The sequence below is a fragment of the Ischnura elegans genome, chromosome 2, assembly GCF_921293095.1.
Source record: "Ischnura elegans chromosome 2, ioIscEleg1.1, whole genome shotgun sequence".
Classification (NCBI taxonomy): Eukaryota; Metazoa; Arthropoda; class Insecta; order Odonata; family Coenagrionidae; genus Ischnura; species Ischnura elegans.
Genome location: NC_060247.1, coordinates 56,937,136 through 57,081,314, shown reverse-complemented (window position 1 = coordinate 57,081,314; position 144,179 = coordinate 56,937,136). Strand labels below are relative to the sequence as shown.

Genomic DNA, 144,179 nt, shown 5'->3' with positions numbered 1-144,179 from the left:
TGCCGCTACACGTGGCGTCACAGGGACCTAGTTTCTGTACGAGTAGACAGGAGTTTTACATCGTCTGAGAATACCAATGCATGCATGAGGCACAGAGCTCAGAGAAACATGTCTTAATAATCACCTATTAAAACTGCCTATGGTGGGAAAGTTTCCTTCGTTAGATAAGGTATTAATAATTCTTATTTAAGCCTAGCTACCTGCTAGCAGCCTGCATCGCAGCGGCGCACACATCCTCACCCCAAGGTCACCTCACTTTGCGGCAGCGGGAACCAGAATGACGTCACACGGGCTTTTCCCAGCATTCATACTTAGCCGTCGCGTTATTGCGCGCTTGAAAATTTTCACTTTTCATTCAATCACAAAAAATGTATATCGTCATTTAAAAATCTAGAAGTGAGAAATTCATACTCCAGGAGTAATAATCTTTCGATTTGGGCAATAAAAAAATAATAGGAAACCACCCTATTTCGCATTTGAAGCCGCATTTTACGGCAACTGCTGTTTAAATTCTCCCCAAAAAGAACTACAATACTTTAACGACGAAGTCGCGGTTGGTGTATGCATTAAAATAATCTGCGAAATTTACCAGGGCAAGTGAAATCATTTTCACTGTAGTAGAGGAATAGTAAAGTAATAAAATAGGCCCTCGATTCGACTGCAGACAGCACAAAACACGAATGCACATGCTTTATACCGCATTGCAACGATCGCCAAGGCATTGGAATGACAATGTCTCATATTATGTGGAGGATTCGAGATCAGTAGCAATATTTCTGGGTCAAATGTAGTGAAATTGCATTCGACGCTACTAATTTCACGATCAAGGTACATGATAATCTTCAACGATTCACTGGTATATGTTCTGCTTCGAGGTAAATGAAGAATTACTAAAAGCGTTTGCCTAGGCAAGAATTGAAGAATCGAGAAAAAATACTTTCCCCAGGTTTATCAAACAACATTTTTTCGATTTGCTCACAATTTTTATATTTCAATTTCTTCTTCTCTAAGATAGATTTTATCATTAACATTCTTTTTAAGTCTTTTCACGTAATAATGAAAATCGTAAATTAAAACATTGTTGTAATTCCTTTCGGCAATTATGAAGCACCTTTATGCGTCATATTTCCTGGAAAGGAAATCTGAATTTTTTCTGTTCCTGTACGTAATCTTTGTTTCATAATGACTATTCAAACAAAAGGCGTCACCACACCCAGGTCAAAATATAGCCAACGCAAAATACGATCGACTTATTTCCATAGATCTATCAACCAGAGGCGTAGCGAGGGGGGGTTTTGGGGGTAAACCCCCCCCCCCCCCCCCAGAGCTCAGAGAAATTTTTAAGTTTAATCCATTTTACTTATTTGGATCGGTATTACTCATAGAATAGTGTTAGAATTTATCAAATATCCCTCAGAAAGCCGTAAAACTTGCCATTTTGAACCATTTACTTTTCAATTTTTTCTGGAGGAGGGCAAATCCTACTTACCCTGGTGGGTATGCAATACCCCCACACCCGTAAGTATTAGTTGCGCCTAAAACCCCCCTAGCCTTAATTCCTAGCTGCGCCCTTTTTCCCTGCTATCAACATGCATTGGTTGCATACCAAGTCCATACGTAATTCACCAGGCGTTCGACGAAGTGAGTGGAATTCTAACTGCTAGCCTTAGTTACAGGAATACAGGGATGCCACACAACTCCTCCGTCGGGGTCAACTGACACCAACTTCTTTTTAAAATGTGAAAAATTTAAAGGGAATTTCGAAAACGAATGCAAACTATAGCTCTGAACCAAAGAGGACTGCATATAGGAAGCCCAATTCCATCCCATTGAAGACTGATTTCTGTTGCCATTTCGGCCGCATTTTAATCGGCTTTCAAAATTGTCCGCGGTACGGAGATGAGTGCAATGTGATCCACATTTTCCAATATGTCGCAGTATAATGTTTATTATTGCGAGGAATGGCATTGAAAAGTAATGGATTTAATTGATCGCATCACCATATTATTTTCGGTTGACACCCCTCAATATACCTTATTTTCCAGTGAAACTAGGATCAATTTGTCCGTCAGCGACGCGAGTGGCGACTTTTGTAAATCCTTTTAAATGCGCGTCGGATGACAACACATTTACAGTACGACTTGAGGATCATCTTTAGTAATATTCGTGATGTGAACACTTGCCCAGTTATTTTTGCGTTTATAAAGATTAAATCTCCATTATTTAACAGATTTTCATAATTTATCAGACCTAATCGTGAAGTCTAAATAGTTCGATGACACTTGAGAGCTGACACTTATTTAAGGATGAGGATTATTTCAGGTATTTGTTCATTTCGCTGAGATCAGAAAGAGAAGACGTTTTATCCAGCATTAAGTAAGCGGGAACAGTGAGTAAAAGAAAAAGTTAATAATTTCATTTACAACGTAATTTTTATTTCTGTTTCACCTGCTAAATTATTTTCACCGTGATGATTAACTATAACATCGATAGATTTCATTCCGAATTAAAATTGAGCTGCACAATTGTCTGTGTTTTGGCCCAGAATCTTCAGCAAAGAAAACGTTTTCCTCTTGTGTATCTTTAAAAATCAGAGGAGAATTCACTCAGAATAATCTCCACAGTCAAACTCAAAATACTTGAAATTAAAAATTTAAACTGTGGACTAAAATCTAGTATTCACTACGAAACTTCTCAATGTAAGTAATAATGAAAGATATAAAATCCCCCGAAAATACAGGCAGCACAAAAATTTGGTTAAATATCTCATAACGGTGAATGGAGCATTAATTTCCTAGGGCACATACGGACCCATGCGCACCAGGATAGACCCTCTGAATAGTTCACCAAAGATATTACCCGGCGCGTGCGAAGCTAGGGATTAGTGAAGGCGGCGCCATAAGGGACTCGCTAATGCGTTCCTTGGGGTCCCCTGAGTCCATATACCTCAAATCAAATCCCAAACGCTAAGGTACTTGAGGCACCCCTGTAATCCAGCAGTAAACGGAGTCCCAAGAGCCGTGGCTTCTCGGCTGTTTGCCCAGCCAACCATGCAGGTGGTTCGGTTAAGATGCGAGGTAGGCAAATCCTGCTTCATTAGCTATGGAATAATTATAAAGGAAGGGTTCAGACGAAATATAAACCATATAACGCAGCTAAGTTGACGCAATAGAATCCAATCAATTCGAAATAAGAGTAGGAATGAAGATACGCCGCGTGAAAAACTTAATGAGAAGGCGGGACAACCTTATAGACAATATTTTGTGACATGATGGCTTGCTTAATACAAGCGTAGAGAGACAGGTAGATGGCAAGAACGGAAGTGGAAGACTTCGAATAAAATATATGGAACAACTAAAGAAGGACGTGAAAGAGAAAAAATAAGTAGGTTTGTAATGATTAGCTGATATGAGAATTGAGTGGACAGCTGCGTCAAACCAATCTTAGGATTGTTGACCAGGGATGATGATGATGATGATAAGTCAATCAAGGCATTAGACATTCCGTACGCTTTGCCAATTACGTCTACTTTCCATCTCAATGAAAGAGTAGAGTTTTACAAAGCCAAAATGAATTTTTCAAGAGGTTTTCAACCGGTCTAAAATAGCCGATGAATTTATAAATACGAAGGCTGTTTTTTTTCAACCTCTGATAGCTCAGAAAAAAACTATACAAGAGACAGGCGGGTACTTCATGGATAGGGCAACTGCACGTCCTCCGCACCACACGCTTAAGTCATTTCTAACAGTAAGCTGTTAGTTTAAGGTTAGAAGCAATCTCACTAACTACACTGCCTCAATTGATTCTCCTGCCAAGAGTGCACTGCGGACCGACAGCCAGAAAACTCGCCGAATGGCTTCAGCATTGACATGTCTCGACTTTTACGCCGATGAAAGAGATTTGTTTTAATGCACTGTAGCTAGAGGGTGAAAAAGTGAAAAAAATTCGTCCATTCTCATTCAAAACAAAAGAAGAGACATGCTGATTTCTTGCAGTGTTCTGATCCATGACAACGCCCGTCATCTCAGCGCTGATGCAGCCCAACTGCTCCTTGAGCAATTTCAATGGGACATTTTCGATTGCCTACCGTGCAATGCTGACATAGTGCCGTGTGACTTCCATCTTCACGCTTAAATAAAGATTGGGAAGCGTTTTCAAACGGGCGATGAGCTTCAAGACAAAGGCAAAAATCATTGGAAGTCATATTCGGCAACATTCAATGAAGAAGGTACAGTAAAGCTTGTCTATATGCATGATCGATTCATCAATTGCCGAGGCGACTATTTCGAAAGGATACCATAAGTGTGCTCAACGTTTACCCCTGAAATGATTTTTAATCAATCATCTCGTTTTCTGTTCATGGCCCATCGGAGGTTGAAAAAAACGGCCCTCGTAAATGTTATTCGTGGATCACCGATGTAAAATCTGCGAAGTTTTTTCCAGACAACCGACGGGAAAGCACAATGCCTACACATTATCGTTTGGAGTTGATACTTACTACCCCACACGCAGAATTCTGGGGATCAATAAAAAAGAATGTGCTCTCATAATTTCTTAACAATAAATGAATGGTAGCAAAGTGTAGACACGTATATTACAGCACATAATCGATGAGAAAATTATCATATCACCACAGAAACAACTAGCAATTGATTCGACGGTCGAACCGAGAAAGCATCTCAACAAACCCATTAGTTGAATTGTACGTGAAAGTTTTCATTCTGAGGGGACAATGAAATGTCTCATTATACGAGGGTCATTTTTTTAAAGCTCCGATAGGCCATGAACAGAAGACGAAATCATTGATTAAAAATTATTTCATAGGCAAATGTTGAGCACACTTGTAGAGTCATTTCGACATAATCCCCTCGACAATTGGAATCGGTCATATCTCTCGAAAAGCGTTACTATACCTTCTTCATAGGATGTTGACGCCAATGATTTCCAATGATTTTTGCCTTTGCCTTGATGCTCATCGCCCGTTTGAAAACGCTTCCCTCCAAGCAACATCTTCATTCAAGCGTAAATATGAAGTCACACGGCACTAGGTCGGCATTGCACGGTAGGCGATAGAAAATGTCCCATTGAAATTGCTCAAGGGGCAGTTGGGCTGCATCAGCGCTGAGATGACGGGCGTTGTCATGGATCAGAACACTGCAAGAAATCAGCATGTCTCTTCTTTTGTTTTAAATGAGAACGGACGTAATTTTTTTTACACTGTTTCACCCTCTAGCCACGGTGTATTAAAAAAATCTCTTTTACCGGCATAAAGATCAAGACATGTCAATGCTGAAACCATTCGGCGAGTTTTCTTGCTGTCAGTCTGCAGTGCACTCTTGGCAGGAGAATCAATTGAGGCGGTGTAGTCAATGAGATTGCCAATAACCTTAACCTAACAACTTACTGTCAGAAATGACTTTAGCGTTTGGTACCGAGCACGCGCAATTGCCCTACCCGCGCAATACCCCCCTGTCGCTTGTATGGTGTTTTAGCTGAGCTATCGGAAGTTGAAAAAAAAAACTTCCCTCGTATATCCGAAAGAACACTTGCCACTTCCATCGCTGGGGACGAGGGTCATCGTAGTTCGAAGTACACCAACACACGAATTTCCACAGTTGAATTAAAAAATGTAACTCTAACACGATATTTAGAATAAACTTATAGTAACGTAGTGATAGCACTTTGTAGTAAACTTTGAAATCGACGACAAGTATTCACACACGACGATGTAATCCGCTCGCAAAAAACACACCAACTGAAATCCTACGCTTATTCTTCAGAGCGACCTTCATTTTCCCCATTCTTCCTCCAATGAGCACCTCGCTACCTTGGTTTGACAAGGTTCTAACTGACCATCAGCTGGTTTTGAGAAAAACCTTGTCAAAGTTTTAAACTGCTCTATTTCTATTATTAATAGGAATTTATTTTTGATTTTTGGCACATACACTAGTGATCCACTAGATACACTAGTAATTATTACTTTAAGAAAATATGTTATTTATTTTATTTTTTTACATGTTTATATGAGGAATAAAATAAGTAAAATGCAGTTACAACCTTGTCACACCAAATATTAGTTTTTTCTCCTTGCAGTTGGAACTTTATCACTGTTCTAAATCTGTTATTATTTTACATAGAGGAATAAAAACCGGTGCAACACATAGAGAAACATAAACTTAGTTATCTTGAGTGAAAACACCAAATTTTGCAAAAATGTCAGTTAGAACCTTGTCAAACCAAGGTAGCGACCTGCTTACCTTGGCCCTACCCAAGGTTCTTAGAGCAGCTCACACACTAAAAACCGTGAATCCTACTAGCGAGTCAAATGTGAGGGTTGATTCACGTTCACACTCATTGTAAGTAGGGCAGATAGAAAAACCAAACTTGCGCTATGCGGTAGAATTGAAAAGAATCCTAATCCAAAATAATGTAAGCTATCTATCTACAATAAAATTAGCAATAAGATCACACGGATATGTTGAGACGCTCTTAATGACCTACAACGCTCAAGTTTCTACTACTGAGCTTTCGAGAAAAAGTTATTTCACAAAGCTTAAAATAACTATAGCTTAAATTATAGTTCACGGGTTAAAATTTTTGGAATGCAACTTATAAAAGCCAGTTCCCCAAATGCCGTTCATTTTTTATTCATACAATAATAATATGTATTTGGTTTTATAAGGTTTTATTGGGTTTATTGATAAAATATTAGCGAAACCTTTTCTTATTCTCAATAAATTCATGAAAACTTATCTATGTTAACCAATCACCTGATCTAAAGAAATACCATTGCATTTGTTTCGTTAAGAGTCCCTCCGGTACCACATCCCATTCATCAATCTGTCGTCAAAGGTCTTCACCTATAGACCTACTTTTTCATGGCCAAATGACCTTTGTGTCACTGCAGAGGTGTCCCGCATGCTCCATTACTTTCCCATATCTTCCTGTTTGACTTAAACTCATCTTTTGACGACCTGGACGTGAAGGCACCGTGACTCAACGCGTGCAGCTCAAATCGATTGTTCCTCAACAAGGCCAGAAAGGCCTCACGAGCATCTAAAAGCTCTTTTTTTGTGTATCCCTACCGCAATTGGCGAGGTGATAAAACCCAACTGTAGTGCAGTTACATATTTACCCAGGTATTTTTATATCTGATGCAGGAATTACTGGGTAACGTCTTTATTCAATTCCAGTGTGCCACAGTATCGCCCGTTGTTCTTCACTGTTTTTTAGATGCCTGAACGGCGATTACTGACACAGGTTTTCCACCGCTCTTGGTTTGAATAGAACACAGATATCCTGTAGGTATCCATTCTCAGATGAAATTTCCCTCATCACTTTAGTATCAGACTTCGATTTTCTGGTGATATATCTTCAATGCTTAAGCATTCACACGCATCTGCTTGCTTTAGCCGACTGATTATGCAACGCCTACCACTCAGATAACCTAACTTAAGCATAAATCAGCCCACTTTAACAGGCAAGAATGAAAACATGAGATGGGAACCAGGATAGCGTAATTGATCAAGGGCACACAATCTAGATGGAAAGCGTGATTCTGGAAAATTAATAGGAGGCCCTTCATTATTGTATTAAAACAGTCTAAAATAACGAACGCATGAATATATACATGCATAATAATAAATTCATAGGTAAGGAAAAAAAGAATAGGAAAATATAATAGAAAAAGGAAGAGAACAACGGTGCTGTGGTAGATGGAAAAAGCTAGATATCAGAGGGTAAAAATGCGGTCCGACTGGCTTTTTCAATCTCGTCCTTTTTCTATTATATGTTCCTATCCCTTTCTTTCCGTGCTTATGAATTTCTTTGTATGTTTGCACTTAAGGCGTCGTGTGAATGAATGAAGTAGTACTTACATAATTAGCTATACTCATGCATACAACGATTTTTTTCCTCTCTGAAACCGAGGACACGAGAATAATTCGGGGTCAAAGAGTAGATGAAAACATGGTGAAAAAAGGAAAATCTCAACATCGAGACTTAAATGTATGATACCTCGTTATAATAGCACAGGTTCATCTTTTCGTCAAATTTACAAGCCTCTGCTGACAAATTCCACTCCCATATCAAAGAAATTGAACCTATAGGATGGAAAGGTCAGAAAATTAAATCTTGAAGAATGTTATTTTTATGGAAGCATAAAATTTCGGAACAAACTAGATTACATCACGGGAATCGCTCCAAATCATTTGATACATTTCAAATATAAACTGCATTATATCCACCATAATCCTAGAATCATCGTTTGCATTGTAGATGTTAACACCGCAATGAGGTTGGTTGAAGGGAGAATAAAATAATAATGGCTATCAGGGGGGGCCGGGAATGATTGGGGGCACTTGGCTGGGGCTTATGATGTGGCCCTCTTCATCAGAAGATACGGGGGGCCTCCCCCGGAAATATTTTAGGAAATCATATTCCCGGAAATGGATTTTGACGATATTCTGGCTCTTAAAAATTACAGTCAAATTTGTGAAAGAAAGTAAGAAAAATATTCTTTTAAAAGTGAGAATTTCACGGCTTTTATACTTACAAAATTCATTATAATTCAATCTTTTTAAATTCTAATTATATCTTTTTAGTGAATTAGTTCCTTGAAACGACGCTGAAATCTAAAAAAAAAACTAAAAAAATCTTTTCGAGTAATCCTTTTAAAAAAGTTTTCTATTTATTCTTCCGACAACTTTATTTTATTTATTTTTATATCATCTTTTTCACTGAGTACTTTGTAAAAAACTAATAAATACGTAAAATTTTATAATATCAAAAAAACTTTGGTTAAATTAATATGAGCCTTTTTTACTACACCTTTCATATACTCCTTAAACCCTTTTAGCCCTTAGCCTTTTCCCTACGAAGTTAACGATACACGGGAGCGTTGTGGAAGTACCCTAAGGCCCTCGGCGATTGCCGACCAGCCAGTGACGTAGCTAGGAATTTCGTTCTGGGTGGTCCAAAACTAGGGAGGAAAATATTTGAAAAACGGGGTACTAAGTAACTGGTTGTAAACTAATTTTAACACTTTTCATGATCGAAATAACTTCATTTGATAAGGAAATATTTTGTAAATTCATGATTTTTAAATATTTCGTTTTCTTTTATGAAGGAAAATAATTGTGTTTTAATACTTCGGGGGGGTCCGGATCCCCTGGACCACCCGCCTGGCTACACCACTGGCCAGGTCGGACCAGCCGACATGGCCTGACCACCCCTAATGGCTATGATGTTATGCCACGGTTCCTATCTGGCGTCTCCTCGCTTCGTCAAGCTACTGACCTTGGAAACCCATGACAAGCTGAATCCCAAAATTTTCATGAAGAGATTTGGCTTGGCTAGGAGAAGAAAAACACCATCTTTCACCTGGATAATGTACAAGAGTTCGTTGGTGATGGGAAAACTGCCATTGCTTGCCTTGCGGTAAAAAAAATTATCAGGGAAAATTTTAGGTCAAGCATGTTCGGTAAAGTACATAGTCTAGGAGCTGTAGCCACGGAAGTCAAAAAATTAAAAAACTAAATTTAGTAATTTCATTCAGCTGATACAGTATGGTTTTGATGAAATTTAAAAGGGTATAAATTGATTTTATTTTAATTAGAATTGAAAAATAAAATACGAAAATGCCGTAAATTTTTCATTTTCTTCAAGTAAACTTTCACTGTTGAAATTGCTGTGAAGACAAGAAAGAAAATTACTACGGACTGAATATTAATTCAGGAACTAAGAGAGCTTAACTGGACGGGAAGAGGGTATATATTGTTCCCATTTTCAAGGAAATTCTGTAGTAGTCCCCTGGCTGTATTTGCTTATCATTGTCAATGAAGAGCTATGTGATTCCACATAATTTATTCCATTTTCAACGGTTTCGATGTGGAATGTCAGCATCAGGGGCTAAAACAAGTTCAAACAGTGTACGTAACTATGTATTGTAACGGGTTCACACTGAAATAAGCTGTCGACACTTGAGAATTATAACAGCACTTTATTTAAACATATGAACGAACGATCTCTTAAGGCGGTTTCGCACTGTCAAATTCACGTCGAATTCCGTTCAAGACTCGTTGAGCAAGCTTTCTCGAATGGATATGACGTCGCGTTAATCGTCATGACCGCGGACATTTTGTCTTGAATGCTCTTCAATCCCTTCGTTGCCATCAAATTCGTCTTTTCTTGAACGGTTCTAATTTCTATTGAATCTCGAATGGTGTTGAAGCGTTTCGACCAATCAGAGGTTTTCTAGCCTTTCCAGCGCTCCCTTGGAGATGGGATATTAATAATTAGGTATTGACATCATTGCCGCCCCCATTGAATTTTACGAGGGGTAATGGTGTTTATATTAAGAGAACTACCACACGAAGCAGAAGAGAAGTTAGACACGGCAATAGTTAATACAAATTTGTTGCCCGTGCGTAAAATTTTGAGTTTAATTTTCTCTCGGTCTCGCTTTTCGTTATGCCTTTGTCAATCATGTGTTCTATCGTTATTCAAGTGAATTCAAGCTTTTTACAACAGTGTGAAAGGCCTGTCAACTCTTTTCTAGATATGTTGAGCAATCAGTCTTGAAAGACCGTCTAGAATGGTCTTCAATATCATTTTAGCGTTCAAAACGACTTGTTCCACGTTCTTTGTTCAAGAGATCTCGAGTAGTGTGAAAGATGCTTTATAAGAATCTTTTACTTAAATACCACGAATCAATAAAAAGAACAGCCCGTCACCCAGCGACGACCACATCACACACAGGCGCCGCTACAGTATTTTAATCTATGTTGGTCACTGTTGATGACGTTCCACATTGAACCAAGGTAGGGGAAATACGTTGTGAGGAATTTAGCGGTATTAGCTCTTTACTAACAAGGAAAATCAGTTTTGAAGAGGTAACCTGGTAACAGACTTAAAGGCGACGAGATTAAGAGCACTTGACGAAAGCAAACAAGGTGTTTACGGGTCGGCGTTGGCCGTTGTCTTCTCATAAGCCACTTATACGGGCGTCAACCCTTTTGTCTTTCATTCTATGTCCCGACACGAGAGCATTCAGATATAGAACACCGTCTTCTGACCCACGCACATGCTCATATTCCAGCTATTTCAATATACTACCCGCATACTTCGCAAGCTTTCAAATAAAGTTGAGAAATTTCCTTCCTACCAACATCGTCATGCTACATGAGGTAAACATGGAAATAAAGTTCGAGACATAAAAAGAGGCGAGAAGCGAAATAAACAAGTCAAGTTGTATATTATTATAATTATTCAAGTCCACTCAATACGATCTGTTTGTCATTTTTTAAAGAAAAACTTCAACAAAGATTACTCCGTTAAAGTTAGTACGTTAAACTATTGATACTAGAAAAGTTTATAGTAGCAATTAAGCTATGAAAAAGAATAGAAATTTTTAAACAATGATACAAACTATGATCGCAAAAGAGGTACTTATCGTAAAAATTCAACAAACCTTTTAAAAAAAGATGGCCATTGACATTAAAACTAATGAAAAAGCAAGCGAGCACATTTGACTTGAAACAGGAAATAGGTGCTATCTTAGAATTTAATGAAATTAGAAATTTGACTATTACATTTCAGTATTCTATTAACCTGTGATAATTACGTTGCATCAGACTCATCAGTAAGTCTATCCTCTGATTATATCTGTAGTTCATATAAAATGTGCAAACTACCCGCAAATTCGCAGCGTTATCTTTATTAAGTACTCTGATTATATCGCGAAATATCACATAACGTTTTTTATTTAATTAAAATGTAGCCAAAACCAATTGATATTTGTTTCAATGAGCCTGTGTTTGAAAACTACCGCTTGATTTCTGGATTTTCAACGCAACGGACGAGGACTGGAGGTTGAAAAAACTTCCGCTAGATGCCTCTTGCAGCTTTGAACCTCAGCGCCTTGTGTGGCTCTGCAGTGAACGAAGAGGGAAATAATTTGAATGCCGTCAACATTTGAAAATTGAGCCAAAAATTTGTTCTCCTCGGCCGTGAAGGATGATTATATTTACCTCGTTAAAATCATCATGAACATAAAGACAACAATTAAAAATGCACCGTACTGAATGCATTAAACTGAAGAATAATTAACGAGGGATAATGTATGCCTGTTTATGAGGATTTTAATAAAGTAGTGAGCATTAAGGTATACATCCCACCTAAACTCCAAAAGAAAAGTGTAAACATCGGAAATTCCGATTAAGTTAAAATAAAGAATGGGTAAGAAATTGAATTCTAAAATTCTTACGCGTCTCTAAGTTACGTTACCTAATACAATTGATTGTTATTCACTTTCATGAATATTACCGAAAGTGCATCAAATTATCAATTTCGATAATAAAGTTATTCGGAAATTTTCATGTTAAAAATCTCAATCAGTCTGAATTATACTTGAAGCAGATTTCTTTTAACAGAAATCCGCCAAAATGCCAGAGTAGCCGAGGAAGTTATAGGTAAAGGATCCAAAATAACAACATTTGAACTTAGAGGTACTGAAAATATGCTCGAAACGTCAATTCTTAAAAGGATGTTGTCGAAAATACTTATACTTCTGTGCACAGCAAATGCGTATAGTGAATTATTTTGATTTTTTGACAACACTTTCCGCCTCTATCATGCCATATTTCCATTAAGAGATACTATTGAAGGTTTTAACTCATAATACTGTGAACTTCAGACCCATGCTTCAAGTGAAATCAAAAGACTAAAGATAGCTCGAAATAAAGGCACTCAAAATTATTTTAAATCACCCGCGTAGCACAAAACGGACTTATAAATAAAGAACAAACTTCAGGGTATCCGTATCGCTTCAAAAAAAAGTACAGAAGACAGAAACCAGGTTGATGTGACAACCGCGACGAGGCCGACCGAGACGTTGTGACGTCTTCCCGGTTGGACATCCCACAGTATCCGGCTCGGCGAACGCGGCAGGAGGTCGATCTCTGATGCGAAGCGGGGCGAGTAGGTAAACATCGCACGCCGCCAAGAAAAGAATGCCGACAGCGATATCTGGGGCGCGGGGAGGGGAGGTAGAGGGCGTGGCTTCCGAGAAATGATTGCGTTGGCGGGAGGGAGGGAAGGGGAAGCCGGAGACGACCTATTGGACGGTGGGATATGAGCGACGCCCATTGGACGAGCGTAAAACGCAGGCGTGGATGCGAAAGTATCGAGCGAGAGAACAAACGTAAAGTATTCAACCTCAGTATGAATGAATGACTTCTCGAAATGTCTCAATGGCCGAAGCAATGGGCGGTTTTATGTGGGAGGAGTACGGGGGCACGTGCCCTCCCACGGACGCTTAAAAAATAGACGAAACTCTTTTATACGGGTGTCATTACCTTCGTTTTGTATTGTGTTTTACGGAGCTTCAATCATATTATTTCATATTAGTAACTTTCTTATTAAAACGAAGAGAATATTTTGTACAGTAATTGCTCAGTCTTGTTTTTAATCTCAAGTATATCTTTTGTCTATCAGAACCTTGTGCCCCCCAGAAACAAATCCTCGATCCGCCACTGGCCGCGCCAATGTTTGATTACAAATTATGCCCCGAATACAGGCTGAATTATCGCAGGAAGTATGAAGAAAAAATATTTATATGCAGTGGTGGCACACATAAATTTACCCATTCATTTACCCATAAAAGTTACCCAATCCCTCAAATTGAATTGTCCTCGTATTTATTCCATTAAGATCAGATCCATTCTACGTGCATAATCTACATGTGGCTAAACATACTCTATGCATACGAAGACCACTCCAAAAATATTACGCGTAATGTACAATGAATGTGCTGAGAAAACGACCCAATACGTTCGTGTCGCATAAAACATATCATATCGTAGAAATCCACTCCTAACCTATACTATCCTGAAAAGAATGAACGCACATGAATCCCATAAAATTATTACAATCATGCGGCTGCATCTGTTTTACATTACGAAGTACTTTAAATTATTATAACCTTTTTAAACTTCTAATCGAAAAGTAATTGCTTCCGCTTCAAATGTAGTAACACGATTAGACAACAGAGTTTGAGCGACGAGCCAAAAAGCATTTACAGAGTATAGCTATCTATGACTTGTTTGGGTAAAATACTGGTCCCAGTATGAAAACGTGACCTAAAGGAATCGTGAGAATCAAGCAATAGACCGCTAGCGTCACAGCTCTTATGATTCGTCATGCGCATGGTAAAACAACTTCTTGAAAACCATGTCCTGAAAGAGATCCTCAGGTTCTAAAGTAAACAGTGAGACGTCAGTGGTACGAACCGATGTTGGGACCTACTGCCTCAATGGCGAAGTGCGCACAGGGGCGTGTGTGTGTGCGTACAATCCCAAAGAGACAACCGTTGGAAAAATGCGTAACGTAGACGTAGTTATACAAAGGAGTGAGAACCGCAAAAGATATAATTATTTATACATTCCTATATCACCGAAAATAGCCCATATTGAGGATTATTCAACAATTAAATAATTACTCGTACAGTAACAACCATGCCTTGGATAGGGGCAACCTACCCAGGTGGGACTCGAACCCGCGACCTCTTGTTTAGCAGGCGAAGACTTCGACCCGCCTCCGCCGAGGCCAGCGATATGTATTTACAAACCGTAGAATATTTTGCAATTATTGAGCACTCGTCGAAGCTCAATTTACATCAAATTATAACGCGTTGTAGTAACCGTTACGGTAAAGAACTGCTAAAAAAAATTGCTCCAATGAATTACTAAATTTTTGCATAAGGTGTTTCCTTGACCATTCATATCTCAGTTTTTCTTACTACATACTTACCGTAATCGCCAATGCCACTCAAACTGATCATTTAAATTTTTTATAGACAGCATTATTTCAATGTCATATCAATTCTTATTTCTTCTGAAAATATCCTCCGAGGTTAATTTCTTGACGCCCTTTTGAACTCAAGCACTTGCTTTCGGTATGGTTACGCATTTGGGTGGCAATGGTTATAACCGTTATAACCTTTACACGCATGCCGATCGGATTCACGCAGAGTAGCATCGCTGCGCATGGGCGCACCCAGGAGCAAAACTAGAGGGGGCAAGCCGTGGTCGTTCTAGTTATAATATAGAAAAGGTCATGAAACCAACATTTCAAGAAAATTATAACAGGGCTTAATTAGTTTTCACTGTTATTTTTCGGGAAAAAATATTTTTACTTTAACTGCATGTCATGTACTAATATCACTTCCTTGGATTTAAAGAAAATTTGTTCACAGATTTCGTTTTGAGTTAAATTTACTTTTGCTTCTTGGAGGGCGGTTCCCCCCTTCTCCCCCGCTGGGTACGCCCATGTCGCTGCGCCACTGTGGCGACCAGTGGCGCGTGTAGCGAAAGATATGATGAATTTTTAGGCCATGAATACCGACACAGAGAAGCACTACAAGAACGCCTTCATTTCAATCATTATCATCGATGCAGCGCAGAACACCTCTAACATAAATAGACTTGGAGAAATTGAAAATTTTCTCATGAAGGAAACCTTATCTCTCAAAAAAGAGTTGAAACTTTTGAGCATGCATGGCTATCAAAAATGGTGTCTCCAATAATCACCACATAATCATGACCGTAAACCGATTTTAACAGAAATTCCAGACAGAGTTTGCAATGCTCCTGACTGTTTGAGAACAATCATTGGCAAAATACTAATTAATTTTTCTATGATTTAAAAATGTGCTTGAGATGATTTGACTGATAGCCGTAAAATAAGTTAAGTAAAATTATGATTCAAAATTCAAAATCAATGCTCACTATGATGGAGCACCATCTGAATTGTTTTAAGGGACTGGGATTAACTTACGCGTAAGAAATTGAGGAAAAATTAACGTGTGACTAATACCGCAAAGACAATTTTTTGCCTATGTTTCTTGTCACTTTCCTCGAAAATGCCTGTTTTTCTAGTCAAAGAAATTCTGCTACATTTTCTGGCTATTCATGTTTTCCAGAAGATAGGCTAACCTCAATAAGGATGTAGTTGAAACATGTTTCGCACACCAAACCTTTAACGAGTGGTTTTAAAATAACCTACTTCTTGGACCTCATCCCCAGGATGTTGAAATACGTGGAGGATATGGTTCAATACTCAAAACCCATATAATACCAGAGTGTGTATGTCTTTCATGACATTCTTACCAAGTAACCGGCTCTCAGAGCCGCGAAGGCGGAATGTTATAAAACAGTGCGGATTTCAAAGGCAGAGATGATTATAGGCGAGTGTAATTCATAAATCTAATTTTATTCATTAAAAAAGAGGAAAAAGTCCTCTCAAATTATATCAATAGTCTATCCAATGGTAAAGTCCATCCGTAATCGTATATACAGATAAATCTTTTTTTAATTCCTTTAGACAAATATTAATATCTGTTAAAAAAAATAATGCTGCTAACAATCCGGGTCATTGGTAATTACCATGATAAACTCATTTACCCAATGGTTAATGTGTCCCGTTTACGTATAAACATACCCAGGAACCTTTACTCTCGGGCCACTTTCACCTAAATTCTTGGGAACTTGATAGTATTCCCTAAATCATAATTAAGGAAATGAAGGTCAAAACTAGGAAATGGTCACTGAAATACCGCAATATGTGAAATTGCACCGCGTTATATGCGAATTGTTTGGCTTAAAATATGAAAACTGCAAATAGGGAGCGTTTTATACGGTGAAATCCTTATGTAAAAGAATTCTTCTGCGTTACATCAATCACCCTGAAATACGATACGATGCGATGGTAGAAAAAAATTCGTTCAATGCTCTCCCTCAGCAGGTACCAAGGCAATCAGGCGAGGTTACTGGTGTAACAATAGAAGAGATACTTTGGTGATGGAGAATTTGACTGCTCGAAATAGCCTGGCATTTGACTGCGTTGCAAGGTAAAAAGCAGCTTGCATCCGTACAAAAGAATTCGATTTTCATCATCTGGAATTTTTTTATTTATAGCATAGAAAGTCAACAGTAGAAGTTTTTACGCGCCACTTTGCTCAAGTAAATAACGGATAGATACTCCCAATGGAATGCATTCATGATTTTTCCAATTTTTCAAAAGAAAATTTTATAATTCAAATTTCTATATATTTCGTCTCTTTGAGTCTCCATTTTTCAATAAAACAACTTCTATGGAATATTTAATTATACATTAGTTTTCCTATTTATGGGTTAATTTATGTACTCCAATGGTGAATATTCTGTTCCTATTATGTTAAATATAGGAAATAGATTGAGCAGTCTACTTTTTCAAGCATTTTCGATGGGGTCTGACGGTGTAAGCGCACCACTCCCTTGAACTCTTCCCCTATTTAATCATCTTCATCAAAATACATCTGAAGCGTCGATTAGCGCCTTTCCAACGAAATATTAGGTGAATTTTTCACATCTTCCAGGTTACTTATGATTGAATTTTGATAATGACATATGAAAAATTCATCTCGATCGACATTTAAAGCGAAGAAATTTTCTAAGTGAAAGCGTGGAACCGTACGCTGACGAGGTCTCTCAATTTTAAGATAAATTATGGGTTTCAAAAAGAACTCAATAACATGTTTCATTTATGGATTTAAATACCCCTTGCGTGGATCCAATGGTATTATTTCAAAGGGAATAGATTACGGGAGGCAAAAAACTCATGAAAAATAAATACAAAGAAATAAAGTTTCTCAATAAAATTGAAAAAAATTAAATAATCTTAAGTCTCTTGGAATAGGGTGGTTTCCTATTATTTTTTTATTGCCTAAATCGAAAGATTATTACTCCTGGAGTACGTATTTCACGCTTTTAGATTTTTAAATGACAATATACGATTAAATGAAAAGTGAAAATTTACAAGCGCGCGAAAACGCGACGCATAAGTAGGAATGATGGGAAATCTCTCCGTACGTCGTATTTCTGGTTCCCCCTCCGCCCGGTGAGGTGACCTTGAGGCGAGGCTTAGCGCTGATACGTCGCAGGCTGCCAGCGGGTAGCCGAGTGCCCTGCCGCCTGGTAGCGCTTGGCTTAAATAAGGATTATATCTAATATCTAATATATATATCTAATATATCTAATACCTTATCAAACGAGGAAAACTTTCCGACCTTAGCCAGTTTTAATAAGTGATTTTTAAGACATGTTTCCCTGAGATCTGTGACTCATGCATGCATTGGTAACCTCAGACGATGTATAACTCCTATCTTCTCCTATAGAAACTAGGTCCCTGTGACGTCACGTGGAGTGGCATCGCATGGGCGCCAATCTGGCCCTTTTCAAATGAGGATAAAAATGGACCATTGCCATTCGTCTAAACCGGCATTTATAAAACGAAATAATTTGTATATTATGAATACACTAATGGTGGGTAACGAATCGCAATTATTGCCTTTTGTTTTCTTTGATGAAGGAAACTACCCTATTGTAAAAAATAGTTTGAATCATGTTAGATTTGTTAAGTCAGAAAATTTTCAGTAGGAACTTAGAGTGTATACGGGGACCAGAGTGATGCCTCTTACAATTCCGGCCTTCGGCCAGTCGCCCACATTTGTCCGTGCCCCCACTCTTCGTTCCTCGCATTCTCCCGCCTCGAGTTACCCCTTTCCTGGTTTTTTCGTCGCCCGCAGACCTTTCGACGACGCCAACACGTAGACTGAGGGTAGGAGGGAGAAGAGAAAATAAGGGTTGACGGAGAAGGGATAAGGTGGCGTAGCCAATGGACAATGTGAAAAAAGAGGGAAAGAGATTTTGGCATTAAAGTTTGCATTTGCAAAAAATAAGTTCTTAATCACGGACCGATTCAATTGAAGTTCGATAGAGTACGATATTTCCTAATATCCAAATCTTGTATTATGATAAAATGAAATTCAATATCCATAGGCAAAGGATATTTGTTTGTTACTGCGTCACTATAAATTCGCAGAATAGCTTATGTGAGCAACTCCTTAAATAAATAAATAACTAGTCATGAACCATTTCTTTCAGGACTAATTCACAAGTACGAAGTAGAAATATGTTCCAATTCTACAGCAAAAACGAGCTATTTTCACACGAGCAGTCCATGAGAATGGAGATTTATAACTACCACTCCCGTAAAATTGATGTTTTGAGGCGTGACTTCGTGAAACTGCTTCACGTCAAATAAAAAACTGTTAATTTCACATATGATAGTATAACAACCAGCTTCATCGTTGTGCGTCTTTGTCAGGTTCAAATACAGGATACAGGGAGAGTATGGCCTTATATTTATTGAATCAGTAGAGGTAGAAGGCTGGCCAAGGTGGGAACTCTAGGATGGAGGGTATGGTGGTCCATAAGTCATATATAGCGTCCCTCACCTTGGCCAGCCTTCCACGCCTACTAACTCAGTGAGTGTAAGGTCATACTCTCCCTGTATCCTGTATTTGAGCCTGACGATGACGCACGGCGACGAAAGTTGTTGTTATACTAAAATCATTCGTGAAGTTTACAAAGTTTTTTATTTACCATTTCTATGTTTGCTACAGAAAGATAGCATTTATATAAATTTTAATTTAAACTCAAGCTAAATACCCTAAATCAAGGGTCTCCAAAATACGGCCCGCGGAAGGCTTTCATCCGGCCCGCGCACTCGTTTCAAGTATCGAATATCGTATACTTCAGTAATCGGCAAATTTGCTATCCGGCCCGCGGGGCGATTCCGAACTTGGAATGTGGCCCTCGTGGCCTAGTAAATTGGAGACCCCTGATCTAAATCACTGTTATCGCTAGTTATACCGTTTTTCACTTAAATACAAGTAGGTAGTATTATTCGACGTGAATGTTTACATAAGAGTGTGTAATAGTGAGAGATATCGGAGGGAAAGGTGGGAGGAAATTTAATATTTCCATATTTCCTTGAAATTTTTACTTATTAAATGTGTCTATGGATTATCTCATTTTTGAATAGCGCGATTACTTCGAGATTTCTTTGGAGCCAATTTTCAACCGTTTGTGATCGCAGGGATGAGTGACATTCTCACATTTTTCATGGAGTTGATAAAGGCCATTACAACGACACTTGAACTGACCTTGCAAATATCTTTCGGCAGAGACATGGTCTTTATCCTAAAATAAAAATCACAGCACCACTACAAAATTCAGAATCGTTAACTTGCAAGAGCCACCGATGGCTACTTAAATGTTACCTAACTAAATAGGTAAAACGTCCTTATACATGATCAAAAATGGTTTTAAAAAAATACAGGAAAAGTCTCGCTATATCAAATGTAACCGACCACTGCGAGCTGTCTCTCGGGGTCCATCAAAGTAGGTTTCGACGTCATCTTTTCTGAAAGCGTCGTCCTGAGTCTGAGAATGCACGCAGTTAGATAGGATAAGTAGAGAATTAGATCGCTCATCGTTCAGTTCTCCTTTAACTACTTATGTGAAGAAAATAACTTACTTGACTTGAAAATACAGGAATATCGTCTTTATATTTCGTTATTATTATTTCCTTCTTGGGCGGTATCCCGGGCGTCCGCTCGGGTAAAAAACTCCATCGACGCCAACATTTTGAAGAGCGAGTTGTTATCATTCAGACCACCCTGAAGATGACGAGCAACGCGCTCTCCGAAATGTGGGAACGATGGAGTTTTTAAAGAGAGAAATGTATTGCTCACATACGGCGGGAAAGAGTCTCTTCATATATGAATCGCTAACTTCAGAAAGGCATCAGGAACAATTTAAGACGGTTTTCCTTTTTTTCTTTAAGTTGTTGCTTGCTGCAAGACTAAACATTTCCTACTAAAAGGAAATATGTTATGCTAATAACACCGAGCGAACACGTTTCCTCTTACAATTTGTATGAAATTTTGTGTTGCACCTAGTAACAACTTCAAGAAATAAAAAATGAAAATCATCCAACGTGGACACGATGCCTTTCTGCATTTAGCGATTCATACATTCATTATTTGGGCGTGGTGCAAGAAAAATGAGCTACCAGTGGAGGACAAGACAGCGAAGCTGAGGCAAGAAAATCTCAAATGCTCTGTTGAGTTTCTCACTGCGTTTAAAAAAATAATTTCGCTATACTATAATCCAAGGTTTCTTTGAAGGATGGAAAATAAAATAATGATGTAGAAAAAAGGATCGATAGAGAGTGAGTTGGAGGAAGTTCTTAGAAAGAGGGAGAATGGAAAAGATTTCTAAAAACCCCGAGACGAAAAAGGAATAACTAAATCGGCAGCATCATGTGACACAATGCCCTAATGAAGGCAGGGTCGGTTCTAGACATTTTCTAACGTAAACGAACAACATACCACCCACCAACCCCAATGAATCAAATCCTCAACTTTAAATTTCCCAGTTTGATTAATACCGAGCATTAGACTGAGCGATTATGCGCCCCCATTTGCTTAGCGCCCTACTCGGCCGCGTGCTTTGCTTACCGTTAACCCATTATAACCCAATGTCACTTCTAAGCAACATCAAAAATCTATACATTTTCAGCTCTATTCAAGAAAGATTTAAACTACTTGTTCTTTTGTGCTGTAAAGGTCAATAGCGAATGATTTAGCTGCCACAAGAATTTTTATTGAGCAGAAAATTTCCACATTTTTAAAATAAGTCTTAAAATTTAATTTCTCCCAGTGGCAGCTCTGGGTTGGAAAGGGTTAAACCGGTCATAAATGAAGGCAATCATCTCAGGACAAGTAGATAGCGTAGGAAGGCATAGGAAAACCCTGAATTAGTAACATTGAAAAAGTTATCAAGGATGTTACAGAAAATAAATACTTGCATATGAAAAGGTTAGCTGATTGGATAGCGGAGTGGAAAGCTGCGTCAATCCAATCTATGGATTGTAGAATCATGATGATGATGATTAGTGATACGTGAAAATCGAATATGCGATAAATGCGATATTGATGCGATGCACGTGAATAAATGCGACGTAGGCGCGATGACTGGACTTTTATGACATTTAAACCTCAAAATTGCCTTTTCGATGGCAAAATTCGTAAATTTAGTGCCGAGCCCGCCCCTCGCTACGCCACTGGAAGGTGGGCCTTAAAGGTTTACTAAAGGGCCCAAATTTGAGCCATAGTGTGGCATTGATTTTTCAGAGGAATCCCGATTTGGTTTGTATATGAGCTGTGTGAATGGGCATTTTCATTGTCTTTCAATACAATTCCCTATGACTACGATTAAGAGACATCTTTTATTTTAACGACATTCGGTGGAGTGTTGTATAGGTAAATCACATTTCAAAGTTTACGAAATTCTATTCGTTACGTATCCCGTAAAGAAGACTATTCATAATATAGGTCATATTTAAGAACGTAGTCTATGGATCACCCAGCCCTAAATGTGCCCCTTACGATGAAATTAAATGTTACGGACAGAAATATCACTTATTAACGCTGTATACTGCATCTAGAGGGAAATACAAAACTATCAATATTAAACAACAAAAGGGATTGGTTGAACATAAATAGTAGGAATCAGTTGTGCACGGACATATGTGGCATATGTCTGAGATATGAATATTTAGCACACCGTTATGACATAAACACAATTTCAATGCCATAATGCGGAGTAGACGTATGCCTCGTGCTGCATAATGTCAATAAATGAAAAGTGGAAATACGAATTTTTGACAGCCGAAATTTTACCCACGGACAAAAAGCTCTGTGGATAAGATGGAAGGTCTAGAAAAAGTATAGATGATATACAGTGGAACCTGGATAATTCGAATTCTTTAATTTGGATATTTCTCTTGGTCCCAAGCGTTATGTATACTAACAATGCTATAAATCGTGGATAATTCGAATTTTTGGGGTGTCAAATTAAGGTAAAATTATAATCTGCGAATCAAAATAATTGTGAATCCATCGGAAAATGTGCTTTACTAATGCTATTGTCAATAGGTTTGTGTTAGACAAAATGAGACTTAGTTAAGAAATGAGACAAAAGTTAGACTTAATGCGAGGAAACAGGCAAAAATATCATCCTTTTTGAAAACAGTAGGTTTTGTATTATGGTTGCCATCCTAGGAGCTTTATGTTTATATTTCAATATTCTGTAATTCAATAAAGTGCGTACTTGTTGAATGTATTTCATCTCTTTGGTTATCATGATTCTATTGCAGTGTATTATGCTGCGACATCTTACGTAAACATATACGATTACGAGTTAAGTTGGTAGTGCACAGCAGTTCACATGTTGCTGAGGACATTTTAAGGTTAGAATAAAAATGTTACTTACTATACTTTACTTCGTAGTTTGTTGAAATAAATATTCCTGTTTTAAGGTTACATTAATCTTGTTAATCAAAGTATTTATATCTCAAGAGTGTCAATTTATTAAGGAGTTTTGATTGGAAATATGATTTGTTTTGTTTTTGATGCATTTATTAGGGACTTCTTTAATTCGATTTTTTGGATAGTTCGAAGTTTTTAACGGTTCCCTTGATGTTTGAATTATCCAAGTTCCACTGCATTGGCATTTATTGGTTAGGTTAGAGGAGAGAGGCGAAAGAAGGGTGGGAATAGAGAGAAGGGACTAGGGAGCAGAGGGATGCGGAAGGCGTGGCTGAGGACTAATGAGGGGACGGGAGGTGGGGTGAGCAGGGATAGGGGATGAGGGGGGGACCAAGTGGAGACACACGACCGTGTCTTCTTCTCGGGAGGAGGATAGGAAGAGAGAGAGAGAGGACCTGGATCGTCGCGTCTCTAAGGAGGGGGGAGTGGGAGAAATAGAGAGAGAAAGAGACACAAGTCGTGAGAGGGGCGCTATAGCACACACTCTCGCACAGCAGCCAAGGAGCGAGCGAGACAGGAGCCAACGTCTCCAGAGGGTGGCCAGCATCTTGCGAAGAGTATAGCATCCGTCCCCTCTCCTCCACGGGCAGTCCTCCCTCACTCATTCCTCTTTGGCCCGGCCGTGGGAATACGGGAGACGCGTGCATGTTTTTGGGGGCGACTTGTTTTTCGGTCGTGGACTCTGTCGCGGCGGGGCGACTCGGCAAAACACTAGAGTGCAAGGACGACGGAGGAGAGACCGCGCGGCTCTGTGGCGACGTCGCGACGTGGACACACACCGGTCCGGGGAACGGCGCCAAACTTCGAAAAACCCGTGTTTCTCCGACGCCGCATATCTTCGATATCGTCCAAGAAATGAACGATTCCCGAAGAAGTCAAGGCAGAGATGTGAATGAGTTCGACTTAAGAAGTTAATAAGCTTTGTGACTTAATTGTTGGATTTTCTACGCCGCTTTGAGCGACATTTTGCAGTTGTGTGAAGAAAGACTGTGTTCTCGCGTGATACAGCCACGTGGTATGACAGAAATGAACGATTCCCGAAGAAATCACATTAGATACGTGAATAAGTTCGACGTAAGACGTAAATAAGCTTTGTGCCGGCATTGCTGTGTCTGCAGCGCCAGTGTGAGCAACATTCTGTAGTTCTGTGGATAAAGGACGTGGTCTCGTTTGATATAGCCACGTGGTACGCCGGCATCAATTCATATCGATACATTATTTTGCATACATGTGTACACAAACTGATAAGCCCGTATTCTGATACAAATTGTGGCGTCAAATCCCCGACAAGTGGAAAATTTTCCGAAGAAACTCCGAATGAAACCGAAGACGTGAAAACAATTCTGCAATTTATAGGTTTCAGAACTTGAAATAAGCTGAGTTTGTGAGGGAGGAATTATGGATGATATTTTTGAGGAAGATATGCAGTATTTTTTAAACTAAGTCAATTCAGAAAGATCAGTTTTGTAAGGGGATGTTCTAATATTTTTAAATAAACAGTATTTTCTACGCCATCATCAGGTAAGGATTGCGAGTTACTTAAGGACATTTAATACATAAGAGTTAGGATAAATCCATAATAGAGAATTTAGAATACTTTGAAAATTCGTGTGACTGATTCGAGGAAAAGTTTCTCAAATCGAGGTACACGAGACATATCTTCGTCACTTATTTCATGTTAGGATGCCCGTATATTCACGTGAAAGTGGCCACTCAAACAAAGGTATCAGTTTTTCCCGAATAAACGGTTCTGATTGACACCCGCGAGAGTTCTCACTAAACCTTTGAGTGTCGTAAGACAAATTGCGTAGGAGGGATATTTTCTTATACCATCGGACATGAGTGCTTATAAGCACATGTTTCCTTACACCGAGTGATGTTCATTCCACTCCCCGCGAAATACGACCACATGCTCAAGGGACAGACCGTTTGCCGCCTTGATCGCGGGCGACGCCGCGCCAACTGAGCAAGCAGACTAGTGTTGAGTTTTCTTGGCGGGAAGGCGTCGCGAGGGAGAACCGCTAAGATGATGGCCATGCTGATGGGCGCCGAGTCGAGGAGGAACTGCCACTACGGCATGGGCGAGAGCCCCAGGGCAGAATCAGGGGCCCAAGGAAACATCTCGGGCTCCGTGGTCGCTGGGGACCCGTTTACCCACTACACTGCTCACTACCATCAGCTACAACCGCAGCACCACAGGAACCAACAGCAGGACCAACTGCATCACCAACACCAGGACCACGGGCACTCCATGAGCCTTAACCAGGGCCATCCGGAGGATCCAGCGGCCCTCAGCCCTGGCAGTAGCAGCTGTAGCAGCAGCGGTGTGAGCACGGCGAGCGGCGGGGATGCTGGCAGGGGTGTCGGCAGGAGTGGTCGCGGAGGAAAACCTCCGAGGAGGACCCCTGGAGGTCGCAGACTGGCTGAAGGTACGTATTCCAGACGTACGGTATTGGTCGGATCACCATCATCATATGGTATCCTTCCATTAATAATCAGATTCTGATACCAACAGATCTCTCACATGCGTTCTATTCCGGGAATCTTCCTAGGTTTTCTGAAGTCCAACTCTTTTCACTCCGTGCGAAAATTCCACGGAGAAAAAAAACAATCTCCTAGACCGGGATTCGAACCTGAATCTCCCGATTTCCGGAGTGCTTCCACCAGTTCAGCTACAGTCTTTCCCACCTGCGGAAATCATTAGACTATACCGAAGGAGTTGGTGTGGACTGCTGAATTTACCAATTTCAGACCAAACCTCCACATATTTTCTTTTCCTCATTGAATACTGCATTACGTCTTCCCAACTCTTCACAACACTTCCGCATTTCTCACTTCATTGCCCTGGATTACTCTTCCACACCTTCTCCATAAACTGTGCCTCAAAAGAATTTATTCTATCCTTCTTTCTTCTCCCCAAAATCCACGTACTTAACGCAATGTATAAAACATAACTCTCGATTCATATCATCCCAAGAGACTTTTCGTCAATTGTAGAGCCATTCAACAGTAATATAAGACCTTCAGTTTCTATTGGAAGCTTCGTAACTCATTTCTCATCTATGATGCATCCGGCTTATTCGTTGATACTGTGCGTCCGGCCGGATAATTTGTATAAAGCCATATTGCTCGGCTTTCTGTCGTTGAGAAGAAAAATTTACCAACTGCTTAAATTCAGTATTCAATTAAATATCCGAAGGTATCAGTATTGCTTTGTTTCTGTATCTACATTTTTTTAATGTACAATTTTAAGTGACCTTTGTAGCTCTTAAAACATGAAACGCGCAATAGATCTGGATGGCCTCGCGTTTAGAACGATTTCCTCTCGCTGATCTAGTTTACCAATAATGGACTTAATACACGTCAGCACACTCTTGTTTTGTACTTGCGAGCATAATTTGTCATGTATTTAAAGCTTCCTCCAAAGCTTATCAAAGATAGTACGTTCTACTCACGACTGTAGGAATAATATAAGTAAGGCTTAGCAACAACAATGGCTCCTCAATTTCTTTCCAGAAGGCTTGTAAGGCTTTACATTGATTGTAAGCGCTTTACTTTTGTATGGTTTTACATTGACATTTGAGTAAGGTAGAAATTGCGCTACATTTATTCCACTTTGGAGTAAGTAGGTATACTGCATTCCCCGACTGTGCGAAAATTTTCTGAAGCCCAAAGAATGCTTTCAAAAAAAATAAAATTTTGTCAGTAGAAGTAATATTTTTTAAAATAATAAGGACCTAAGCCTATCTGTAAGAAAACAATTATAGGAACTATAAATGTCAATGCATTGGCAAAATATGAAGCATCATGTTTTCTTAAATAACAATAATTAGGTGCGAAAATTGTACAGAGGAAAGATCATTTGCCCCGAGAGGCATCTCCAAAATTCGCGCCAGGTGATCTACCACTTACGTAACCTGACATTTTCGTCCTTTGCGCAGTTTTCTTCCAGCTCAAGGCACGGTTTTCCTATTAAGAATGTTTTCACTTCACGAGGACGTGCAGACGGTTCCATAAAGGTACGCCGCAGGATAGTCCGCGGTTATTTCTTTGAATAATTCGTGTGATGTGCGGCCCGATGTGGTGGAAGTTCTTAATATTAGTTAAATTAGACATTGCAATATATCTACATCATTTATTCGACACGACGAATTCTTTTTTACAACATTATCTCTTGATAATGCCGGGGCAACAATGAAAAGCGTCGTGTTCGAATAAACCCTGAGGAAATGTTTCAATGTCTCACTTAACTAATCCTTGAATAACCTTTATCAGATTAAGTTGCGCGTCACTTTTGCGATAATTCTCAACAAATACAAGGAAATAAAATTTGTTCTAGGTCAATTCTTAAAGAAATGTGCCGTTTTTTCCTCAAAATTGAAAAACAAAATTCCTCGAAAGTTTTCTTTTGTTTCCTTGAAAATTGAAAAACGGCTGTCTCAAAATTAAAAATTTTCTAGGAACATTCCCAATTTTTAAGGGAAGTAAAAATATTCAATCTTTAAATAAATTTTCAATATTTAGCTGAAAAAGTTGAATATTTATTTGAACATTCCTTGAAATTTTTCATGTTTGATGGGAAAATTTCCATTTGAAAAAACGTTCACCCGTCGCAGGCGAGAGGACGGAGACGGAGGAAGACGATGAGGAAGAGGAGGACGAGGAGGAAGAAGATGAGGACGATGAGGAGAGTGGCCACTTCCCGCACGTCCTGGCGCCCCCTGGGCTCTTGATGCCGCCGCAAGAGGGCTCCTCGGAGGGAGGCCACGGGGAGGGTCACCACCACGGACCCGTGGGCCCGGACGGCACCCCGAGGCGGTGCCTGCTGTGGGCCTGCAAGGCGTGCAAGAAGAAGACGGTGACGGTGGACAGGCGGAGGGCCGCCACGCTGCGAGAGAGGAGGAGGCTCCGAAAGGTATGCAATATCATGGGGAGGATTCTCTAGAGCTGGAATAACACCATGGGCGAAGCTTATAGTTCTATGTTGTGGGACCAGCAATCCTACCTGGGTCATAGGAGCTATGGGGTGAAACGGGTATTCCACAGCCCCTACGTGTTCCTGGAAATTTTGATTGAATTTTCCTATGAAAAAAGTATTTTACGCAACAACTAATTGTAAGACTAAAATTTATTTAAACTTTGGATGTTATTGTTTTCATTATACTTGAATCCACAGGTTTAGTACTTTTTCAGATAAACTACCATTAAAGTTAGGGGGTCAGGCTCAGTGACACAGCGAAGGGAGGGTTTTGGGGGATAATCCCCTCCCCCTCAAGGCTTAGAGAAATTTTTAAATTTAATCAATTTTACTTGATTGGATAAATAGAACTTATATAATATTGTAAGGATTAATGAATAGCCGTAAAATTATATAACCCCTCATATAGCCGTAAAATTCTCTACTTTGAACCATTTATCTTAATTTTTTCTGGGGGAGGGCCCTCGCACCTCCCGGTTACCCTGGCGAGTATTACGTATCTCCCAGTCCCCCCAGTATTCGTTGCACCTAAAACCCTCCATAGTCTTAATGCCTAGCTACGCGCCTGGTGAGGCTGCCCCCGGTATAAGTATACTTTCTAAAGTGTACATTGCTTTGTACGGTAATGTTTAGCATGTCCTGCACTATGAAGATAGTTTTTGCACAAATATAGCGTCTTCATCAGTATAGTCCCTTTTTGTCATATGAGAGAATGTTTCTGAGGTTATACTGGGGGTTTATTTTTTAACTGATATAATATTCAAGTGCTCTTCCTCATTAATCCGTCTCATGATTAACCCCCCTCCCTCAGCTTTAGAGCTATAAATATTCTTCGATCAGCTTCATCCGCTATATAAATGCCCCTCAGTGTCCTTCGATTTACTTATCCTAAATCAACCAAAAATCCAGAAATAAAGACATACCATTGTACACATCAATTTCTTAAAATACATAATATGATAGCTTCTTCAACGCGAAGTTATATATTACAATGTGCTGATATACGCAAGATTATAAAATTTTATGTCCCTTGCTTTTATCAGTATACTTTGTAGAAAATGAACCTTTTTTCAGGTAATGTGGAGGATTCTCTTCTGATATATTTTGAAATATAAACCCTACATTATTTCGCATTATAATTTGCAATAAATATCGAAGACAGACATGTCCAAGATAGCGAGCATGAATGCCCAAGCATTAATTTCGTACTTTTCATTATAATTGTATGATGACATTGCCTTGTCCCGCTGTTAATTGTGCAGGTGAACGAGGCGTTTGAGTCTCTCAAGCGGAGGACGTGCTCGAATCCTTCTCAGCGTCTGCCCAAAGTGGAGATCCTGCGCAGCGCCATCGAATACATCGAATCCCTGGAGGGTCTGCTGAGGGGGAGCGGGGGCGGCGGTGCCCCCGGCACCTCGAGGCAGAGGGACGACGAGGGCCTGCGGCACCAGCACCAAGAATTCTCGGTGAGTGACACCATCCACCACGCAAAAAAATAAATATATGATCTCTGCATTTCTTCAGGGTTTTCTTCCGCGTCAGCTTGTTTATAGACAACAGTTTCGCTGGCTATCCTGCTGGCGAAACCTTCCTTCCATCCAGTGGACCTTCGACCTGAAGATGCTGGCAGGATAGCCAGCGAAACTGTTGTCTATAAACAAGCTGACGCGGAAAAAACCCTGAAGAAATGCAGAGATCAGAGCATCGCCGCGGAAACCCACGATCTAAAAATAAATATACAATAATCAAAAAATTGTCAATTCCGCAAAGCTTTAGGCGTCGGAATAAGGGAGCAAGGAGCAACGTACGCACGCAACGTATTTAACTTCTTCTTATTATCAGCAGTTTCCAGCCATAGACTGTCTACTACTATTTTCATTTTTAGTTGTTTCAAGCTAACATTCAGTTATGGCATATCTGGTAGTGACTCAAAAATATTTGGATTATCCGGGATTCGAACCTGGGTTAACCGGTTAGGCTTATTAGCTACGTTCACCACCTACCCATTTTCTCAGAGTGAACTTCAAAGAGGAGCGAGGAGTGCTAAGTAGAGAATCTACACATCTCTGCCTAGGCACATGATGCCAAAATATAAGTATTTTGTTTTTAATTTGATTTTCAATCGAAATCGGTATGTTTTGTGTGTATTTTCACTTAACAGCGATATGATTATGAAACTGATATTTATTTACAGCTTAAATACAGCACTCAGAGGCAGTAACTATTTTCACAGAATTTAATCTCCTGCGTGAAGGCATGCTCTTGAAAAGCTTTATCCGGCACAACCTTGGCCTGTTTCCTTTCTCTCGTGCCAATACCAATAGGAAACACAAGCAATGTGTTGGAAACTGTTGAAGTTTTGACAAATTAAACTGCGTGGAATTTAAGAAATTTTCATTACATATTTCTTTAGCCATGAACTCCCAAGTTCCACAATTGAAACTCGAAAACCATTGAAGACACCCCCAACATACGCACTAACAAGAGAAAAAAATCCTTGCAGTATTTCAGATTTGAAACACCCATGCTAAAAATATTATTTTACGATAAATAATGAGTATTTCATTATATAAATGACAAAATACTGCTACTCGTAGAGTACAGTGATATTTCCATAACAGAAGCTCATAGAATTTGAGAAACATATAAATCTGAACTGTACCAACAGTTCATCCGTTGTTCACTTTCCGAGTTATCTCTATCGCGTGGTACTTCATTCAAATCTTGCATTGGTATTTATCTGCTCAGTACTCCTGGGCTCTTCAGATGATGATTCACTTCGGGTTCCAAATCGGCAAAGGACTTATTCCCTTGTAAAGCCTCCTGATGTAAAGCCGTAAATCCCATTGGGACCGCGTTCTTTTATTTCTTCGGAGGAAGATCTTCGGTGTGACTGGTTCCGGAGCAGGGTCGTCCGCATTCGTCCCAGTGCTGGACAGGGAATTCCGCTATCCGTCTCAGCTCACGATACTTTGATTCCGCGACTTCCTGGAAAAATTTCTGCGTCTGGGAACGAAGAGTCTCCTCCAGCTATCTCCGAGTTATCTTTGATGAAACATCCATTTTATAAGCCTTTTCACCGAAATGGGCTGAAAATTATTGATATCACCATCCACTATACGAAGAGCGGTGGTTCAATGAGTAGGGCGCATGGCGACCGATTGAAGAATCCCGGGATCAGCAAAATTATTTCAATATGCTTCGAAAAAGAAATTGCGTTAGGCAAACATTATCAAAGTCCGTCCCATTTTTTATCGTTCAAATAACAGGTCCTTCAAGTGCGTCATTTTAGTGAGTCGTTCGAATCGACTGGTTTAGGCGCGAAGTATTTATAAGGACATTTATATAATAATTGATGATGACCTAGCGGTTAAACGCGTTTTACCAAATTAAATCTTGTGGAAAAATGGCTATCTTGTTCCCTTCGCCCAATTGGAATTAATAGAGTATAAGCACACTTCAAGACTATGCCGATAGGTATACGAGTAATACCTACGACTTAATTCAATGCGGCAAATCCAAAGTAAGTCCTTTAATGAAACATTTAGGGACAGAGATGGGTAGTTTCTATATATCTACAGTAATCGAATATCCGATGACGCAAAGTCATGTTTGTCATAATTAAACCAATTTCATTTTGATCAATGAAGGATTTTTTCTACTAATAATACACTAAATTGCCTATCTATACGCTCCAATAAGTATAAAATTGATATTTTACAGCCATGAAGAAACAACATAGCATCTAGTATTCGTAGTTGATTGTTTATGGGACCCACACGAGTTCACCGACGTTAACATGCTCCGCAAAAGCTACTTTGCCGCGTGGAGTAAATAAAACGCACATTATCACAGCCAATTCTTTACCGCTTGCTCCTTTTAGCACGTCGGCCAGATGGGTTGGCCCAGCAGTCAATAGGCCTAGAACGCACAAAGGCGACGCTTTGATCAGCCCGACACATTTCGACGTCCACATCTTCGATCGGGCATGGGATCTGCGGAGCGGAAAGGAAATGGAAATGACGGATGTCCGTGACGAGAGACTCGTTGGCAGTCCCGAAGGGGGAGGGGAGATTAATGCAATCGTCTGGATCATCCCCTTCCCCTGTGGGGTCAGATGATAGGGATTCCTCGCTTTGATCGTCGCTAAATGCTCGCCCCAGGCGATCGGCCGGGCCCACACATCCCATCGCAGGCATCTCCCGCGAGGAGGGGGAGCACGGTAGCCAAAGCATTCCGGACATGGGGTGATCGAATTGAATTGTAATCATCGATATTGCACGCATCGATGCGGAAACGAAGCTGCGTCATCGATGTTGAGTTTAGGCGTTGGAATAGGGGAGCAAGGGGGTGCACTTGAACTTCTTTTCATGGAAAATTCTGGAGAAAGATTTTCTTTTTTATAGCAACGCAGGGCTGTTTTGTTATTCTGTTTTAAATTTGACTTTCAAATGATGGAAGTTATTGTCAGAGAGACTTCTCACAACTCATTGAAAAGTCTGGAGAAAGATTTTACATTCAACGTTTGGTTATCCAAGTAGAAAATCTGTAGTATGTTTTATATTATTTCTACTGTATAGATACCTTTTTCTCAGCTTATACGCAACCAAACACTACAAATGAGGTACCAAAATGCACATAGTTTATCAGAGAAAATGCGACGGCATATTTTACTTCCTAAATATTGCTATTGTTTCCTAAAATTGGTTTTTAAATAATTTAATAAAAAAAAACAAAAAAAAATAAAACCGGTAAATATTCCTGACGTTAACGGCGCACAAACTGATACATTTGTTCATTTTCAACAATATCTCGCATCATTTAAATAAATTTTATCAAAATGCGGCTGATTCCACATTTAAGTCTCCTGTTGATACGTAAGTATGAGTCATCATGTGCGTTTAACAGATGAAGATGCGTTAGTGTAATTACTTCCAATGTTGTGTTTAAAGAGGTACTCCGACCTCAATTTTATATGAACATTACAATTAAATTTGTACATAAGACCCTGCCTTTTTTTCTACATTTTAAAATTAGAAACGCGCCTATCCCTCTGTGGATCTGCATTGAAAAGAGCGAGGGAAGCCCGTTGGGAGCGGGCGCAGCTTGTATTTCTAAATTGCGCACCATGCTGAATTATGTTATTTTGTTTTAAATTTGAATGGAAAACAATATGTTTTTGTATTAATTTTCTCAAAACAGTGAAATTATGAAACAGAAACTTTACAGCTTACATACAGCACTCAGAGGTGGTACTATTTTCGCAAAATTAAAAACTTTCCTGCGTGAAGACAACAATAAAAATCAGGGAAAAAATCGAGAACGACAAGCTCACAATTATCATGGTGAAACTTAAGCCTAAGATTTTGCACATTTTCTTTTCCTTATCCTTGCGAAATATGCATGATATTAGCGCTCAGATATATTGATTAGTTTCTTTCAAATGAAATTCGGTTTCATTTACTTAAAATGGCCTAAAATACATAAATTTTTTGAAATGATTTTCGGACCAAAAAGAAACAGAAGTATCCTAAGAAGAGAAAATATCTGTAGCTAACTATCGACGGTGACCTCCGTAGGATGAACATCGATGTTTTAAAGGAATCGACAACCGTTGCAACCCTCTATCCCATTGTCTCACAGCCATTTTCTTCGAATTCTACGAGTGCCTGTCCATCCACGGCGTTGTCAAGTACAACGAGGGCCCGAGATCGCATGCCTTTTCTCTAGACACAGCCTCAGGAACGCTCCTCCATCACATAGCGGAAGCAGTCGGATTTCAACGTGTCGCTTCAGTCCCACAACCGACCGCTATTCAGTACTCGGGCATACTTATTTCTCAATCCCTTTATCTTTACTCCTCACGAATAGCTCGAATCAACTGGCCAAGTTTATTACATTAGGCATCAATTTATATGAATACGGGTCGGGAAGATCTAATACGAGAGCTAAACTGAAAGGAATCAAAGGAAAGCGTCGTAATTCGTTTTAAGATTATTAGGGGCGAACAGAGATTGATACACAAATTTTACACGGGTTGGCATAGACACCACCAAAGACTCGGATGCTACGCGCCATGTTTCAGTTGTAATTCACCCTTCTCCTCGAAAAGATAACGGAAAATTTTAGGCGCCCATGCAATGCACGTCAATAACACATTTCATGTAATTAATTTGTTGAAATAAATAAAACGTAAGTAAAATACATTTTAGTTGTAATATTTTTGTTTCTTAGTAACACTCTTGGGGTTAGGTTAAACTATTAATTTTTTAAATAATCTTCAAAATTTTAGCAAATGTGCTTCTCCTTAACGAGAAACATTTTCCCAACCGAAGTGGTGGCGTGGGACTAGCAGGAATCCACATGGAATAATTAATTGCACGGAAATTGCTCAATATCTATGCATAATATCTAGTAAATACCTATTTTAAAGTTATGTCATAGACTAGCGTATGGAATACTGATAAAAGTAAGCAATTTTTCATTTCAAAGTCACTCATAATTGCAACTGATGTGTCCAAAATTCAGTAAGGATAGAGCTATTCCATTAAATCTAGGACAGAACAAGTATTCCCTTCTTTAGCTCCGAGGACTAATCTATTTAAAAAATTAAATCACATAAGTAATAATTATGAATAGGAAAAATATATCTAAAATTTCTAATTAAAAATGTATTCACCTTCACTGGGTCTCGAACTAATATTACCCGATTTCGGGCGGACCGTTCAATAAATTTATATGAGCACTCAGGTTAGATTCGGAGGAAGCAGGTAGGCTTGAATCCCGGACATTACGGATAAATATTCTATGTTAACTCCGCTTCCATATTAGCTATACAGTTTAAAATGAGTAGTTACGTATTCAAATGGCGATTAAATGCACAGCCTTCGATTATGCATGATTCGGCCGCTGATGATGCTTCAACTTTATTTTTAATATCCAGCTCTGATGTTAATAGATTCTATTTTAATAAAATGAGATGAAATCAACAAGTAAAATAATCGGATGATCTCTGCATTCTCTTAGCCTTTTCACCGCGTCCGTTGGGCTTTGGCGACAACAGTTTCGCTGACATTGCACTCGCTGTTGTCGCCAAAACCCAACGGACGCGGTGAAAACCCGAAGGGAATGCAGAGACCATCTGATCAACGCCACGAAAATCTTCGAACCTACAGTTAAAATTATCATATTAATAAAGATAATAAACAACAACTATCAACGATCAAAGAGGACGTTCTGGAGGAGAATCAAGATAATGGCAAGAGATTGAGGATAGGAATATAATATTTAATGGATATATTCTCGTGTATGGAAAATTCCTCATGGATATTAAAGGTGGTAGAGTAACAGAAAACAAAAAAGAGAATGACCGCAAAACATTTCCTTGATAACGTAGACACACAGCAGTTTAAAACATTTATCCTTTAGACAAAAGCATTAAACCTTAAGGAAACTGCAATGGACAGGAAAAAACTGATACCTAGGCAAGGTGGTGAAGATAAAAATCTCGACCATAAATAGAGATCAAATCTATTGTTGACTAATTAATTACTTCTACAAGGTTGCTTAAACTCCACAGCATTCGAACAAAAATCAGCAACTTCTAATGAGGAGCCAGTAAACTATTAGCCCTATTTAACCCAAAACTGCTTCTGGGAGAAACTAAATTTCAAGACTTTTCAAATAATGAGAATTTTTTCTACTCAATCCTAATAATTGTGGCCGCTACATATTTCGCCATTATAATTTACTGCACAAAAGAGCACGCAGTTTAAATATTTCCTGAATCGAGCTACCCATTAAAACCCAATGTTACTTTAAAGCAACATCGGGTTTTAATGGGTATATAGAAACCTAGGCAGTAGCGGATACGGAAAACACTCAAGGGGGGGCTCAAAAGATATTTTCAGCTACCTATACTTTTATCGTAATGAAAAATAATCAAGTTACATGCAAAGTTTAAGAAATTTTAATTTAAACTGATCATACACATATGCAAGGCAATGCCATCTTACGACATAAAAATATTACAATTGTGGTTCTGCAGTTCTGTAATATTTTTATGTCGTAAGATGGCATTGCCTTGTATATGTGTATAATCAGTTTAAATTAAAATTTCTTAAACTTTGCATGTAACTTGATTATTTTTCATTACGATAAAAGTATAGGTAGCTCAAAATATCTTTTGCGCCCCCCCTTGAGTGTTTTCCGTATCCGCTAATGCCTAGGTTTCTAAATTGTGGTTCTGCAATTTTCGGCATTGAAGGCGGCCCCGCAAGGGTGGGGTGCGCACCCCCTGCGATCCACATATGTGTCCGCCGCTGAACCTAGGTAAATTCTTTGGGAAATTTAATAATAAAAAACAAATAATAAATGTAAACTCTGAGCGTGGGTTGCTGCGGGTGACATCGATTAGACCCGCCGTTGATCATAGAGCGTTGGTCGTAATAATTGGATGATATTTTTTTGCGATTAGAGCGTACCGCATATTCCCACGATACGGGGGAGCCGCTCCGAAATCCAAGGAACCGACATATCCGCCCCGCAACACATTTGCCCTTTAATGAGAAAGTTGTATGTGTTGAGGACCGATGACATCACTCGGTCACAGTTCATCACAATTTCCTCTCATTCGATGCGAGGGAGTCCATTGATAAAAAGACCGCGCGATCCACGCGCACTTCCCTCCATCCTACCCTCGTTCATTCATTCGTCTGTGCTTTGCCCGCGAAAAGATTTTCCCACGACGGCAAAAGGAGATAGATAGTTCATCGCGTGGAAGACGAGTGGTATCCGGGCTCTGTTGCGAAGTGTGTGCGGGGGTCGAAGTCTCCGGGATAGCCGAAGGTGACGTCATCAGAGCACTCGCTTCGCAAAACAAAGGCGGTCGTTCACACATTGAGATTTCAAAGGGAGTGAAAAATAATTGGCCCAATATTTCAAATTCTGTTGGCCAATATATACCAAAGAAAAACGTTTACAAATGTCCACAATAGGTTTTAAATTTTAAAGATAACTAATTAGCGGAGCTATTACTTCGCTACAGCGGAGTCATTACGCTTCGTTTCGCATTCTCACTGTCCTCTCAAACTCCTGTCCCATAGAAAAAATCATCCACCAACTTCGATGTATCGAGGGTTTAAGTCAAGACCTGTATGTTTTTAATGATCCCCAAAATATTCTGTAGTAAGAAGTCATCGTCACAAACCAGTGAATAACAAATTATTAATTAGTGCTAGTCATGGGCAATTTATATTCCTTTCCGGCATAGTAAATTGGAATTTTAGATTCGAATACATCATTTTTCACAACGGTATACTCGTTCTACAATTAACCGAGGGAATAGAAATTGTTCCCGGGCCCATTTTTATCCAATGCTATTTGCTTGTAATAAGGTAAGCTTTACTCACACCATTCAAGCCAGCCTTCACATTTTAACATGGAACAAGTGACTCCCCGAAAAATATTTTGGTAGCATAACATGCGATCGAATACATTAAGCATTAAATCATTTCGACGATCATGAACTTATGTTCCATAAAAATGTACGACCGGACAATAAATGTTTTTATAGGGCTTCACGGAGGTAATGAACGCGAATAGATTTTGTTAGTCTGTTAGGTTGATATGAAGGGCTTCGATAGTCGCACGTAAAATGAAGTCTCATTATTCCTATCAACTCATGCAGAGTAAAATGTTCCAACCTCAACTATAAGGAGAAAAGCTTCGTTGACTAGGATAGAATAGCGGAGGGGAGCTAGTATGTCGTTATAATGAGGGTATTAGCCCCTTTCGGGGGTCTGGTTGAGGAATTCATTACCACTGCGGAGGCAGGAATAAGCGGCATTATGAGAAGAAAGTTCCCACTCAAAGTTGCTCGAGCCGAAGCTACTGTATGCCAAGGATAATTAAGGATGGTCATTTATTAGTACTGAGCATAATGAGAAGCACTATTTGCGTGAGCCAGCAATATCATTCGTTGAGATTAAACAAGCACAGGATTTACATCAGATTATTCAGTCACGTTGGACTTCATTGTTTATTCCTCCAAATAAAAAAAAGTTAAGTCAATGGAATTGCACTTTAAGATGCGATTAAGAGCAAGAGATTTAAGAAGCATTCACACTACAATTGCTTGGAATTCTCCCGATTTCAGCGGAAAAAATACTTAAAATGGGGAAAGCTAATAATTTTTCCATTTCCTTCTGTCACATCAATATCCATCACTTATTCTTGGGTTATACGATATAAATAACAGTTTTATAAGAAAATAAAAACCAATTATGTTAAGAAAATGTTTTGGTTGTTAATAATAAGTGATAATACGAATTTTCAAAAGGTGAAGCAAGATAGCAAATCCTTTCAAGGCAAGCGTTTCGATTAAAAAATTAACTATAAATCAGGCACAAAATCGTAAAGTTCGCAAAAAAATAAATTATCTGTTCTGAATTAGAAATTTGTTTAATTTATTACATCAGTGATAGTGCCTAAAATCCCAGAAAACTTCGCAAGTTTGAGTTTCCGTGTGAAAATGTTTAAACATTCCGACGGCTATTATTAATAACATTATATTATCACAATAACTAAGAGGCATAACATTCCATAATTAAAAATGCACCTAAAATCGCATTTCTGAAAAATATTATTCCCAACTTTTTTTTCTAGATACTCGAACGTTTGTTTGATTGGCCCGTATGCCCCTCGTCTTTCTAAATCATTTTTCAAAGATTTGATCAACAGAACCCACTCAGAAGTGATTTTAACTTACGAGACCAAGGATTGACACTAAAGAACTATAAAATTGCAGCCACCAATTCTTAATAATAATTTATTTCAAAAATGCCAACTTGATCATCACTATACTTACTAATAATACAAAGAAATAGAGTGAAAAAGTAATAAATGACAGTTATAACTTCATTTGGTTTAACCACCTATATGGACTGTGGCGCATAAAAAAGACGCTCAGCTCATCAAGGGTTTAATTGTTGCTCAGTCTTGTTGGAACGCACTGCACTATTTTACTCTGTTTATCCAATATTGTGCCAGAACGGAGACATGGGTGGTAAGAATGATCTGAAAAGCGCTTGTAAATTGAGCGGCGAGAGATGCACACGCTCCATATCTAGTGCCTGGTCACATTAGTGCTTGAGACGAAGATAAACTCATCTCACGCAATCCTAGACCGAAACTAGATTCTTTACACGGCCTGTTGAAGAATAAACTCATGGTGGATACAGGTAATTTTAATTATTCCTGAGATAAAACTACAAATTGTAAGGGTAGTTTTTGCGGCCGAGTAATTTAGCAGAAATTAATCATTTTTACATACCATATGAGAGTACAAAGAAAACTTAGGCTTCTCTTTGAGAAATGAGGTGTAGATAAATTAAATGCTGTGGAGACAAAAATATGTAGTAAGACAGAGAATAAAGATGAGTTGTAGGGAATACAAATTTTAATTGCAGCTTCTATGGATATGAGGATAAAGATCCTTTGATGTAATTTTTTTCTCCGTGATATGGTGCTTACCATGTCAAGATTGTTTGACAGGATATTTTCTATTACTAAGAACAAGTAAAACGTTGATCAGCTCAAGTCTACGCTAACCATGAAATACAATGTTTTAAATCACTGCTAAATATTGCTATCCGTAGTATAGACATGCTGATATGGAGAGCATGCAGAGGAAATCTGCAGAATACAGTAAAGATCGAAATGATGATAAGTTCCATGATTTTTACGCCACCGATAACTTAAAACATTTTAGATCTATGCTCAATATTGCACGCAACCGCGATTACGAGGTATTTTCGGACTCGCAGTTCGATTGCAGTAGCGTATCGTTAACAGACGTGGTCTTTATGGGTTCGTCTCAGGTATTATTTCCGATAGACATGATGCAGCTTGTCTTTAAAATTGCCTCATTCTAATTACGAAATGTATAAAACACTAATGGTGAGACTTATACTTAGGGTATCTTCAAAGATAATATTCAAGGCAAACTAAAAACAGCGTGTGGCTCTCTGATCCTGAATCAGAAAATATCTCATATGGCGCTTACTATGGAGATAAAATAGAGTACATAAATTGAAAACGGTGGTTTTTATTATAATTTTAATTATCATGTTATGAGATCGACCTTCAATGCTTCCGGCAGCTTCCCGGCTGCTTCAATGCGCCCAGCAAGTTCATTGAATCATTGAATCAGCTTCAATGAGGTCCATCTCCAAGATCCAAATCGATAATAATAACTGTCAATTGTTGATGAGAGCTGACATTTTACTGCTCAGTGTAGCATTTTCTGGACCCAGGATATGAACTTTAACAGATAAAAATTTTCCAAATTGTCTGAGGAATTCAAAATAATGAAAATGGAATTCACATATAGGCTGCGAGAGCAAGCCATTTGATACATTGGCCTGAGGTCGGAAAAGTCCCATAAATTGAGTGAATATTAGAGGAAAAGGAATTTTAATCAGATAAGAGGTTGAAAAACACTAGACGGGGAATTTTGAATGACATTTGACAAATGGTTGACTAAAAAAAAATATAACGGCACCCAGTAGTAGGTAAACTGGGAGACAATTTTTGTAGAGATCAATTGATTAAACCAAAAGACGTATCTCAAGAAATCCTTTCGTCGCAATAAGGAAAATACGTAATTGTAATTGTTATGCAAAATTTAGACTCGTATAACATTCAACCGAGGAAAAGTGAAAAGAAACTGAGTTAATTTCACTTCATTTCTCATTAAAATAAGTAGATCTGCTCCCACCTGCAACTTAGCGACCGAATTTATCATTATATTTATGCCTGAGTCAAAACCCTTTATTGCATTAATTATTGAGCCTTGGAAAGCATTATTCTGAAAAGCTGGTTCTAACAGGAGATCAGTGATTTAATAGAAGATAAAAGACCAAGCAATCTTGAAGCATTAAAAAATCGCAGGTAAATATTAAAAAATAATAAGTCAGACTACGTATAGGGAGTTCAATGAAATGCCTTATGCAATCTTGACTTCTTTAGTTCCCATTTTACGCTGCAAATACTTCACTTTATTGATAATAAATTCTATGAATTTCTATGTCTCCTTCCTAGATGAACAATCGCTTGTGTAGCCTAGTTTTCAGCCTAGTCTAGCGTATTCAGCCTAGTTTTTTTTTACTGGCTGACAAGGAAACAGACTATGCCTTGGACCCAAATACGCATCGTTGATTTATCTGGCTCCGGCATTCGCGATATTTTCAAATGCATTCCTCGAACTAGGAAGCCAAAATTCCTCTCTCGCTTCGGCTGGCTGGCGTAATCAATCCGCCGCACTGCGTACGAAAGGAAACAAGCCGAGTGGAATTCTTCCACTGATTAGGCTGTCAACAGGGAGAGATACCGGTCAAGGCGAATGATATTTCCTCTGTGGATTTTTCGCACAAATTGTGCATTGCGGGTGACTCCGTGAAAGTTATCACCGTGGCTAGTCCCGGTATACTTGAAAATAAGAGAGGGAAGGGTTGGATTATTCGCTAAACGAAAAATATTGAAGGAAATCTACTGGTGAAACAATTTATTTTCGTGCGCAATATACACACTAGTCATTTTTAGTACTAAATTAACATTAGTCTCATTGTGCAGGATTTCACATTTCTGCAACAAGCTGCGACATCTATGATTAAAATTCTGGCACATTCGAGTCATTTTCATGTTGAAAAGTTATTACCCGCATGAATCTACTTTACAGTACAAAAATACATTATTACTGCGAAAACCAGCAATGAAAAATTACAGAAATTTCATAAATTGTGTCTATAATTTTCGCCCTCTCCACTTTTACCTTGTATCCAAATCTTGCCTTAGTATCCATTCGGCATCTATTTCTTCTCAGCATTAGCTGCGTCTATAATATGCGTCGATTTGTTAAGGTAATAAGGTAATGAAGTCATTTGGTTGCCTACAGCTAAAAATAGTAGCTTCACGTTCATTCCATAACTCAGATGTCTAGTTTTTAATTTTTTTAAAGTTAATATTTTATCTAAAATTCCATGATGATTAAAAACAATGTGACCAGATGTAGGTCATCGAATTCGTCATCCAACACTATTTATATTGTACAAAATAATCCAATAATAATAGCCATACAATGCTATTTACGAAGTACCTCATAATGTTGCCAACCCTTTTCTGAACACTCCAGTTCTTATTACACTCCGTCGCGATACGCGACTGAGATATTTGCTCTCATAAAGGAACACTTATCACCTCTATATGTCAAGTGTTTAGGCTTCATTTGGTGGAACCACATATCGATACAGCGGAATAACTCACTTTGAAATGTTCCGTAAAACATCTTCCTCAAAAAATATTCAGACCCTGGGTTTAAACAATTACCGGATAGTCCTTGATAATTACTATCTAGTAGTCAAAACTTAGGTCGGAATTATAATTTTTTTGCGGAACATTACAAAGTGATTTATTTCGCACTATACGTATTATCTACTTCGATCATTCTTCACTGGAACTTGGGAAGCAGCGCTGAATACTACTTTGCCTCTTCGATACCGTTAATAGCAGAGATGGCAAGTGAAGCAAACGAAAATGTTCCGTTTAGACCAGGAGGGAAGCGAAAATACGAGGCCTAGGTTTAGTGTCATTCCCGCAAGAAATTAAAATCACCAAGGAGTTTAGTTTCGACCCGGGACGAAACTTTACTCCTGGGAACGAAACTAAATGTGCATTGCGGGTAACTCCCGTAAAAGTTATCACCGCGGCTTGTCCCGGTATACTTGGAACTAAATTAATCAAAACTCCGCTGCTCATATTTAAATTTCGATCCCAGAAGTTGAGTGGAGGGGGATAAGAGGGAATAGTTTCGACCCATTACGTGTGGCATACCTGTAGAACAGTTAAAAAATTGAGCTAAAAAAACCGAATGGCCAATTTGCCGTTCTCCTGTTAGTGGCAAAAATATAAGTGCCCCATGCATCTAATGGCGGTAGGCTGAACCTCTACATCATTCAACCATACTTCGTACTTGGTTTGCGGGTCGAAACCAAACTGTTCGAAGTTGAAGCACGTGGTCTCTTCGGTGCGAAGCATTATCTGTGTTTCGTTTCGTCCCAGAGGTTTAGTTTAGTTTCTACCAGAAGTAGTTTTGACTCCGTTTTCGTTTCGACCCTGAGTTTAGCTCCCCGGGTTTAAATCCATTTCTTTTCATTTCTAAATTTCGCTCCCGGGAACGAAACTATTGAAATTTTACTGTTTTAGAGTTTCGTTTAGTTTCTATTGCTATCCCCGCCTAATAGGCAAACAGAGCGAGAGCAGCCGAGATCAACTCGACGGGCGACAGAGAGTGAAGGACTCGGCGACTCTCGGAGCGCAGGAGCGGAAACAATCGGCGGCCGCATCTCCTCCCTTCATCATCCCTCCACGCCCACTCACTTCTGCGGTCTGCCATGATGAGTGCGAGCAGTATATATCTCGAGGGCGGACTGGAAGCGGGGGAGGAGGGAAGTGTATCCGGGAGAAACAAATAGCCCCATTTCCCACCCATCCCCTTTCCTCTACTCGACTTCAACTTCGTTCAATTCACACCCGCCGCCGCGAACCACGGTCCTACAATCAATTTGTCTTAATTTGGTGGTCGCAATCATGTTTTAGCTTGGACTGATTCAGGCGTGATATAAGTAGAAGTAATTAACGTATTGAAATAAAGGTAGTGGTTCCTTTAAACAATTATTTTAATAAAATATAAATTTTATTACATTTATTGTGGAAATATTTATTTTATTAATACAATTGTAGAAAAAATGCAACCTGATTTTATTTGAATATGTTTGAAATTGATATATTTTTTTCGATATAGCTTTAATGAGCCCAAGATTAAAATGTAATTTTTCCCCGATTTTCCACGTAGTAAAATGTCAACTCAATCGGGCATATAATGCAGCATGATACTGAAATGTGGACAACAGTCTTAGAACAAGTGGACGAGAAGAGCAACAATGGAAAATGCTTCCCGCGTGATATATATTGTAAATGGGAAAATCATGCAAAAGTGAAAATTAGGGCGGTATAATTGCTGAATCGTAGAATTGAAAGGAGAACTGCGACAAACTTATCCTGATTGTGGAGTGAAGGTGACGATGAATGTGGATATTCACCGATCCTATGAAAGTTACTTGTAGTAATTATTTTACCGTCATTCATTCTTTTAAAGTAGTTTATGGCCGCTCTCCTTTCTTTTCCCGGCACCGGCGGGTGACGTTCCCCTTACTTCTCCCGCTTCCGAGTAACACACGCGTATGCACATTGGATTGCCTACGCAAGTCCTCACAACCCTCACCAGTCGTCACCCAGACTACCCGAGGGAAGGGAACCGCATCTTCCCACCGATTAAACGCAGATATTCTTAGTCGGGTCGACTGGAATAGAGCCAGGTGAGCGCCAGGAAGGGAGGGGGACCGGATTATAAGGGGAGAGGGGGACACTCTAGAATGTAACCCCCTCCCCCCTTCCCTCTATCGCCGAACCCCACACCCTCCCCCTCTTATTTCCCCTTCCCCCTCCACTTTTCTCATCACGCCTACCTCATTCTAGCCTACCCTGAGTGAATAGCGTCACCATACCCACCAAACACCTACGCATATTTTTCCCCAGTAGATAGCCCTCTGTGGAATTCAAGAGTTCATGTCTACCTTCCCCCCTCTCAAGCTACTACAACCTTCTATTATCGTATTAAATCGTTCCAGGCTTGACGTTGTGGAAATGCGATACAATCATGATAAAATATAACCAACAGATAGTAATTTCCACATTTTAACCAATTACAACCCAATGTTGCTTCTAAGCAACATCAAAAAAGTATACATTTTCAGTTCTATTCAGGCAAGATTTAAACTACTTGTTCTTTTCGCTGTACAGTTTAATGGCGAAGTATGTAGCTTCCGCAATAATTGTGCTTTAGTATAAAATCTCTAGAAAACCACATTTTTTGCTATTTTGGGCCTTAAAATTATACAGTTGATGAGTCGTCCGGAAGCTGTTTTGCTAAAACATATTGGTGGTGTAGAACAAATTTGCTTTATCGGTTAATATTTTTACGCTAAAATAAATTGGTTTGGATGGTCACGTGCCCCTCCCTCTCTTGGCTTGGCCACTGGCTCCGCTATCGACCATGGTTTCTACACTCAATATAATTTTCATGGTAAACTTTCAGGGTGCTTTGAAAATGGCATAGTGTGTCAAAACCACGATCAGTAGTAGGATTATATATCACTGCGTGAAAATTACCACTGTGGTTTATATTTTATCATGGTTCAACAAGCTATTTTTATCTTCAATACCGGGTAATCAGTGAGCGAAGAAGACGTATCACTCTCGCTCGACAAAGCATATTTTGAAGAAAGATTTAGCGCTTTCCCGGCGACTAGACTTCATGAAGAGTTCTCGGGATCGTCAACTGATCAGAAACTGCATTAATGCCGACGTATCGATGTCCGACTCTCCTATCGTCCTCAGGGCTGAGAGTCCCTCAAAGCCCCTCACAGCCTTGAGCACGATGGCCGAGTCGGACATCGGAACGTCGGCAGTAACGCAGTTCCTGATCCGGTGACGATCCCGAGAACTCTTCACTAAACCGTATTTGCTATTGCACTCGCGCATTCTCCCATGCATGATTGTACTCTGCGGTTAAATTCTCATATTTGAGATAGTGTTGAATGTTGACAAGCGTCTACTCAACACGCCCTGAAAATGTTAAGCTGATAACATTAGTTAAAACATTCGATCGGTCAGTAAAAATCCACCATTCGAGAGGGAGTGATGCGTACTCTTAAGTACAGGGTCTTTGCGATCCCTCATCTGTCTTCCAAATTGTTGTACGAGTGGACTAAAATTTCCCTATTTTTCCTTTATGATATCCTTTAATCATATTATTTACACGTCTATCACTAAGACTTCAGGTAACTATCAAGTTCATTGATAAGTAACGTATCTAAATAAAAAGTTTTAAGCTTAAATTGGTTGAGCTTAAATTTTCATCCGTAAGACCGGCAACAAGAATATTCTAACCAACCCATATTCAACAAGGGAGTGAGATATAAACATTTTGGATTTGAACAATAATCATCCACTATTTATCCATATTTAATGTCACTTTGTCTCCTGAAAATTAGATTTCTTGCCAAAATAAGGGATCACGTCCCATGTTAGGGATAAAGTATAAATATTACGCCCATTTCATTATAAACAATGTAATACACTATTGATACGCATGCGGTCAACGGCGAAAATGCATTATTCTCACATGTTCTCATTCAACTCCACATGCATACCTATATATTTCCATTTAGCTCCATTATAGAGCTCTTTAGAGAAAGCAAGTGAGTTCTTATCTTAATAACTTAAAGACAAATATGACGGCAGCTGAAGCAAAAGTTACCTTACATTTTGCCCAAAAGTAGATCCCATTCCTAGAGAGCTATGAAAAGTCCGATGGTCAATTAACTTCCTAGCTAATCTAAAACTTCCCCACACTTCATTCCAAAAACTTTTCACTGTGGAAGGAGGAAAGATTAGTAAGTGAGCAAGTTCCTTGGCTCGATATACCTAGTTTCTGACCCCACTTGGTGAGTTATTACCCGAAAGCTTTCGCGGGGAGCCCTTTGAAGCTTGATGATCCGGAATAGTTCGGACGCCGATGAAATTTTTCACGACTGAAATAAAATAGTCCAGCGATATCCCTTCCGATTGAAGTCCGCTAATGACTCGGAAACCTTGGGGTGCTTGGGTTTCGGCCCGTTCAAAGTGTTTGCCTCCCGCGCCATCAGTCGCTGTTATTTCCACCCAGAGTATTTGTGACGCCCATCCAATTGACTCTGTCCCCCGTCGAACCCTTTCATTACACAAGCAAAAAAAGAAATCCCTTGTCGTTTGCTTCCAATAGATTGTTTCTTACTTCTTATCTTCTCTTCTAATCTTTTCCCCTGCTGGATCAAAGGAGGTCTTTTGTGGAATGAACTCGAAACTATAAAAGTTATCATCAATTACTCTCCACGCATCTTCCTGGTAACTTCGATATTTCGTCTTCTACAACTAGGAAACGGGTCATACTATAACAGGCAGCCTACCATCCTCATACTGATAAAAAAGGTTTGCATACATGTTTAATGCATTCATCGGTAATCAGAAAAACTGTGGTTAGGTAAAAGTGTGACGTAAGTGAAAGTCTAGAACAACAACTAGCGCGGAAAGTAATTTCTGGTGGTTTGATTTTTTTTTTTAATCTACAGACCATAATTAGTTAGTAATAATAGTTACGTTAACAAGAGAGACAATTATTTCTAATTATGCCTTCTTCTTATTTTTGAACATCCGTTAATTGCGCCATGATTCCTTGAGATCATTTCAAATGGTAATTATCATGAGCCCCTCCATCAAATAGCTATAAAACAAACAGCTAGCAGATTTCTTTTCCTGGTGCTCTTTTTTTCTTGTTTTGTTTAACTTCTAATCTTTTACATTCGAAATAATTTTTTAAATAAATTTCATTTCTACAGAAGATAAATCCTTCTTTATTCAAATAACTAATTATTGTAACGGATCCCTGAAAAAATTTTCACACGTCCAAAAAATAACCCTTCTATCCGCTACGTAGATTTCAGAACATCGTGAGGTTTATACTACAGTTATGTTATTTAGGATAATAAATAATTTTACATTTGAATTTGTATGCTATTTTCTATTTTAATTATTATAATCATGCGGAGAATAATCGTCTCATAGTTCAACTTATTCAACCTTCCTTGGAAAATTGCTTCTTACTACACAAGCATCGTAACTATTACCTGGGTCTACCCACATAATCACACTCTGAATCGCAATCTACGAGAGCAAACCCGCTCCGAAACGCAACGTAGTTTACTTTGGCATAGCTAAGAATTTTTAGTGTTTTAGGCGACCCATTATACATACAAATGATCAAACTAAAAAGCAAATTAAAAAATCAGAAGTTCCTTAAGAACTTATCCAAGTTATTGGCTAAAGAAAGTTATGGCTGAAACTATTTGCGAAGTCTGAAGCATTCTTCAAGCGATCGGAAAATCTTATCACAGGAAAATAGGAGAAGAGAAAGTCAGCCTTTCAGAAGTTAGCTTTGATTTATAGATCAAAGTAAAAGGAAATGACATTTCTCCTTGTAAGTCACAAAACCACAAGCGACTATGGTTTCAATACATGCCATTAAAAGGTATGTTTTCAATGATTGGACTCTATGATCAGTACATGAACCTTGGTGGATAATATTTTGAAACTTAATCCTTACGGGACTATGCTAAATTACCATTTATTGGTGCTTTGAATACACAGAGTGAAGTGTAATTTCTACTATATTTGTGATTCTTTACCTCCAAAAGGATATTCCAGAGGATGTTAATTGGATGAAATTTTCTTCGTATCATGAAAATTATATACGCTTATGGAAATCGAAATAATTGTCTCGAGAGATGCAGAATAAAACATCGAAGGGCTTGGAAAAACAGTTTCTCATCACTGGGAATGTTGAGAATTCGCCGCGCGTATCTCACAAGTGTGGTGAGATACTGAGGGAGATCAAGAGATTCCCCAAGTAGCAGATAGATGGACAAAAGGCGCGAGAAGGCGCATCTCCCAAAGGAACTTGGCGCGTAAATCACAGGAGACAGTCAAGACGCTCGTCTCTTAGAATCTTTCGGGCGAAAGCGGTGTTAACACAGATCAGGGCTTGAAGTAACAGCTCTGATTAAGATTTTTAGCAGGTAAGAATTCAGGACTGGGCGACGCTATACATTACGACCAGTGTCATCCCCGAGCCGATGAGACTGCCTCGTTAAATCCTTTAATTCGAGCCTAAAACACATACTTTAACCAACAATGATACCAATTAATTCCCTTTGATAAAACATTTTATCTCTTTTGTTTCAACCGATGATACAACTCATCTTCCTCTAAGTTATCATAATGAGGATGGAAAGAGTCAATCCGAAAATTTCAATTTGAATTCTGATTGGCTAAAAAATTAACCAACGAAATTCCTTTCCAAGTAAATAGGAACTTAATCGACCACGAGAACATAACACATGTGCCTTCATCCTTAGCTTTTAATAAATACTTATGATTGTAGACACAACCCAGCTAGAGACTTAGGTCTGATGCAAAAATTCAATAATCAAAAACCAGCATTTAAGCGTTTGGGGAAACCTTCGGCATATAAATATGAGTCTTGTTTAAGGATGATATAATTCACGTAATTTTACAACCAATGAGAAAGCGTTACTTATATGCCTTCATTCTCTGCATTCAAAAAATACCCGTGAACATCAGGGCCGGATCAAAGGCCCTGGCCCAGGGGGCCCTGGGCCACCCACCAAGTATGAGTCCGCCGCCAATATAGAGGTATATCTTTTAAAAAAACGGAAAAACAAAACAATTATCATGTACGTCGAACTGATGCTGGCTTGTCTTTTGGTTAACATTTAGTCATCAACATTGACGTAAATAAATGGAGAATTGTGTACTTGCATTTTCTACTATTACGTTACAAATTGTAGCATCTTGAAACAGTGGGTCTCCCATCAAAATGGGCCCCTGTTCATCCACATCCGAAATCCGGCGCTGGTGATCATATTATTTTACAACAGTAGTTTTTTGTCCTGTAATAAGTAGCCCATAGATTCAGTTTTATTCCAATGCTAATATGCCCATGTACTGTTAAAATATATATTTTAGAATAGCGAATGAGATATTTTGTCACAAGAAGCTTGCACATCCCCTATGAAAAAATTGTATAAAACTCTTTCAAATTTTTATACATTGCCATGGCAATGTATAAGAATGTATAAAAATATGAAACATTTTTATACAATTTTTTCATAGGGGATAGTTTCATAATTACCGTAGCAATGAAATATGCCGATGCAGAGTACTCTCAATATTAGTTTACTAATTAATATGCATCTTCTGTTCTTGCTCTCATTCACCACGCGCCTACTGATATGACTTGCGGAACAGAGTGTAGAAGATCTGTAGGTTTCTTACTTTCGATTAATCCTAGTCCAGAATACTTTCTTCAAAAACATCCTCAGCATTAGAATAAAGCCGAAATCATGGGGTGCGTGTTACACGAGAAATTCATTTACTGTAAAATTGCATGATTTATTTGATTCATTTACACGACGCATGAATAGCAAAGTTATACCCAAAAGATTAACAGTCAGTTTTTTATTTTTTTAATAATCACAACTTTTTTCATCCGATCAAAGTTTAAAGCAGGATTAAGCCTACGGGTATGAGTATTTATTATGACTTTAAATGAAGACACATGTTCCGTAGTCAATGAAACAAAAATTTTACACTGTTGGACGATAAATTCGTTCCACAGGGTTAATTATCTTCAAATGGTTTCACTGGTTAATGCTTTGGACAAACAGAGTCCGAATTGAAAATTTCTTTATGATATTGCCTTCTGATAACCTATAAAAGACGAGTTATAGTCTCTGTTAAAGGAACTGCTCTGAGAAAAACTTTCTAAGTGAATGAATAGAAATTACCCTATAATCATATCAAAAGGCATAAGGTTATACTTCAATGGACGAGCTCCTATTCCGGTCAATGGTTTCAGAGCGAGACCACCGCAAGGAACCACATGATTCTTTTTGACCCGACTGCAACCTCTCGATTAGTCTTCTCGTCACACGAACACATTCACCGAACCCCTGTACCCTTGAACCCAATACATCCTTCGCCAAAACCGTGTCCTCCTCCTGCTCCCGATGTTTTTCATGCGTCATTAACATTTCAAATCTGTGGTTTTCTGGAAAAGAAGGGTCAGGAAGATATAGAAGGAAGGATGGTGACCACGGGGGGACGGAGGCACCTTCCAGCAGGAGGAAGTAGCCCCGAACAGCAGTCGGAAAATTCGAAGCCATGCCCTACCCCACAGATGTGATCGCATAAAACTTTCCTCAGGGTTCAACCCCCACGAACATCATAAGGAACCACCCCCAAACGCTACACAAATCATCTACTACCACACAAATTGCCTTCCTCTCATCCTGACCTTCCCCTTGAGAGACGCCCAAGGAGATTTGGTTGGTCTATTCCAGAAAAGAGTTCATCGGGAGCAGGAAACTGACATATCCTCATATACATCTACATACTGATGAAACAATGACTTGCAATTTTCCACAATGCAATTATTGTGGAAAATTGCAAGTCATTGTTTCATTATGAATCAATTCCACTCCGTCTCGCTTGATTCCTCGAATTTTATACATTTACATACTACCCCGCAAGCATCCTCATTACCTCTTTGTGGCGGTAAAAGCGTGGACACAAGAGCTGTCTTTATGTGTACATGAAAGAGCAAAACAATAATTTTTACGTTAGTAGGGTGATTTCACCACAGCCAAGGTTTATCAAAGTTCATTTTTGTTCGAATGAACAAATTATTTCCATACCAAACCGATCAGGAATCTATGACTCTATTTTCATCGTAAGGGTAAGGTTGTCTACTATAAGTGTAAGGTTATTTTTGCCACGTTACTAAGCAAAGTAGGGTGGTTCAGTGCATTCTAGCGATGTACGAATGTGGTGCACGGGTCACGAATGCAAAAGTTTCGATGCGTTTGATAAGAGAAATTCTGGAGATGGGCAAGTGGAGAAAAGAATGGGAACGAAAGGAACGGCTCGGGACTTTGACATTAACGAAGGAAAGTAATTCAGGAGAATCACTATCCGAGTTGATGATGTTGTAAATTCATTTTAAATCGTTTTTCGGAAGGCAGTCCCCCCTAATATTGATGCCTGTGTCAATAATTGAGTTTTCGTGATTCGATTTGAGGTTATTTTCCACGTCAAACCGATAACACAATCGACTCTCTCGCAGCTCTTGAGAGAACTAGTCCGAGGAAAGTTCTGGAGGAACGACGAGGACGAAGGGCGAGTTGAAAGAGTATGACGATCGTGATCTTTCAAAGCGTCATTAAGTTTTTTCCTCCTCTCTTTCTCCGTTTCTTTGTTTTTCTTGTCCTTAGTCACTCATCCGTCCCTATCGTGGCCCTCAGGGCACTGCTCAGCAACGTATGCAGCGTGGAAATGCAGACGAGACCCAAGGAAAAAATTGAAAATAGCATTGATGCCGCTCTCCCCTCCCTCAAGACAATTTTCTAGGAAAAAGATGCTAAATAAACACACTGGAAGGCAGTCAGTCAACAGATGATACAGGCTTACATAGAGATTAATGGTATCTAAACAACGATAAAGTTAAGAACATGAACGCATTACAGTCACGTAGAGTTATATAACGGCTATGGATCGTGGCACATTTTACAAGTAAATTTTCCGACTTTTTCTTTATTCCTCACGGCTAATGAAAAGCATTTAAGTAAAGCAAAAGAATGGATGACACTAACGATAATCAGAGAACTTTCTTTGTTCCAAGTATTCGGAAAAGATTAATATGGTAACAAGTAGATCTAACAATATGGGAAACTAGTGGAGTTTCACCTTCCACGCTAACGAGGCCACTTTAAAAGAAAAGCAAGCTAAATTAACGCACTGGAAGGAAGTTAGTCTCCTCTTTTTTTGTTAATGACGGCTATTTTCAGAGATTTCCTTTGGTTTAATGCACCGGTGAAATTAAGAATTACGGTTGCGTAGAACTTAATTCCATTAATGTATACTTTTACTGGTGAAGTATATTCTGGCGCATTTTATTACTAATGCTTCTGCCGACAACTCATTTTTTCCTCAGGGAAAAAGTAAAGCATTTTACCCACTATAACCTAATGTTGCTTCTAAGTAACATCAGAAATATGTACATTTTCATCCTTATTCAGGAAAGATTTAAAGCAGGTGTTCATTTGTGCTGTAACGTTTAAAGGCGAAATTTGTAGTCGCCACAATAATTTTGGATAAGTAGAAAATTTCACATTTTTAAATGAGAAGTCTTGAAATTTAATTTATCCCAGAAGCAGCTCTGGATTAGAAAGCCCAGGGGATAAACGGCATAGTCAAAATATAAGTTAATTTTGTTCTCCCATATTCTCAAAACGAGTTCAGATACGTTTTGAAGAATCGCAAAATTCATTTCGTAAGTAGTTCAGATACCAAATATGCAAAATTCAGATATGCAAATATACCAACTTGTATGCACTCGAGGTCTTGTAGTCACAGCTGTAATATAGGTATTTGAAAGACTTCCATTAATTTTTTTCTTGTATAATTATCGTCGTTCTTTCTTTCCACCACTCCTTCTTGGATTGCTTTCATCAGGCCAGCAGGAAGAGCGCTTTGCGCGTAAAAAATACAATTTTATAAAGCAATAACATGAACTTGTTTCTGGGCTACAAAAAAAACTACATGCAAGAAAAAAACCATCAATAAAGCGATAGGTACGCAAAGGGCCGAAAATGTTTAGTTTCATTAAATCACGTTCAAGTACATTCATGAATCCCCTCACAAGCACTACTTTTACCCCTTCCAGGCAAGCAAAAAGGGCAAAACGAACATGGAACATTTCCCCACACCAGGAAAATGTGCTCATGATTACGTCCTCTTGCCATCCTTCGCTATTTCCCATTCTCCCTCGCCCGTTTCGTGTTCTTCGTTCTGGCGAACCAGAGGGAAACGGAAGGAATGAGACGAATGGACGATCTTTTTGATGTAAACACCAGATGTCAATGTGTAGCCGGGACTCTCTCGGAGTCGTGCCCGGGAGTAGGGGAAGGGGTGGGGGGGGGCCAGTTACAGCGTCGTGACCGTGATGACGAGCAGATGGGCGGATAATTTTGTCCCCAGCACATGGTCCGTGCAAATGCGTGCAAAAGGACTGGGATTCACGAGGATCCACGACACATTATTTCGAGTTATGTTTCTCAACTAAAATGGCTATCTTTTCAGTAATACAAAATGCTGCACTCATTCGTAAATCCAAAGAAAAAAGTGCTTGAATATGAGACATGGCATTCAAAAAGTATGGTTAAATTACGTTTTTTTAATCAGGTTTTAAAATAGGAATTACAGTTTTTGGTGGATCAGGTCAAAGGGCATGTTCTAGATTTTAAGAATACTAAATTCAGTTTAATGACATGATAAAATATAACGACGTTTCCATACTTAACAGGATAGTTTCAATTTTAGAAGCTCAATTTTAGATATTGAGTTAGTGCAATCAAATGTGCGAAACAACTAAAAACAATATGACTTCCTTCGCTGTCGAAATTCCTCAAACTCAATACGTCCTCCACCAAGTGTATACAAGAATTTTTTATTTGGTTGTCTGCTTTTCTGCATGCATTCACAGATTTCGATACGTGTAAATCGAAATAATTTCCTTATAATAACTGTTACAAGCTTTGAAATTGAATGCCTTCCAAATTTAGGATTCCGTACGTAAAAATCATCTCAGAGGGAATTTCTTTAGATTTTTGGAGTGGAATTTTAGCAATTCCTGCCAATATTACAAAAACGAGAATGAATTTTAATTAACATTACGTAAGTATAACCGATATAACAGTTTTTTTAATATGAGGGAAGGACCGATATGGAGACTGACCAACTCAGAGTCAACCATGAAATGCAGTTAAACACAGGAATTTATATTAGATTAATTTGAAGCGACATTTAAAAATTAACTTTCACGGAGGAAATTTTTCCATAATGATTATTCTTACGTTGTTAAAATTAAAAAAATACATTTCCAAACCACATACTACAAATTAACCTATTCCGGCTTCTTAGATTTAGTTTCCCTAATCAAAAAAAACTTGTAATACCTATTTTAAAATCAGATTACATTCTATGATTAATAAAAATTTTAAATAATTATGAAAGCTCAAAATTTTGATAAAAATAGGAGAGATAAGTAATTTCTCTGCGACAGTTCTTCTAATTTATGCGAAATGCGTCGTAACCGATAAAGGAAATATAAAAATAAACTTTAATTAACCTATCAGAAGTCTGTGGGGAATGGTGAAATTCCCTTACCCCAAAAATCCAAGAGATAAGGTTTTTTGCATAGGTTAATAATTTAACACTGAAACTCATCATAATCTGTTGGTCATGTGCCAAGGTTATCCCAAATAGAGGCGATACCTAATGAAACTAATATTGTACTATAACTTATAAAATTTAAGTCTTCACCCATTATAAATAAAAATCTTTATTTATTACCAACATTTTAAGGGATTTATTCATTACTGCCGAAGCTGCCATAAGTTTCCGCCATCCATACCCCGCCTTCGTGCCTACATCCTCTTCTTGGGTATATTAAGTCCACGATGCATACTTAGCATTTTCGTAGGGTTTGATATGAATTTATTTTGCCCAACCCATGGGATTCCTGCTTTAAAATTGTGCGACCCATGTTTTCCGACTGTTGTGTGTTCCTGAACGCGTAAACAACTATCAATTACCACCCGACATCGTTCTGCTATTTTTTTATAAATAGAGAATCTGAAATCCGCTCCAAAATTCCTTCCAAATTTCTAAAGCACTCCCTTGAAATACATAACGATTCGCGTTCTCATTAAAAGATATACCTCATTGATTCATTCGTGAAAAAATAGTAACTATTGATGATAAATTTTAAGTGCTGTAATAGACGTGAAATAAAACAACCGAGAAACAGGAGCTACTAAACGATGATCAATCGATTGAGTTTCGTGTGGATATGACGATAATTATAAACATTATTTTTGGCTACTTTTAATGAAGATTATTTTATCCTGATGAATGAAATCTTATGCGAAGAATGGCCGCAATATTCACTCGCATACTATCCCATCTGGGCAGACAGCCGACGCTTATTCAAGATGATCTATTACCCAATACATCATTCTAGTGAACCCAATAGAGCGTACGGATGTGACAACTGATCTAACTTTTCTGGATACCTGAGTGTGTTGCTTTAACTAGCACTCAAATGCTAACATTATGGATTGCATTAGGGTCATGAGGATAAAACACAAATTATACTGTAACTTTTATCTTGGCAATATATCGAGTTCCACAAGAGAAAGGTACGCCTTTTTTGTTTCATGTGGGAGAAAAATCCTTCGTGAATAGTTGCCGCGATATTTACCCGCATGCCTTCCTGTAAAAGCCAACAGTAGTCCTAGAGTTCAAGATTTTTACCGCTTAAAAGTTGCGACTTCACTTTGTGGAAACACGAAAAAAGAAATGAAAATCCATTTTCTACATTCCACACTTGTACTTGTTCCCATTTTCGACAACAGCGTGTCATTATTAGGGTGCAAAAATAATGTTTGGGTAAAACATTTTTTCAAAATCAAGCTTCTAAATAATTATTTTATAGTTCTTTGATGATGACACAATATTGTAGAAACCATGGTGGGTAATGAAGTTTTAGTTTGGAATGTGAAAAGTGAACTTTAATACCCTAGATCCCGTTTTTGACAATAGTGTTTCATTATCAGGGTGTGAAAATATCTTTGGGCAAAAAAATATTTTGGTAAAACCAAGTGCTTCAAAATAAATATTTATTGTACCTTGATGAAGATACAATATTGTATGAAGCCATCAACCGGAATGATGAATTACTTTGGAATGCGTAAAGCGAACTTTAATATACTATATCCCTTTTTTTAAAATATAGTGCCATTATCAGGCTGTGAAAATAATTTTTTGGGCAAAAAAATATTTTGGTAAAACCAAGTGCTTCAAAATAAATATTTATTGTACCTTGATGATGATACAGTATTGTATGAAGCCATCAACCGGAATGATGAATTAGTTTGGAATGCTCAGAGTGAACTTTGATTTCCTAGATCAAAATGCTCCGTAACCCAACACCCCATTCGGGATACCGGGTGAACCAAGGCATGTGACCAGCGCCGCCGGGTGGCTATCGGGAGCTGAGCTGTGTCGGTGGCGGCGTCCCCGGCTCCCTCTTGCCCTTTATGCCCGCGGCGGCGCGTGGTGGTGTCAGAAGGATGGGTCGAGCAAGGGGATGCCGCGGAAATGCCACGCGGAGTTATTCGCGTCCGCGATTTGTCACTGGCGCGAGGGAAGGAGAGGGAAATAATAGCCGCGAGCGATAAAATACGTCAGTCTGTGGCGGGGATCAAGGTGGGAAACGATCCCTCATCTTATTGGACGACTCTCCCCTCGATTTTTGCTCCCGCTACTCCTTTGTTCATTCACACACCCTTCTATTAATCCCTTTTCTGTCCTTCTTGGCCCTCAAAGGCCTCAAGTCTACTTGCTCCATAATTCAGGGGTCGACAATGCCCGCATGCAGCCCGCACAGCTATTAGTTTCCAATAGGATGAAAATTAAAAAGTTAAATTACCTGTTGATTGTGCACTGTGCAGGTCATCTCACTGAAGCGGGGATGTTACGTAATCAAAAGCATTTATTTTATTATAAATAAGATTTTGTCATCATTCAAAATAAACTTTCAATTAAAGATATCAATAAAACGGCATTGAATAAAGCAGTAATCACTAAGTATTTTTTTTTACTTTACTCATGGTTTCATATTTACGTTTTATTGCGTTCATTCTGTATTTTTCGACTGTCGTGGGATTGTGGAAATTTTACTGAACTGTTATCGGGTTTATTTTCACTGATTCAGCGTATACCTACTATCTATTGTAAGGCTTGGGGTGAAATTTCTCGGTGAATATTTTCATCATCTGCGGAGTAACACGGTTAATGCTGATTGTCTTCAGTGGCGCCGACTCCATGGGGCTTGAGGGGACCCGAGCCCCCTAAATAATTCGTTATGGGTGTGAGGAAAAAAGTGTCAGGCTAGTCGATTTTCCCCGGAGTGTCCAGATATCGAGATTAGAGTTCTCAGTGTTCTAATGTTGATCATATGACTCTTCGAAAATGCTTAAAAAACTTAAAACTCACTACTTATAAAATTTCCTGGGGAAAGTTCCCCGGTTTGGGCCCCCCCAATAGTTTTTGTAAGTCGGCGTCCCTGATTGTCTTCCAACCCTTTTCCTCGAAAGCTTTGTGGTCACCGTCATCTTATTAGCCTTTCTTCCCACGGCTCGAGTCCCTCTTCCGACTAACCCACTTGCATCTTCCGCCCCTGCGCTCTAGACAGTGTTCAAGAAAGAGGGGGCCGTTCAAGAATAGAGACGACCTACGGTTAAGTGAGAAACAAGACGTTTCCTCTTTCTCTTTCACTCTCCGAGCAGGCGATGATCAAAAGATCTCTCTATCACCTCACCCTGCAATGGGCATCGGAACAGTTTACATCGAAAATGACAGATTATTGTTCACCAGATTAATATTATTTGTATTCGAAACAGGAAAAAGTTGAAAGCTTGAAAAAAAATTTCTTTTCATTTCAGCACACACTTATCATTCACTTATGATGAAATCCCAAGGGTTTAGCCTGGTTGGGATACTATCAATGAATTTTTATATGACAAGGAGGTCATCCAGGACGCTGAATAAATTCTCGTGGTAAAATTCTCAATCAAATATATTCTATGGTTTGAAATGACTGATTGAGGGGGGTTGGTGGTCCGGGAAATTTTTTTTTAGCTTACTCGGGCGTTATCAAACGTCCTGAAGAAAATTTTGGCACCAAATTTCATAAAAATCTGTCCCTGTGGTGGGCTTTATAAGCACTATGATTACAAGCGTTCATGAGTGGACAATATATATGTAAAATGGCACTTCCCTAACGGGTGTTATGTAGGGCCAGGACAGAAAAAACAGAAACAAATGGCCAAAATCGCATATCCTAATTTTTTTCTCAATGTTCCACCACCTAATTTTTTTCCAATTTACCAGCCGAAAGGTATTTAAAAACACCACCGGAAAACATTTTTCCTTTGTGGCCCTCTCAAAAATATTTTATAAAAACACGCGGTAGAAATTTTCAAATCAACGCCATTTCTAATTGCCTGAGTGAAAATTCTTGAAAACTAATAGGCATCTGCTCTATTAAAAAATCTTTTAATTTCCGAAACCGCATTAAAAATATGCTTTCTAGTCCGAGATATAAAAAAAACAGTAAAAATCGTATTTTCGAGCGAGCCGGCCCTTGAGAGCCTCTAGCGGGCTGGAAGTGTGGGGAGGTTAGTCCTATTTGATCCCAAATCTTATGCCCTTAGTACGGGAAAAATCCCGGTCCAGCTATGCCCTTTCCAGTTTTATTTTTTGTTTCAGGTATTTCTAAAACATTTCTCCCACTTTTGCTCAAACGTCGTAAGAAATAAATAGCGAAAAAACAAGAAATAAAGAGCCTTTGTAAAAAATTTCATCTGAAAATTATGAAAAGTACCTGAGAGAATCTTCATTTATTTATCGTCCGTCGATGAAATTAAAACAGAAATATATGCTCTGACATTTTCATGACAATGACATCTCCGAGGAATACTTATCCGTAAGGATCACAGACACGTGTAGATTACATGGATGAAAATAAGTGCAGGTGGACTGCGTGAGGAGAATGGTAGAGTCGCTTCAAGACTGGACGGAGCAGAGGTAGAGAGAGGTTCGACACTTCGACAGCTATTTTGTCTGGCGATACGGATTGAGGGTTCGGTGTCACCAACTCCTCGCCAATCACCGCATTTCCTTCGGCGCTAGGGTAGCAACTGGATACACTCCCGATGTTTCCGAATTTCGGTATAGATTACCATGCAGTTCACCACATGATGGAGGTTCTCCCAGTCTCTAAGCAACGAACTCGTCCAGAATTTGATACAACCAAAAATATCTGGGCGGAGAGACTGAAAACCAATTCTAGTAGTGTCTCTGGAGCCGTTAAAATAACCATTTTAAAAATTAAAAAGTGTTGCATAATTTGCTATGTTAAAGTTTACTTTTTTCGTTTACTTTTAAGGTTAATGACGTGCATTACGTCACCAGAATAAGTTAAACATCCCATCCGACGCGACGGTCGGAATGCTGTAGATATTTGAAGTGCTCTCCACAAAGTACTGAAGTAGAGATTGGACGGTCTCAAAAAAAATCTACGCCACCGCCGGGACTAGAACCCAGGCCCACGGTGTGGTATGCCTATCCTCTAACCATCACAACAATCCGAACACCCTCGGGCATGGAACGTTAACTCAAATAAATATTTTATTTGAGCGTATCGATAAAAATTGTTAACGTGAAGCAAATGATCCGTTGAGGAGACATTCACGCAAACGATATTTGAAAGATGGAATCCACATTTAAGGTCATTTTCTCCATAGGAAGAAGCAGGTACAGAAGGGTGGAGGAAAATTCAGTGAGCATTGGTCTGCTCAACGCTGAAGCGAGGAAAAATTTACCTCAATTTCAAGTAAAATGTCCCGTAAAAAGTCGGATACATTTTTAAAAAAGTGACTCGATAGCCTAAGATTCTTGTGAAAATCCGTTCGAGCTTCAGTCCGTGAAATTTGCAGACCTTAGATTGTACGTGTAAAATTACATTATTAGAGTAAATTCTCCCCTCCCAAATTCCACCTTCATTTTAATGTACGGCGATAAGACTAATTCCCCTTCACCCATTTAAAATCTTACTCTCTTCCTCCGACTTCCTCGCATTCCTAACCACTAATAGGGCTTGAGCATCCTCCCCCGTCTTTCCTCTCCCGTTGTTCCTCCACCAGGGCAAATATCTACTATGGCACATACCCCTTACGAAGAGGCTATAATGCAAGAGAAACATGAACCCTTCAAATCATTTTAAATTTTAATACTTACGATAGTGAAAATATTTTATAAAAAATAATGGCCATTAAAAATACTAAAATATGCATAAAAATAAATGGCCGATATATTGATAACTATAAGTAAGTTTCTCCTCTCGTAATAAAAACCCAAATGGTAATTTCCACACTATTTAATTCAACACTTAACGACCGACCATAGTTTCAACACTTTTTGTCCTTTGAAGGACCTTGAAAATGACAAAAATTGTTGAAACCATGGCCGGTCGTTGAGTCTTGAATTAAGTAGTGTGGAAATTACCATTTGTGTTTTTATCATGGATAAAGCAAAATTCCACAAAATCAAGCCTGAAACGATTTTATACGTTTCTCCTCTCCAGTGCACATTGTTAAAAATTCTACAGAAAAAGAGTAGAATATCATTCTGCGTCTTACTTCATTAAATCTTAGAATTTTTTTCTTCTAAATATCTACTTGCTCCAAGCACTCTCGCATGTGATTTATCGATGCATCAATATCATGGAGCCCATGTTTTAAATTAGGTTTTTACAATAGCGGTTAAATGTGGACAACAAATGTTCGAGGGTGTTAGGATTGTTGTGATGGTTAGAGGGTAAGCTTACATTCCCTTGGGCCTGGGTTCAAGTCCCGGCGGTGGCTGATATTTTCTTGAGACTGTCCGATCTCTACTTCAGAACTTTACTTCAAATACCTATAGCATTCCGTCCGTCGCGTCGGATGGGACATTAAGCCGTTGTTCCCTTGGCTCCTTTCATCTACATCTATATAATACCCCGCAAGCCGCCTAAAAGGCGTGTGGCAGGGGGTGTTAGGACACCAGCCATTTACAGTTAAAAAAAAAAAAAATGAAGTGCTCTAACGAGGTTGGTACTAGCGTTTATTAAAGTCCTTTATGGTTCGGGGGAAAAAAGAATTCCTATATCTATCCGTTCGGCAAAGCATCTCTCTTAATTTATCGCTTCTATCGGACCTGGAAATATAGTATGACACTAATATTATGTTAGGAGGAGATTAGAGGTTAATATTATGCCCTTTCGCTAAGAGCAGGTCAAAGACGACGCCAGGTTTCTCTCTACCTTTCTTTCCTTACGGTGCAAATGACCTTGGCGTTTGGTCGTCACTTAAAAATACCGTACCGATAGCTTTTCAATGGTTTATAACATCAGACGTTTGTTTTTTTCCAAAAAAAACTTATTCTCTTCAAAATACAGTTTTCTTCATTATCTCACTCCTTCGAGCAACTTTCCTTTTTCCTCTCCTCCGGCAACTACTCCCTAACGACGTTAAATATCAACATTTAATAAACAATAACAACAAATCATGTATCAATAAATACTAGCAGTATATAAATATCAAATGTTACAGCATAAACTGATTTTAGTGCCTTAAAAAGCCAATTTCCCCTAGCAGCGAAGCGTCGGGGTTCGGGTCACGAAGCACTGACGACATCAACCATTAATGAATGAACTCTCACGACCACCGCCCCAAAATCGTAAAGAATTCATGAATGGCTGGCACATGTTGACACGGAAAAAAATATATACAGGGACACTGCTGAGGAAATGAGTGTAAAAAGAAAGACGCGCGCACTATCTGGCGGCTTCCATGAAAGATAAGGAATAGATTAAGAGGCCACCGCACGAAACAGTGATGACGGTCGTCACTTTCCCCTTTAAGTTCCTCCTTTTTTATCAGGCTTTATGCCTTTGTCATCAAAAAAGGGGAAGAAAAAGGTGCCACTTGGGTGGCAGGATAACAAACAAAAAACTACTGTAGGTCATTGGTGCCATTACGAATACGTAGATGGGCTGGTGATAGAAGATGTGTGAATGGGAAGGGATGGAGAGATATCTAACGTCCTTTTTAGTATGACCTTAATGAAATGCTCCAAGAGGGCCTTAGTTTAATGTCCCATCTGACGGATGGGATGCTAGGCATGAAATGTCAGCAAATAGCGCTAAGTCATCCTGAAGTATCCTCATAGGTTAAACTGACCCAGTTATATGAAATACTATATCAATTTATAAGCATAAAAAGATTCTGATTTTTCCGAAATCAATAGAGTTTGACACCGTTTCACCGATTAAAATGAAATTTATCAAATGTATGTACCTATGTAGTTTTACTCGTCAGTTTAGATTTCGCGAACGATTTGTAGTTTTCTAGACATCACGTTATCAGCTCAAACATCTTACATTCCCCTTTGATGTCAAAAATAGCAGGTTTCCATAAAACCATTAATATTAATACCAAATAGTCGTAGTGATTGTGGTAATGATTATTAATAGCGAGTCAATTTTAAATTTAATATCCAAACTAATATTTGCCTATATTTCATGATGAACATGAGGTGAGCAGATATATTCTCCCTTGTTACAGAAATAAATTCTATTGAAAAAGCATAAGAATATTTTTTAGCAGAAAATAGAATTCCGTCAGAGTCCTACAATTTTGTTTCTTCAAAATACTTTTGTAAAGAAATTGTTATTCGTAAGCCGCTTCTCTTATGCCTTGGCCATATGATCTGTGTCAAAACATATCAGTTTTTTTCATGATGTAGCCTTCACTTCCCTTCGAAGAAAAGTAAGTGACAGCTCCGAATGAGTTACATAGGACAGGTTATAAAGGATGTAAAAGTGAAGAAATTGGTACGTCGCTATGAAAAGGCTAGCGGATAGGAAAGAGGATGGATAGCTGCGTCAAACCAATCTTAGGATTCACTATTACAATCCATTTTAGGGTGTATGTCTACGTGCTTGATATTTAAACTCGACGTTTCGTACCTGCTGCTGAGAACGTCGAGTTTAAATATGAGCACACAAACGTACAACTGAAAATGGATTATAATTGTGCATCTAATCGCTGCGGAAACCTTAAAACCAATCTTAGGGTTGTTGACCAGTGATTATAATGAGCACCCACTACCATAAACCACTAACTCAATAGATTAGTATACTCAATGGACTGGTATTGGTATTGTATTGGTATTGGATCCCAAATTGCTAAACCATATTAGGGCCTATATCGTAAACAGTTTGCATCAAAATTCGACATCCTCTGCCATTCCCCAGGCAATGGAGAAACTGGAATTCTTAAGCCATTTCCCTCCCTTTATCCACGTCCTTCTCCACCCAGGGCTCACCCCCTTCGGCCGTGTATTATATTCACCCTCTATCTCTGGTATATATCCCCTTCCTACACTGCTCATAACGCCCGACGCGCCGTTCCCACACAAGCCAAAGCGAAAGGCGGCCAACCCTTCCCCACGTGGGCCGCACATGTGCTGAACAACCCATACTCCGGCAAACCCCTCACCCAACCACCTCCTCCTCTGTAGAGCACAAACCCCAAACCACAGCCACAATGCCGCTCACTCTTCGCTCCCCGCACATAATATCAGTGTCCTACCCCTCCATTCCTCCTGTCTCGATGGTCCTTTTTCCAGGATCTCCATCATCTTCACTCCTTCAAGGCAACACATAGACCCCACAACGATCCCCCGTACTTTTCCTCCAAGTTGAAAGGGACGCGTGACGAGACTGTCAAATTTGATAGAGATATTGACTCCAGAGACCAGTAGAGAAATTTTCGTCGGATGACGAAAGGAAATGCTTTCCGTCTTTTCACTAGGTCAGAGCGTTGTGAGCGTGTGTCGGTCGAAATTAAAAATTTATGGAGGAGGTTTGGTCATATAAAAATCTTACCAGACTTGGATACGAAATTCTGGGACGGATGCATTGAAGATGCTTTAACCATGGAGCGAGACGTGGGTTATATAAATGCTGTGGAAAAGTGCTACCATTTATTATTTAAAAATTAGGTTGAAGATTAATTAGTGAAGTTTTTATTTTACCCTTTGGAATAAAATTTCGAATTTTATAATTTCCAAGCCAATTATTCAATAGATATTTTAATTAGCATTTAATTTTGATCACTAAAATTTTTAGTAGCGGAAGGAATAGGATGATATACTTCACATAAAATTGAGCCCCTTCATATTTGCAATTTTTCTAGAGTAATAATTATTTTATATTAAAACAGTAGTAAACTATAATGATAGCCTCAGTTCAAAGACTTTGAGTCAAGTTTCCATTACTTACATGTATTTAATCCCTGTAATCCCTTATTTTAACTTAAAAAATGACATCTTTGATGCGAAATAGATTGCTCTACGCCAATGCGATGGAAAGTTACAATTCCGAAGGAAATCTGACTTTTTATACCTGATCTCACCAAGAAAATTTGAAATCATGAGATATTGGTACTACAGAATAATATGTATGAAAAGGTAAAGAGTAATCCACACCTCCACACACACCTTGTCCTAACATATATATTTAGATTTCCTGCTTTCCTTTTATTCTAGTTGTCATACACCCATACCTATATTAATTTCAAATATACTAACCAATTTGTCATACTAATTTTTTGTACGGTTTGGGCGGGCGATTCAAAATCTAATTGCAAAACAAGTAAATAACTTGAAATATTTTACTAATGGGATAAAATTATACGCTTGAAACTAATTTCGGTGAGTTATCGCTGGAAAATATGACAAACATAAGGGAAATAATATAAATTTGGAATATAATTCAAAATTAATGGTAGAAACAAAACTTATGAACCGCTGAAGCATGTATGTAGTACCTACCTACTGAATATTTTTATACCTTCCTTGTCCGCCACTGATGAGGCAGATGGATATTTCATTTGCGGCATTTTATCAAAACCTATTTTTCAAATTATGCTCATATTTTCATTTTACTTCAATGCACAATAATTCACTCTTTAAAAATTTCACTCATTAAGCTTTGTCAATTCGACAGCGTTCCATGCATCAATCATGATGCGACGGATTATAAAGCCCATTTTTCACCCAAAACGAAGGCTATGGCTACTGAGTCCCATTTTAAACATATGGTGCGTCCTAAATTACAAAAGTCGCTTCAAGTAATTTGATTATTTAGTTGTTAAAATGTCAGCCGATCGGTTAAGACCTTAGATGGTCGATGGGCAAAGTGAGATGAGGATTTCTATTCGTTTTTACGAATTTATAGCTTAATTGTTTCGCATTTCCTACAGTGTCTATCGCAGAAATTGAGCTTTTGTTGACGACGACAATCAACTTTACGCTTTAAATAGTATAGTCAAAGTACGCAAAATGATTGCAGTGGCGATACTTGACGTAATTCTGCAAAACGATGTCTGGCGATAATATTAGCTTTCAAATTCGGGTGACGATAGTGAAAAACGATAAAACTGAGTGGTAGATTTTGAGAAATACTTCACTACGAGCACTATTTAACTGAGAATGTAATATTATTTTAATACTCTAAACAGCAGGTTTCTTCGCATTACTTACTTGCGGCTGAACATACACATTCTCATGAGATTCGTCCATTATCGTAAATCGTGCGTCATTTGTTTCCAGTACGGTGCATAAACGGATTTATTTTTCGTTGAATTTTAAATTCAATACATAAAAACGTGAAATTGTTTTACTGGAAACAGTTTTTCATGGTAAAATAGAAGTACGATACATTATCCAAACAAGAAAAAATTTCTCCGAATCTACCCATCCCACTCTGCCTCAACCGAAGGGGTCCATGGCAGCGCTTCACATTGGTCGTATAGGTTTAAATGTCCAGATGATCTAAATCGTCGGCGGGGATATAGTGGCAGTTAGTTCTAGTTTTTTTTGCTCGTGAGGTCTCTCGACTCCGGCGGTTTCTGCGGCAGAAACGGTTGAAACGTACGAAGGAATAATCCTTTGAGGAGCGGGGAACCATGGAGGAAGCGAGGGCAGTGTACAAGGGAGAGAGTCAGGAGTGGCTGATAAAAAAAACTGCTGCCCGGGAGACCAGATGCGCCCGCATATGCCCAAGGCCTACAAAATATGCATTCACTGAACAAATTTTCGAATAGAGCTCCCTCGAGCATATTATCTTAAGATTTGAAGAAGTTTACGAAAAAAATTTTCAGCATTAGGAGGAACAACGAAGTGCTTGACATGGTGGGTGAGGAGAGAGGGTTTAAGACACGGTCTCCGGCGTTACTTTGTGAAATTGCTTCATCATAAAATAAAAATACTTTGTCCAATTTCACACTTTATTATAAATAGTACAACCCGGGTTTCTGCGATTAGCCTGATGATAGCATGATATGCAGAAACCCGGGTCGTACTATTTAAAATAAAGTGTGGAATAGAACAAAGTACTTTTATTTTATGAGAGAAGGTCTCTTGATGGGATAGAAAGGAGGCAGAAGATTTTGATAGAGAGAGTACTTTGCGGGAAGGGCACGTTGAAAGCGGTGTTAGATAGTAGAATGGTGGGTAAACGAGGGAGAGGAAGGAATTGAAAAGGATTTTTAGATAGAATGAAAGGGAATACACCATATTATGAATTGAAGAGGGAAATACATAAAGGGAGGAGAGACTGCCAGAATACTTCTTACAAACTCCATGGAAACCTACCTTAATCGGTGGAGTATTTTAATAAATAAATAATCGAAGGGCTATTTCTTCAGTTTCAGCTAAAAAATCCTCATATCATCTCGTTTTGTCCAATTTAATTTCCTTACATTTTACATTACGTACTGCATACGCCAGAAGTTTTTCGGTAATAATTTATTAGGTACCAACTTTCCGTGTGATCGGGGCGGTAAAATAAACGACCCCAGTGATTAAATCATGATAAATAGCTTAAGAAATCATTAGCCCCGGAATTTTCTACAGATTTTGACAAACTGACTGCTCAGCCAACGGCGACGGTTATCAAAAGATTGCATTTATAAGCATATTATCGTGAAATCGAAATAAAATTATTCAATACGTGAAAGAACCTAAACACACCTATTTCATTTATAAAAACTTCGTAAAAACGCACGATCTAACAGTCGTAATGTGTGCAACAAGTTTCTCCTACAATTTCAATCCTGCTATAATATCATCAAAACATCAATAGACATGGAATGGACCACTTTGGAATGGATTAGTTGTTATAGGTTTTTCTCGTAGTGAAACTTGACTCAAATTTAAAGAATTTTATAAGTACTTCATTCATTATTTGTACAGAGTAGTGATTAGCAACATTCCTAATATGTTGGTCCTATACTCATATGAATTACTGCCATTTAGATCTGAAAATAACAGTAGGATAATATTTTGTAAATATCGATGATAATAAATACTTTGTAATTCTAATATTCAATGATAACCATTCATTAACACATTTATTATTGCTAGAGGTTTCATTATCAATAGGGATAGCTTCACATCATGAGCACTAAAATAAAAGGCACTTTGCACTTTCCACACTTATTTTAATACTCGGCAACAGGTTTCGACGTCTTCTACGTCATTCTCAAGCGCAGTGACGTAGAAAACGTCGAAATCGGTTGCCGAGTATTAATATAAGTTTGGCAAGAACAAAGTGCCTTTTATTTTAGTACGCATAACTTCTACAAAGTTAATTCACCCACCATCAACTTCATTCACATCATGAGACCCGATGTGATGACGAAAACAGTCGCATTAAGATAGGCAGAGAAAAAGAACGGAAATGGGAGACATAGGGTGATATGTATTGACCACGTGACGACAAGGAAGTAAAACTAAAGAAGCATTGCAAAATAGAAGCCGATAGAAATGAGGGGAACTACATCAAACCAATCTTCGGATTACTACCTATTGATGATGATGATGATGATCAGGAATGACTCTTTATTCTTTAAAATTAAGGAGTGACTATTCGAGACTCAAATCGCCGGTGGTGGCGCTAACGTAATTTGCCAAAATGGCCGACGCATCGAGGATAGTGTTGTGATGATTACATTGCTGAAATTGGATGAATCGTGTAGCCACTTCAAAAAAAAGGGGAAAATGTCAAGGAAGATCTTTCTTTGTTTTGAGCAGGTATGTCGAGCGACCTTATGTATGACCTTGGGGTAACGACAATTTGAAAAAGAGAAACGGAAATTAATAAATTATGCCTGAAATATGCGCTACTTGCTCACGGCGAATACTCAAAGGGTTCGAAATGACCATTAACTCGTGACTCCAATAATGAAACACTATTCTTAGCACGGTAGAAAATAAAAATTGTAACACGTTGGGTAAGTACCTTAAATGCTTTAAACCTGCAGACAACTGTCAGAGTAAATGATGATTTGTAGCAATTAATGGAAACCAAATGGAAACCAAATTAATATGAATGCATAAAATCTATTACTTACGACGTTAAGATTGGCTAATACCAACAAAATAACAAGAGAAATCAGAAAATATCTAGCAATGCCAATGCCATGTCGATGTGGTTTCCTAAGGCAATTTTCTTGGTATCCTCGGAGCTCTACTTCGGAATTTGGCCGATAGTTAGCGTGTTGCTTATCTGGAACTCCCGAATTACTAAAATCCTCAACGAGACATTCCGCTGTTTCTTGAATCATTAATTATAGGATTTTATTATTTTCTGTGAAACCTCATATTTTCCGCATTAAAAAAAATAATTTCAAGCTTTATGGCTCCTTAACACATCTCTCCCTCTCTCTCTAGTAATTGCTCAATTGTGGCGATCGGCAAGCATAGATAAAGCCTTTCCCCGCGACTTCATTTTTTTATAAAGGAAGCTCCATCTCAGCTCGCCAGGGAATGGAAATTGCTATGAGTGACGGGTGGCGTCACAGAGGAGACAGTGGAAGGGAGTTATACATGGAGAAGCGTTTTGAAAATCCTTAAAGAGTGTCAGCAACGATGACGGAGATTAGCCTCGGGGAGCTGAGTTTTATCTCGCTGTCACATTGGAAACTTTCCCTTCTTCACTTTCCCCTCAACTAGTGATTTGAGCTAAATAAATACCAAGTGTCTGGGGTATTTAAATAGGTATTTAACCCAATATATCCATGGCCTGAGTAAATACGGAAACCTTCAATACTTAGCTATTCATCTTCAATGTGAAACCAGCATTATATGATTAGTAATATAAAAATAACCAAAATTTGAGATTAATGAAATCAGTTCTAGACTATTTTTAAATCTACGAAATCAAGTTCAATCTTCAGTTTATGGCTAATGAGTAGGTATCATTGTCGTTATGTAATTTAACTGATTGGCTTTCGTATATCGTAGTGAGAACCGAGATTGAGATACTAAGAACTCAAGTGGATTTCCTAGTTAAATCTATCCTCAAAGTAAGAATGTACCAACTAACCTATTGCAATGCAATAAGATGTATAGATATATAGATAAGGACTGATGGTATCGACTTTTGGAAAATAATTTTTTGCCTAAAATTACGACGAAATTTAAGGTTAAAGCTCTGAGGAAAGCTCACAAGGAAAATTTTACCGGATATGCACTTTTTCTTCAACCGAATTTGAAGTCAGGATGTCGATGACAACATAGCCAACGGGCCAGAATTTTCGATCCCTGCGGGACAAAAAAATCTATTTTTCAGGTATCGAGTTCTGAAATAACTCAAAGTAGCTTCTTTCAAGCTCAGGAGCAAAAAAACAAGGAAAATATCTTGCAGAAGATCTTCACTTCGCACAATGAGTCCATAGTTTAGAAAAAACAGCAAATTTTATTTTTAAGCTTAAACCATTCAGGCAGCATTTCATTACGTCTAGATGCGTCAGATTACTCGGTCTTAGCTTTCTGGTGGAAGGAATATTAAAGTAAAAACATTTAAGCATCGGTTCGAGTTCCCACATTGGTTCGAGACTTTTCGACTTTAGTGAAAAATCTCTGGAAAACCCTTCATAAACGTGAGCACTTAGACCAATAACTTTTAAAGGTAAGTAAAATTATCTTATTTTATGGGACTTTTCAAATACTTATTACCGTTTATATTTGATTTTCAAGGTTTCAAGGTTTATAGCTTAGAATAGTATTCAAATCCTTTGAATGTGTACTCAGCTGCACCTACTTAAATAATTACTTGAAGATTGGGCTCCTCGGAAGCCCAATCCTAAGGAAAGAGCTGGATTAAACTCCTAAATATGTCTTGAGCGCATCAAATGCTACAACGTGGGCAAAATAACAGGTGTAGGTACATCTTGTCTCACCGAAAACTTTAAGCAAAAGATATAAACATTTTCATGGTAATTTATCTCTAGTAGCGCCATCGCTAATTTTACAAGACATTGGCAAACTTAAAATATTTATAGCATCTAATATCTTGCGTCTTCCATGGAACATAAAATTTTGCGATCTGCTGATAAGTGAACTTACTGATTCCTGATTACGTAAATATCATGAGGTCCCTGCTTATACTATTAAAATTTTACATATACCAAGGATGAAATTCGCCATCGGCTAAGCCGAATATTTTTTCATGTAAGTTTATTTTATTGGATACCACCGCGAATTGAAAAGAAACCACTAATGTTAAACTTAGCTCCTTGAAACGCACCGAAATTTCAGCGTTTCACACAGACGAAAATATACCGTAAGTTTCTACAAAAATCTATACTCATATTAAATGCATTATGAAAATGGTAAAATGAAAATATTTTTGGCTAAGCCGATGGCGAGCTTCATCCTTGGAGTAAATAAATTTACACCCGTGCGCGTCGCTACGCACAACGTCATTTATTTCAGGTACTGCTATTAGAAATAAATACAAGAAAAGTTTTTTTTCGAGTATCCTAATACATGTAACTAAAACGACGCGTCTCTTTATCTACATGTGCTAAGGTACGTCGCGACGTTAAATAATACATTAGGTGTTTTGGTCGTGGAATCTATGTGGGCGAGTAATTGGATGACCGACATGGAGAAGGAGAAGTGGGACAATGACAGAGAGGGGTGTTGGAGAAGGAAGCAACCAGTCAGGAATAAAGGAAAGTGGGAGGATGAGTGAGAGGTGGAGAAACGTGAGATGCCTCCATGGAGGAAGGCCTTCTGCGAGGCGGACGACGACGAGGAGGAGGTCGAGAGAAAAAAGCGAAAGAGAGACACGGAATTTTGACAAATGACGCGCGAATTTCATCCGGGCGAGCAGGGGGAAGAATTTCAAAACTTGGGGGTCTTATAAATAAATCGAGATCTCGTGGGGACGAAAATACACGCTATTTTAGAATCAGTCTGGTTTTTTTTTCTTCGTCTCCACGTGTGGAGTTTGTTTTTCGTGGGAGGAAGACAAAATCGTGCACGACTAGTGACGAAGTGTCCTTCACTTTTGACGACCATCATCATGGTGAATTCGTACTTCAATAGAAAAATAGGTATCTACTGCATTTCATGCAAGAAAAAAAGACGGCTATCATTATTGTTTAATTGGAAAAATAGGTATGTAATGCATCACATACAAGGAAGCAACGTTCATCCTAAATATAAAGCTGTGGGAACACCAAATTTTCGGTTCGAGTCGAGTGGAGCGATGGGAAACCTCGACAAGCTGACTCGAGTTTTGAAATATTGGCCGAGTCGAGATTTTCTTCCACTCGACTCGATTTTAATTTTGAATTGCTCGCACAGCGCTCCTCATTTAAGTTTAAGAACCAACCATGTATTAATTATTGAGGGGTTTGCCTTTCTATTATGATTCATAAAAAGTAATTTTGACCCAGATTAATGAAATAGAAAAGGCATTCTCTGAGTGATAAATTTCACTCTTCCTACGTTGTGTAAAAAGGTGATATTTTCATCCCGAAATTTTTAATATTTACAATGGTTTTCTTCAAATTTCGATATTTTATAATAATTTACTAGAAACAAAAACACCATAGCCAAAGATTCAATTCCTTCTCTCTCCTCCATAAGGTAATAGGCTTCTGTGCAAGTTATTGAAGTATGTTTTCAATACTTCAGCGAATTGAAAAGAAAAAACTAATGTTAAACTTAGCTCCTTGAAACTCACCGAAATTTTAGTGTTTCACACGGACAAAAATTTTAAGTTTCTACAAAAATCTATAGTTATGTTAAATGAAATATTTTTTTTTAATCTAGATATCGTATTTCATAAAGAGTGATCTAAGGTTTAAACGCGTGCGCTCATAATTTTCTTGTCGATAGTAGGTCGCCTTTTCTTATGCATCGCCGTTTGGTAGAGCACGCTGACGCTCCTGAGAAACCTACTTTTCACCTATTTTGAGCGAAAGAAATCTCACCACTCATGCGCCTGCATAGGGTATTGAACACGGGCCCCCAACGCGTAATAACATACTATATTAACCAGGCTAATCGGTTGCCATGATAAAATTATTAAAAACACGTTTATTAATTATTTTTCACATTACTCAACCAAATTCTTGAAATATGAATAAGGTATGACTGCAGTTTTCATTCGTAAACTTAAGAGAGGATAATATAATAATAATAATAAATAACTCATTTATTGTTCTAGGAGTGAACTCCTTTGGAACATAGAAATTATATACAGCGGTGCGCAAGACAATTATTATGGTAATAAACCAATCAGAAAACAAATATGAGAAGTGGTCATATGCATGGCCAACAATAGATATATACAATGTTATCATTTAACAATGGACTGGAAAAGAACTGAATTTCTTTTTCTAACAGAAACACATATGGTGATACACGCAATTGAAGTACGTAGGATCTGAGTATCAATATCTGGTGAAAATACGCAAAGTGGAGCATGAATCTGGCCTTGCATGACGACTCCACGATATAGTCGCTAAGTATGAGATTTGAAAGAGAGCGTACCGCGTCGGAAACAACATACACGAGAGTGAGGAAAGAGGCAACCCCCCCAGACCACCGCACTAACACTGCAGCGGTGCTTAAGCGGGAGACTGAGTAGCATCTCCTCGCCCGGAGACGGCCACTTTAAATCAAGAAGCCCTTGTTTTGACTTGCCACATCCGGAATCCAGTACTGCCGCTGCAGCGCCATCCACAGGACTACCCTATACCCCAACCGCCTTCCCCATACCCCTCATCCCCATCTCGTCACCCTGGTTCCCACCGTCTTCGCAAGGGGGCTAGGACCCTTGAGGATTCAAAGGGGCCAAGGAGAGGAGGCGGCACCCTTGCCTTCTCAAAGGCTCCTCAAGCCTCTGTGAGGCAAGAGCCATAAGAGTTCCCCCACGCGCTGCAAAATGACTCCCTTTAAGCCCCCTCAAGCACGCCTATCCCATACTCTCCGGAAAGTGATCCTGCGTCTCACCTCACGAGACGACACCTTAAACCCCGGCCTCCCAAGCAACCATTCACCGGGTTCTAGACACCGGAGATCAGTGGCGTAGCCACGGGGGGCGGTTTTCCGGGTTACAACCCCTCCCCCATCCCCCGCATTGATCCTTTAAAAGAAGCGCCAAAAACGAGTTAGAAGATGGCCTCAATAAATATAACGATAGTATATATACTGTTCCTGAGTACTAAAAATCACCTTTTCAGCATCAAAAATCCCAAATTTTTCCTTTGGACGGGACCCCTCTTTGCCCTGGGGTGTTTTCCGGCAATACCCCGAAATCTCCCTTAAATCCCCTCCATTTTACCCATTCGTTCTTTTTACCAAAGTTATATTGAGTATATAGGGCGGAGAAATTATTACACGAAATTTTAGCCCTGGATAGTTGAAATAATCGATAGCCAGCGGATGAAGACCCAGGGTGGGTCTTTAAAAGGGTACAACGCACGAGGGCCAGGAACCAAGTACCAAAGCGTATCCGACTTGTCATCCTCGGGAGGGGGTGGCGAGGAAGGAACAAAAGGGAGAAAGCGCCGCCGCGTTAGGGAGCCCGCCGACGCCTCCGAGGTGGGGACATTAGGACGAATGGGCCACTATTAGCGAAACCATAATTTGATGTATCTAAGGAAGGGGCAGAGTTTTCTATGGATAAGGAACATCTTTCAATTCTTCCGTAGAAAACCAGTAGCTAGTAGTCGTTAGCCAAAGAATGAGGGCCCAAGGGGGGCCCTTTGAAGGATACAACATACCGGGGCCGGGACCCAGTAATTCAATTGATACGCTCAGTCACCCGGGAAGGGGATGGAATGGGAAGGAAAAAGGAAGGAGGCGCCGCCGCGATAGGAGCCCGTCGACGCCTCTAGGGAGAGGATAGAAGTGGATAGTAAGGGATAGGGACAAACCCGCGTTGTCGTGGGGACAACGGGGCCCACTACTAGCGAAACCATTACTTGATTTACCAACGAAATTGGCAGATTTTTCTATGAGGAGAAAAAGCCTTGGATCATTCCTCGGGAGTAGTCGATAGCCAGTCGAAATCGCACCAGTTTTTAAACTACAGGAAGTTTGAGCCAAGAGCTCCAATTCGCCGCGAGTTTGCCCTGTTGCCGGATGCTCTGGACAAAGGCAAATGCAGACAAACCATCCCAAGTCAATAGTCGCCCAGAGCATGCGGCAACCGGGCAAACTCGCGGCTAATCCGAAAGCTTGGCTCACATATTCTGTAGTTTAAAAACTGGTGCGATTTCGACCTAAAAATGTATTAGTTCGTATTGGCATCGGCTATCCAGGGTTAAAATTTCATAACAAATATTTCTCCACCCTTTATATGTGAATAATATGTACGTGCCTACTCACTCAGTGCTTCAACACGGAGGCTGGTTTGGGTAGGTGAGGTTAGAGCCCAACCTGGACCCAGTCATGGGCGTATGAATTTCATTCATTCATGGCAGGAAGTTCCTCTCCATGGTTCACCTTCTTGATTTTTGTTTGGAGGCGTTCGAAGTCTTCATCGAGGATTTAAACCAGGGACAATTTGATGAGGAGCCAAATGTTCTACAATTAGGCCACCACGTTCCCCAGTGTACATGTACGCATATATCATCTCAATAAACATGTCTTATCTGCACAAAACGTGGTATGATCTAAAGCTATCCGAAGTTAAAGATGTGGGGAGATATATCCGATTGATATATTGGATACATCGTAGGATTTTCCGGCGGGCCTACCGAGTTACCGAAGAGTCCAAGATGAAAGAACGTAAGCGATAATTTCCGAAAAGCTTTCGAATGAAAAAGTGTGGAAATTACGATTTTGTGTTTTTTCATCTTGAATATATCCAACTTTCACCAAATCAGCCAGAAACGATTTTATATCTAAGAGAGATTTATATTCTCAACGAAATTCTTTTTTATGATAACCCCAAGTAATGAAATTAACAAGCTATCCGTAAAAGCCGTAGTCTTCCTTAAACATGACTTCTATGCAATTTTAAAAATTTAAACGCATATCAACAAAAGTGATATAAACGAATTTTATAACGTTCCCAGCAACATTCAGGTTCATTTTAAAAATCCTTCCAAAAATATCGTAACTTCACTCAAGGACTGATTCTGAAAAAATAAAAAGTTATATGAAAGCGTTATGTAATAAATTCTGGTTTATTCAACTAAGTAGTAAATGGTAGTTATAGTTTCTTAAAGTAGAATTTATATCATATGCACATCGTAGGATTTCCGTCATATGATATACCTACAGAGAAACAAGAAGTTAGTTAATTACCTTATACCCGTAAAAAACGAGCACTTCAAATCCTATAAATGTAAAATCCGGGAATAGAATTTCTGACTGAATATAACGTAACATTATAAATATGCAATGGACATCAATAATTTCCTTCTCAATCAACCCGATCAAAGAAAAATAATATTTATTGCAACCCCTCTTAATTTATTTTTTCAGGTTCCATAAAAGAGAAGCCTTCTCTACCCCCACCATTTGTGCGCACTCCATATTTGGCGCAGTTTACGGGTATCTCCCCAAAACAAAATGCTGCCATATTATGTTTAGGGTCGAATGTTAGAAATTAAATTCCATAGAAATAATATCATTAAAAAATTGTGTTAACGAAATCACTGTGGAAAGTTTAAAATTAGTTAATTTGCTCAAATGGTCCTCTGTTTCCCCTGACCCCTCTCTCTGGTTGTCGGTTACAAAACCATTCCTTAATACATCACTGAACCTAGAATGTGCAGTATCTACTGTTATACCTCTCCTAAATAGAATTAAAAAAGTCTTGCATATTTTCAGTTCTACAAATCGTGCTGAAAAAAGGTATGAGGAATCCAGTATTCCAATTAAATTTTCCAAGCGCTACATCATATGCATTATGTCCACTATCTCAGATAGGAAATTATAAAGTGTCTATATTTTAAGAAAACGTTCCTATGAAAAACGTGAAAAGAAAAGGCAAGCTTACACCATTATAAACCTCCAAAAACGAACTTTTACATTTTGGCATTTTTTAATCACATCGGTTTAAAGTGATATATTTTACAAGGTCCCCAGTGGCGCAATTGGTTAGCGCACGGTACTTATATGACAGTATACGAGCTATGCCGGGGTTGTGAGTTCGAGCCTCACCTGGGGAATATTTTTTATTTACTCGACCAGTGTGGTTTGACCTTGCTCACACTAAAATATATATCAGCTCATGGACCCTAGTACTGCTTCGTTTGTTTTTATATAATGCACATGCTATCCGCTAAAAATAAAATATGTGAAAGAAATGTGATTATGTAATTGTATACAACTCCTAGCCTTCAACAAATTCCTCCTTCAATGCTAGTTTTGAATGCATGCAAGACATTTTAGCCGCCAGTTATACATGGAAGAACAAAGGAGTTAACACAGAGCAGTAATTTATATCAAAATGTTTTTCTCGAGGAAATAAGCAACCGATCACGATATATTGTTGTCTGCAAGTAAAAATATCATTGTCACCATTGGATAAAAAATGCCCTAGCCAGAGATGAGAAAATTTTAATTCGTTATACCAATGCGATGTTAAATATGGTGGGGAGGAAAAACACAAATGGCAGAGATTAAAGTAATTCTTTGACTTGTGATGCTACAAAACTCGAATAACTCTTACCATATTGGGCATTTTTATATTTTTGCTGTTTATAGTATGGCAGGTTAAAATTGGACTAGAATATTGGAAATGGAGAAAATGTTCTTATATCCGCTTGTATGCCTTTGGAATGCTTTTCATAAATTTCAGCCACGGAAATATGTTTGCGATAAAGAAAGGGAAATCCTTCGGTGAGGAGTAAATTCTTCGCGACCGCCGACGACAAACTCCCCTCTTAAAAATCCATTGGGATGCAAAAACCCGGTGAAAGAATTATTCCCGCGCGTAGACGAAACAGTGCATTAAGCTAAATATAGGCGGAGTAACTCCAAGCCACTAAAGCAGTCCTCTGTGAGACTTTAAACTCGAGAGAAAGAAAGGAGAATGATTGAGAGGCACGGTACAGAAAAGAGGCAGGAGCCTTGTAATGGAATATAAAGGCGGAGGCTGTAAATTAAACGGGTAATAAGGTGTATAGTCATATCAGACTGCGCGGTAGAAAGGGACATAGGCCTGAGTAATGTTCGCCTGACGTTAATTACTCCACATAATTGGTCGGGGAGACGATAGGGCGTGGAATGATTAATGCTTGCACGGACAAACTTACTGCATTGTTCGATCGTCGACGCGATCTAAGGAGACCAAAATGCGAGGAGTTTTCCAGAAACATGTTGAATGCCAAAGAAGCAAAACGACTTCAAGTTGAAGCTAATGTTTGAGAAAAAGTAAGCTACTAAAAAAAGTTTCCTCGACTAGGTAGGTACTTTATCGGAAAGGTATTCTATCGCAATTACATGACAGTTATAGACTAAATCCGTGTGGAAAGTTAATGCTGTGTATTTAGATGACTTCATCAAGCACACATTAGTTATCGGTGGAATCCAAAGCTTGTCTAATTCGAACCCACATCCATAGTCCTTTTTCTCATTTCATCCACTCATCAGATATTAATCTCCCCAGTTCCAATAAAATAAACTCTTACCATTATCAGGATCTTTAAAAGAGCAATGCACGGCTTGTAAACTTCAATCAGGTCGATGGTGTATCTTTTACTCATAATTTTAATATTAGCCCATTGAACTGATGAAAGGCACCGAGTACCTAACCGCCACGGCTACTACTTGACCCTCAAATCGAAAGATTCGATATTTATTTGAAAGTGCATTTGATAGTATTCGACCGTATCTTTGAATATCTACCACTATTCCTCATTCAAATCCTGACAAGCTTTTAAACTTTCGTAGTTAACATACTTTCCTTGGCTTATTTTGTTAATACGCATTACCGATATCAATCCTTCCGTTTTCCTCAATTAAGATACCCGTGCCAATAACAGCTTGAAGCGTAAAAAAAAGTCACACTAATTCCGTCAAGAAAGCCATCCGATGGCAAAGAAGTACACACGAGAGGTAGAATGCGGGGAACGGTTTGGAGTATTGATTGATGAATGAAAAAACTTCGTTATCTTACCAGCTACTGCTTAGTCTTTCATCTGCATGCATTAACTTATACCTAAACTTTAACGAAGTACTACTTATAGTCCAAGTCAAATTTTCCCCCACAATTCATACGTCATGACTCCCACCCTTCCATTGCCGCCTAACAAATGACACGCGAGCCAAAAACCGCTTGAAATGTAAATGATGATGAAAACTGAAACGAAAATGAAGCGTACTTATTCTGATAGGAAAGTAAGCCGTCCAATGGACAAGTAGTAGGTAGGAGAGAACCAAAGCAAGGAACAGTTTGGAATTTTGACAACTGAATCAATTGTTCTCGGGCCAACGTATGCTTAGATAGTTTCACATGCAAGCATTTACCTTACTTAAAGTGTACATTATACGCCTTCGTGTAATGGGAAAGCAATGTTGTTACCATAAAACAAATTTTCCCCCACGATTTCCTTCCCTCCCTTTCTGACTCCTTGATTTCTACCCTTCCATTCTCTCCCCACAAATGGCACGCGTGCCAATAACTGTTTAAAACGTAAAAAAAGGCGGACTTAAATCCGCCAGGAAAGTGAGCCGTCCAATGAACGAGTGCTGCGCTAGGGAGGGTGGGTGGGAGCGCGGTAAACTGTATGGCTAGAGAGGGGGAGGAGGGGAAGTGTGAAGGGGAGGGGAGGAAGGGGAGGTCGCCGCTGCGCGAGTGTTTACGCGAACTCACACCCACAGTCGCTCGCCGGCAAGCGCCACCTCTTGCGCTCACCTTCCCTCCTGCTGTCTGGGGCCGGCGCCATCGCCACGAGGGCGGCGCCTCCTCGCCCGCGGAGCACCGCCATGTTCCCGGCGCCACTTCCCATTGCGGTCTCGCTTCGAGCGCCTAAGCGTGCTCCTATCGCGGATGTTGATTGCGGTATTCCCCAGTTCTTGTGTCCATATCCCTCCAACGCGCATCGTATTTGGATGGATCATGGAGTCATGTTATTGCATTAGATATCCTTATCGATTTTAGGCAATAGAAACGAAATTATTTTCTAAAGAGAGGTCAATGTTGCCGCACAAAGTTGATTTTTTTTACGTGCTCAATGAATTGGAATAAAGGTTTTTCACTCTGTCATTCAGGCAAGGAATAAATTGTCACAGAAAATGTGCATATTAAATAGGATTTCAATATTATAAATACATCTTTAAGTGAATGTTTATAGCCCTGACTGTGAAGAAAAGAGGTTCCCGATCGTAATGAAGGAATAAATAACATATGCTTCTAGTTTAAGACCCATATTCACCATACATCAACATTTGCTTAATGCGTATTTAAAATTGCATAGGATTATTATTATATTATCATAAATTAGCCTAAAATATGATAATATAAAAGGAGATTCTTATAGAAAAGGATCATGCCGATTTCGATATTCTAAATCGCATTCCTAAATTATCTAATGCATTTCTTCCATCAGATTGGCATAGGGCTTACCTTCACTCATTTTATCCATTTAGAGTTATTCCTCACCCCCCAAACCCCCCCTATCGTTCCTTTACGCCTTCTCCTTCTTTCAACGAGCCTTTGGTATACGCCGACTTCTCCTTATTTTACGGTCCACATGTAGCTACTCTCTTACTTCTTTTTACGAATTATAGCAAAATCATCTCTTCGTACATCACGCCGATCAATCTCCCCTTTCGTGTTTTTCGCCTGTTCATTAATCCTTCATAGGCACGTACCCACATTTCGATCGATTCTAACTTATCCTAACTGTTCTTATAAATACCATGTTATGCAAGGCCCCATGGCCACACATCGTATAGTTAGAACTATAATACTTCATTCACATTTGGGAAGTTGCTCCCGTGATATATTGATGGATTCCTTGGTCTCTGCAGAAAGCAAGGAATCGATCAAAATGTCAGGGGAGCATCTTTCAAGATCTCGCTAATCGAGTTCAATAGCTATGGGGCTGATGAAAAATTATTGAAAAAAAAATTCCTAAAGATTCGAGAATTATTTAAAGAGTATATTTTTCAATAAAGATCGACTCTGAGCAGCCATTCTCCTTCGAGTTTAGATTTGGGTGGCACAATCGTGGGAAACCTTGGTTGCTATAAACACTGAATGAAGTAGTAACCGGCTGTATTCCTGATCCGAGCGAAAGTGCTCGCTGTGTGCTCACCCATGAACCTGCTAACACGCTAGCAGTTAAGTGAAATGGGGAGTAAACTCTCTGCGGCCGCGTAAACAAGCACACCTCGGCGACGTAGGGAACACTTACCGCAAGAATTATGACACGCCGGGAAAGAGGAAAAATAAAACAGATCGGAACCTAACTCGCCGCGAGTCCGACAGAGGGAGTTTTTAAACACATCGCGAGCACTTTAATGAATGAGCTCTCTCCAGGGACTCGGTGGCTGGAATTCTCGACGAGGGGATGGGTGAGGGGAGAAAATCCCTCCCATCTGGAAGAAAGAGGGTTTCTGGGAGATGAAGAAACGAAGGAAGGACGGAGAGGAGGTTTTTTAACGGCGATCTGTGAATGGAAGGCGAGGAGGCGAAGGGAACGGAGGAAAAGGGCGGCCAGAGAAAAGAGAGGGAAAACTTCTGAAGAAGTTTTATTAATCGAGGACAGGTGGCTCTCCCATTTGGGTCGATGTGTGTTGTGCAAACTAAGAGGGTGGCGTCGTTCGGTGGATACACCGGATCACAATGAAAAAGAAGATGAGAGAACCGATCGCTTGCTCAAAGGAAACAGTCCTTAGCATTCCAATAGAATAATTTCAATAAAAATTTCAAATATCATTAAAATTATTAATTTATGCCATCGCATAGAACGTACAGTCAAGAATAAAGACGAAGTTTAGCAAAAAAAAGTGAAACTCAAACCGTGGATCAGTGATGAAAACCATCCTATATTGTAAATCCGTAACACGCTGCGTGGGCAGTGCCTGTAGGTACAACAGATAGGCACAGTATGTATTGTACACCATGCAATTGCATGCATGATGAGGGTGTGCATGATATGCAATGCACCATACCATTAATATCATGCACACCCTCATCTAAGTGGATTAATCCCAGCGGCGGATGCACATGGGGGCGCAGGGGGTCCGATGATTAGGAAGGACCTTCATTGCCGAACATTGCAGAACCACAATAGGGTAGTTTCCTTCATCAAAGAAAACGAAAGACATTGATTGCGATTCGTTACCCACCATTACTGTATTCATAATATACAAATTATTTCGTTTTAGAAATACCGGTTTAGACGAATGGCAATGGTCCATTTTTATCCTCATTTGAAAAGGGCCAGATTGGCGCCCATGCGAGGGCCACTCCACGTGACGTCACAGGGACCTAGTTTCTATACGAGAAGATAGGAGTTATAGGTACATCGTCTGAGATTACCAATGCATGCATGAGGCACAGAAGTCAGGGAAACATCTCTTAATAATCACCTATTAAAAATACCTAAGTTCGGAAAGTTTCCTTCGTTTGATAGGGGAATAATAATCCTTATTTAAGCCAAGCGCTACCAGCTAGCAGGGTACTCAGCTACCTGCTAGCAGCCTCCGTCGCATCAGCGCTAAGCCTCGCCTCAAGGTCACCTCACAGGGCGGCAGCGGGAACCAGAAATACGTCACACGGAGAGATTTCCTGGCATTCATACTTACCCGTCGCGTTTTCGCGCGCTTGAAAATTTTCACTTTTCATTTAATCGCGAAAAATTGATATCGTCATTTAAAAATCTAAAAGCGTGAAATACGTACTCCAGGAGTAATAATCTTTCGATTTAGGCAATAAAAAAATAATAGGAAACCACCATAATGTAACTTTTTTGTATGATAATATGGCACTTTCTTTATATATGCGTATTATCAGTTTAAATAAAACTTTCTTAAACTTTGCAAGTAACTTGATTATTTTTCATTACGACAAATGTATAGGTAGCTCAAAATATCTTTTGCGCCCCCTCTTGAGTGTTTTCTATATCCGCTACTGATTAACCCTAGTCTACAAGGTTCGTGCCCGAGGTCCAAGGTCCCTACCGAAAGAAGACCGTCAACTCCCAAAGTTTTCAATAGTTGATTGTGTACCTATTCATAATAACTATCAATAAATTTGGAAGTTGTGACAATATTCTAGCATGGGTTCATAGGTAGGCCAACAACAAGAGTCCTTCCAGGATTTAGGGAGAGAGGTTGTTGAGAGAAAAAGGGTAAAGGAGGTCACAGTTGGCGTTATGGCGAGTGCAGCGATTTTTAATTAATTAGGATTGAATTAAATTCCATATTTTCATGTTTAAAAAAATAGTTTAGCTTATTAAAAATTATTTTATCCGGTGTATTTTTGTAGCAAATTTTATCCCAATAAAATTTACTTCTGTGGTGCATCTCGTATGATTTGAAACCCTATGAGGATCTAAAAACCCCCTTTCCCTTGGCCTTCGCACCCATAGGCCACTCACTATTTCTGATTATATTTGAAGAGGAGATGAAAGAAGCATCTAATAAGTTAGAAAGTGTGCGTGAATTTATAACTCAATGAGGAGCGATTAAAATTCTCTATTCAATACATAGCCCAAATTATACTTTTATATCCCATTTTATACGATTTACATCACAAACAGTAGTTTTATATTTTACGATTTACAGTGTTTATCATTCCAACGGTAAAATTATTAATTCATGTTATCGCATAGAATGTACAGCCAAGAATTAGATCAAGGCGTACACAAAAGCGAAACTCAAACGATGGATCAGTGAAAAATACCATCCTTCACTATAAATCGGCATTAAATACATTACATTACTGACACTAACAACTCCGGTATAAAATTGAAGAACCATGACGAGTTAGAAACCAATTTTACAAGGAAAACCGCTCATCTTACTTCTAGTTACTTAACACATGACACTATCCTTCTGTCTTTCTTATGGAGACAGCAGAAAAATGCCCAAGGCATATCGTACATTCAATACGGAATATTTCACGTGAAAAAAATTTGCTTGGTGATTCACATAAAACATAAACAATTTAAGACGATAAAAACTAAAGGAATCTCGATTTATAGGAGAGCACTGATTTAAGCACGGCTCCTATGATATAACGACTGGGCTGGCCTGGGAGATTACTAAGAAGCAAGGGCGTAGACGCCTAGAGTAGACTAGGCGAGGGAGGATGGATTTTGTTGGCCAGCACTATGAGGAAAATGAGTTAATAGGGAAGGAGGAACCGTTTTGGATGGGTAAAGGGTAGTGCATCAAAGGAAAAAATCTTTAAAAGAGACATGGATCTCCTCGTGCTCCTGGAGCATTTTTTGAACCGTGCAATTATATATTTAAAAAAGGGAGAGACAGAAATTAAGGACCACGAGGTCCGAGCCAAGAGGAGTATAGGAAATGATGAAGGGATATAGTTGTGGGAGTTGACTCTAGAGGATGAGGATATTATGCAGGAGAGAATTAAGGGGAAGGGTGTCGAGTGGGAATGAATTAAGAGGGAGTATTCCTATAGGATGAGGAGCTGGGAGGGTGAGAGGAAGAGAAGGGGGGAATTATGAAGAAAGGATCGCATAATCGAGGATGAATAAGGTGTCCCAGGGCGAGCAAATCCTTGACACTCAGCTTCACATCCAGGAAACATCTTTTATGACCCACCATCTCCACGGGGAACAGGAGCAATATATTCTCTCTCTCTCCCTCGCCAGAAAAGAAAGTTCTCGACGACTTCCTATTTTCGTAGCGCCACCCACACTGGTTAACCGTATATATCCTCGGTATTTTCGATAACAAATGCAACCAAGGCATAGAAATGAACGGATTTATTGCTTAGATGTCAGAAAAAAAATAACGTATCGTAGAAAACCCCTGATTACCTATACATTTAAAAAAAAATGGGGATTGCTTTTCATTTTTAGCAGTACCTCCCACACTAAGGTATTCACTTATTTCCTTAAAATTTTTACAGCAAATAAAATCAATGCTATAAGTGTAACGGATTAAATGTAAAACGATCGAATTTTCAATGAAGTCAGGCACTTGAGACTTATCTCATAGATCAAACAAAATGTTTTATCTTCAGTTCTTGTAGTGTTTTCTCTAGAGTGGCAGGTAATTGTAATATTTATTTAGTTGCTAGCTATCGGCTCAATGAAAATGGATTGGTTGGACATTCCATTGGTTAAAAAATAACGGTGAGTGTTACAGAACAAATGGACGAATAGGGTGAGAAACGATGGGGTGTACCGAAGAATAGCAGAAGATATGGAACTGAGGACTATCATTCGCAAGAAAAAGACGCAGTGAATACACCATGTCATGTAACAATGTCAGTATTTAATGAAGGGGGAAAACTGAAGCATGAGCCACCTGAGGAAGACCAAGAGATAACTTGGGTCATAGTAAAAAAGGAAAAAAGTAAAATTGAAGAGCATAAGGGAATTGAAGAGACTCTTTCGGGAAAGAGAAATGAAGTCCAACAGTGTAACATCTTAGGATTGCAGTACTATTAAGGAATTTCACCCTAGCAATGCGATATTACAAAAACTCTTAATGTGTATCGCATCATAAGATCCCTACTCGCACCCTGTAATCAGGTAAGACAAACGATGTGATCCAAATAATTTTATGATATCCAATGGAGGCTTCATCTAAGAATAAATATGAGAATTAACTGTAATAAGGAGTAAACGGACACCATTTCCTCAGTCACCGCGGCAATAGTAGATGGCGCTCTAGAACATTTTAAGGTAAATATAGATGCAGCACAGTTTCATCGAGGTTATAAGTGAGCGAATTATGATGTACGGGGATGGTAAACCCGACTTTTTTGTGCATTGGTGTGTCCAGTGTTGGCTATGATTCCACGGTGGTTTTTTATTTAAGTCAATAGATAACGGAGAATATCGTGCCATTAATTCCCGTTTTTACACCGACACTTGCTTCAGCCTCGAGAGTTAATATTAGCTCGGCTTATTTCAATAAATAGACTGATTTAAGTGCACATTAAAAAAAGAAATGCATTTAATGTGTCAAGAGCCTCGGTTTTATTAACCAAACAGGAATACGAAATGTACGGAGCGAAAATGACTCATTAGCAAAGTTTGCTTTTATTTTTATTTTTTGGGGGGGGAGCGGAACCTATTCCAAAAGTATTTCACGAAACTAATGACGGGGACGGAAGAGAATTTAGAAGGAACTGTAAATATTAAAAAAAAAATACTGAGTAGGTGTGAGGAGAAAAATGAAGATGTTTCGTGTGCTAAGCAGAGAGAAGATCTCGGAGGGAGGGCGTCGAGGCAAACGGAAAGAGAAATGGAGGAGGAAAGAGGGGAGAAGTGGGGAAGACGGAAAAACTTTCGGAAGAGGGATGGATAGTAGTGGCGAGTAGGAGGTGGAGGAGAGAAAAAAATGGAAGCCAATAAAGAAGGGAATCAAAGGGTATAGGAACAAGTGCCAAATGGGTGGACGTGTCAGTGGGGACGTAAAATTTTTGAAAGAGAGTAATGGAAGATGTTGGAAGAAGCTACGCCGAAGGGCTGAGGCGCGGTAAAACAAGAAAAATACCAATGGCGAAGACTTCATCGGTGGATTGAAGATGTCTTCATGTTCTTTGCATTTGTGTTTAATCGAAAAAAAAACTTGTAGATTTCAGATAGATGACTTTAATCTCGACCAATTTCCTCAATGTTCGTCCTGTTGATGCATAGTACCACTGGGGAAGACTTCATCGGTGGATTGAAGATGCCTTCATACTCATACCAAAATCAGAGGGTTCTATAGGCTTGAACGCTTTTAAAATATATCAAGAGGATATTTTGCTAACATGTCCGTTAGTTATACACTTACATCAGCTTATGTTCATTTAAAATTCATTATCCTTTTACGACGAAGTATACAGTGAGACCAACATTTTTATTTGAGAAAGTTGCTTACGGCTTTATTTTAAAAAATATTTATTCTTAATACATCTATATACCTATATATTTAGTGGGCACGGTTGATCTCTGGTGCAGAAAAGATCCCAGTGTCCTGACGACATCGCACAGCGACGAAACTGGTCAAGATTAGTGTTAGATGAGAGCTAGTTGCTGTATGTAAATGCAACGGTGTCCCCGGCAATCTCACCAGAACCTCCTAGTCAAAACTCCGATCGGAAGATTGACATCTTTTTGGCCCATATAGCGAGATTGAAATTAAACCATCGCGTGCTATCTATACGGCGGAGAATGCACAGAAAACTCTTCATGTTAGTCTCACTGCATACATAGCGCCGTAAAAGGATAATGAATATTAAATGACCAAATGCTCATGTGAATAGGCATATTAGCTTAATGCCACCTTACAGCCGATCAATTATATGAAATAATCTGTAGAATAAGGCTAAGGAACCCTCGGATTTTGGTTCTTGCGAGCGCGTTAGTAAAATTAACCATCACTTTGGTGAAAGTTACCAAACTCTGAAGCGAATCGAATTTATGCATTTATTTTCACCGAATTCTTTCGCATAATGGCCCGAATTATGAATTGTGAAATGTTCGACAATATCAAAGCGAGAGCACTTCTTCAAATAAATGAAGTCCTTTATTATTCGCATCAAAGTTTAAGTACATATATACTCCCTAACACTCGTGTTCGATAGTCATTGACAAATCTTTTTCCGTGCATCATTATCACGATTGTGTCACCAGTGATACTGATATTGCCGATTTCTCTCAGTGAAAAAATAGGCTTAGCAGATCGCATTCACGTGAAAGCATGAGTGTGAGTTGCGAGTCGTGAGGGAATCCCGCCGGGCGGCCGCGGCCTCCGCTTACTCCGCGACGCATGCGCTGTTCCGTTGGAATGATGCACGAGATCCGGAGGGAATAAGAAAGGTACTCGAGGCTGGGCTGGCGCTAGCGGCGGACAGCGTTCACCATCTCTCGCATTATGGTCTGGAAGTTTTGTCGGGAGCGCTGTCACGTTGTCGGGCGCTGGTCGCACCTTCCGTCCGAAGTGCATGTGCGTGTTGAGGAGAATACCACGAGGACGATTTATGATTCACATTAGTGAGGACTTGAAAAAAAACTCCTAACTGACTGAAAGCTACCGACTATTTCCCAAACAGCACTTTTCTCTTAAAGTAGATGTAAAAATTGCTAATACGTACAACTTAATTGACCGCAATTATCCATGATATTTTTATTTTTTTGTCCGGAAGTATATTTCTGGAATTTTCAGCAAGAACTTTAGCATCGCGTCGCATGGAAGCGCATTCTACGCAATACCGAACAAAAAAACGAGAATAGGCAATAAGAAGCAATAACTTTACCATGAATTTCCTTACTATAATTACAAGTTCAGTGAATTTCCGCGTTCACTATTGATGACATATCACTCAAATATCGTCATCTTTCATTTGTCTAGGCAATATTTATCTATAAAAACAAAATGTAAATTACTGCTGGAAGATAAATTTCATTTAGAAATAATTGATGCAAAGGACACCATGATATTAAATCCAAATAAAAACAAAATTGAGCCACTTCAACGTACTAGTTCTTAATGAATTATCGAATTAATAACGAAATGGAAGTCGGTATCAGATTTTTTTAATTTGCCTATTTTCAAATCAAACTTCTAGGCACGGTATTAGTAAGGAAATAAATACATATAACTATCCTCATTTTATGATTATTTTTTCATTTTACATCAAAACTTTCAAACATGCATGCAGTAACGTATAAAACAATATATACTTAAATAATATTTTTCGGTTGACAAACAAGCTACTCTTCAATTCTGGTACATAACTAATGATAAAAAACGTACTTACAAATTTTATGTAAGAAATTCTACTTTCAAATGCCACTTTATTTTCGAAATGTCACTCATACACAACAACATTACATATTACTCTTCCATGAACGCAATCTCGAGTATAGATAGTTTTTTTCTGCGCTTGACTCACGACTTCTACAAGGGCAAAGTGATGACATATTTCATCTACATAATACCCTGCGAGCAACCGCTAGGGTGTTTGGCAGCGGGTGATCAATCACCAGCATTAATTCAAAGACAAAACTAGCCAAGTACTCATTAAGGTTTTCTGCCTATAAAGCTAGAACACACTAAACATGCTGTTAGAAATAATAAGAAAATTCAGAAGCATGCATTAAGGTGTAGGTACATAAGTTAGTAAGCTACAACAATAGCCATCTAATCTATTTGTTCTAACGCTGCCGTTGTAGTCTAATAGTGATCGTGGGAAAACCAGACATTCTGAATCTGTCTGTTCTACAGTCTGTCTCTCTTATTTTATTTATATGATCTGAATTACGATAGTATGCTGGCGTATGAATTTATTTGTGATGAAGCATACCTTTCATCCACTAAGAAATACCTCATTTTTCATCATTTAATTTTACAGCTCTTCCACATCGCTCACATCAACTATTCACTTCGTTATCATACTTCATCAACTAATTGATGTGTTAATTTTCACAGTTTTGGAATAATTCATTTTCTTTAAATTTCCTAGTTGCAAGTTGTCACTACTAGACAAGGCTTAAAAATCACTTCACATTTCTTGAACATACTGCTTAAGGCAGAAGGATGAAGTGACTGCCCCGATGTTTTTCTTTACCAGAAAAAAAATAAAACGGAGCCTGCGCTTAGCGAGAAGTGTTTACGTAGCAGTTGAAATGCGGAGGGGCAAAGCATCCGCCGGCGTTTGTTTTCTTAGTTGAGATGGCTCGGAGTCGACGATATATCAAAACCAAAACATGCAAAGAATATAGCCTCAGATCTTGAAGCCCGGAGTGATCGTAGAAGACAGTGAATCAATCTTTTTAGGAGAATGTTTTATCTTCATATGGAAAGCAAAAATTCAGCTAAATATCAAAACATCAGTTCGTTCCCCAGGAGCTATTAGCGATGAGTGTAGTAGCACGAATAAATGTAATTATGTAATTTTGAAATGATGATACTTTGGTGCTATTTAGTGACCTACACAAAATTCACTCCAAATGGAAGTCCGATGTATTGATTTACTTTGATAACCACCATGCATCACAGCCACAATTTTATTTCAGATTTCTAATCCCAAAATATTTCTCGATTGTTTCTTTTCACAGAACTCATAGCGCCGAAGGCCGACGCCAAATAGCGCCGAAGCATGAGCTTCAAATTCTTTAATACCATGAAAAGTGCTTATATATGCTATGAATGCCATTAAAAATTTAAATCGCTGGTTAACTTAAAAGAACACATACGTTCTCATGAACAGCATATGAATTCTGGTAACATTAGATTCGTTTAAAGCATTATGTATTGCACATGCCATTACAAAAAATAATGAATATAAAAGCAAATCCTCATTTATATTTAAACTTTTCTCGGGATACCGCGCGGGTAAGAGCGCCGACGTTTCGGGTCCCGACACGCTAATCAATCTCACGGATACTGACATTGCCGAATGAAATTCACGGCTAAAATAATAATAATAATGACTAATAACAAATAATAAATCACTCTCGCGGCTACTAATAAACCTATAATATATTTGTTAGTAGCGTGAGAAAGTGTAGCGAGTCGGTACCTGAAACGTCGGCGCTCTTACGAAATCTTACCCGCGCGGAATCCCGAAAAAATTTTTAATATTCTCTTCGCCGGGAAAGTGTAAAATCTTACATAAATCCTCAGTTCTTTTTATAACCTATATATTTTTGTGACAATCTGTGACGTCTTTGTTCCTTTGAGATAAATTTATTTGTATATGCTTGTATTCCTATGAGTTAAGATAAAACTTGTTTTCTCATCTTTCCCAACAGGTTGGTTCCGCAGCCGCAGCTGCCTCTTCCGCCCTTTTCCTCGCTGATCGTCTCCACAACCACTTCTCTCCTTTTTCCGGTGAGATATGATAACTTAATAAATCATCTAATCAAGGGCGTACCCAGGATCAAAAATACGGGGAGGGGGAAAGCCGTGGTCGTTCAAGTTGTAACATTTAACACAGGAAAGGATAAACCAAATTTCAAGGAAATTATGACAGCAATTTATTAGTTTTTTTTAAATTTAATGCTTGAAAAATTAATGATTTTAATTTTAGTTCCTGTCTGATAATAATATCATTTTTCTTCAAAAGAAAATTTGTTCAAAACTTTCTCGTTTTTAATTACATTTATTTTCGCTTCTAGTGGGGCAGCTGCCCCCTCCTGCCCCCCGCTGGGTACGCCTATGCATCTAATCACTAATATACCTCACCATATTAAAATAAATACACATTTTTATCACACATTCTTAACCAAAGTATGATTAATACTAGATACAACGAGTTATTTCCTCAGTAAAAAAAATACATTTCAAATTTTTTAACTGTGGCTTTAGAGGTAGGTAGATTTTGTGTAGGTAGAGATAGTGGAGGTAGATTTTAAAGGCTCGATAACCGCCTACTTCGAGCTACAACATTTTAAAAATTACGCAAAAAATAATCAGCCAGACTTTGGCCCTTTATTTTCCATGTGTATCAGCCGTTCGGTTTTCACTCAGTAAATATTGCGTTAGATTTACAATTAGTACATAACAATGGGATATCGGTTCAAAAAATATTTGGTAAGGTATTTGGAGACGGCGACAGACAGCTTAAGATCATCTGCGCTTCGAGGAAAGGGTAAGAAAGGAAGGGTTAAAAGGAATCCAGCATCCGTACTAGCCTGCTCTCAACGAAAGGTGCTAAGGAAACCACGCCTAAACGTCCCATCTGACGGACGGTATGCTTTGCTTGAAATGCCCTTCACATAATAGTAATGCAGGAATCGGGCAATCCCTGAAAATTCTCTGACACCGCCGAGATTTGAACTAGGGGTGGGAAGCCAACGATCTAGCCTCCACACAAACCCAATCCCTTCAAGGAAGAAAATCAAAGTCCGGAAATCAGACTACTCGCACTTTGAGTTTGCTTAAATTTGGATATATATTTCAAAATAAAAGGTGCAAATGTAAAACCTGATTTTCATTCTTATTATATTTATATGTTAAAATCAAATTCATAAAACAATTTCTGAGAGTAAAACATTTGTGGCCAATAAAGCAAAAAAATTAACTTGTTTTAAAGCATGGAATCTTTTAGGCCTATTATAGCATTAATAAACAAGAATTGCCATGAGAAAATATTCCCCTGGGCCAAGAATCGAACCACGGGCCTATGAATTTCCGGACCACTGCGCAGACCACTACGCTATCCAGGTTCTTTAATTCTCCCGGCAATTATACCGAGGGTCATCGTACTAAGTGTTAGGCCCTCGCGGTCAATCAAGGATGGCAACGCGAGGGAGAAAGGATTTCCAAGAAGCCACTACCGGTTGAGAGCCTCAAACCTGCGCTAAAGCCGCGCAAAGCGGTATGTGTAATATTTCATTAATATCTGAGTTGATTTCTCGCGTTGGTAAAGCAAAAAGGAAAGATGTTTTGCGAGAGAAAGTTTTCGACAAAGGAGCGGAGAGAGCTTTTGATCTTCACTTTCTGTCGATTCCCACCCCTACTGCTTGTAAGGATCCCCTTACTCCTCCCTTACCGTCTGTAATGATGACGCAATACTTCCGGCGACCTCTTCCGGATGCTCGTGGTTATGACGTAAGAGCGTGAAAAAATTGAGTGCTATACTAAGGAACTCGATGACGGAGGTTCAATTTTTTTCCGTCAGACTCTAACGGAAAAAGCAGAGTAGAGGTTTTTTACTCGAACATCGTTAATCTTTCAACTATTTTGTTGCCTTATCGTCCCCGCGCGATGAAAGCTGAGTAAACCATTGGCACACTCAGGATTTGTTATGTTTTCCGTACGAATGCAACGCTCACGGCAAGTGTTGAATCAAGCACTAAGACCTCCGAAGACTTCATGACTTATTACACATACCCAAAATGGTTAAAATTTTAAAGTAGATGTGAAAAATATTATCTACGACGGATCCTATCAATACATTGGTAGTATCGATACAGTTGCATTCCCTGGCTAGTGTAAAATTATCATGTTATTTTTCCCAGTGTTGTGGGACTGAAATATTCAATTCATTTTTCCTAAAAAAAATATTTTTCAGTTGTGTACATAAGATAAAACGACAGGTGCAGAACATAGTTCGAGAAAATTATGTACATTCTCATTAATAGCTTAATATTACAAGGTGGAAGGTTGTTTCTATTTAGCATAGTCTAAACTTGTTTCAAGAATTAAATTCTTCATTGATTCCATCAGCACAGAAATCTCATGAGTGGTCTAGTCTTCAATTTACACATTGTTAATTTTGGTCTTAAGGTTTTCGCAGCGATTTGATACACTAGTACATTACTTGCTGATATACTATTCATTGTTAGTCAAAGCCGATTTCAAAATACAGATTTTTTTCCATAAACCTTTCAGGTTTCGATTTCATTGGTGTTTACATATCCCCTATAAAAACAAAATAAATTTAAAAATGTATTTTTAAGCGAACTAACTGCCGGAAAAAAAGATCCTTTCATTAGGTATTTCATACGCATCGCTAAGGGCTTCCAAGACTTGAGTATCTAATTGACCGTAACTAATTGCCTGTGAGAATTCAAAGAGCTAGTTTTAAAAAATCGTATCCTTATCGATTACTTTTGAAACTTCCACTCTTAATGACCTTCATGTGACCGATCGGTCTGACGATCATATTTTCGTAAAAATACTTGCACTTTGAAGTTCGCTCAGCCAGTATGCATGATAAAAACGACCCTTTGTCATCTTTACTCCGACAATATTAGAGCACAATCTTGATGTAATTAGGGCCGACATTGAAATGAAAATTAAGAAAAAAAGGTTTTATCATCTAAATGTTTTCCATTTTTTTCTCATTGTATTTCACAAGTATTACATTCTAGCCACAAACCTATCATTTCTTACTTTTGGATACTATGCGTATCTCCAAAGAAATTCTGAAACTGATATAAGTTTGTCACAAAAACAAAGAACATTGAAGTTCCGCACACCAACCCCATAAATTTATTAATGTGCTAACGAATTATGATGAAAAAATTCCTCCCGTTTTCGTGATGAACGAAATATAAAATCTCTCATCCCCGTAATATATGAGGAAGCTAGAAAGAAACGTGAAAACACGAAAGTATTTCAGATACTTTGATATTCAACAGGCACACTATCGAAATTAAGGAAAACACTCTATGCTTGAATTCTACATCTCTGTTATACACACGCCTATTCATTCCTTTGATCCCTGAACACACGTCGCGTCGCCGAAACACGGAAGGCTTTTGATCTTTTCTTCCACGCGGCCGGAGGTAACTCACTTTCCCGTCCTCATCGTCTTTCCTGCAGAGGAGAGCGCCGGGTACATAAATGCATGGCCCGTAGAAGGTATTTTAAACGGGTCTCGGTAATACCGAAGTCGGTATATAACGAAACTAAATTTTTATGTATAATAATGCATGTATGCTCATAGGTGTATTTTTCAGTAGTGCCTTGCCCATAAATTGCTTTAAATGTACCACTGAAAGGATGCTGCGCTATTCATTAAGGACTTCCAATTGGCCACGGATTAAAGTTTCAAGACTTTTTATCCTACTCTTCCGGAATAAAATAATGTCATTATTTGGTAAATGCGTGCCCCGAATAGGGTATTTTAAACGGGCCTCGGAAAAAATACGAAACCAAATTTTTATATTAATCATAATAATAACCTCGGAGTGTTTTTAGGTGTAGTATTTTGCTCATAAAGTGCTTTCAAGGGACCACAGACGATATGATGCGCTCTTCATTAGGAACTCTCAAATGACCACTTTACATTTAAAGGCCTTTTATCCTACTCTTCTGAAATAAAATAGTCATTTTTTAATGATTTCCGGCCCTAAGAAAATCCGAGACCAGCAGCTTCAGTTGATGAACCCTTTCTATTTGAAATACAGCTCGATTGTGCGCCATGATTAACGTTTAAGACATAATTACTTGGCTATTTAGGTGTGTTTCACTTGCACTCGTAAATTTCACAGTTCAAAGGTATTGCAGTGATATACTAAAATACCTTATCTGAGCAATGAATAGTACGGTATTTTACATATCTGGGACTTTCGCGATATTTATAATACCAGTATCTTTACGTTCCTGAACCGAAAATCATGGGCAAACACAAAAACTTACAACAATGATGTTTCCAATTAAGATAAAAAATCCAATTCGACATCAATCAGGATAAATTTCATAGCGCAGCAGTAAAGTGTTTAGCATTTTGCAAAAATCAAGAGAAAATATTTTCATTAACTCCTCCGTTGCTGTAATAGGGAAGACCGAGTCACGTTGGCCATAGGGGCAGGATGGCCCAGTCGAGCTAATTCATACATTAGACACTGAATCGTGATAGGAATCAATCAGAAGGTTGGTAGCACTCTTCCACTTTCTCCACAACACTATTGTGACTGGCGGAGCAGTTTTAGACAAGTTGTAGTGACTAATTTTATTTGCGCGTGTTTCAGTAAAATTCTAGTCCCAGGGTAAATGTGTGTTATTTAAGTTTGGTTCAATTTCGTCGCAATATGTGAGTACTATAATTAAAGGTCATATTTTAAGAATAATTTCCGCGTAGCATAAAATCTAAATTGCTTCAGTGGGTTTTGTTACGAATAGAATTTGTTGTAAAAATGGCGATGGGGCAGGTTGGCCCAGCGACGACGCGACGGGGCACGTTGGTCACTCGGGAACAGACGGTCACTTCCACTATTAAATGAACTGTCATACAGATGTAAATTCTTAATATTGTTTAAATCGGTTACAATGCATGCTTTCCGATAGAGTGTGGGCATCTACCTTTTGCTAAATTTTGTTTCCTCTTTGGACCAAAACAGACGTTTATTAGGGTATTTATCGTGGCCTGACATTAGCATGTCATACGTTCCTCCTTCTCCAAAGCTAGATTTACATTTTTCTGGTACACATACGTCTCCTCATTCTTTTGATCCCTGAATTTGAGTCGTGAAGCCAAAACATCGAAGTGATATCTTTTCGGCGAGATTCAGAAAGCCCCGTCCCCACTATCGTATTCTCGGGAAACCAGTCGTCTTTTCACCCGGGGTAGAAGAGCAGCGTCCTGGCGACAGCGAAGGACATCGAACTTGCCCAGTAGCGCCCCCTTTTTTACAGAAGCGCACTCCCGACTCCATTAGCGACACCCTAGAAGCTTTTCGGAAGGAATGATGAAAACACACACAACACGCAGATGCCCACACCGTAAACTCGCACTCTTTACGAGATTTTAACTTTGCGGGCGACAGCGAGGAAGATGCGAATGGAGTGTCACACCCTCTTTAATCCGTCCAGCCTCGCTCTAAATCTCGCGCGTAGAATAACGAAAAATGCCACCTAGGCTGCCCCGTCCCTTTTACCGATAGTGGCATCCTACAACGCTCGCCACAGCAGTCATAAGACAGCAAAGCTTTCGGGAGACGACAGGGAGAGAATGGATGTTTCCGGGCTCTTAAAGTCGTTCACCGAAGTCTTACTTGTTTCAAGATAAATCCTCCATTAAAGTGCGTTTGATTCAGGAAACGTAGACCCTCGATGCCCGCGCAGCTAAAAGGCTGAATGCTATTTTAAACTCGGTTAATGTTGGAATTCAAAAATTAATGCGGGATACCTTTGTACCTGACGATACTAGTAGTTAAGGCTGCTTTGGTGCTCCGTCGCATGGCTGCCATGGAGGAGATTGCCAGGTGGAGCACCCGAACACCCTTCACTTCCGGCATACGCGGGGAAGCAACAATCTCTTTTCTGATGATACTAGATTTGAGATGCAGAGTGTTTCAAGGAATACGCATATAAAGGCCAATAGTTGCTAGAAAATCCATAAAATATAATTGCGTTATTAAGGGTAAAACTTAGCATAATGTGACAATTGTGGTCATTGAAACTTTAAAGAAAAAAAGTTAAGAAACTATCGTTTATAGCTCCACCAAAACTAAAACTAAGCCTCCAGAGATCAGTGGCTCTTCTGTGCATTTAAGTTCGAAAACACGTTCCGAAATATATACCGGAAAATTGAAGGCAACTGATTGCCTATCGAAGGTATATTTTCAAAGTCTAATATTACTAACAGGGACAAAGTATGGGGGATTTTTTTGGCAGATAATCACCGTCCTCGTCACTCCAAAATAGATATAATTGGTTTTCAATGGAATTATTGTTAAATTGTGATTAAATCAAAGCAAATATTGAGCTTCTTGCACAAAATTTACCATAAAAAGCGCGCATTAAATATTTATTTTACGGTAAAGGAGAAAATGATGAGCTATGTGGTGTGTATGAAGTACGACGGGATACTGATAACAGTGATTAAGGAAATGGCTTTGGGTAATCCAAGAATGAAGGAAGAGAATAGAGGTCATAGAAAAAGATCAATGTGCCTTATAAAGAACCGAATATGGAAACATAATTGGGGAATGGAGACAGGAGAAGAGAATGGTAAAATTCATGGGTCTCCTTATGTATAAACGTACTATCGTTTCCAAAAGTCTGTGTGCATCTATGCTCCACTCACCGGTTGAATTAATCAGGCGAATTTGCGGTAAAAAGTCTGGAGGATTGGCACACAATGCCCTTTGATCTCTGGGGGAAGAGGCATGAGTCGCCGAGAGCCGATAAGGAAGGCTTCCTTCAGAATGGAAAACCCTTAGAGACTTTTTCTTGTACCGCTAGCATGTCAAGATGAATCTCATACTCGAAATAAATTAATGTCTGGCTTCTTTAGTCCGAGCCCTATGGCCAGAGCTACTATGTTATTATCTGAGGTGAACACAATTTCGTAATGCCCCAGTGCCCATCCTTTCAGCGGAATGAAACATTATGTGAGACATCAGTAACTTGAATGAAACAAAGATGAATGCAATACTTTTCCCTGTTCCTTATCGTATTTCCTTCGATTAAAAACGGCCAATATAATAAAATATTGTATAAAAACAAAATTCGGTCAACCATGGATAATATATCCAGAAGCTGATACAAATGTCTCCGAAGGATATAGTACCCTTGGCAGTGGCGGATCTATGGGGGGCCATAGGGGGCTATAGCCCCCCCTTGGGTATCCAATTTACGCTAGATAGAGTGGTAATTTTTTTCGGACCCCCACTACTGCTGGGAGGTATCCCTACTTATCCCCCTCTTGCCCCTTTCCTGGATCCGCCACAGACCCTAGGTATCAATGTGTGGATTCTGAGCATAATTTTACAAAAAGCCAGAAATTTCACAAAGTCGTTAGCTTTACGTTTATAATCGCAATTCTTACCAATTAACTCTGAACGGTACAATTTTGTGTTTTTATGCCATATCTTGATGCGCTCAAGTTAGATTTATATGCAGCTCAGCAAGCGCAGCTAGTGGAGTAACGAATGCCGAACGAAGTAATCCTTACCGCGCAGGGTATTCTCTGCTTTCGAAGAGGTAAAATATGTCAGACATGTAAGAAAATCATCGAAATAAATCGACTTCTAGAGAAAAATTTAATGAAATTCTCCTAAGTTTGCCGAGAAATATAGTGAAGGTCATAACACTTCCGTGTTTCATTGGGAATCAAGACATTTCTTAGACCAAATGATTTGCTAGGCGCGCGGGGGCTATTTATAAGGGCATAAATTATTCGTCTCCCCCACGCAGGTTGCGAGAACACTAATTCAGTTGGAATGACAACGAATAAGGACGGAAAGAAGAAATCTTACGGGAAGAAGAGCAGATACCTACACCGTGGAATGCATGGAAGACCTTGCGTTGCGAGGGTGTAGAATTAGGGAGGAGAGGGAGATAAGCGAAAGTTGACGTTATAATGGGTCCGTATGGCGTATTTCTTCTCGTCCCGTGGAATTTTAATTGCTTCCCGTTCCGCGAGTCCGAATGCTTGTGTTCCCACACTTCCACTCAATCTTCGCTTCCCCTTTCCGTCATCTCCACCGTTCATTTTCCCCTCGCGCGCATTCTTCACTATTTTTTCAGTCACCCACGCCTCAATTTCCAAAGACATCAAAGCCAACTATGTAAGATTTTACACTTTCCCGACGAACAATATGTATATAAACTCTTCTCGGGATACCGCGCGGATAAGATTTTGTAAGAACGCTGACGTTTCGGGTACCGACTCGCTACCCATTCTCACGGCTACTGAGAATGGGTAGCGAGTCGATACCCGAAACGTCGGCGCTTTCATATAATCTTACCCACGCGATATCCCGAGAAGAGTTTTAAAACCCAACTATGTTAAAACGGAAATCAGACCGGAAAGTATGAAGTATGCTAGATCTACTCGTAGTAGAGTATTCTTCATCCTAGAAAGCTATTATTACAGCAGAGTGCAATTCTACAACTAAGCAGGATAGCCTTGAAAATACAACAATAATGTTTTCAAATAAAGATTTTCTGTATCTAATTTTTTCTTTTGTAAGATTTTACACTTTCCCGGCGAACAATATGTATATAAACTCTTCTCGGGATACCGCGCGGATAAGATTTTGTAAGAGAGCTGACGTTTCGGGTACAGACTCGTTACCCGTTCTCACGGCTACAGAAAGAGTATTTGAAGTGACCGTTGAATCTCAGCATTTGACAAATCTGGCCCCTCCTATTATTTGGTGATCGAAATCCTTATCTCACATAGATAGCCTCGTCTACCTCGTCTACTAAAAAACCAACATGCTTTGATCTCCTCGATTTTTAAACACCACTATACGCAATTAGAAAAACAGCATATATAGCACATACCTGAGGTTGATTGATAGTTTTTTTTATTAATGCGTACTATGGCAATAAGACCTGCTAATATTTAATTATTTCGTATATAAAACTTGACGTATTCATGTAGTAGAAAATGAAGTTTAAAAGACAACTAACCCAGACCATAGGTTTAAATGGCTATATTTTATTTTCTTCTCGTTTATTTTTTATGAAACACGGCTTCCAAACTTTTAAAGCCATGGCAAGCTATAAAAATACCTTATCTTCAATTTTAAATGCTAATTTTATATATTTTGTATTCTCTGTATCAATATAAAACAACACGATTAAAAGCTGGGAAAAATAGTATTCACTGTATGAACATTTACAGACTGAACATCATATATGAACATAAAATTGGATATTCTTTTAATGAAACAAACGTAAAATACGGCGTATCAGTGAAGATGTATTTAAGGGATACCTTACTAAAACAACAAGAGAAAATATATACATGAAGAGTTAAGAGATTTTTAGAAGTAAACTATTGGCAGCGAAGGTTTAGATTTGATCTACAGTGTTTTCTTTGGAAAACCCTCATTTCTCTAGGAGGCTCCAGTTGCTAAGGGAAATTAATGCGAGATAACCTATGGGTGTGCATCCATTGCTCATGGTGAAATATTTAATGTGAAAACAACCGCAAGCGTATCCACCAGCTGCTTGAAGGCCAAGAGAAACACCTCATCTATGGGACAAAAAAGCGACAAGGCATCGGAAAGATAATACGTTAACTCATTTTTTACATTCCGTTTCTAATAAATTCAGGCGGTCATGACATTAACTCTCTAATAAAATGCTGCAAAACTTATTTGGGAAAAGGAATTATGTTCGCTAAGAGCGTTGATACCGAGAAGCACTCTAAACAATTAATCAAAGTCTTGTTGTGGAAAATATATTACATTAAATTATATTATTCGACGACGTTAAATAGATTAAATTATTATTTTATTGAAGACACAAGGGCATACTGGTGGCTATGGGGTAAAAGCTTATGGCTATTTTCCGAAAATTCCGCAGTTCAAATCTGTGAGAGGTCAGCGAACGGTACCCAACAAGCACAAGCTGTGACACACGTATTAGGAAAAGGAACTTGCCCCACTTATCAGAATGTGTTAATTTTTAGGATCACTGTGGATATTCCCCGGTGAGTTCTAACTTCTTTTGTTAAAGACAGTGAAACCTTTTTCCATCTTGCCTCTGAAATTTTAACACCAAAACGAGGCGCAGGTAATTGGTGTTATAAATAAAATTCGGCCATCATAACATGATGATGAAGTTAACTTGAGCGCCGAGAGTTGAGGGAAGTGACTCAAGGTAGATAGATAGCTGTGAACTCCGCAATTTATATCCCACGTAAAAGCATATAGAACGAGCTACATAAGCTGGAAGGCTGCCTTTGGACTTAGTCGAAGATACTCACACATAGCAAATATGCGTCAGAGAATGAGAAGAGTCGCCGAAAGATGACCACCGTCCCTCGGGTCTGGACAGCAATACCCTCCATGGGCACTCAGAAGACTGAATACGTAAAAACAAGAACGCTCAATTTCCCAGAGCAGTAAAAGTTATTAAAGACCAAAGCTGAAGCCAACTGTCTTCGGATTCGATAGTTTGATGATGAAAATTTCTAGAAAATTACCACCAGAATTCATTTAAAGTGGCCTGCAAAGTCAATAACATACTCCTCAAGAATAGTCATCAGTCATAGTATAGGACACATCACTTCCGTCCATCCTTTCGAACTTTGTATTTTTCGCTGCGTATTCCTTTTTTTTAAACTTGGCTCCTTGCACACACACCGATATTAGACGGCCGGTAAAAACCGGTCGATATTTTATCGGGTGAGCGCTGCTAGCACATGCGCCGGATTTTAACCAGTCAAACGATCACTTGCTTGGTTTTCGTGATCTTTTGACCGGTTAAAATCTGGTGCATTTTATTGGTACCGTCGAATTTTTATTGGTACCGTCGAGGTCGGTCAGCGTGCAATTTACCATGTCTCCAAATTGCTCACTATTGGAATCTGGACGGCCGAAAAAAAACGGCCATAATCGGTGGGTGTGTGCAAGGAGCCTAAGCCATCGACTTGAAATGCTCAAGACGAGTAGAATACACTATCGTTAATTTAACCAGCTTCTGAAATTTAAACATTTTACATACAACAACATAATGAGGAACAATTTTAATATATATTAGATCCAGGAAAATATTGAAAAGGGTTTCACACAAACATAACACGAAAACTTCAAGAGAAAAGAGTAATTTTTAAGGTTGTATAAAAGCATGCGTCACAAAAAAAGCGAAGTCGAGCTTGAGAAATATCGTCATCCACGCAGGGATGGCAAGTGAAACGAAAGGAAAATATTTCGTTTCGACCCGGAGGGAAACAAACGTACGAGGCCTAGGTTTAGTTTCGTTCCCGCACGAAATTAAAATCGCCAAGGAGTTTAGTTTCGGCTCGGGACGAAACTTTACTCCCAGGAACCAAACGAAACTCCTCTGCTCATAGTTAAGTTTCGAACCAGAAGGTGAGTGGAGGGGTAAAAGAGGGAAGAGTTTCGACCCATTACGTGCGGCATGCGTGTGGAGAGGTTAAAACATTGTGCTTAAAAATTGAATGGCCAGTTTGCGTTCACCGCTCTTCTGCATGTGGTAAAAAAAATGCGTGCCCCATGCATCTAATGACGGTATGCCGAACCTCTAATTCATTCAATCATACTTCGTACTCGGTCTGAGGGTCAAAATTAAACTATTAGAAGGTAAAGCACGTGGTCCCTCCGGTGCTAAACATTATCTGTGTTTCGTTTCGTCCCAGTGGTTTAGTTTAGTTTCCACCCGCAGTAGTTTTGACTCGGCTTTCGTTTCGACCCTGAGTTTAGATCCCCAGGTTTAAGTCCATTTCGTTTCGTTTCTACATTTCGCTCCCGGGATCGAAACTACTGAAATTTTACTGGTTTGACTTTCGTTTAGTTTTGATTTCATCCCTGCATCCACGTAACGTAAATGTAAATTAATGAGAAAGTAATGCGTCGCAATGCAAAATAGACTAACTTGGCCATTTCATCGCATGAAAATTTTGAGGTGAGGGAAGGCCGCGTGAGATAAAAGTTTTTCTATATTTGACGTATTTTCTGAAGCCAGTAATCAGTTGGTGATAGTATAATTATTGTTAGGTCCAACCCCTAGCAACAATACAACCGTGAACGCCCGGCTTCACAGGGAGTAATAGGGTCTATTATTTATTGTCTTAGGCGTCATTAATTATTATAGCGGCATCGTTAAACCAAGGGACGATTAGACATTAGATATACATGATCCCCATGATAACTGACCCTCCAGAAAGCTGTGATTATGAATGGCTGTCTTTATTTGTTTGTTTTTATTTTATATTTATTTATTTTATTTATCCTGTACCACCGAAAACAGCTCCATTGGCCTTTTACATCGGGGTTTTTCACTTAAAAATCAAACGTACACGAAAATCCATTACTTGGATCGGGGAAACCAACGAAGGGGGACTCGAACCCGCGACCTCCAGTGTGGCAGGCGAGGAGTTTATCATAGCAACGTCATAACATAATTTACAATACATACATTATAAATAGCAGAAATATGTTGTTCAATGTGAACTGAAACACCGTTTGTAAACGAGGCAGTTATAGCAAAGAAGGGAAATTCGGTTTTTAGCGAGCGCGCCGTATGCAAAATCTTGAGCAAAAGGTATTTAAACTGCTCCGGAGCATGAGGTAGAGCTTATGCACACCAGACGGAGCCAATGCTTATGCTCTTACCTGTTGCTCGAAGCAGATGGTTATGCTCCGAACTAGTGAGCATTTGCTCAACTTTTACTCATCCGGCCCATTGACATAAAAATCAACTGGTTGGTATATACCAACGTATTCCTCCACATAAAGAGCAAATTTTGGTGGAAAACATTTTCGAGTGAAAAAAAACTCACCCTTTTTGATCAAATCCATGGATTGAAGCGGCGGTCACAACAGTCACGAATCGGTCAGGGGTGGAGAGGGGTCTCATGACTTCGGTTTTCCTTTCATTCTTGGTCGCAAGCGCGGAAGCCAACGAGCACCCCGCCCATTCTTCGCGGGTGGTAGGACAAACATATCGCAGCGCCCCCTTCCGGAATCGGCTGGCAAGGGAAATCATTACGGCGGGACAGAGCGCAGGGCTGTCACCTATTTCGGAGGAAGGGAAAGGGGGAGAGATGAATAAGAGAGTAGGGGAGAGTTCATCGGAAAAATGTGGAGGCACTTTGGAAGCGTTCCATGCCGTATTTTCGGTGTTCACCGGTTGATGATATCGCCGCTAACTATCAAACAAACCGTCGCTGCGGCGGCGGTGGCACTTCGAACCACACAGTGGGTTCGCCCTAGCACCCAATGTGGAGGTTAAAATGAGTAGAAATGGGAGAGGAGCAGAAGTTATGGATACATGCTAGGATGAAATATGTAGTGGATTACGGCTTGATCCCAGAGGATATCTATCTATAAAAGAGTGTACCTACATTATGGCTGTGCATTTACTCTTTCTAACCCAGAGCTGTATCTAGGAGAAATTAAATTTTAAGACTTCTCAATTTAAAATGTGAAAAGTTTCTACTCAATCAAAATTACTGTGGTAGTTAAATGTATCGCCATTAGACTTTACAGTACAACAAAACGCGGTTTAAATTTTTGCTGAGTAGGGCTGAAAATGTATACATTTTTGATGTTACTTACCAAAAGTCGACGTCAACACTAAAACTCCAGCGCCCATAGTGTTGTGGAAAATAAATATAGCAAACTAAATAATTATGGATTTATTTTATTAAAACCCTGATATTTCTCCTTATTCGAGAGCATTCAATTAAACAGTAATAATTTCATCTCTATTCTCTTTTCATCAAACTCTGTTCATAATACGAGTCAGTTTTTGGTACAACAGCAAATAGCATTCTTCCGCACACACTTTTCTCACGAATCTCTCCCATACAAGCAAAGGTGCGAGAAAACCCAGTAATGATCGATGCGGACGAATAAGACGGTAGTTGAAGCCAGTCAAAGTAAATGAGAATGTATTTCTTGAAGGTTTCGCAGCCAATATGGCAAAAATTGAGGCAGTTTCAATTAATAATATAAATTATAGCAAATTATCTCACAATTAAACGTTGCTGGGTAGAGCTTCAAGGATACTCGCATATATTTAGCCAAACTGTTCTAAATGAAAAGCAAAAATATAAAGGTACCATTGAATATTCCTCTCAGCTAAGCATAAAAAAAGATAAATTATCTGCCTTTAGTATTTAATTGATAGGTTAAAAATTCCCAATAGATTTGAATGATGTCTTTTAAGGAATCAATGCATTTTTCAATTCACTTCTAGTTACGCTTCAATTTTTTACATAAACATTCTGCCAGTCTATGTGAAAGGATTTGGATACGTGCGTTTGAAAGAAAGTATCAAAAATCAGATTATTTTGGTTTTCAATGCTTTAAATACACAAATGTGTTTCACACGGAAAGCAATAGGCCATGATGCGGCTTGTGAATCGTCCTGAGTTTCCCAACCCTATTCAAGATTTAAAGTTTCCTAGCGATTCAGCAAATGGAACAAACCCATTTTGTGACATTTTTTGGTGTCGGAGGAGGGGGAATAGACTCCTATGAGGGGAGACTTGGAGTAAGAACTTCACTGATAAGAGAGGAGGGATTGAAAAGGACGTTGTAAATTATTGCATGAAAGGTCACAATTAGATGTTTCTGGGTAGATCTGTAAGGGTATCTGCATATAATTAACTAAACTGCTCTTAATGAATATCAAAAATATATACGCACCATAGAATATTTTCCACTCAACTAAGTATGAAAAATATGCATTATTTGCCTTTACTAATTAATTGAAAGGTTAAAAATTCCCAATAGATACTTTCTGAACCTGATACCTCTCCAAAAATCGATGAATTTTTCATGCATACTTCTTGTAACGCTTCAATTTTTTACGTAATTATCCTGCCATTTATTTACAATGTGAAAGGATTTGGATCATACGTTATCTTTAAATAAAGTATCAACAAGCAGCTTTTTGGGTATTCAATGTTTTAAATACTTTTAAAATTACTTCTGACCATTAAAAATCAACCAGAAAGAGATAAATCTCCTTTTAATCTTTTAATTCGATGATACCATTAAACACTGCTCTCTGAATGAGGATATGGGAAGTATTTCTGGCATTTCTTAGTTCCAGTGCTGTCGCACGGAAAGCACTACCCCAGGATGCGGCTCTTCCTGAGTTTTCCAATCCTATTCAAGATGTAAAGTTCCCTCGCGATTCAGCAAATGGAACAGACCCATTCAATGGAATGTTTTCGGTGAGGGGAAATAGACTTCTATGAAGGAGAGACTTAGAATAAGAAGTTCATTGATAAGAGAGGAGTAATTGAAAAGGTCGCTATAAATTATTGCACATTTTCTCACAATTAGACAGTGCTGGGTGAAGCTGTAAGGGTACCTTCATACATTTAGCCAAACTGTTCACATTGGAAAGCAAAAATTAAACGAGCAAAAAAAACACGTACAATTAAATATATTCCTATCAATTAAGTATAAAAAAATTAATGAATTTAATTTCTCCTGGTTAATCCTATTGATGAATTTTTTTCGGGTTTTCAGCCAGGTTAGGCTTATACGACGGAATTAACCTGGCTGAAAACCCGAGAAGAATTCATCAAGTATAAAAAAGATAAATTATCTACCTTTAATGATCGATTGAAATTATAAAAATTCCCAAAATATACTTTTTGAGTATGACATCTCTCAAGGAATTGATGACTCATCATACATACCTACTCCATGCTGCAATTTTTTATACAAACACCCTACGATTTTTTCAGGACATGAAAGGATTTGAACCATACGTTAACTTGAAATATAGCATAAAAAGCAGGTATTTGGGTATTCGATGTTGTAAGTTCTTCTATAATTACCCTTGACGGTTTTAAAACAACCAGAAAGAGATAAATCTTATTTTTCTTTTAATTCACTCATACCATTAAACACTGCTCTCTGAATGAGGATGGGGGAAGTATTTCTGGCATTTCCTAGATCCAGAGATGTCGCACGGAAAGCACTACCCCAGGATACGGCTCGTCCCCAGTTTTCCGACCCAATGGAAGATGTAAAGTTCCCTGGCGATTCAACAAATGGAACAGACCCATTCAGTGGAATGTTTTCGGTGATGGGGAATAGACTCCTATGAAGGGGAGACTTGGAATAAGAAGTTCGTTGATAAGAGGGAAGGAGGGGGTCGAATAAACGACCATCTTGTTGTACCCTTAGCAGCCGGGAATAAAGTAACGGTGGCAGAGGAGGAGCGCTTTTTCATTCGGTCGAGGCAAGAAAAAGGGAGAAATGATGATGAGAGGGTCGGGAGGAGTGGGGTTAGACGTTAACGGTCGTGACTGCACATCACCCGTGACAGCCAACGGATGAGTGAACGGGAGGAGAGCGCGGTGGCTTCAGCGGTGGTGGCGCATCCATTCGCTAAACATGTGGGTCCCATCTTAGACACCACTCCTCGCCACGCGTAATGACGGCAATAATATCACATCCCGAAAGGGAATGAATGGATAGAGAGAGGAGAAATGGAGAATGACCGAAGCGGACCTGGGAAGACTGCTTCACAGTAGCTTTGAATTATGCAGAGAGCGACCGCGAAATCGGAAGTGAATTCCTCATATTCCATATCGCACTGTGTACTACAAGCAACATCAAAGGTAAAACGTAAAACTTTAGGCTTCACTTTGTGAAAACCGATAATAAAGTAAGCGAAAGTTAAACTTTGTTAAATCCCATCTTATACACCAGTCCCCGCCAAGTAATGACGGCAATAATATCACATCCCAAAAGGGAATGAATGGATAGAGAGATAGGAAATGGAGAATGACCGAAGCGGACCTGGTAGGATTGCTTTAGAGTCGCTTTGAATTATACAGAGAGCTCCCGTGAAATCGGAAGGGAATCATGATGCATCGCATACTTCATATTCCATCCCGCACAGTGCACTACAAGCAACATCAAAGGTAAAACGTAAAACTTTAGGCTTCACTTTGTGAAAACCAGTAATAAAGTAAGTGAAAGTTAAACTTTGTTAAACACCAGTCCTCGACACGTGTAATAACGGCAATAATATCGCATCCCGAAAGAATGAATGGATAGAGACAGGAGAAATGGAGAATTACCGAAGCGAACCTGGGAAGAGTTTTAGAGTCGCTTTGAATTATGCAGAGAGATCCTGCGAAATCGGAGGGGAATCATGATAAGTCGGATTCCTCACATCCCATCCCACACTGTGCACTACAAGCAACACGTCGGTGTCGGTGGCTAGAGGTTGAGTTCTCGCCTACCAAACCGAAGGTCACGAGTTCGATGACATGTATGTTTGCGATTGTTCATTGTTAGTTGAATATTCCCAGTCATAAAATCCACACATGTGCTGTTTTCGGGGAATGTGGATGATAAAAAAAATTAAACATCAAAGGAAAAACGCAAAACTTCAAGCTTCACTTAGTGAAACCCAATAATAACGTATGTGGCGGCTAAACTTGTTGAAATTCCATCACCAGCCCTCGCCGCGTAATGACGGCAATAACATCACATTCCGGAGGGAAAGAATGGATAAAGAGATGGAGATTAACCGAAGCGGACCGGTGGAGGCTACTTTAGAAAACCTTTGAATCATGCAGAGAGCCCCCACGAAATCGGAAGTGAATCATTATAAGTCTCATTCCACATACCTCATCCCACAAAGTGCACTATATAAGCAACATCAAAGGTAAAACGTGAGACTTAAGGGTCCACTTCATGAAAACCACTATCAACGCAAATGAAAGCTAATTTTTTTAATATTCCACAAGAATTTACTTTACCTCTCGGAATTAATTAAAATTAATTAATTAATTCGGCACAGTGGCGTAGCCAGGGGAAGGGTCCGGGGGGTCCGGACCCTCCCCTCTCCCCCCCGAAATATAAAAGCACAGTTATTTTCCTTCGTAAAAGAAAAAAAAAATTAAAATCATGAATTTACCAAATATTTCTTTAACAAATCAACTTTTTTCGATCATGATTATGAAAAGTGTAAAAATTAATTTAAAACCCTCTACTTAGTACCGTTTTTCGAAAATTTTCCCCCGTGCTTTGGACCCCCCCGAACGAAATTCCTGGCTACGCCACTGATTCGGCAAGTATAAGAAAGTTCAAGAACTTTCTACAGTAATAGAATTTTCTACAGTAATTGTTGTGTTTTGTTTTTAATATCAATAATGAGATGATCTGTCAGACCCTTGTGCCCCCCTAGAAAAAAAACCATGGATCCACCCCTGTACTTGCTTTTGATGATAAAAGAATAGTCAATAATCTGACAGTTGAAAGTTTGATCCATTGTGCTATAATTAATTTACTTGATTTCCATATGGAAAAAGTGTTATATAAAAGCGTCTCAATATAAAGCGTTAGTTTCTTACAGAACTTTCGACATGAATAATCTACATCTACATCTACATAATACCCCGCAAGCCGCCTAAAAGGTGTGTGGCAGGAGGTGTTAGGACACCAGCCGTTTACAGCTAAAAAAAATTAAGTGCTCAAACGAAGTTGGGACTAGCGTTTATTAAAGTCCTTTATGGTTCGGGGGAAAAACGAATTCGCATATCTATCCGTTCAGCAAAACATCTCTCAATTTATCACTTCTATCGGACCTGGAAATATAGTGTGGCTCTAATATTATGTTCTCTGTGTCGCTCTTAAAGATATCCATTCTCAATTGTTCAAGCAATCTAAGCCTAGCGCGCAGCCTCCGAGTCTCCAACGGCTCCCAGCCTAATTCGTTTAACATCTGGGTAACACTGTCTGTACGCCCGTAGCAGTTTTTGACGAAACGCGCAGCCTTCCTTTGAATTTTATTCAATTCGCGGATTAAGTCTTTTTGCACCGGATCCCATGTGCTCGCTGCATATTCAAGGTGCGGTCGGACGAGAGCGAAATAGCACCTTTCTTTTACTTTCTCATCCGAAAATCTTCCCACAATACGCTTGACGAATCCTAATTTCTTCAGAGCTATGCCGCAAATATTCTTTATATGTGTTCCCCACGTGAGGTTCGAGGTTATCGTAACTCCCAGGTACTTCACTTCGTCTGTTGCCTTTATGTTAATGCCATCCACGGCATAAACATGGTTAGAGTTGGACGAATTCCGCAAGAAATGTACCACCATGCATTTGCTCAGATTAAGTTCGAGTCCCCACTCTTGGCTCCACAAATGAACGTTGTTTAAGTCAGATGATAGAATTTCATAGTCAGAGTGATCACTAATTTCGCGATAGATGACAGCGCCGTCAGCAAATAAACATATTTTACTGCTAATGCGGGAGCAGAGATCATTAATGTATATAATGAACAACAGGGGGCCGATTACGCTTCCTTGTGGAACACCTGATGTAACGTTTACAACATCGGAGCTAATTCCGTCAAGAACAACTTTTTGTTTACGATCTCTGAGAAAGTCGCGTATCCAGTTTAAAACTGTCTCGTTTAATCCGCATGACTGTAATTTGTATAAAAGTTTGTTGTGAGGTACAGTGTCGAAAGCTTTCTTAAAATCTAGAAATAGTGCGTCAACTTGTCTTTTCGATTCACCAGATTTTATAACGTCGTGAAGAAAGAGCGCGAGCTGTGTTTCGCATGATCTACCTTTTCGGAATCCGTGCTGACAGTCATGGAGGAAGTTACGTCTGTCCAAGAAAGTCATGATATTGCTAACGACGATATGCTCAAGTATCTTGCCTATAATCGATGTTAATGAAATCGGTCGGTAGTTGCCTGGGTCATGTCTGTTTCCCTTTATGAATATGGGTGTAACGCTTGCAATTTTCCAGTCTGGCGGTAACTTCCCTTCGGAGAGTGACTTCTTGAGTACGATCTCTAAGTAAGGTGCGATCTGTGGAGCTAACTATGGAGCTAATAAAAATGTCGGAGGAAAGGAGTTTGAACCCAGTGAATTTCGAAATTTTGGTTTTCAAATTTTTACTTCTTTTCTATTTCAGTATAATACACAAGTGAAAATAATGCTAAATACGCTTGCTTTGATACTCAATATTTTCAGATTCAATGCCAAAGAAACAAGCAAGTAACATAAATCGATTACATGGTTCACCATTAAAAAGTAGATTATAGAAAATGGATTTTAAAAATATTCTTGAGAAAAACGCATTATTCATAAACAGAATTAAATGTACTAACAACTAATAAAAAAACAGCTTTTCAACACTCGGAGAGCAGAGCGTTGATGCAATTCATTACGTATCAGGATCACATTTCACTCTTCTGTGTATGATTACAAAATACTCGTTAGTAAAAACAAAGTTCATTTATGAATATGAAAAAAAGTAACTGCAGTTGAAAATTAACTCTTCAAGCACCTTTGAAGACAACCTAGTCAAGGAACTTGAATCAGCACCCACGCTTTTATTCTTCTGGTGATAAAAAGTTATTTTTATACATTTTAGTGCATTTAATGCTATTTTTGGAAAAAGAGTTCTTTTTCTCCGTTTTATTCGACACAGAGAACATAATATTACAGGCACACTATATTTCCAGGTCCGATAGAAGCGATAAATTAAGAGAGATGTTTTGCCGAACGGATAGATACGGGAATTCGTTTTCCCCTGAAACATAAAAGGACTTTAATAAACGCTAGTCCCAACTTCGTGAGAGCACTTAATTTTTTTAGCTGTAAACGGCTGGTGTCCTAACACCCCCTACCACGCGCCTTTTAGGTGGCTTGCAGGGTATTATGTAGATGTATTCTACCATTATTCCCAACCTCAGCCTACAGAAATGAATTTTGTCACTCTCTGCGTAGCCCGTTAATATAATACACCTGGATGAGCAAAAGGCTCACTTAAATTTCTCATACGTAGATAATCGTAGCTAATCCACTCAGAAAGTTCTAGTCATCCAATGTTAACATGTATGCTTTCTCTCTCGAGCTAATTTCAAGCGGGAACGATTTGACCCGAAAAGTCTCTTCCACGGCCTCTTGAGCTAAGGGAAGCAAATAATTGCTGCGACATGCTCTCGCCGTACTCTACTGCTCACGCGAAGTTCTTAGGCCTATGCAAGGACGCAGTTGGCATTGAGCGGAAAACGGAGGAATGATGCATGGTTCACGGGCTCAAAGAGAGCGTTCAGAGTAATAAACGCTTTCATGGTGATGATGTACGATAATGCACCATGAAATTTTCGAGTGTACTAGAGTATAAAACAAGGAAAGCGAGCTTAAATTCCCACGGTATATTTATCGCGAATGTCTGAACAGAAATGCCAGATTTCCAACCGGAATTCTATTAATGAAATAGTAACAGTGCACATTCTGTCCGTTTTCGTTAGAGGGAATACTATGTATTCAATTAATAATTCCCTTAGTTACATGTTCCCCATTTCAATCTCCACTACGGCAAACATTTTAATATAGTTCTTCTTTTCATAAACTTATCGAAAAATTATAAGACTGGACTATCATTTTTCCAGACATAACTGCTTCCTCAATTTTTAGTGGGCACCCACCTACATTATCCCTTATCATTGATGTGTGTCTAAATGCAATATTATGAACCAAGGGAATATCCTCAAGTCTCTCACTCACTCTGTGATCCAACTCGAAGGTTGGTTTGGATAGCTGATTGTAGAGCTCACCCCAGTTTACGGCACATGTATGTGATATCACGCATTCAGGGTAGGAAGGTCAGTTCCTTTCCCTAAGTCTCCTCGCTCTTCGGGGATATTTATTCGGGGGTGTCCAAAGGCTTAAATGGAGAATAGGGTGGTTTCCAATTATTTTTTTAATGCCTAAATCGAAAGATTATTACACCTGGAGTATGCATTTCACGCTTTTAGATTTTTAAATCACGATATCACCGGCCTCGGTGGCGGCGGGGTAACGTTCTCGCCTGCCAAACAAGAGTCGCGGGTTCGAGTCCCGCCTGGGTAGGTTTCCCCCATCCAGGGTATGGTCGTTTGTGTACGTTTACTTGTTACATTTGTTGAACACCCCGGTGTAAAATGGCCAATATGAGCTGTATCCGTTGGTTTGAGAGTAAAATAAAAATATCTATTTTTCGCGATTAAATGAAAAGTGAAAATTTTCAATCGCGCGAAAACGCGACGGCTAAGTATGAATGCTGGGAAAACACCATTTGACGTCGTTCTGGTTCCCGCTTCCGTCGTGTGAGGTGACCTTGGGGCGAGGATATTGTGCGCCTCTGCGATGCAGGCTGCTAGAAGGTAGCAGAGTACCCTGCTAGCAGGTAGCGCTCCACTTAAGTAAGGATTATTAATACCTTACCAAAAGAAGGAAACTTTCCGACCTTAAGCAGTTTTAATAGGTGATTATTAAGACATGTTTCCCTGAGCTCTGTGCCTCATACATGCATTGGTAACCTCAGACGATGTAAAACTCCTATCTACTCGTATAGAAACTAGGTCCCTGTGACGTCACGTGGAGTGGTATCGCATGGGCGCCAATCTGGCCTTTTTCAAATGCAGTTAAAATTGACCATTGTCATTCGCCTAAACTGGGAATTATAAAACCAAATAATTTGTATATTATGAATACATTAATGGTGGGTAACGAATCGCAAGCAATGCCTTTCGTTTTCTTTGATGAAAGAAACTACCCATTCAATCCTGGGTCTTCCGAATGGTTCTTAACATTCTCCCTCTGGGTATCCACACTCCCCAGTTGGGAAACAATGCGAGTAATTTATTTATTTATTTAAGCTAAATATCTTTATACCACAAAAAAGGCCATTATTACTAATATCTACCAGAAATCATTTCTGATAACGGGATCAAAATTCTGGAATTCTCTCCCTGAGGATCTTAGACAGAGGGGCTCCATCCATGCTTTTAAAATTAAATTGTACATGGATTTACTCAGTGGAGAGCTAAAATAAACTCCCACGAAAATACAGCCTATTATGTATCATTATTATGTATTATGTACTATATTCCGTCTGCCTATGATGTCAAATTTCAATCCTTGTTACGTGTTATTTCTTTTTTATAGGTGCGTATCAAACAACTTTACTTGACATTTTTCATGAACTTTTTGCTTTGATGAGCCATTATTTTTGTAAATTGTGTTTTTTGCTCCAAGGGTTTTTTCCCAGAGCATAATAAATATCTATTCTATTCTATTCTATTCTATTATTTAGTGCTTCCCAATCAATATCCTGAGAGGATTCTCAAAGGGGATTTTTCTTGATGTGAATTTTTACTCAAATCTCTGACTGTAAATAACGAACACATTTTCAGCTGCCTTTAAAATCATTATTTTCCATGCTTAAAAAACTGTACTATTGATGATTACAGCTTTGACACTGTGAAAATTAGGGACTTAAGGGATATTTATTTTTTAAGCATTTACCATGTAACTTAAATTATCATAAACATCAGAAATAAGTACAGCAATACACCTCTAATTATTTTATTTGGAGAAGAGATAAGAAAAAAGTAATTCTTCCTACATTTGAAAATGTTTTAACAAAGTTTCTCATGATAGATAAATTGAAATGTACTCGTAAATAGTTATGATTCACTTCTTACAACTACTTACCATTAATAAATAAGCTTAAAATCAAAATCCTGAAAAATTATGAGAAAATCTCATAAAATATTCTACAAAAATTGGTGATTCATTAACTCAGGTGGTTTGCTATAAGCTACATTGACTTATATAGAAAGGCATTCGTTAAGTTATATCAACCAAAATTACATATTTAATATTTTTAGGGTAAGAGGAATAGTAACAAATAATAAGAGGAGTATAAAATAGTTCAACACTAGGATTCATTTTTATTTGTCTCATGCTTATAGTTTTCTTTAAGAGCAAAAAGCAAGGCTTGGGAAGTTTATAATGGTCCCTGGCGGATTTAATTTCAGTTACCATGGAGTTCAACGCAGAATCGTCTTAATTTATAAACACTTAGCGCACTGGGAACACTTTGTTTTTGGTGTCACCGCAGGAGCGAAGAGACGAAAACATTTCCTTCACTTGTAACCCCGAGAGGACGCACATCGGTCAAATTTTTCCGAGACGGAAATATTCCCTCGAGGAGTGCATCCGATTTAGTCTCCGCTAATGAGGTGGAAGAAGAATGTAGTTAAGAAAGTGAAGTGTTGGGGAGTGAACGCGAAGGAACATTACAACAGTACAATTTGCTCCGGACAGTTATGCCGGCATTATTTTATCCCCACCCCTTACAGAGAGAGAAATAAGAGCGAAGAAAGAGAGACGGAGAAATATCTGGAATCACTTGGCACTGCTCGGAAATTATTTCCAGACACCCATTACGACGTGTGCGACCTCGTTCGCTTTCAGAGCGCGACTTTTTTCCCTTCGTTTTCTTCTCCCTCCTCTCCACTCGGAATATGTGTGCAAGAGATTTCTCGTCGAAGAAATGGACGAAAAATTGAATTAGTTCGAAGGGAAATACTAATGAGAGCGGTGGAGGGTCTTCTTCGCTCAGGCGGGAAAACGTGAGCCAAAACTACAAAGTGGAAAAATATAATTGGGGGAACACATCGCAGTATTCGCGCGAGTTGACAGACTAGTGAGAAACTTCGACAAGGATATTTTTATTTTTGATATCATAAGGGAGTCACAAAATTCAGAGTCCTTCGAAGTATGAAAAACGGGTGATGTTAAGGTTCATCAAGAATTCAATGAATTTTCTATAGAATCCCTCCGCCATGTAAATGTTCATGGATATTCAAGCATTGAACTCATGGTGGAAAGCGCGAAAAATATCTTTTCATCATAAGCCAATTACATGGAAAAGCATTTTCCTCTTGCTAAGAGTTCTGAAAATTTTCATGGTAACGCCTAAATATGAATTAGGGCATTACTGAACGACGAAAGCTACTTATTTTTTAGCCCTATCAGACAAAATTGCCAAGATATCAGGAAATAAATGCCTCTTTTGGTAAATAGAAGAATGAATTATTTTATATCCCGCAGTTATTTTATAGCGCCTTTTTTCTGCCAGTTTAATGAGCCGATACGCTAATTCTGGTCTCTCCCCAAAGAAAATTTATAAAATGAAACTTCCAAAAAAAAATTATTTTTCTATTGCCGTCATTAAGATCTTAACGAAATTTTTCCTCAGTTTTAGTACGAAGAAACAATAAAACGCTGACTTCTGCACTTGACCCATTCTTAGCCTTGTGTTAACTTTAACAGGGACGACCACTAAAACGAAAAATTATTTTTAATATTATTCAACTGTGAAATCGCTTGCTCTTTCTTAGAGACAAGTAATTTTGATCACTGCATCAAAGTATGAGCCTGGCTGAATTTCAGAAGTAAACTTAATCGGACGCGGAAAAAATAAATAGAGAGAAAATGCTGAGGGTGAAAAAATTGTGGCTAGTACATGTCCTCAAATAAAAATAACGAACCTCAAACAACGCCTCTAGGTTCTAATTAGGTGAATAATAATGAATACAAAGATTGGGTCTGATACCAATTTAGGATTTTTCAGCTACAGAATATCACTGAATATTCAGGAAAGATGCCGGGATTTAAAATAAACAAGCCACTACAGGGGAAGCTACCTCGCGTAGTTTCCACTGTAAAAAGACGTCTTTCCGTTGAAAAAAAGTGTGTTTGTACGCAAAAGAAAGAAAATTGGAGAGATTTTAATCCCCTGCCAAACCCTTTCGACGGCCAACGTGAATTTTTATGGGACTTTCAAAGACATGGTGCCATATTTTTCGCTACTTTGAAACTCGCTCGCTCTATCTTCAAGCCCCAAGGTATGAATTGAGACTTGCAGCAGAAAGGAACGGGCCAAGCATGGCTTGCGCTCGTATTTTACCCGTCCCGATGAGTGCAGCATTTGTTCACCCTCTGTAGTAAGTGGGGCCTCTTGGTGGGGGAGAGGAAGAGCAGAGAGCACACGAGGTGAAGATAATCAAAACCGTATCGCTCTGAGGAGCGCGGCCGACCACCCACGTACGAAAAAGACGCACCCCTCTCCCTTGTCACCCCTTCTAAATCTGTCCCCGCGGGCATAAAGGGCGAGTTAGTGGGGGAAAAGGGAAGATTGTGCTTTTCACAGTTCCCTCACAAGGTGGAATAGGGTGGGAAAACGAAAAATCGGCGAGAATGGGATGAGTATCAAAGGGCGAGGGAAAAAAGCCGCCGATGGATGACAGTGGGTAGAAGGGTGGTCCAGGATTGGGAGTAGGAAAACAACCTTTCCAGCTTCTTTTTCATTCCGGTCGCAAAAATACAGGTCAGAAGTGAACGAAATAACAAAGACGATTTATGTCTATAAGACAAAGATAAGAGTAGTGCGTAGTTTCGTAAGTAGATACAGAGAGAAGGGCAATATAGCATGCAAAAACCTTTTCAAACCCCATTCTTGCGTCAGGGTTGGTTGCTCTCAAACCGCAATCAATATTTGTCTAATAATCGCAGTAGAGGCCAATGAAAAGGTCTAATAAAATATAAAATGAAGGGGCAAAATCCAAATATTAAGTCACAAATCTACAATAATAATAATTAGTGATCATTCTTAAAGATTTAACAGTGAAATAAATTAATATTTTTGCATTTTTACCACAGATTTCGCATAACAAATGATGACAATTGGACAAATTTCGATCATAAAATCTTTCTGAGCTAGAATAATTGAAAAACTGCTAATAAACCTTTGTGGAAGTGAGCGTCGACCTTTCTCGGCATCAGCATCGGATTCTAGAAATCCAACGAGTACTATTGCTACTGCAATTACGAGCTAGCATTCTAGTTATTCTCCAACCTCTCTCGTAGTACATACACTCACTTCCTCTTTGCTTTTAATTACACACACTAATGGGCTGGCCAATATAGGAATGCCAAGGTGCATTTGAGAATAACACGAGAATATCAAAACCGGTACGTTTCATCATTAAATTTTTTGAAAAAAGTTTCGTTAAATTTTTTTTCACAATGCCAATTTTGCACACTACACAGAATAACCCAGGCCATCTCATGCGACATCACTGAGTTATCCTGCAAGTTATTTCATTCTCATACTACTGCAAGAGTTTCAGCCGTGTGATACGGGCTTAGCGGAAGATATATTAGAGAAATCAGATGGACGCCAGAGAAAAATAGAAGACGGTTGAATGGGGTGGATTATAAAGTCCAGGGAGAGGGATTAGAAGGAGGATCTGGAAGGATTTACGACAGGTGTTCCCCACGTCTTCCATTGATAATCTCGAAGGAGGGCGATACGGCGAGTGCAAAATACGCTTCCGGTCTTCACTTGTCCTTCTTCATTAGTGTCCACACGCTCGTTCCGGGGGGATGACAAAAGCGAATCGACCCACGTGGGGTGGACACGATATAATCCTCACGCCTCGTCTATTAATACAAATTTTATGCACGTCATTTGGGAATTTTGTTGCTTTTTCTCTTCTTTCCCATCCCTTTTCAACTCGTGCCTTCGATTTAAGTGGAAGGTATAAAATTAACGCCGACGATCTACTTTTGGCCACACGAATAAAAAAGATGGTATTCCGTCAACATCAATTTGATTATTTTTCCTCTCGCCAACATATTCTGGTTCCTTGGCTGCATCCTTGATTGTGCGATACCCACGCGAAGGTTTTCAGATGGATAGCTCGCCTAGTTTTATAATTCCCCTGACTTATTTTACGCACGAGGGTAATTTATTCAATTACGAGGCACCCGCTTGGCTCCGATTCAATAGAAATTCTGAGTAATTTGTTCCCTGAAGCTGTTTCCAGCGGCTTGCATTTAAATTGAATCAAACGTGAAGACGAAGGAACCTTTTCGGATATTCCAATCCCATTCTCTTTTCATGAATATGCGGCTTTTCGAAACTCAGTTTTAATAGTATTCTATTATCTTGCTTCATCAACTACAATTTTGTTTTTTAAATCTCAGCAATTGATCCTATAATTTCATGAATCTGGTGGGATAAGAATTTAAAAACAAAATAAAAATGTTTCTTACTCGCAACTACCTCTACGCCGCACAGTGGTCCCAAATCGAAAAAAGCTGGCCAAAAGTCGTTTTTTCGAAAATTTTCAAGGAATTTTTGAACCTTATTATCGGATTCTACAGGATATGGTCTACAAAATACACTACTAAGTTAGTATTTTTGTTCATCTGAGCGGCTGCAGTGATCCGTCAAACATGGAGCATTCACCGTAAAAATCACAGTTGCGTGAAATCGGTCGATTTTGAGGAAGTTCAGCGTCATGCAGGACAACCTTTACGCGATATATTTGGCCAAAAACATTTTTAACTACAAATATAAACATTATTACATAGTGGGACATAAATTGTATTCGGATTTTACTATGTTTACTATTTTATAAATATTTTGTAACTTTTAGTGTTTTTTACCCGAATTTTCAAATAAAATGTACAATATCGTTTAGAAAGGCACGTGAATGCACGGTGTCTTTTGCACCAATACAAAGGGAAAAGTATATGCAACGCAGTAGTGAAGAAAATTTTTGCTACTAGTTGCTACTCCGACCTCAGCATTGATTTAACTATAATGATGCAATGCGCTGACGCGGGCGGCGGCCTGGCTGGCGCGTGGTAGGGCTCGAGGAAATCCAGTATTTATGGGTGTTATTCAACATTGTTGGATATTTTATTTCTACAAAAAATATTTACCCTATGAATAAACATCTCTTGTCATACGTAGAACGTTTTATCATTAATAGTTTCCACTTGACCTTACCTTTTATTTACGCGTGCCCATGCTCTCATAAAAATTGCTTAACGACTCGAGCGGAAGGATATATTTATGGAACGAAAGTTCGCAGCTGTGCTTATAGTAATCCTTAAAAACATGAATGCATTCAAAACAAAAAAGAATCCCTCAAATGCTACTCCACCCTTTCCTTCCGTTAGACGGGTTAGTTTTCGCCCTCACGCGGCACATTGTCCCTCTGTCGCCTCCTTAGCGGCCTCCTCAACCACATGCAGGGCAAACGACGGCCGAAAAGGCCTAGGCTATTGATTGCGCCCATCGGGAAAACACAACCACCGCTCTCTGTACACTTGTTATGAATTGCACTTTGACCACCGGGGATGAACGGAGTAAGCCTTTTCACCTTTCAAATGTGATATTTCCTAGAAAATGGAGATAATAGCATCGCGAACCTCACACTGTGGAACCCCCAAATTACTTCTAGACATCGCTTGCCCGAAATTTTCTCGCCAAAACTCAGTTTTACTCAGATTTTGCCAAACGAAAGACGTGAAAGTTAGTTTCCTCAAGCGTGAAGATCGAGTCTTGAAAAAGTCGAGTATCCTCAAACTTTTTAAAGAAGACTTGTGGGGTTGAAGAAGAGTGCCCATAGTGTTTTAGTTCGATAACTCTGAAAATTTTCACGCGTCTTGAGATGCATGAAAAATTTCATGAAAGTGGAAAAGGGTCCGTATCGTTTAAAAATCAATACTTATTGGATTGCTGGAGCAACAAGTTAGAGTTAGATGAGGACGTTAATTCAAAAGTTATCCTTAAAAAATTGCGGAGAAGTGTTTTTTCTCTCAAATTATCTTCGCCGGTGGAAGGAAAGAAAAAGAAATGACAGGTTTTTTAGAAGAAAGTTCGCTGACTGCCTAAATGAGAAGTTGAAATTTCCTCCGCCTTTATTTAAACAATTTGAGAAGTCCAGTGAAAGGGCCTAGAGATGGAAAACGGAGGATCTTAGAGCTAGCACATCGCCAGTAGAGCATCCATGAGTTATCGAAGCAAAGGTGATGAGTTCGTGGCGAAAATAATAAATGAAGTGACAACAACCACTCTCTCAAGAGCGCGGCGAGTGTTATCAAAATGGAGAGCCAAGGATGTGAGGCAAAGTAAAATCTCCCACGAAGAAGCCCTTTCCATGATCGTTTCTGGTAATTTCACGAAACATCAGTACTTGCTCCTCCGACGGACATCTAAAGAAGCTGCCCTTCCTATTGTCCACTTGGAATAAGGACATAAGAAGATTCAGGGAGCACCATGCAAGGAAATTTTCCTGGATAGCAACGAATGAAGACCTGTTTAAAAGATTACTCCTTACTTCAGATGCAATGATATCAAGTATTTCTAAGGCTCAAGGAAGGAAATCACTTCAATTACCAGTCGAGGTAAAGAGTTTATTAATCCTGGAAGAATTGAGTGGATGACGACTGTGATGAGGATTTGTCGGATAGTGATCATGAATGTATTTAAATTTTTTTCGTAACAATGACTGAGAAAGATAAGGAGAAATGTTAACTTATTTTTTTGATAATTATAAAAGCCCAAATGAATGGAAAATCTCATTTAATTTTTCGTACCAAATCATGTGCTCGTTAAATTGATGCCTCACTTCGTAGAGAGCTTATTGCAAGCGTATCAATAAATTTGGCGTTTAACTTGAGTTATAGGAGTTATGAAATATTGTTTATAACATTTCAATGATTGTAATAATGCCTCCGTTGAAACTTGTGAAATACGGAACCCCGTTTAAAATTGCTTCCAAATCCATTGGCACGTTACAAGGAACTATAAAATTGTATACTTAATTAGAATTAGATATTGTAATTTTTAAACAATTAATGCAGTACAATAATATTAATAATATACTTATAATATAAATTTCCAAATAATATTAACCTATTTTTCGTATCACGATCAAACATATGAGAAAGTAGAAAATATTCTCTTGGTTTATTCAAAATAAGTTGTTCAAAATTTGTCCAAAAATAAACAATGCAGTCATGCATTTATGTATGTTTTAAATAACTAATTCAGTTTTATGATATGTATAATTTTAATTTACTATCACCAGTATAATCTCAAATTCCAATGTTAAAAAAATTAATTGTTTAAACAAAATGTGAAATAGCAATAAAATTATTGCAAAAACATAAAAAATAGTTATAAATTCAGAATAAGCGGGTCAAAAACAATAAGAATAGACCTTTAGGTCAAATATATACATAATAACAACGGCGTAATTAATTTTGGCCAGCTTTTTTCGATTTGGGACCACTGTGCGCCGGCTCATATTCTTGGAATAGTAGAGGTATGGTTAGAAGTATCTATTGCATAAGTAAATTTGATGTTTTATACTTATAAAGCATAAAACATCAAATTTATTAAAACATGCATTTTTCTCGCACTAATGCATATTTTACCTCACAAAAAGGGTGGAGAATATCCCATAAATGCTAAATTTTGATAATTGTAATAAAATGAAAGGAATCTCAGGCAGACAATTTCAAATTTAGATTACATTCATTTTTCAATAATTAACGCTTTACAAGCATCACCGCATATCAAAAATAAATAACGTTTCCATATTTCATAGCTATGTTCTAAGTTTAATAAGGCAATCAAATTGAGTACATCATATCTAGTGCTTTACGCATTTTAAGGCATGCACGGCATAATAAATCCTTAGCAAAAAAATTGCTTGCTATATACTTGTGATAGGTACAGCTAAATTTTGATAGTCACCAAATTGATTGGTCTCTAATACGAGTTTCTTTACGCATGCCAAATCGTTATGCGTTTATTCAAAAAGAGGGAGTATCATCAAATGCCCATTTGGTCAGAGGAGCTTAAAGTTTATTTCTCCACAAAATTTTTGGCTCGAGTCATACAACAGGGAGGCCAGCCGCAGGGTATACCTCGTGTGACTTTGACGCAATAGCATCGTGACAGATAAACTGAAGTGTATCCGAGTCAACCGGGTACTTGGCTGCGCAGTGAGGAGTGTCGCAGATGCGTAACAGCTTTGGAACCGTTGCCATGGGAACGGAGGGGAGGAAAAAATTATTTCACCCCGAGGTGAGACGGAAAAAAAATTTTAAAAAAGGAGAATGAAAAATAATAAATTGGAGCGTAGGCGTACGGATTCTTGTTTCGAGAGAGAAAATGGAACGAGGATGGATTGGGAAGTGGAGAAGACAGGAAGGCTGGTGAAGAAGAAGCGAAAGGAGGATCTTTTGGGAGAAAGTGATATGGAGGCGGAAGGCTAGAGGAAAGTTGAGAATGACGGAGAGCGCTGAGGCGTTGAGAAGATGGCAGGGTACGGGAATATAGTCCAGCTGAGTTTCCGCGACTGTTTTTCATTTCTAAAGAGAACATGTGGAAGGAGTTAGCGGGAGGGAAAGGGGAGTAGAAAGGAATTGAGGGAAATACCCAAGGACAGTTCACGCGAGGAATAACAAACATATCATTTAATATTATTTTCATTGAATACCTGTTTTAGGAAAAATAAAAATCTTTGCTTTCTACAACTTAACTTTTAATCGCCGACTAGTCTTGAAAATGATAGTGTATTCAGTAGCGCATCCAGGAAGGGGACAAGGGGGGAGCTGGTTGGGAAGCCTTGGGGGTAACCTCGCGGTAGTGGGGGTCTGAACAAAATTACATTTTATCTAATGTAAGTACTATCGTTTCCAAAAATATGTAGACACCCACGAGCCCCACTTAACTGATTTGGTAGGGTTGGTAAAAACTTGCAAGGTTGGCGCATGAGGTAGCCTGCATCTCTCACCAGTACGCCAGCAAGAGCCGACGAGGACGGACGCGGGGGCGACCGGGCTAGCGAGACAGGAGTCAAACTACAGGCTCAAATGCCCTAGCGGATAGAATGCAGTGAGGAAACTCACGTCTACGCACAGGTCGGGCCGTCGGAGTGTTTTGCTGGCTCCGTGGCAAGGATTTCCTCTCTTTATATTAATATTTGTACCCACCGTAAACATGGAATGTGCATGTGACTCCGTAGCTGAGTAGGATTACTTCACGCGCGTTTGTTGCACTGAAGTTATGGGGAAGATTCGAATCTGAGCTAATTGTATTTTTTTCATTTTGCAAAAGATGAATTGATAACATCGACATAATAGATACAATTTACTCAAGAAAAAAATTAAGGCCGAATTTCTAGCGACAATTTTTTTTTATTAATGACTAAATCTGCGTTAATAAATTTATTTCTAAACATATTTATTCAAAGAGTGGAAATAAGCAGGATTCTGGATTGATTTTTATCCTTATTTATCCAAACTAACCGAAGGTTGGAATCATTGAGTGGATGAGTGAGGCATCTAAATATTTGGATCAGAAAAAAAATTACTCCTTACGGATGTAAAATTCCCAACCGTCTATTTTTACTCTTTTCCATGATGCTGCCACCAAGTAATCGCGGGGCTTGCGTTAATCTTTCGAGATTAATGTCGATAAATAACCAAAGACTTATGAACGTTCTCGTAAAATGAACCACGATGATCGTACGCACAACGTGATATAAGGATAAACGTGATATAAGGGTAAATGGAATGAAAACCAAGGGAAGGAAAAAGAATTGAGAATGAAATAACGCTCACCTTAATTCCGCCGCACTCCCGACAGACCATCGCCGGAGAGAACGCGCTTCCCCTATGCCCACGTACTCACGCACCGTCACTTCTGCCCCAGGGCGATCAAGTCTCCCACTTCCCCCAGGCGCATATCGCACTCACGAACATAACAATAGAGGAGCGTCAAGTCGGCCTCATAATGCGTTGTCGCCCACCGCGCATTTAAATGGGTTTACAGAAGTCGCCACTCGCGTCACTGACGGACAAATAGATCCGAGTTTTACGGGGAAATAAGGAATAATTAAGGATTTCAACCAGAATTTACATTCCTGATGATTTTATTTATCAACTTCATAACTCCTCAATGCTATTTCTCGCATTTACTGCAAAATATTATTTAAAAAAAAGTGGATCGCATTGCACTCATCACCGCGCTGCGGTCATTTTTGAAAACCGATTAAAATGCAACCGAAATGGCAACAGCAATCAACCTTCTGTGGGATGGAATTGGACCGCCACTATGCAGTCACCTTGATCACACTCCTGGGCGCTAATCTCTTCTTAGTAAAACAAAATAATAACGAAATAAGGAGAACGAGGGAAAGAGACGGCAGGAGGTTTAAAAGAAACAAAAATAGGGACTCACTATGACGCGTAGGAAAACTTACCTGACAAAAAAGTTATTAACGATATGTATTTTTCGTACTGGGGTCAAGCTCGAACGATTCGAGCTCAACTCCCCAGTTTGTAATCTGCGTTTATTTCCCATGGTTATTCAGGATATTGACGAGAATTATTACTAGCATTTTAAGGAGGAGGAAAGCCTCGTCCTAACCTTTCGCAATTTAATTCAAACACCAGGCAGATGGATGGTGAAATGGTGATCCCAAACGCTCGCTCACAAATGAAGAAGAGAACTTCGCTCGAGTTGACCCAGACTTTTTTAAGTTCACGAGGTCATCAAGCACTCGTGTCAATCAGTTTGATTTCCACAAAGATATATGAGGAAAGGGGACCGCTACGAATTTGACCTGGTGATTGTACGTAGGAAGCGAGTGATGTCTCCAACTTCACACCTCCTAATATTATGAAAAAGATATGAACATAGGTATTTCACAGTTTAGGATATGTTTGTGTTTAAATATCCGAAACTTCATTCGAATCGGCCAAAAAGAAATTAGGTAGTTCGTTCATCAGAGTATGAACCTCCGGTAGGCTTGAATGGTGTAATACTCAGCCTTGAATATTAGTAGACCAACCGGTACGTCCTAAAAGCGAACGAGATATGGGCCACGTGCCCGACGGAAGAAAATGACGGTGCAATGGGCAATCTAAACAAGCCTTATTGCTACTCGTTAAATTGGAGAAGTGACGCGGAAAACGAGTGGCATGCCTTGCGATATTTACAGGCCAATACTAAATCGAATACGGCATATTCTGAGTGATTCCATGCCCTAAATGCGTGCCCTCTGGAGAATACGAGCACTGTTAAGATCAATACTCCTGATTATCCCAACTGTACACCTCCTTAATGATACAAAATATCTAACCTTGGACTTGAACAACTGAGTTGAGCCTCTAGTTCCATCTGTGTTTAATTTTTTTTTCCTTTACATAAAGCCTGGATTGAAATAGCACAAAATATGAAGGTAGGCTATCGATAATTTCATATAACATAGCATGGTCTCAGGCTTTCGATACCAACCCCTAAATAACCATACGGAATGCGTCCATCAAATATTTTCATCTCGTCACATAGCTCTGGCTATATTTAGTTCGACTGACATTCTATAACCAAGAGTTCTCTCAAATCTCTGATAGAGCGCCGCTTCTGCCAACTCAATACTTTTAATTCCTCTGTCACTCTTTGATTTTTGCCAACATTTTAATTTCGTTTTTATAAAATACATTTGGAAGGCTTAAATCCTAATGGTCAGATATTTAACCACAGGATTTTGGGTTCATATTTGTGTAGTTCCACCAAAACGTTAAGGCACAAATTCACCTGAAGGCCTAATGGTGCATAATTTCTCTCTGGTAACATTACACAATGAATATAAATTGACAAAAATCGTAGATAGGTCACGGAAAGGAATCAACCACCACCCGATCTGTATGATTGCCACGCTCACCAATTTCTCAGGCCAGAGAAGTTCTGCCATAACCAACCAAATCAATCCACAGATTAAAACAACGGAAGAATGAGCATCACTTCGGTTTTTTTATCGAAAGCTGACCTACGTATTGAAATAAACGTTTCTAAAAACTAAAAAATATTCGGCTTTTTCAAAGCCCGGGTTGCCACCTCGTTTTTTCTTACGCTGAAAAACAGTGTCGCCCATGTTACTCCCAGTCCTCAGGTCGGTATACCGTTGAAGGAAGAGAATTTGAAGTAGATGGCAGCATACTATGAGGGTGAGCACAAGGGAAGGTATATATGAATAGCAATGCTAGAAAGAGAGATAGAGCATTAGTCTACGAAACCCAATTTCACACCTTAACACTCAGTTCTAAATTTTTAATAACAGCTCTTTCCATTTTCCTTTCCCCCGCCGCCACGTAGAATTCCGTTACCTTCAGCCATGATGTGCTATTTCATATGTCTACTTTCGGTTCTAATCTTAGAGGGGTGGGCTCCTCACGGAAGCCCTCTCCTTCCAGCTCGGGCTGATGTAGAGTAAAAAGGTTGGGCACAGAAGGACAAGGGATAGTTAGTTCGAGTTAATCTTGATAGTTGGTTATTGATGGTTAGTTCATCGTCCTGAGAAGAAACACTCGGTAAGCCGTTAACAGGAGCATTAGTTTCCCTGATATTTCAAAACCTCTATGACCTTTGACACCCATTATGACCCTGGGAGGTCAAAATATCGACAATGTGGATCTATGTACTACAAAACCGACTTGGGCACCCTTTAAAACCTATGGTTCCACACGTTGGTTTTCATGAGGGCCGAGGGTTAATTCTATGAACTTTGACCCCCCATTATGACCTTCAGAGGTCAAAAAATCAACAATACGGATCTATGAACTGCAAAACCAACTTGGGTACCCTTTAAAAACTCTGGTTCAAAACATGGGTCGTCGCGATGGCCCGAAGTTTACCTCTATGACCTTTGACCTCCGAATTGACCTTGGAGGTCAATTAGTGGATAATACGGGTATTAGCACAACACCACTGACTTGGGCACCCTTTAAAACCCATGGATCGACACCTTTGTTGATATGTTTTCCTTTTTGCCACCCGTATGACCTTGACCGTGGCCTTACTGGGTCAACAATTGAATTTTCGTAAATATAAAATTATTTTCGGTTTTCTCGTGTCCGAAAACCTAAGAATCGACATCTTTGTCAATGAAATTCAGACTTTTTTCTGTCTCGATTTTTTTAACCTTTGAACCCCCTAAGGCAAATTCAAATTTTTTGTATGGACCCACATTGTGAGGTCAAAATTGTAAAATGTTGCTTACGCTCACCAAAATTTAGGGCCTTTCCACATAAGTATGCCAATTTTCATGAATGAATGCGAAGTTACTAAAATTAGAGGTCAAAAATGACATACAACCTGTGGGACAGTCAGTATAAGAAGCCCCACTCAAGACACTTGACTCTCCCTCTCCCTGCTTCGAGAATATTTGCACCCTTCCCCCCCTAAATCCACTACTTGTGTGTACAAACTGAGTCTGTGCTATAAAACTTGTTTTAAACTTTATTGAGGTATTCTTAATCTCTGGTCAGCTGACAACCTGGCAAGATCCCTAAAATGTGCAGCGTCATGGAGTGATCCGTCAATCCACGTCGCGTGCACACAACAGGACTACAGGTAGACCAAGTAGACAGGTTACCAAGTAGAACTAGGTAAAGGATGCCAGGGAGGAGATTGACGGGAGGCAAATGAAAGGTGGATGAGTTCCAAAGTTGAAGAGGCGATATTGAGCATCACAATGTCTGCGAGGCGGGGTTGAATATTTCAGGAAAGGGTGGAAAACGAGCCAACGGGGAAAGATGGAGAAGATTCCTTCGTAGCGGGTCAAACGAATTGGACTCGAGTCGAGATGGCCGAATAGAGGTCTCCATGAAATGGTATGGGCAATGTGTGTTGAAAGGCGGCATTTGTGGATGGAGATGGAGTGAATCCAGGGATTTTGGATCTGTAGAAAGTTGTTTTCGAATGCGATGAGGATTATATTGGATGCCAACCGAATTAATTTATTACTGCCAAAGATAATCCAGAGGTAACTTGAATGAATAATGAATTATCATAATCAGGCAATTGCTAAATTGCACAGTAATTAGCATGAAACTGCGGTAAGGCAATTGGTCCAAACGTCCCGCCAATTCGTAAAAAGGTTTTCCACTAAAATTTTCGAGCTTAATTTAAAGTTTATTCTAGAAAACTAGAACAATTTCTGATAAAAAACGGATAAAATTAGGAAGTAAACATGGTCATCTTATAATTACTTTTAAATAGGATGTGTTTAAAAACCAATTTAGTCTGTTTGAGAGGAGGATGTAGATAAAATCTTTCCTACTATGGCAGTAAATCTATGAAAAATGATTTTATTTGAACCTTCTACAATGTCATTAATTGCATTTTTAGATACTTAGATGAAACCAGAGTTTTTATAGTCACATTTATCTCATTTAGCCAATTTTTTCGTCACAATGCGATTTTAGTCTTCCCATACAGTTTCGCATGCTTTATTTTTCATTTAAAGAAATAAAAAATCCCAAAAAGCGTTATTTTGTTGCCGTTTTCAATATGCTTTTCGCTTGATACTCTTTGGAAAATATGCCCTCCAAAACTTTGAGAATTAATTTGAAGAGTCTGGGGATCGGAGGGTATGCAAATATTGTCCTGTGAGCCTTGTTTCATTATCATAACAAAGAAGTCCTACCCTTAATAATTTTACTGATTTTCTTCCTAATGATTTCACTTTCACACCGAAGTACAATGTGAAGAGCAGTTGAATTGGCTCGCTGTTAAGAAAATTGTGTTCCCAAAACTGAATGGTTTTCAACAAGTCTGCAAATCTTAAGGAACTGCAATTTTTTATCACTGAGGCAATAAGAAAGCATATTCAAATGACGTCTTGATAGTTCATTTCCCTTTCCAAATAAATTCCGAAATTTTTCCGTAAATCGCCCAACCCCCTTGCCTCATTGGGTAAAATGTGTCAAACTAAGGCTAGAGGGTCTGCAAATAATGTCCAGTGGGCCTTGTTTCATTTATCATATCAAAAAATTCCTACCCTTAATAATTCACGGACAGGAGTTTAAATACAAAAACCTACTCATATGTTTGAATCCTGACATAATTACTCATAGTTACAATTTTCTATAACCTATGAGATTAAGGGAAAAGAAAGAAATTAGGCCGGAATTGACTTCAAAGAGAAAAGCTTCCTTGTTCTGGGAAGAGCAAGCTAGACCATTTTAAATACGACTGCGGGGGTATCGAACGAAATCTTGTACCCTTATACATTTTCTCTAATTGTAAGTACACATACCTTGTTGAATTAACAGATTAGCATTTTAAATCCCAATAGATGGTGCATTAATAACACTAATTTCAACAGTTAGCGTTACGTCAGGTATGATACTGTATTTGGCAAGAAAGTTACACTTTCAGTTTGACATGCCGCGGTTCCATTCAGAAAAAAACCTGCAAATTTTAAGGGCAAACATGGCGCAAGGCCGCAAGAAAACAATTTTCATTAACTTGAATCAGACCTGAATGAAAAAGTTACAAAAGCGAATCGGTTTGATGAGGGTAGGGGGTGTATCCTTCGGGAATGGTGTCTTTCCTTTTCTTTTAATGCGGGAGAAGAGGAAGAAGTCAAAGTCCTTGACGTTCTTTTTCTCTCAAGGGAAGAGTCATGAGGCGCGGTCGTGTTTATTTTGGGATGGACCACCTCCTCCTCCGCCCACCTCTCTTCTCGTCTCAAACATCTCCTCCACCTCCACTCTTTCTTAACGACATCTACTTCGGTTTCGGATTTCGGTCCGCGTTATTAAGGTTGAGTGAAGACTTGGCCTCGAACACTTAAACCCCTGCTCCTCGTACCCACCTACCAATCCGTCACACTCGCCGCCTCCACCCTCCAGTCTTCCCGCAATATCCCACCGCCCCCCCCCCCCCCCAGTTTTCCCAATCCTCCCTCCTTCAAAGAGAAGTCGCAAAAGGTGATGGCATACGATTAAAAAGTGATTTAAAAGATTAGTAATATAAATCTCCTCACAAGTACACCGACGAGACGTATCATGGAAATGTTGTTGATGATTAGTACTAGGACATTTCTCATACAACTCTGTGTAATTATTGCGCTATCTTGTAACCAACTTATCAGAGAGCAATTGGCTGCCGTACGCTATAAGACTCAATTACGAGTGTGTAATGTCCATAGCCTGTGCATTGATCCTAACTAGCTGAAATGCATACATACCGACAAATGATATGGAATGGATTCCCGTATATCCTTTGTTTTTCGTAAAGGTTCTACAGAACTTTATGTATGCAGTGAGGAGGGATTTCCATTTAAAAAATTAAGGAGAAGACAAGCGTCTTCAGAATATCGCAGAATTTTATGGGGTGGCTTTTATTTGTAAGTGTTTCGTTATTTTATGGAAGTTTTCACAATAATTTTTTTTAAATTACGGTAGGTATCTGTAAAGAATTTATTGGCAAGGATACTCGTTGCAAAATACGCAAAGATGCTCCTCCATTTATACCGGTGGTTCATATGTTTCCGTCCCGATGTTTAACTGAGTCATTAGAACATTAATTGTCTCTTTCCACCGCTATTCCAAATTCGACATTGATTGCTCCCTAGAATTGCCACAGATATCTCTCCCAGTTACCTTAAGGGTGAACTTTATCGACACCGACCTATTTACATCACTGTCGACAAGATAAGTTGGTTTCTGGATAGCGCAATCATAGCACAGAGTTGAATGAGAAATGCCCAGGTACTAATCTTGAATAACCTTTCCATAATATGTCGCGATGATGTACTTGTGAGTGAGAAGAAAATTTATTTGTTTTGATGGTTTAAATTTCTGTCGTAACAATTATTTTGTTTATAATTTACAATGTCGACGTTAGTTCCGATATGCATTCTGCTTCTATATTTAATTGTATTAATTACTTCAAGAAAAATTACTTTTGAATCGTATGAACTGATAACCATATTTGTTTACTACTTGTACTGTACTAATGTTGTTTGAGTATAAATACCAAGCGTTTTAGGTCCCTGGACGAATCTGGGTCAATTTCGAGACTAAGAAAATATCGAATTATCGAAGCGCGAATAGTCCATCTTTGATGCATGCATATGAGTGTCTTTGTCAATACATTATTTACAGATCATCATCATCAGCTGGTTTTCTACCTTTCATTGATAGGTCCCAAACACCAAAGTCGCCTACACCTCATTCTATCCAAGGCCTCCCGTTTAGTTTCCCTGTACCTTCTTCCTAACCTTTACTGCGTCTTTCATATTCAGTCTTCTTCTTCCTCTTCCCTTCTCTCCTTCCACTGTTCCCTCGACTGCTGCATTTAAAATCCCCTTCCCTCTTAAAACATTCCCGATCCAATTCCCCTTTCTCTTCATTACAGTTCTCAGTAATGTTCTTTTCTCCCCAGCTCTTTACAGTTACAAGCCGTCAATTTTTTAATGCATTCTGAAATTTTCCGAAAAATGATTAAATACTTACAAATACAACCTATGAGATTAAGGGAAAAGAAAGAAATTAGGCCGGCATTGATTTCAAAGAGAAAAGCTTCCTTGTTCTGGGGAGAGCAAGTTATACCATTTTAAATACGGCTGCGGGGGTATCGAACGAAATCTTGTACCCTTATACATTTTCTCTAAGTACACATACATTGTTGAATTAACAGCTTAACATTTTAAATCAACATTTATCTTTATAGATAATACAGACAAAATTCACCCTCCATAAAGTTCTGCGATATTCTAAAAATATCTGATATTCTCCTTTGATTTCTTTCATGAAAATCTCTGCCAAATTCATTGATAAATGTTGCACGACGGAGCTTGCAAGCTGAATGGGCCAATATTTTATGATTCATTTTATCGTTGTCTACAGGTGGTGGCGATGAGGGCCCGGACGGCAGCCCAGGGGGCAGATCGGCGTCCGATTACGGCGGGGGCGGTTCCTCGGCGTCCCTCGCCGCCTCCAGCCTCGACTGTCTCAGCCTCATCGTGGAGAGCATCAGCGGTGGCGGCGGAGGGGCTTCGGCAGCCGGAGGGAGCAGCCCCTCGTCCCAGCAGCAGAGGCACCACGCAGACACCCCACCGCGGTAGCCCTCACCGTGCACCACTTAGGAAGAGCGAGGGGACCAAAGCAGACACACCCGTAGGACGGGCCGTCGAACCAATCGTCGAATGGCGTCAACTGCCAGTTCTGCTCAGAGGATACGGAACGCGATGGGGCAAAGTCGCGTCGATTTGCCTCAAGCTAACAGACAATGTAGCAGTTACGAAATAATTCACCTATGCAGAGAAGTGTGTGAAGTGGAATCGTTTATCTTTATAGATAATACAGAAACAATTCATCCCAGCGATTATGATCTTGGGACAAAAAAGGTACTCCCAGAATGCATTGCGAAAGTGATTAAGGCCACTATTAGTGGATATGTTTATTTTCTTCATTATTCTTCTTAGTCGAACCCTTGACCTTGGCCCAATGTTTTTACTTAGAACTAAACCATCACTACCAGGTGGTAGTGATATGATGGCAGTGATGGATGTGGTGCATAAAATCATTTATTAGGGCAAAATCAAAAGTATTCCTCCAATGGGGGTTTAATTACCTCCAAGCCATCACACCAAATGGGGTCGATGCGCACGGATAAATCCCTAATGGAAGTGGTGCAAATTAGGCAAATTTGTCGCAGTAGAAACAGAATCTCAGCATCATAACCCTAGCAATCGGACTGAATTGTGGATCTGCTCTGAGGATGGATTGAAAGAATTTTTGAAGATGATTTGCTAGTGTGTTTTGTCTTACAATCAGAGATATAGCCATTGGTGTCCCTCCGACATATATATGGGGAAGACAGTGACTTGAAGGAAACAACCATGATTTCATATGCAGGTATAATGTTACGGTTCGCATAAAAATGAATATTGAATAAAGAGGAAGAATTTGATGAAGGACTTAATAAATGACTGAGTGGCAAAAATGAAGTTTTATACCAAAAAATCTATAATTTCTATAACTGAGTGGTGAAGTGCTGAAAGCCAGAGGACATAGTTAGATGGTCATAATTAGACGGTAAAAAATTAATTATGAGGACCTATCAACTTCATTATATAATGTAACACTATCATACGCTAAATTCCTGTTTTCATAGATTAAGTGGAATTGGTGCCTTGAATTATCGTGCCGTATCAACGAATATCTTATGATTCACTAGCAGATATTTTTATGTGTTCCAAGAACTGAATGTATGGCCACAAAATATACTTTTTCTAATAAAATATATCTCGAGTGTTATATTTACATGACTACTTATTACCTTTACCCCCTCAACTCCACAACGCCTCCAAAATACACAAGCAGAAATGGAAAAAAATAAGATACGGCAAAAGTTACGTTTACAGATATTATAGGCAAAGAAACCGCGTACAGTAAATCTCTTTTATTCTTCAACGTAAAATACCATTACGAATAAAGTGAGCTTTTGAATCTATAAATGCATAAATTGAAGGAGTAATATTACAGCTATTTTTGACAACATCATTTTGTTACTACCAGGCATTTTGATTTGATTGCTCGATAGATACGAGGCATTGAAGAGATGGAGTCATAATTTCTAAAAGGTAAGTGATATACACCATGAAAATTCGAAGAAACACGAGTTAAATAAATTATTATACCTTAATTCGTAATTTTACTTAAGTCTAAGAACATGGCAACAGCAATCAGCCTAATCAAACGTGAAATCTGAAGTGTAAAAATTACGTTAAAGTCGGCCGAAGAATTTTTCCTCGCGTCCATCACATTCACCATTCCACTTTTCGTAGATAAATTTGCTTATCATAACAACACATAACTCACATTATGATCTCGTCTCACATTATGATTGCTCCACAAAATGATCATCCTCAATGATAGTTTATCTTCTAACAGTTATTAACTCAAGGAAGACTGTCTAGATGGTGTCTACAGACTTAGTCGGATACAGGTCATTACATAAGAGCAGTTCAAAGAAACTAACATAGATTCAGATTCAAGCACGATAATGTATTTTGCGCCGGCTTCTTTAACGGTAAGAAAGGACCACATTCCAGATTCTTATGCAAAAGAGGGATCGGTTCGCCATTATGCCAGTATTTTAGATTTTTTACCTACTTTTGGTTTGGCTATATTCACTATGCATATTTCGATATAACGTCAGCCTAAATGTTAATTTTTTTGTAATTATTTCGTCTCGCAAACGTAAAAAAATGCCCGAAAAACTTTGCTGGCTGGTATTAACCTCAATTACGAAAAATAAAAAAATAATGAATATTCCATCACCTTGACCGGTAGACGAGCCACGGACGTTGGTCTTTTTCTATGGATCCTGTAAGCATGCCCATAGTGGCTTTGATAGTGTGGAAACGTAACCTCTATTGCGTTTTGTTAATGCTCTAATTTGATTGTTTACAAAAGTTAACTGAAGTAATGATAGACTCCCTTAATGAATTGTCTAACGAGAACATTCGGTTGTAACGGTGACTTATTTATTATGAGAAATTTACTTTCATTTAAATGTATCTCTCTTTGAAGAAAATAATTCACACTTCGATTCAAACTGTTCTTAAGGCCTAGCACATACACTTAATTTCTCCAGTATCCAGAAGATTATCAAATTCATTTCATAAAGATATCGTGTTGTTTAAGCGTTAGGTCTCAGTTTCCGGATAAAACGCACGTGCAAATAAGTCGAGCAATCTTGTTTATTTTTAAAAATGTATTCCTACATCACCAAAAACAGCATACTTGGCCTTTTGCATAAGGATTTTTAACTTAACAATGAAAGATAAACGAGTACCCACGCCCTGGATAGCCTGATGAATGCCATGATCAACCTAACCAGCACCCTAATTATGTAACTGTGAGAAGGGTGAGAGCGATGTCGTTGCCAGGGGCAACGCGATTCCCACGACGGAAGGTGATAGCAGCGATTATGAAACCGTGATCGCTCTCTTCATCACGCTGCCAGCGTCATCGGCCTATCACGTTCGAAACCGATGGTGATAAGCATATGCTGACATAAAAACGAGCACTAAATGCATATATTAGGAAAAAATTATTGTTTATTTAATTTAAAAATGCCCCATAATCGATTAAAAACCAATGAAATCCTTAATTATTTCTACTGGAGTGCTCTCTTGACATTATTAGTTGTCCACGTTATTCAATTGTTATATGCGCACGGTAGTGAACTCTATTGAGCTGCTTAATTTCCACACAACAACTTGGAAAGTACTGCTAATTGAAGTACATCCGTGATTCAAACGTCAATTACTTTATATCGCAGTTTAATTATCAACATTTGCCAAGTACGTTCTCCAACATGTCAACATCGTTTAACTCAACTGATTTGGGCGTTACTTCTTGGATCGTTGAAATGTTCATGGTGAAACAAAACTCAGCACTATTCCACAAACTTTTATTTTAACAGTCAGGTTAGTCTTGATAATGACGGTATAAACGTCGAAAGTAGTAGGCTGTTAAAATAAAAGTTTGTGGAATAGTACTGAGTTTTGTTTCACCATGAACATCGTTAAACTCCTTTTCGATTTTTTAATCATCATAAATCAACTATTAACTACTTACATTCAAATCGCTAGCGCGATTACACTTCCATCATCATTTCAACATTAATTAGTTTCAATCCAAGGTCACGACTTTTCGGCCATTCTCTACGATATAGTAAATATAATGACTGCAGCATCTCCCGGCGAGCATTAGCATAATGGATTACGTTATCACACATCTAAAAGTAATACTACACTTTTCCAATAACTTTACCATTATACGAGTACTTTATCATACTATTATCTATTGGCGAAGCGAAGTACTTAGCTTTGAATTGCATCCATTTTATGTTTTCGTTGTTTGTTATTGTTATTTCAAAGACTCCGCAGACGACGCATTCTCGGACAAAGATGTGTCGAAGGATTTCATTGGCTCTTCAGATTTATCAATGATACCAACCTCACGCGCTCGTACCTATATGATACGCGCGATGACGGTGGCTTACATGATCGCGCGATACAGCGGAACGTGATAGGAGAACGTGATGGTCATCTATCGCCGTCGTCGCTGTCACATTTACATAATTGAGGTGCAGGTGGGACTCGAACCCGCAGCCTCTTGGCTGGCAGTCAAGGTCTTAAGCCCGCTTCCACCGATGGCGGTAAAGGGTAATTACAAATGGCGACTTTCCTTAGGATTTCCTCTTTAGTTTTGGTAATCAATTAATCATCGCTCCCCCGCTTCGCATGTCAACTGTTTCATCACCTCGCAGCCTCCCTGTCCTCCCCGCTTTTCCTCTTCGCTGCTGTCGATTACATTCCCGCTCCCGCATTACGCATCTTCCCCCAGCTATTTTCCCGCACGTCCGTCACGCCTACTGACGTCGTCTTCCCGAGGCCGCACCGCTGAAGAGAATAAATAGCGTCAGATCGACCATTTCACGGCCCATTCGCTTTCGAACGGGACGCAGCGGCGACACTTGAAGGAAACCGCTGAAATACTCAAGACAAGCAATTGACAGCCGTGCGACACGAAATTTTTACACCCGACGACACCTTGGACGTGGCGTCTGTCGTCAACAAGAAGGAGAAAAATAGGTTTTTTGACTAATGATGGGACTTCGGGAAAGCTACAAAATATCCACCTTTTGAATACCCAGTATATCCCACGCGTCCTCTTAACTAATGACCTAGTAATTTTATGACTAATGAGCCATCGTTCTCAAAAGGCGTTCGCAATGGGGAAAAAATCTGTAGTTGTAGTCTGTTTTCAAAGCATTTTATGACAGAAAAGCCTTCACATGAATATATTTGTACAGTCACAAAACTACATAACTGCGCCAATGGTATGAATTCAGGCTCGAACAACCGTTTGACTTGACAAGGTTTTATTACCAGATCTCCTACTTTTATTCCACCCGATTTTAACAAGTAGTGTGCTCGAATACACAAACTATATTGTTGATAACTATACAAAGCAGGAAGGATAATTGAAATGGGAATATTTTAAAAGGGAAGGGGATTTTAAGTACAGAGTAGAGGGAATAGTGGAAGGAAAAAAGAGAAAAGGAAAAAGAAGGCTGAAGATGACAGCCGAATAGGGTAGTTTCCTTCATCAAAGAAAACGAAATGTATTGATTGCTATTCGTTACCCACCATTAGTGTTTTCATAATATAAAAATTATTTGGTTTTAGAAATCCCAGTTTAGACGAATGGCAATGGTCAATTTTATCCTTATTTGAAAAAGGCCAGATTGGCGCCCATGCGATTCCACTCCACGTGAAGTCACAGGGACCTAGTTTCTATACGAGTAGATAGGAGTTTTACATCGTCTGAGATTACCAATGCATGCATGAGGCACAGAGCTCAGGGAAACATCTCTTAATAATCACCCATTAAAATTACCTAAGTTCGGAAAGTTTCCTTCGTTTGATAGGGTATTAATATTACTTATTTAAGCCAAGCGCTACCAGCTAGCAGGGTACTCTACTACCTGCTAACAGCCTGCGTCGTATCAGCGCTCAAACCTCGCCTCAAGGTCACCTCACAGGGCGGCAACGGGAACCAGAAATACGTCACACGGACTTTTCCCATCATTCCTACTTACTTAGCCGTCGAGTTTTCGCGCGCTTGAAAATTTTCACTTTTCGTTTAATCGCGAAAAATAGATATCGTCATTTAAAAATCTAAAAGCGTGAAATACATACTCCAGGAGTAATAATCTTTCGATTTAGGCAATTAAAAAATAATAAAAAACCACCCTATAGAGGTTAAAAAGAAGGTATAAGGAGGAGGCTCGCGGCCGGAGGAGGTAGAGACGACTTTGGGCGTTCGGGACCTGCCAGGGGGTAGAAAATCAGTTGATGATGATACTCGACTTTGGATTAGTTTATGCACTAATTTGAATCCTGGTCAAGTCAAATGATTTCTTCGAGGCAAATTCCACCCTTTAGGGTGCACATGTATCGCTGTAGACTGTTTTGGCAGCATCAGCTTCTATATTATCTGAAAATAAGATGATATGATATTACAATTATTTTGTATCTTTCAGTGCATGATTTTTTTCCAAACTATCATGTAAATTAGAGGTACTTCCACTGCAGTATAATGAAGGTAATAATCTTAATATTTGCAAATGCAGCAATATGTAATTTTTCGTTAAAACTTTCGCGGGTGCTCGTCATTATGATTAAAAACTTTTGGGCTATGTCGCCGCGTCAATGCTTTGGGTGGCCCCAACGTTTCCCGACCGATGCTGCTCGCTTTTTTAAGGGATTATGGAGAGATGGGAATTTAAGATCTTTTATATAGGTGTCTGTGTCAGGAGGTGGAGGGAGGGGAGCCGGAGGTTGGGGGAGTGGGTTGCTGCATGTTTCTTCTTATTACGGGTTGCCAAGTACGGCTAATTTTAATGCCGGTGTCTCTGTTGAAATTATTCTTATCTTCTTTGGATATTTCAATGGCTTCTCTGACGAGTCTCTGTTTAAAACCTTTAACTTTGGCGAGGATTTTGACTTCCTTGAGGTAGATGATGAGGCCGAGCGCTGCGTTTTCGGCTACCGCGGACTTTGTTTATTGCCCCAGTCGAATCGCTCTCTCGTGCTCTCTCCCTCCACCTCCTGACACAGGCACCAATATAAAAGATCTTAAATTCCCATCTCTCCATAATCCCTTGAAAAAGCGACCTGCATCGGTCGGGAAACGTTGGGGCCACCCAAAGCATTGACGCGGCGACATAGCCCAAAAGTTTTTAATCATAATATGTAATTTTTTCGTCAAAAATATCTTTCATGCCAAATTAGAGTTTTCATCCAACCTCAAGTCCAGTTAAGGACACGCAGTCTTATGATTGACACTACCCCAAGTTAGAGGCTATCCATAATGGATGCAGCCAAAAATATAACACGTATTGACACCCTGAACCACCCATCGAGTGCCCTCTCTCCGAGTGACTTCTCTAGTCGCCCCAGTTTGTTCATTTGCTGCGCTAAAATCTATGACAGGATTATTTATTGTTATACTTGGGCTACCTCTTATTAAAAACTTATTCTTATAAAAGGTAAGCAAAAGAAAGCATACACTTTTATCTAATATAATCTTTCATTCAATAGAAACTGCAAGAGTCAAAATTTTAATCAACATCAAGAGGAATATCCCTTAAATCCTCAACCACCAATCAAGTCAACATTCAGCGCTATGGAGCAAAAAATACCAAAGAGTGGGCAATTGTACGCTCAGGATAGAATTATGCATGATAATTAATCGCCCGCTCTAATCAATAACGAATGCATATTAGCTCCATATGAAAATTAAACGTACGGATAAGGCATACACTGCCAGCCAACGCTTGCGATCAAATGAAAAAACTCTTTCCACCAAGTTAATACTACTACGTTAAATTTTCAGCGAGAGAGAAGTAAAAATTCCGCCAAAAGATATAAAATTATGAATAATCGTATAATAAACAAAACCTCTGCTTGTGGAAAATTAAAGGGCTCCATTCTTTATTTAATTCTCGCTTATTTTTGAAGAAGCCAAATTTGTGACCAAAGTATATCATTTCGCGCGTATTTTAGATCTACTTTCCTCAAGTTACGGAAAACTGGCCATTTTCCAGCCGGAATCTTCTTAGTTCTTTGTGCTTTCCCTTGTTTACAAATAAGTTCTCCGAACTCAAAAGGATACGACCTAATTTATTCTCCAATGAGGTTTGCATTCTAGAAGTGGGAAGCGGATTCAGCTGGTATCAAAGTAAAACACTTGCCTTTGATCTAAGAATCTTGTGGAACGGCAAAACTATTGAATTGCCAACTCGAAGTACAGCTTGTATTTATTTATTTCCACACAGTCCGCTATGATGCGCCTAGATTGAAATAAGGCATAACACGGTTATAGCTTATTTGCGATGATATCATATAGGGTATGTAACGATTAAAAATGAACAAACGAGCAGAAAATAATCACAGGAAATACAGGATGTAATGATTTTCTAAATAATAGTCTACTTTCTAAATAAAAAATTGCATAGATTTTCTCTCGTAAAAAAAATATAAACTGGAGCTCCATTAATGGCTGTGCAGAAAACAAAAAACCGAAGCTAACCTTGAACCCCGAGCCTCCGTATAATTATGTGAGATGAAAACAGTAAGCTAAGTGAATTTTCGTAGATTTTAAAACCTGAGTGATAAATTTTAATTAATAATTTAAGGAATAAAAATTAATTTTCTAACGACATTAGAAGTCTGAAAACAAACGATATCATCATCGTGAGTCAATCAGACCTATCATATCCGACACAGATTTTGCCATTTCCACTTTTTTCCCATGCATAGAAGCCGATGGGCGCTCTTGCACATATTTCATCTGGATATAGAGGATTTGTCCAGACGCATCCCAACATTTTCGACAATTCTCTCTTCAATTTTTCATTAAATAGCTATCAAAAGAACGTATAATAATACAAATACTTGTAAATTAATTCTTCAAATCACGTCACATTTACAAAAATGGTGAAGCTGCATGCATTCTCAAGCATAATAAAATAAGGTTGATATACAGGTTTGCAGCAGGAGGTACGGTACAAGTAGGATTGCTTGAAATTCGTGAAATTTCTGGTCAACTGGGTCTTGAGTTTGCACCTCGCTAAGATTCTATAAGGGCTCAAAAAGTAAAAGCATGCGATTGGTAGTAGCCAAGGCTATATTGTCCGACGGACAGAGAGTTACGGTGATGACTAATCTTTCCACGTACATATTTAACCCCATAAGAAGAAAGAATCTGAGCCGCTGCTATCTGAATGTAAAATCATAAATTAAATATGAAAATTACCTCTTCAAAACACATCAGGATTACATAAATGGTGAAATTAAATGCATTCTCAAACAAAAGAGAAGGTTGAGTTATGATGCAGCAGGAGGTAGAGTACAAGTAGGACTGCTTGTAATTCGTGAAATTTCTGGTCCACACGGGTCGTGAGTTAGGATCTCGCAAAGATTCTATAAAGGCACAAGAAGAAAAATCTTGCCCCTAGCAGTATCCGTGGCTATAACGAACAGAGAGTTTAACTGAGAGAGTGTATTTATGTGATAAATGTAACATATGTTGAACATTGAGTCCGAAGGACTACACTTTCTTGCGTTAGCATTTCGAGCAATATTAGTATAGTATTTATCTAAAGAACTTAGTTTCTTGAGTAAAATGCTATTCTACTATTCCAGTTACGGTGATGACTAATTATTCCACGTACATATAAGATAGCTATAGAAAGAAAAAAGCCAAAATCTTTCTACTATTTGAATGTAAAATCGTTAAATACTAGCTACCTTTTCCGTGAGGACTAAACCTCACAGCGCAGAAAATAGATGACAAGAGAAACGGCTTCCGAAAGGAATAAATAAAAAAAATTGAAAAAACTCTTCGTTGTGGCTCCGAGTCGCTGATTGTTTTTATTGTTCCGCGGAGACGCCCTCGGGAAATAGCGTCGCCTCTTTGGACGGGAATAATAAAAGGCTTCCAGTGTTGTTTAGTTCTCAATGGTCTCACCGCAGCCACACGCCACATTCATGCGGCGTGCAAAGAAAAGCCAACACCGTGAAGGTACGCAGTAGGGCGAGAACAGAAATTTCCCCCACTCGAAATTAATGGACTTATTTGAGAATACCCCAGGAAATCTGTTTCAAAACAAAAGGCCTTTATTTGAGAACCTTTCCTCTCTTTCTTATACCTCTCCTCTCCGCCCCTCCATTTTTTTAGAATGTTTACCCGGAGAAGAGGCGAAAAACCGAGGCAATTTGAAATATGACTATAAGTTAGCACCCCAGACACCGATTGGACAATGAGCCAGCACTATAAGTTGCTGTATACGACTTCATTCGTATCTTTATTTGAGCAACCCAATGAATACCAAGGTAATCAGAAGAATAAACCTATGCAATTTTCTGGGTTTTCTTCCGCGTTAGTTCAATTGTGGACAACAGTTTCGCTGGCTATCCTACCAGCGTATTCAGGTCGAAGGGCTCGAAGCTTTTGTCAACAAATCAACTGACGTAGAGAAAAACCCGAGACATTTTCAGACCAAACTATCACCGCGGAAACCTCTGTTCAAACAGATAAATAAATGTATAAATGGATGAATACATTAATTCACATATAATTACATGATTATAAGGATAAATACAAGATAATATGAAATAAAATACTATGTAAAAGGACGTAAAATGACTCCGAGTATTGTTGAAAATACTTGGTTTAATACCACTTATTAGAACACCTGCACTGAATAATGCTTGTATTTCCATGAGTGATTGCTGCAATGCTTATCTGTTATCTATGTTTTTATTCGAGTGCTTAAGTGCTCGAATTAAAAAGTACCCATGCATTCATTAGGGCAATTAAAATTAATAGATAAATTTGGAACGCAGCGACCATTGACACAAATGGCACTCGTCCTCCATTACTGAGAGTGGAAACAGCATTCCCGTTGAAACTTTTTCACATCATAATCATGATTGAAGTAATCCTACCCCAATTTGGACTCTGCATCTACATATCTCCATATTCATCAAGTGCGGTCCATTTCTTTTTATCACAATTTGTAGCGGTAACTAGTGGGTTCCTAATTTAAGCTTAAGTTCGGACACTGATTTGTAATTATAACCCGCTAAAAACTAATTGTTATTCATATCAGTGTGACGCATGGCATCATTTTTTCATACGTCAGCAGATGTATCATAAACCACTCGATAGATTATTCAAAATTAAATGATGATCATAGAATCGAGGGTTAAGTATTCTTGATCACATTGGATCAAAAAATTACTTTCATTAGAAGACGAAAAACAGTAATTAAATATCTCTTTCTAGGCCCAAAGGCCTAGGATATTTATAGTATTTATATTTAGTGTATTTGTATTGATATTTAATTAAATAATAATAATATATTTATTTATTTTCTGTGGCAAAGCCACCTTGGAAAAACAATACATTTACATTATAATATATCAGTCGGCACTAGTGAATACAAATAATAATATTATAGATGTGCACATTTACATTACATATGATATTATTTAATAGTGTTCAAGAATATACAATATACAAAGGTGAGAAAGACTTTTACAAAGAAAGAGTTTTATAAAGATATTTCCAGTATTTATATTTAAAAGATTCTATTGATTTCACTTGGGTTAAGTTAGCTGGCAGAGAATGCCATAATTTTATTGCACTTACAACAAAATATTTTCCATATACATAACTTTTGTGTTTAATTTAAGCAAAAGCGACAGTGAGTAAGGAGCGAATTGAAAATCAATTGGATCCTTATCGCTCCTTACTCACTGTCACCTCAAGAAATAATATGTAAAATGAAAACTAGAGCATAAGGAACGATTCACAAAATTTAATAGCTTCGAAATGTTTACAGCGGCTATGCATCCACAAAATTTGTAGGAGTAACGCATATAATCTGAGGTTTCAGGCGAGATGGAGTGGAAACGTGACATAATGAAAAATGAAAAAGCAGGAGCCATTTCCACAATTTTT

At 38.9% G+C, this 144,179-nt stretch overlaps 1 protein-coding gene and 1 non-coding gene across 2 annotated transcripts; both read left to right on the top strand.

Annotated features, from left to right (window-relative positions):
• The first annotated feature begins 25,301 nt into the window (after positions 1-25,301).
• On the top strand, positions 25,302-133,886 carry LOC124174235 (myoblast determination protein 1 homolog). Its single transcript, XM_046553328.1, has 5 exons — positions 25,302-25,704; positions 27,892-28,190; positions 29,516-29,719; positions 90,995-91,073; positions 132,474-133,886. Exons 1-5 carry the CDS (start codon positions 25,302-25,304, stop codon positions 132,689-132,691), a joined length of 1,203 nt encoding a protein of 400 aa, XP_046409284.1. The 3' UTR covers positions 132,692-133,886.
• Positions 77,174-77,263, top strand: Trnai-uau. The gene is given in 2 exon segments: positions 77,174-77,211; positions 77,228-77,263. It is a non-coding gene; the product is annotated as a tRNA-Ile (tRNA).
• Positions 133,887-144,179: the final 10,293 nt, after the last annotated feature.

What these genes read in the sequence shown, in the direction of transcription:
- LOC124174235 (XM_046553328.1), top strand. Translation starts at nt 25,302, where the DNA reads ATGATGGCCATGCTGATGGGCGCCGAGTCGAGGAGGAACTGCCACTAC. An exon ending in AGGTCGCAGACTGGCTGAAG is followed by an intron (nt 25,705 to 27,891) that starts GTACGTATTCCA and finishes CACCCGTCGCAG; the next exon opens with GCGAGAGGACGGAGACGGAG. An exon ending in CCACTTCTCTCCTTTTTCCG is followed by an intron (nt 91,074 to 132,473) that starts GTGAGATATGAT and finishes CGTTGTCTACAG; the next exon opens with GTGGTGGCGATGAGGGCCCG.